We start from the raw sequence: 121,896 nt of genomic DNA, 5'->3' as shown, positions 1-121,896 counted from the left end.
CACACACACACACACACATATATATACACATACCACACACATATATGTATCTTTAAAGCCAATATATAAGAAATAAAGACTGAAAAAAAAAAAGAAATAAAGATTGTGTTTACAAAGCTTAAATTCTTTTTTTTTTAAGATTTTATTTATTTATTCATGAGAGACCCAGAGAGGCAGGCAGAGGGAGAAGCAGGCTCCATGCAGGGAGTCTGACACGGGACTTGATCCTGGGTCTCCAGGATCATGCCCTGGGCTGAAGGTGGTGCTAAACCGCTGGGCCACCGGGGCTGCCCACAAAGCTTAAATTCTTATTAAAGTTTCTAACTGAACAACAGCTTTATAGTTGGTAAATTATTCATGAAATGAAATTATTCATGAATGAATATATATATATATATATATATAATTTTAATTTTAAGATTCACTGGACCCAGATGGTAAATGGCAATGACTGTTTTTTCTGGTATATTTAAAGTTAAAGATGCATTTTTTAAATCTGAAGATCTTTGTAAAATTCATATATGCCTAACATTATTTATAATAGTACTAAAGTAAAAAAAAATCATATACATAGGCAGGCTAAAAGTACTTTCAAAGATTTAATTTTAAAAAATGGTTCCAAGAAATTTAAGACCTGTGAGATCACTTCCTCACGACTTCTAGGAAACTAGTCAAAAGGAATGAATAAAACTGTGAGAAAGTCCCTGGGTTGCAAAATGTTTGCATGCCTCTGCTTTTTAAAAAAGTATTAAGTAGCTGGCAAACTGCTTTCTCTCTGTAAAAAGTTGGGATCATTTCCAAAGCAACCCATCTTTATAGGACAAAATGCTTCCAATGTTCTTACTTACCTCATAACTTGCAGCTCTTGGTAAGCACAGAACCGTCAGAGGAATTTATTACTGAGTACTATTATCTTTAAATGGCCTTTCTAGGATTACCTTTACACTGCTATAAATCAATTTTTTCCAAGTTATCTTAAGAGCATGAATATTGATAAAAGTTTAGATATCAAACAGAAGGGGTTATAGATTTTGCCACTCTAGAATTGTGGAATTAGATTTTTTTTAAAAAAGTATGAACTATTTCAAGCATACAGAAGAGTATAGATAATAATAAGTATCAGATAACCACCCAGTTTTAACAGATATTAACACTTGCCATATATATTTCAGGTTTCTATTTTTAAAGGAACAGACCAAGTAATTCTAGCAAAACCCAATTGTCCACCCCACCCCCGTGCCTCCTCCCTCTCCTCCCCCCCTTCCCCCATCTCTTTTTATCAGAGGGAACCATAATCCTGAAGTTTGTACTCATCATTCATATGCATTTTTTTTTTACTATTCTGTTTTTAAAAGGTTACATTAATTGTGTCATGCTTGGTTCATCCTCCTTTTCACTGAACATTAGAGTTTTAACCACATTGATCCACATTGATTTTTGTAGCTATACTTTGCCTATTTTAACTACTATTTAACATTTCAAATGTATAAATAAATTGTGTCCTTCATTTGGGGGACCTCATGAGGGGACACCTAAATTGTGTCTTCTCTTTATTTCTTTGATGGCACCCTGAACTTTGTGAGGCAGCCTCTGAAGTAGCTTTTCATGCACATAGCTTCCAACCTTGGAAAACAAGCTACTCCAGAGATTTACTAGAATGTTATTTTTAAAAAGGGATGAAAGTTATTTATAAATAAAAATATTACAGATAGAACTAGACATATCTAGTGGTAGACAGGAAAGTATAACTAAGCATAAAATGTATATTCGTTTTTTAACAGTGACAATTCTGTTTTTTTCCTGTACCATCTCAGTTGATTTTAACATTTAGGGCTTAATAGCATGGGAAGTATGCTTTGAAATTCACTGTTGCTAAAGAACTTTAGCCTTCACGTGGCAGCCTATTAAATAGCTGCTATTCACTGCCTTTTTTTTTTCCCTTGCTCTTGGAATCCTGATCTCAATAGAAAGACAAGCATAGATGAACTCTCATGCCAATTAACAAATCTGGAGAAAAAAATATGACTGATACTTGAAAAGTCCTGGCCTCTGACCTTCATTTGCCTTTATAAGGTAAAGTTGGAAAAAGGGAATTGAAAGGGCATTCTGTTAACCTTAGTCTGTTGCCTGAGGTTGTCAGTCCACTGTACCAGGATGGCAAAAGCAACAACGAAAAATAAATTACAGAAAATTTATTTATTCATTTAACATTTATTGAATAAGAAGCACTATCTATACACAGGGGCTGGGTATATACAAATACATAAAACAGATGGAATCTCTGCCCTCAAGCCTTAATCAATGTAGGCTGTTATCCATAGCATTGACATTAGCCTTAGTTGCTCCTTTTCAAGAAAACTAGGGGTATCTAGAAATGCCCAAGAAGTGTAACTAACATAATCAAGAGATTCTTTTGTATACTGTGGGACCCAGGAAATTTAACAAAATCCCCTACCCTTGGACAAGCAGAGCAGGACTGACTATTTTGTGCTGTACCTGCCTTGTGCCGACCTGTTTAGGGCACTGCCCCACCCTAGTCAAGCCCAGGGCACACCCTAATCGGAAATCGGCTCGGTGATAGACCAGTTCAAATGGATACTTTAGGGTAAAATGTAACTCAATCGGCCACCTGCGAGTGTCGGGACCAGCATGACTGTGCACCTTTCTGCGTATCCCATTGGCCACTGGCCCCTATAAAGTTGCTAAGCGGGAACCCTGGGTGGTGCAGCGGTTTGGCGCCTGCCTTTGGCCCAGGGCGCGATCCTGGAGACCCGGGATCGAATCCCACGTCGGGCTCCCGGTGCATGGAGCCTGTTTCTCCCTCTGCCTGTGTCTCTGCCTCTCTCTCTCTCTCTCTCTGTGTGACTATCATAAAAAAAAAAAAAAATTATAAAGTTGCTAAGCCTCTTACCTCTTACTTAGTCTCGGGGTCCAAGTCCCTGCTCCGCTGTGTCGGGTACACTTGGACCCAGGCTCGAGCTTGTAAATAAACCCTCGTGTGTTTGCATCGGTGTCGGCTCCTTGGTGGTTTCTCGGATTCGCAATCTTGGGCACAACATATACAAATAACAGAAAACTTCTACTCAACTGGCTTTACCAATGAGAGAGTTTATTATTACACACAAAGAAAAAAATCAAGGTTGGTTAATTCACTAGGTCGGTAACTGTCACTGAAGACCTAGATTCTTCCCATCTTTCTGCTGTTACTTCAAAGCTTTCATGGTGTCAAGATGACTGTCACAATTCCAGATGTCACATCTTCTGCGGCAGGACAGAGAAGAAGCATTGTGGGACAATGTCACCATTTCTTCTCAGGTGTCTCTTTTCTTATGAGACAACCTCTTACATCTCATTGGCCAGAACTGTATCACGTGCCTTCCTAAACCGATCACTGGCAAAGGGAATTACATTTCCAGACCTGGCTTAGACTACTTTAGCTCAATTAAAAATATTGAGCATCCACATGCCAAATGTCCTCTACTTTTATTTTATTTTATTTTTTATCTTTTTAAAAAGATCTTATTTATTCATGAGAGACACACAGAGAGAGGCAGAGACAGGGGCAGAGAGAGAAGCAGGCTCCATGCAGGGATCCTGACTGGGACTCGATCCTCGGACTCCAGGATCATGCCCTGGGCCAAAGGCAGGCGCTAAACTGCTGAGCCACCCAGGCATCCCTGTCCCCTACTTTTAACTGAAGAAACAAATACAAACCAAAGGACAAGTATCATGTAAGGCTCAAGAATATGCGGACGGTGATATAGATGTGAAATTTAAATCTGTGTTAATAAATTGATCAATAATTTTTTTTTTAGTATTTCCCTTTACCTATACTAGCTATCTGCTACTGGGAGACAAGACCAACATTGGGAGATGCCTATTCCCTCAGTAAAGTTTTCCAGATAATTTCTTGCTCTCAGCAAAATAACTATATATCTAAAATTTCAAATGGGAAATATAACAGAAATTAGCCATCATTCAATATTTAAACTCTTACTCATTTCATCAATGAAACACCATTACTGAAAGAATACTATTCTCTTTCAAGAAATACAAGTACATCCCTGCTTTATATTTTGCCAATAGCCAAATTTTATGTTTTATGTCAATGATTAGATGGAATTCTTCTTGGATTAAATAATACTGCTGACAATAGGGAAATAATCCCTTGAATTTGTAGAGTACTTTATGCTTTTAAAGTGCTTTCTCATATGTTAATCTGAATTATATCTCATTCTTACTCTAGGAAGGGGTAAACAGCTGCAAAATTAGTTCCTCATTTTTTAAATATGACATTTTTTATTATGCCAAAAGTTAAAGATTTGCCCAAAGACTTCAGAGCTAAGTAGTTAAATAATAATCAGGATTAAAACCAAATTACTTCAGTCCTAATCCAATGCTTTTGGAGCAATTTAACAAATTTTCATGTAACTTAAAATTGTTTGATATTGTAAAAACCTATTTTAAATACTGTAAAAAAAAGTTGGAATCTATCTTGTGAAAAAATTAAAATATAACATCTTCTTTTAGGTCTTATTCTTCAACCTAGACCCAGTTGTTAGGTCCCTGAAGTCTCAGCACCTTAGATAGGTTCAAAATGTTCCTTTTTTCAAATGGTCCTATCACCTCTATTAGAAATTGCTACATATTTCATATAAACTCAGAATCCAGCAACCCTTGGCCCTAGACACTTGTGTGACTTTAAATTCTATTTATATCCTGATTCTGAAAGAGCTGAAATCAAATTGAAAAGAACAAGATTTTTTTTTAATTTTTTTATTTATTTATGATAGTCACAGAGAGAGAGAGAGAGAGAGAGAGGCAGAGACATAGGCAGAGGGAGAAGCAGGCTCCATGCACCGAGAGCCCGATGTGGGATTCGATCCCGGGTCTCCAGGATCGCGCCCTGGGCCAAAGGCAGGCGCTAAACCACTGTGCCACCCAGGGATCCCAAGAACAAGATTTTTTAAACAGAGAGAGAAAAAGTAAAGAAAAAAGAAAAAAAAAAAAAGAACAGGATTATCTAGAATGAGACCCTCAATGACAAATTTGAGAAAAATCTCACTAAAAGGGACCTTGTATAAGAAAAACAACTCTTCCTACTTTCCTGGATTTCAGGAGGATTAAAAAAATGAAGAAATGTTTTAAATCTATCACTCTTGCCTCAATCTTTGAAAAGTGATAGATAGGTGATAAAAAAACTAAACAAAGCAACAGGTTCAAACAAAGATATTTTCTCATTAAAACTAGAAGGATCAAATACTTCCTGAGGAGGATTGTGACAAGCCATTTCTATTGTGAATGCTGATCTAAATGGAGTTTATGGAGAGCACAAAATTTACATCTCCTTCCCAGATCACACTTCTATATCTAGTGCTCTACTCAAAGGCACTGCACAGATATCTTGATTTTTATCAAATCTAGCACTTCCAAAAGTAGATTCCTGATATTTTCCTCTGACCTGCTCCACTCACATCTTTCCTATCCCAGTGGATAGCAGCTCCCTTCTTTTCAGGCTCTGAGATTTAAAAACTGCCTTTCATTCTTTAATTCCTATTTTTCAAACAGTTTGTTAGAAAATTATGTGGTCTCTTAAAAATATATTCAAAATCCAACTATTTCTCTTTGCTTCACTACTATTGATATGAGAAACAAAGGCAGGGATCCCTGGGTGGCGCAGCGGTTTGGCGCCTGCCTTTGGCCCAGGGCGCGATCCTGGAGACCCAGGATCGAATCCCACGTCGGGCTCTCGGTGCATGGAGCCTGCTTCTCTCTCTGCCTGTGTCTCTGCCTCTCTCTCTCTCCCTCTGTTACTATCATAAATAAATAAATAAATTTAAAAAAAAAAAAAAGAGAGAAACAAAGGCAAAAGAAAAAACTAAATTTCCTTACTACTTACCGCCCATTGACAAGTCCTTGAAACAAGCAAAGTGACCTTCCTCTGGGAACTTAGCTGCCTTAATGTTGATACTTTGCTAAAGGCAAAAGGCAATCTTAGCTTAACATTAGCCAGACCCCCTCAAGATCCTGTAAGTCTTCTTTAACATATAAAAATTCCTTTGGAAACTTCCTTTATCCCTACTTCCCAAGATGTCTCTTAGCAATCATCCTCCAACCGTATGACCCACTGATATACAACTGAAGAGTCTCATGACTAAGGTTTTACTACACAGTAATAAATGACCTTTTCCCAACAACAGCTAGCCCCCTTGAGGTCCTGGAAACCTTGCTTCCAAAATTCCTTGGAGACTTATGCTATCCCAAACCAATGAGTCACCCGTCACAACCCCTGGTGCAGTTCTTTGTGCCCATGAATCCTGTCCCAGTCCTTATTAAAGGACTTATCTTTTGCACAAAAGATGTTTCAAGAATTCTTTCTTGACCAGTTGCTCCCAAACTCAACATTTCAACAACACCATCACCTCAGTTTGAGCCACCATCACACTATTCTAGATTACACCAAAACCCCCTCCTTCTGTCCTTGCCCCTCTGTTCTATATTTTCAACACAGCAGCCAGAGTGATTTTTTTAAAAATAAGACATCAGTTCACAACATGTCTTTGCAGAAAACTCTACAGTGGATTTTTACTTAGTTCATTCAAGAAAGACAGCAAAATATTTCCAAAGGCCTGCAAGGTCCCATTATCTTCCCACTCCCTTCTTTCTCATTTCCTCATTATTCCTCAGTCCCTTGCTGCTGTACATGTACCCACCATAGTCCCATCTATCAACATGGAGCATTCTTTCCCTACACTGCTGTCCCATATCTCCTTCTATCTTTGCTCAAATCTCACTCTTAATGTGGTGGTGGTGGTTGGATCCCAGGACCCTGCAATCATGACCTGTGCTGAAAGCAGATGCTCAACCAACTGAGCCACCCAGGCTCTAATTTTTATTTTCAGCGCATTTCTTTTCCACTGTGTTGAAGAATTGAAAGTTTTTCATGCAAACACTTGGGGAAAGTTAGGCACTTCTATCTCTCCACTCTTAATTATTCTTATACATCTAATGCATATACACATTTGTTAATATAATTGATTTCCATTTAAAGCTAACCATTTGCTATAAACTATAGAAGTCTGTCCTGCAGAAAATACACCAGACACATAACTGACAAGATAGAAAATTACCATGAGGGAAAATTACCTTAAAAAAAAAAATCAAACACTTTGGTGTTTCCCAGTTAGACCCTTTCTTTGAAAACAAAGTCAACTTTTTTCTGCAACAGCCAGAAGGCCATCTGTTGAAATCTCTACTTCACTAAAAGCTCTAGAATCTGTAACTGCCTTGTTCTTCGTTGATTCATTCGTTTACTTATTCATTCAACGCACTGTCCTTGTTCAGTCACTTTTTCGAAGAGCACTATGACAGGCATGGGGAGGGGAGGGTGGGAGAGATATCCTGGAGAGGGAAGAAGAGCCCAAGTCCAAAGGGCCTTGGAAATAAGTTTAAAGAGCCAGTAGGAGGAGCAGGGGGATGGCCCCATCAGACCTGCACATTTGAAAATTACTCTAGCTTCTGGCTACAGTGTGGAGAAGAGATTACTATGCTCAGGTACGTTACACTTGATTAAAAAGCTTTTATTATAAACAGGGTCTTGGGGGATCCCTGGGTGGCTCAGTGTTTTAGCGCCGCCTTCAGCCCAGGGCGTGATCCTGGAGACTTGGGATCAAGTCCCACATCGGGCTCCCTGCATGGGGCCTGCTTCTCCCTCTGCCTGTATCTCTGCCTCTCTGTCTCTAATGAATAAATAAATAAGATATTTTAAAACAAACAAACAAACAAACAAACACAGAGTCTTAACCTTAACCCCTGGGCCTCAAAGTACAAATTTCAGAAAAGGGGCCCACTAAAGAAACCACAGTAGATCTGTTTTAAATATCTTATTATGGTCTGTTTAAATGTAGTTTTTAAAGTTACTATATGTATAGCAAACATTGGCAATTTCATTCAACTCTGTGAATTTCTCCTAATGAATGGAGAAAAAGGAAGAGCTCGCATGAGTGAGTGAGTATGGTGATTACTTCCTCAAACCACACAAGGATGAAGGCATTCTTATGCATTATTTCATTTAACCTTTACAATAAGTTGAGAGGTTATTGTATTATTATCCCTATTTGCAGATAAGGGATTTGAGACTCAGGTCAGTCCTGCCCTCTGTAAAAGGCAGTTTTGATTAACCTGCCTCATGCTCTCTCAAGCCTATGTTCTTGCCTGTACAAAAAGTTGTACAAATATATTTACAGGGCAGCCCCGGTGGCGCAGCGGTTTAGCACTGCCTGCAGCCCAGGGCATGATCCTGGAGACCCTAGATCGAGTCCCACGTCGGGCTCTCTGCATGGAGCCTGCTTCTCCCTCTGCCTGTGTCTCTGCCTTTCTCTCTCTCTGCATCTCTATGAATAAATAAATAAATAAATATTAAAAAAAAATATATATATATAGTTAGGCAGTAGATGGGGAGGGGAAAGGTTGAGGTAACCTTGAACAAAGACAGAATAAAGAGAGAAAATGGTCAGCTAGAGCAAAGGCAAAAAATTAACTGGAAAAATAAAACTGAGGAATTAACCTTTTGATAAGAGCAAAAAAGGGCAATTTGCTTCCCAAATAGAGATAAAGCTATGAAGATTATCAACTTTGCATTTTTTTTGGAATACCACAAGTGTAACCACAAATATACTTCTTACTGAACTACAGAATCCAAGAGATGGCCTTCTTGCTGAGGTGCTAATATTAAAGATGAAATGCTACAGAAAAGAAATCCACTTATTAACTTACTTAATACAATCCCTCTCATTTAGCCTGGTATTTGCTTTTGGCCAAGAAAGCTTGATCAGCATGCAGATCCCTGAAAGCCAGCTACTTTTAGTAGAATATGGATGCCTGGCAAAGTAACACTCCTTGCTACAGGGAACGGGGTTCTCCTGTCCCCCAAAGAAACTTTTATCCAGGTTTACACCAAAAATTCTAGAATAGAAATTGTTTTTTTGAAGAGAGATCCAGTCATTCTGAGGCATTACTTCATGCCCTCTCAAAGTCACAGGGTAATCCAGGGCCAGTCAGGCAACCATATACTGAGTAGAGATCCTGGATTAATATGCATGGTTGTGTCATTACCCACTTACCTCATTAACTGCCCAATCACCTACCAAAACTACAGGTAATAGAACACAAATTTGGTACACTTTGACAGGGAAGGTGCAAGGGGAGAATGCTAGCCCAGGGTAATAAATCTCAAAGAGAAGGCTGGCTAGCCAGGAGGCAAGTGAATCTGTTGAGGTAAAGAGGATAGGATCTGTATATTCAACATACCATGGAGTGTTCCGTCCACAGTCACTACTCAGTGTTTCTTGAATAATTGTTGAAGTGTTATGAGAAGTAAGGGATTAGGGGACAGCCCTCACACTAATACATATTTAATAAGTTTTCGACTTGCTATATCTGAACAAGGAGAAAACTGTTTAGTTGAACAAATGCAGTGAAAGTTTTATATATATATGCCCTCTCCATGGGGCATGGTGTGAGCTATGTGTGAGCTTTTTTCCTTCTTAAAAAGAAACAACAGGTCCAAAATGAAATGGAGTCACTTGTGCTGAGCTCCACATCAGCAAACCAAGACTTAATACCTAACCTAATTGCAGTATCAGTCCTTCCCAGGAATGTAATCTTAACTGGTCCATCTGGAATTTCCTGGTCAGCCCTAGTGAGGTAATCTGCCTGAAAGACCCCTTTCATCTCCTAAAAGAAAATGACCTTGGGCAGCACCGGTGGCACAGCGGTTTAGTGCCACCTGCAGCCCAGGTGTGATCCTGGGGACCCGGGATCGAGTCCTGCGTCGGGCTCCCTGCATGGAGCCTGCTTCTCCCTCTGCCTGCGTCTCTGCCTCTCTCTCTCTCTCTGTGTCTCAATAAATAAATAAAATCTTAAAAAAAAAAAAAAAGAAAAAAAATGACCTTGCCTGAGACAATCCACTCTTTCCCCCCCTTCTGCCTATAAAAGCCTTCCATTTTGTACAGCTCCTCAGAGCTCCTTTCTCTTTGCCAGATGAGATGCTGCCCAATTCATGAATCACTGAATAAAGCCTATTAGATTTTTTAATTTATTCATTTGCATTTTTTAATACTCTTCTAAATATGGGTAGATGTTTTCGTATCTTTCTATTATTATTAGCAAAGAAGCAAAGAAAAAAGATGGAAGAGGAGGAAGGGGAGAGAGGCTAGACCAAATTTAGCAATTCTCTTAGCCCCTGTCTGGCCTCTTCTTTGGGCTTGTGGATAGAACCACTTAGCCAGGCAGATCAAGGGCAAATCCATATACCTTTGTCTCCAAGGTGGGCTTTATTGAGGAATATGTTTTTCTCTGAGAAACTTAAAGTCTAACTGGGATTAGCTACCTAGAAATGGAAGTGGAAAGTCTGAAAATTCTGATTCAATAAACCAACAGCCAGTACCCTGGATGAGAACAGAAGGGAAGAGAAACATTCCCACTGCCAGAGCATTTTACAGATAATTAAAGCAAAGACTGACTCACAACAGGATGATTTTAACATACCAAAAACAGGGCTTGACTAGAGCTCTTCCATGTCTCTTCCAGTGCAGTTATGCTATTAGCTTTCAGAATATCCTATGTGGGGAAAACACTTTTCCTGAACTATTCCGTTTTTCAATTACTAAAGAGCTTTGAGTTTAAAAGTTCACCAAAAAACCCACCATGTGGGGAATCCCTGGGTGGCTCAGGGGTTTAGCACCTTCCTTCGGCCCAGGGCGTGGTCCTGGAGTCCCGGGATCGAGTCCCACACCAGGCTCCCTGCATGGAGCCTGCTTCTCCCTCTGCCTGTGTCTCTGCCTCTCTCTCCCTCTCTGTGTGTATCTCATGAATAAATAAATAAATCTTAAAAAAAAAAAATCATGTTCCCATTTTGGACATACCCCTTGTCTAATGGGTAGTAACAAGATCACCCTTTCAGACACTATAGTTCATATTACTTAAACACCAGGCTGCCCTATCTCACACTTGGAATAGGCTACGCAATAAATCTATATGATCTTTTCTTTATTGTCTGTCTCAGGGATGGATGCAGGATTTTCTTCTTTGCTATAGGAACAGATTTCTCCTTTGCTGTGTAGGAAGTGATTCACCTCTAGGAGGCTAATTTCTTAGAGTTGAGTGCAGGATCTTAATAAATAAACCAAAAAGTGAAGTGCTATTTTGAACAGCCCTCACACCAGCAGGAAAAATCAGTGAATGAGGAACCATGGAAGACTGTTCACTACATACCCATTTACTCCAAAATATTATTTGGATCAGCATTGGATATTTTTTAATAAATTATAAGTGATTCTTCTTTCTGTATTAATTAAGAACGTACACTACTCCTCAAGTGTTTTAACTCCCCCAGTGCCGAGTTTAAATCCTCTGGATTTTTCCTGATGCATGAAGAGCTCTGAAAACATAACAATGGTAAGCAATAACCCAGGGTGATTAAGACATCAAGATGTGTGCTGATGCTAGTAAAAAAAAAAAATGCAGAAAGATGGCAAATGGAAATAAGAAAGATTGCCAAGACAAATTGTCAGAATACACTAAAGATTTAGGGCTCTGGATATGCTAGATTTATAGCACGTGTCACTTTAGAAGAAAGTGCAGGAAGGAGAAGGGTATGAAGCATATGAAAGATATAAAGCTCTTAGGACAGAGTAAATACTCAAAACAAGTTAGTATGAAACAAATGAAAAATGGTGACAAAAGACAGGGATGAAAAGAGAACAGTTTTCTGTGGTCATTTTAAGTACATGTGCAGCACAGAAAGGCATCTTTTGTCCACATCAGTAGCATCTGATGCGGTATCGTAGGCATGTGTATTAGCGTTCTCCAGAGAAACAGAGCCAATAGGAGAAATAGATAGACAGGTAGGGACGTATTAGGAGGGACTGGCTCACATGATTATGGAGATTGAAGTCCAATGATCTGACATCTGCAAGCTAGAGGCTTTAGTAAAGTCAGTGGTGTAGTTCCTCTCCAAACCTGAAAGACAGAACCAGGAGCACTGATGTCCAAGGGCAGAAGATGGATTTCCCAGCTCAACAGAACAGAGATTTGTCTTTCCTCTATCTTTTTGTTGTCTTTATCATCATGTATTGATGTTGTATCATCAATAGAATGGATGATATCACCAAGCAATGGTGAAGATGATCTTTACCGTCTACTGATTTAAATGCTAATCTCTTTCAGAAACACCCTCACAGATACCCCTAGGAATGTTTTCCTGGCTATCTGGGTATGCCTTAGCCCAGTAGAGTTGACACACAGAACTAACCATAACAGTATTACTATCAACTTACATAGCCTATTTCAGTTTAATCAGTCAAGTAGTCAAATCATTCTTCCTGTGCCAACATAATACTCTCTTTCTCTAAAACAATCCTATTTTTTTTTATGCATAGGCTTTTCTCAGTTGGGAGAACTTAGAGCCAATGGCTTCTTCCAAAGGCATTCTGGCCACTGGAATTTTCAGTCCAGATCCTGTAAATTGGAGGCTTCCCTGGCAGAGGAAGGGGCAGCCAACATGTAGTAAGTGATACTGAAATGTCTCATTACCAGAAAGAGAAAACCACGATCCAAAATCTGTCCCTCAGGGCTCCCTGGTAATGATCTCCTCATCAGTCTTAAGGCTAGAAAAGTAAGCTCAGTAAATTTTACTTGTATGGAAGAACAGCCTCAGAAACGCTAAAATTTTTCAGATTTTGCCTAACTTTATACCAATATGCAAGTTTTCTTCACTGACAGGTTTGTTGGAGAGGATGCGGAGAAAAGGGAACCCTCTTACACTGTTGGTGGGAATGTGAAATGGTGCAGCCACTCTGGGAAACTGTGTGGAGGTTCCTCAAAGAGTTAAAAATAGACCTGCCCTACGACCCAGCAATTGCACTCTTGGGGATTTACCCCAAAGATACAGATGCAATGAAACGCCGGGACACCTGCACCCCGATGTTTCTAGCAGCAATGGCCACGATAGCCAAACTGTGGAAGGAGCCTCGGTGTCCATCAAAAGATGAATGGATAAAGAAGATGTGGTTTATGTATACAATGGAATATTCCTCAGCCATTAGAAACGACAAATACCCACCATTTGCGTCAACGTGGATGGAACTGGAGGGTATTATGCCGAGTGAAATGAGTCAGTCGGAGAAGGACAAACATTATATGTTCTCATTCATTTGGGGAATATAAATAATAGTGAAAGGGAATAGAAGGGAAGGGAGAAGAAATGCATAGGAAATATCAGAAAGGGAGACAGAACACGAGAGACTCCTAACTCTGGGAAACGAACTAGGGGTGGTAGAAGGGGAGGAGGGCGGGGGGTGGGGGTGAGTGGGTGACGGGCACTGAGGGGGGCACTTGACGGGATGAGCACTGGGTGTTATTCTGTATATTGGCAAATTGAACACCAATAAAAAATAAATTTATTATTAAAAAAAATAACAGTGATAAATCCTTTAAGACTTTTTTGACCAATATTCAATAGAAAGCTTAAACAGTGTTTCCTTTGGCCTCTTTCAAGGTAAGCCCCTGCCCACAGGTTCAGTGTTGCTTTTTAAATCAATCTTTCTTTCTTTCTTTCTTTCTTTCTTTCTTTCTTTCTTTCTTTTTTTTTTTTTTTACAGAGAAAGAAAGGTGGAGGTACAGTGGGAGAGGGAGAAAGAATCTTTTTTTTTTTTTTAAGAGTTTATTTATTTATTCATGGCAGACACACACACACAGAGAGGCAGAGACACAGGCAGAGGGAGAAGCAGGCTCCATGCAGGGAGCCTGACATGGGACTTGATCCCGTGTCTCCAGGATCAAGCCCCAGGCTGAAGGTGGCACTAAACCGCTGCGCCACCAAAGCTGCCCCAGAGAAAGAATCTTAAGCAGGTTCCACACTTTAGTATGGAGCCGGACATGGGGCTCAATCTCATGACCCCGAGATCGTGACCTGAGCCGAAATCAAGAGTTGGATGCTTAACCAACTGAGCCACCCAGGTGCCCCAGTGCTGATTTCTTCATACTTTACTCCTTAGATAGCCAATGTTCTCCTTTATCTAAGTAATTGGATTTTTAGCTTGAGTTCTAAAGTGAAAAACAAATACAAGCTAATTTTATGGAACAATCTCTCTAGGAAGGAACAAACCATATTAGAACAATCCCCTTTGTAGACCTTCTATTAAACTATGCTGTGTCATAGACAAAATACTCATCATAACTGGAAATAGAAGGGTATTGTTTCAAACCTATTATGTACAAATCACCTAATTTTTCAAGGTTAATGAGTGTAATTTACCCATCTTTAGTTACTAAAGGGGTTATATATGATGAACAAAACTTAAGAGTTCATCCATTTTATTTTTGTGTTGATTTACCTACAGTTGTTTGGCTTTTATGTCCATGTAATTGATTTGTATAATTCGGTCCAAAGCAGATGGGCAACTGCTCATGACCACTTGCAAACCATTTAGATTAATTTTGTACTGATGTTTATTCAAGGCCAAATGGAGAGAACATAAAAGGTGTGATGTTCAACTTAGCATAACAATATCATGAAAAATCTATTTGGTCTCAGCAGTAAAATAGATTCTCTCTACCAATCAGTTTCCTAAGTGCAAGTGAATTACTTCTGTCTGTGTGCCTGGACTAGCTACCCAAATTAATTATGGCATAGTTTTCTAGTTCTACAATATACAGCAAAGTTTCCAAGAGCATAATAAAAGGTCATCTCCAATGCTACGTGATATTATATTTTACACTGACGATTTATACTTCTCCTCACACTTTTGAACTAGGGGATAAAAAATTATAATCATCTGTTAAAAATAAATAAAGAAATATACACTTGATAATCCAGAGAGCCACAGTCTACTCGAATAGTTCACAGATAGTGATTCTAATTTTTTTCAATGAATAGATTTTTACCTACCTTAGTAATGTTGAACCTCACACCTTTATAGTCTTGCTTTGAATTACAATTAGTACCACTGAAATATCAATGTCTATTTAGAACGTTTCACTGTTTTTTTCTAGGAATGGGCTATACAAACATATATAGATATTTTCTTCTGTGTTTAGACTTGTCATTTGGACAAATCTAAATAAATTTAAGAAACCAGAAAGCCTTGGAATCTTAAAGAATTAAAGTTGTTTAGGTCAGTCATAAAAACAATGAGTGTCACAATAAACTCTGTTTTTTTAAAAGATTATGTATCTTGAAAATTGAAAGTTCTACTTATAATGCATTACTGAATGTCAAGGATTCAGATACAATAATGTAAAGAGGTTTTTAAAAATTCTACCAGATGTAATGGGATCTTTTTTTTTGATGATTGCACAGACAAGTCAGAATTCTAAATGCTGTTCACCATTCTGAACATTAGCATTCTTTAAATAGTACAACTGATGCAAAAGGTAAGGGTGACTTGGAGCATCCCATGACATTTTCTAGGCTGTATTTTTAAACAAAACCCTGAAATGCAAGATTCTTTTTTTTTTTTTTTTTTTTTGGCTTCTTTCTTTCTGCTACACTACCCAGACAAAAACACTTCAGTTATTTTAACTTTCTTATATATTGATTGCAGATGAATGGAATTTATTAGATATATATTAATTCAATTTATTCATAAAATCTATATTTATGCCTTTCTTGTGAACACCTGTAACAAGCCTCTTTCTCTAACTGAAGGATTATTTAGCTTTATGGCAATATAAACAATGCCATGTTCTGTATATATTAATATTTAAAACCTCAATTTGAAAGGCTACAAGTTTTACAAGGAAAGATAAGATGTTCAACAACTTCCTCTAAGGTGTACTTTAAGTCTCGCATTTAAATATAAAAACTTTTTTATTTTATTCACTTGAGTATTTATAAATGCAAATCCTCTGAAATGTTTTTCTTCTTGTTATTTAATATAGCTTCATCTTTTGCTTAGAAAATTAAATTGCAATACTCAATTGCAGTTGATGTGAAGTCCCAATACCTACCTTATAAAATGCTAAAACCATAGCATAATGCTAACTCTACAATGAAATTATGTATTTTTGTAATTGTTTTCCCTTACATGAATAATTATTGGTTAAAGAATAGCTTCTTCCTAAGGAGAGTTTTGAATGGTATGGTCCATAATGCCACACGATAACCTCAGAGAGTGAATGAGCTTGTCACTAAGGCATATAATCCTCTAGGCAAAGAAGAGGAAAATGTGTTAGGACATAATTAAATACTTACTTCTGGGGAAAATATAGGAAAAGAAACTTTATCTTTTGTCAAACACACTTTTGTTAACCCAGACTTTGCCAGATTTGCAGCATGTCAAAACTGGTCCTTTCCTTAGCCATTTAAGTACCAAGAATGCACACTCATTGTTCATGACTAGTTTCCGCTTGCTTGTGACAAAACAGCTAGTTGGAGAGTCAGCCTTGGTCAGTGTCTATTTAGGGCAAAATGTCAAAAAAGAATGTCCTGCATTTGGGGCTCAACAATAATGAACATGGCTAAATCTGAAAATTAACAAAAGAAAGTGAGCAGCTTTTTAAATTCTGAAGAACATTAGATTCTGGTGTCCTTTTTGTTCTGATTGTTGTGGCTTAACATTCTGAAAAGACCACCTGTTGGGCAGCCATTTTGTGATTGTATTAAATGCAGCGATTGCATAAAAGAACACTTTCCAAAATAACCTGGCATTATTATTCACTTATTTTATAGTAAATCTGCATTCAAAACCTGCATTAAAATATGAGGCTTTCCTCCTAAGTGAAATTTAAGCTGTAAGTTTGATATAAATGCATACTCAACTGCAAATGCATGATTTTATGGTCAAATGCATTATACTTAAAAATGAGTTCAAGTAAACCTTTGATATGGCAATTAGAGAGTATGCTGAATGAAGTGAAACAGTCAAAAGTGGTGCACAGTAGACAGGGAATCCCGGAGGAAATGACACAAAACTGATAGCATATAATTATTAGACTGACACAGAGAGACATAATGTAGATGGAGAAAATTACTGTTGCCTATTAAGAGAATATGATATCCTCAGCAATCCTGAAAGCATATTTTACTGGAACAATACCTCCGAATTCATGAATAAAAGAAAAGCCATGTCCCAAACTCACAGGCTTTGCAATTCATTAATACAAAAATCTTTCCCAGAACGTGGTGGAAATAAAAATATTATTGTTTAAGTCCAACTGATGATGCTTTAAGTGACATCTAAGAAAATACAGGAAGACAGTACTAAAATGAAAAAAGGAAACTGTTCCTAAGACAAAAAGATAATTTGCCATAACTTTCTAATAAGTTTTTAAAAATACATATTTTGATGTTAAATATGACAGTTCAATCAAAAAGTCATATGAGATGCATGAAAAATATTTTGGATCCATTTGGCTTTGTGAGTACTTCAGAGCAGTGTGATGGAGATCAATTCTGAATTTCATGATTTCTAAGGTTACATAAGCCTGCAGAGTTAATGCATTTTCTGAATTTGGAAAACATAACTTTCAAAATGTTTTTTAAAATATTACATTAAATAGTTTCTAGGATTTCCTAAATATTTCACATTTCAATTTAATTTGACTATAGTCTTCCTCAAGATGAATTACTTCATTTATGTTAAATTTGCTCTACTTAATGACCTAAAGTAAGTTGGGTGGAATTAATGACCGTATTGTCACAATAATAACATTCCTTTGCCACTGAGATACATCCAGAAAGTTTTCCCCTAAGTTTTTCAAAGTTTCCATTCACTGGAAAATTGAAATTTAAAAAAAAATAAAGATTCACTTCTATGTTGTATTAAAAGCAAGTCTTGCCTTGGAAGAGAAAAAAATAAAAGTACTTTCCTTAAGCCTTACTTCCAAGTGGAAAAGACCACCAAAAAGGAAATTTCTAAGTTGTTTGTAAAAAATTTCATTGTTGATCCATACAGAATATATCACCACATACATCAATGCTTCAATAAGCTCCTCAATTCACAGAGACTCTTGTGTTATATAAACTGTGAATATTAAGTCAAATTGTAAGTTAAAAAAAAAAAACCTCCTCTTTGGGTAGGTTTAAAGGAAAACTTTTTTTCTCATAAATAATCACATTGAGATTTTACATCTTCTCTATTTTACTCTTGTATATTTTAATATTTTTCTGACTTTATATTATTTTAAAAGTTTACAACTTCCATATCTACAAGCAAATATAATCCCTGGTTTTAAAGAACATTATTTTTTTTCTTATGTTTCAGAGTGTTGTGTAGAGAAACACTAAAATATAAATTTGCGGAAGAATACAACATAAAGCAAAGATTCACAAATAGGAAAGGTACTGTAATAACTCTCCTTCATAAATACGGGATTTTAATGGTGAGAAGCTATAAATGAACCCAAATATCATGCCATCTATGTTTCTGGAAGAAGAGCTTAAGATATTAAAATTATCTGGCAATTTAAAATTTTAGTTCATCTCTCGTAAGTTTCACTTCCTAAAGATGTCTTCCTGACATAAATGACACTCAATGGGATACTCATTACCTTCCCATAAGAAAAACCATATGAAAAAATGACAGAGGACATCATGTCATGTTCAAATCATGCCATAACCCAGTATTATTAGAAGTCAGTATAATTGGAAGTCAGTGACTTAGCAAGGTTATACAATATTTTGTGGAGCTGTTCTATGCCCAGACTATAATATGCTCTATTCTCCTAAGGAAAACAGTATCTTACAAATACATATTAATATATATATTAAATTAATGTACGAATTCCTTGTTTGCTAAAATGACTGAGTCCATGAATCTAGTTAATTAGAATCAAGGATAGAAACTTCAGTATATGTAGAAAAACAGGTTAAGCTTGGGGGGGGAAAAAGAGAGAAGTGTATCTTTACTAGAGCCACACTATAGCTGGAACTGCAAGAGTTAATAAGAGGTAAGGAGGAGGTGAAGGGAAAGGAGAGATGAGGGAAATAAGAAAAACTGAGCAGTGAAAGAAAAGATTCAATGGAAGGTATTATTGGTCACAGCCAGGTGTCAGAAACAAAACTAGAAAAATGAGAACTGCTTCAACACTGGAAGGGAGATAAAAAAAAAAATGAATGTATACCACATAGTAAAAGAAAAAGAAAATAAGAAATAATAAAAAGGCTTTCAGGTGTTCCACAGAGTATATCTGTGAAAAAAATAAAGCAAGCAAGCAAGAAAAGAAAGTGAAATTGAAATTTTCTCCAAAGGTATCTCATCTAGAAGGCTTCTTTGTGCCTTCCCTTTCACATCAAGAAATTAATTTTGCATTCCCTTTGTCTGTCTAGAGGCACATTTCTAGTTTATTCCATGGATTTCTTTTTCTTTAAAAAATTCACTTTATTGGCTGAAAAAAAAAAAAAAGGAATAAAAATCAGATCCTTGCCTAGTTTCTTTTGACCCAAGTTTTGGAAAGATGGGAATGTCTTAGTCCTCAACTTCTGTATTGGCTCATTTTCTCTGCTGCACCATTTTCATTAAGACACTTTCCTTATGATGCTACTACTAACAGACACTCTCTTATGAATTTACCATTAATCAAGAAAGCTCCTTCTATATGTTTATGTAATCATTTCAATTTAGAGTTGTGGTCCTAATCTGAGGACACATTATATTTCTGGCCCTTTGGGGTCAATCAAGTCTGCTGTGGGAAGTTCCCAACCATCAGGAGGGGTGATTTATTCGAGCTACCTAAACCTCTTCTCTTCTTGAATATAAACTCAAATTCCAGATCTTGACTCTGGAAGAATCTAAATCCTTCCCTGAATCTTCTACTGGTTTTCCCCAGGCTTATCAAATTCGGTCCATATTTACAGCATGGGGTTAATTCTGACCTGAGCTAATCTGTAATCAGGAAGAAGATCTGGCCAGTCACTTCCCTAAACTATAGCACCTGGGAGCAGAACTAAGACCTGAGCAACTGAATCGGATCACCAAGTAATTTTGGTATTACCTGACCAAGAGACCTGGTCAGTCTCTCTCTTTCTCAAGGGCATCAGTTATTTCTCATTTGACAAGCATATTACAAGCATATGGGTCCATTCCCTTCCACTGACTAACAGTACACAGCATTTGTTGAGGCCCCATGGAATGAACAAACTACCATTCAGCTGATGATGCCAGACTCCATATATCCTGCCTCTTGCATATGCCCATCCCCCTCAAGTAACCTCAGGCAGCAGTCCTGATCCTGAGCTTCTCCCTGGTGCCCATGGCAACCCCATCTATTAATGCTGAAATGTTACCACAGGGTGGTTTTTTTTGTTTTGTTTTGTTTTGTTTTTTTTCTAGAACAGTTTTGAAATGAACTGTTGATGCTGCAGTTTTTGTACATTCTTCAACTTATGCAGAATTCACAGCCGGAACTTACCAGCCTGAATCCAATCAAGTTCTCTAAGACACACCATCTAAAAGCTGACTTATGCATTCTTACTGATTAAACCTGCCATTTAACAAAAACGTTTTTGTATTACAAAATTCATTTTCCTCCTTTCACTGTTTTTTCTTAATTGCTATAGTAGAAAACTACTTCTGGGAGCAAACTCTTTCAACCTCTTGCCTCAGATTTATGCGAACACACACACACAATGTAAGCACACACATACATGCAATACTTGGAAGGAATATATGCATTTTAAAGCTCACACATTCTACGTCTAGAAAGTTCTATGGAGTTTCTTTTCAATTTATCATTTCTTTGGTCTATCATATTAACCAACTGATATTGGTTAAAGACAGAACCTTAAACCGCCCCCCCTGCGCCAAATATTTTATACATCACTTATTTGCAAATTCTTTATTACTAGTATCTGAAAAAAAAATGGCACATCAGTTTCTGCGAAGAAATTTGCTAGTGCCCAAGTAACATTTGATATACTTGATAACATTTGCTGCTTTTCTTTCCTCCTGTAGCACCTTGCTTTAGGGTACTCTCACTTTCACTGGAATTATCTATTCTGTTTTTCCGTTCTTGCTTTTCTAACACAATTACTATTGTTTTAGTTTTTTTTTTTCCTTTAAGATTTTATTTATTTATTTATGAGAGACAGAGAGAGGCAGAGACATAGACAGAGACAAAAGCAGGTGTGCAAAGTCAGCAAGGCTGTGCTGCTCCTCGCTCTATCCAGGGACTCCAGGATCACGCCCTGGGCCGAAGGCAGGCGCCCAACCACAGAAGGCAAGCATTGGGCCGAAGGCAGGCATCTCCTTTATTCCTTTTAGCTTTTAAGAACCTTATTTTAAAATTATATTTGGGGCAGCCCCGGTGGCTCAGCAGTTTAGCGCCGCTGTCGGCCCCGGGGTGTGATCCTGGAGACCCAGGATAGAGTCCCATGTCAGGCTCCCTGCATGGAGCCTGCTTCTCCCTCTGCCTGTGTCTCTGCCTCTCTCTCTCTCTCTCTCCGCCTCTCCCTCTGTCTGTCATGAATAAATAAATAAAATCTTAAAAATAAAATAAAATTGTATTCATTAGGGACCCCTGGTTGGGTGGCTGCCTTTGGCTCAGGGCGTGATCCCAGGACCCCAGGATGGAGTCCCACAACCCTTGCCTGTGTCTCTGCTTATCTCTCTCTGTGTCTCTCATGAATAAATAAATAACATCTTAAAAAATAAAATAAAATTGTATTAATTTAATGTGCTTGTCTTTAAGAGTTTAAAAATCCTAAACTCTTTTATTTGTATGTCACCTGTTAAGGGAGTATCTTTTATAAACTGCAATAGAATGCCAAGTTAGTTAGAAAAGCCAGAGCTCTATCCTGGAATCACCCACCTCTGAAATTTAGCCACTCCTTGGATAAATAGCAGCAGCTGTGAGAAAGCACAGCCTTGCTGACTTTGCACACCTGGGTAAGGCAGGCAATAAATGGAAATTCTCTACCTGAATTTGCAGGGCAGGATGGGGGAAGGGATGTTTAAAAGCTGGAATGCAATGACCCTACATGGGAATTTGACCAAAAACTCAGGGTTAAATCTTGCTTTATAATAAAAGATGGATAAGACCATTCATTATCAGAGGGTCTGCCAAGCACCAGGCTAGAGCATGTCCTTCGGGTGGAGAAAAGGCTGCCTCCTACAGCATTATTGAGGGTACCAGCTGCAAGGTAATTACATTCTCTCTGTGCAGCCCCAAGCAGAACACACCAGGCATATAGGCAAGAGCTGGTGGGCTGCAGCAGTTGTAGGGAATCGGTTAGTCATTCCAAATGAAGAGGAGCTTTCTGGATGCTTCTAGGAAGGACTGGCATGGGCAGGAAGAAGTGAAACCTGACAGATTTGCTAAGCAAGAGCCAGGTAGTTTCAGTAAGAGATGGTCTTTTTCTGTGAAGTGTTCTATTAATTATCCATGTGGGCAGGAATTGTTTCTCTTGAGCAGTTACTGATACAGATATTCCAACAGTTAATGAAACTCCATCTGTATAGGAGCTTGCAAGTGAGAGTGCAGGCTGAATTCATTAATTTCAGATGGGAGGCTTCCCCCCCTTTTTTTTAAGCAAGGAGAAAACCCGCAGTTTGAACAAACAGTATTTATAAAGTTCTGAAAAGACACTGCTACTGGAAATGGGGACAAAAAAAATGCTTTTGAGAAAACTCTACTGTGTTCAAAATGAAAAACAATGGTAAAGGTTTCCATATGTAATTAAAATCTCATTCTGAAGTTGCCACTGCCACTGGCTTCCAAAGGACTCTATTAACAGGGAACTGCAAAGAATATGATTTCTTCTTTGAGATGCTTTAAAGAAATGCTTCTACATAGACAAGAGGTTGGACAGTAGTTTTTACCTCCAAATGATAAGCGATTGTGTTCATTCCAGAGTAGAAGAAAAAGCTAAGAAAAATAGGTTTATAATATGACAGTTACATTTTGTAGTGTGTATATTTATCATTAGACCTATGCTAAAATTCAGACTGAAAATGAGATCTAACTTTACTTACCTACGAAAATTATTTCTTTAAAAATAAATACAACCACCCCTGCTTTCACCTGAGAGAACAGAGATGCTCACACTACAAACACTTGACCAAGGTCTCCTTTCCCAGGTAGAGGCTTTCTTACAATTAAAGACTAAATGCACAGTCCTGGGGATCATCTAACCCTCTAAGAGTTGGGTTTCCCAGGTGCCTGGGACACTGTTAGAGTTTCATTTCAAAGTACTGAATGAGGCCTCCATCGGTGTGTGGAGATGGTAGCAAGATGGGACAACTTAGGTCACTCTGCACAACCAAGCCAGTCAGCCATGGGTGATTTGATTAAGCACTGTTTCAGGTGTCTGCCTCTTCTAGTTGCTGGAAATTGGATCTGAGGAATTCAGCATCTGAAACGACCCCCTGCATTACCCAGGCACTGACAGATTAGGGCTCACTGGCCCTGAAGAAAGTAGACCATGATGACACTTGGAAAAGGCAACTGCACAGCACACTCTTAGAGCTAATGTGCCAAAGCAGGGGCACCTGGGATGTAACAATAATTGTTATAAATTCCAGCAAGCTCTCTGTTAGTCTTTACCTGTGAGGACTAGGAAAACTAAACATTTTAATTTCTGGGCTTTCCCTTTGATCACAGAAGCAGACCCTGGGAATTCTTTGATTCCTTCTTTTCTTACAGACTTTTTTTTTTTGGGGGGGGGTGTCCTTAATGGAGATCTTGAACTGCAGAGCTGCCGTGTCAGAACTCAGATGGTTAACATTCACTTCTTGCTGTTTTATTGCATATTACTGTGCGCGCCTGAGCAGCGGGAGCAGATTCGGGCAATTACAATCAAGTCAGGGCACACGCCGCGGCGGAGCAACACGAGCATGATGAGGATACTGATGAGGCACTTATCGAAAACCCCACATCATCCACACTCATCAGCCACAACATGTCACCCCAAATGAGGCATCAGCTGCCTTCAAAAGGCTCATTGCACAGTGTTTACCGCTTCCCTCGGACCCACTTTTGATTTTACGGTCAGAGCTGGGTTCAAACAGCAGCTGTCTGGCAAAGACAGGTCTGTGGCTTCTAGCAGCTTCCTTCAGAATTCTGGGGCTTTGTCTGGGGAGCTTTGGGGAGCAGGGTCTGGCAAGGAGAGAGGATGCGGGAAGGCAGAGAAGTGTCCAGTTCCGTTTCTCTCAAAGAGGAATCTCTTTCCCAGAAGGGGCCCTTGATTAATTTCAAGCACTAGCACACAGTGGTGGCATAATGGGGGGTGGGGGTAGGGACGCAAAAGAAGGAGGCTTTCACAGATCTCCTTAAAATAGTAACAGGGTAGGTGGGACCTCTCAGGAAGGCAGTAGTCCTAGAAAGGTCAATCCCTTTGGAAAAGACAGATCCAACCAGGAGAGAGCCATTCAAGCGGTAATTTTTAATTCTCTGATCATCAACTCATTCTTGGATGGTTGGGGGTGGCATTTATTAGCAATTTAAAGGAAGACTTTATTTCAAAAACTCAGTTTTTCTGCTATAGAAGGAAGTAGATATATTCCTAGTAATACTCCTTCAAACTATGCTGCTTTGGGTTAGTGCATCTTGCAGCTGAACACCTGAGGGAATCTATTTGTTTGCTTTAAAAAAAAAACTATGAAAAATCACTGCCCTCTATTTTGCAATCTGCCATTCCTGGTGGGAAGAGGGTATCAGACTAATATTTCTTTGCACTTTTTTTTATGGTTGGATTAGTCAATGCCATTTATTTTAAAGCTAAATGCTCTTAATTTTGTAAAAACATCCTACAGTAAAACACTTTCCAGTTAGATATAGACTACTTGATCCAATACCAATAAAAGCCACACAGACTTTAAATTTTCCCCTCTTTTCAGCAACACCACCCCTCCAACCAAGCCCTAGTGAGTGCCATCTTAACCATACAAAGTAGTCAGAATGAATGGTGCCATTTGACATCAAGCCTCACATGAAGCAAGCATGGAATAAAAGTGGGATTCCTCTCCCCATACAAATTATCTTAGAGATAGTGACACATCCAGAACACTGTTCGGCAAGAGGCTAGGGGTAATTAGATAGGTTCAAACAGTGTGGGCATGGGACAGACCACCAAGCAGAGCCATAGACCCTGATAAAGGTCGAGGATCCTGGGAGTTAGGAACAATCCCAAAGTACCTATCAGTCTGAGGTGCTCTTTTCCATACCAGCTACCGAGGCTCATGAACTCTCTTCCTTTTCAGTTTAAGCACAACCATTTCTAGTTTATTTGCACTATTTTTTTTTTAAAGTAAACTCTATGCCCAATGTGGGGCTCAAACTTATCATCCTAAGATCAGGAGTTTCATGCCAACTAAAGAGTCATATTGACTGAGCCAACCAGGCACTCCTATTTGCACTATTTTTATATGTGATTCTAAAGTAATTGGCATGAGGTATTTTAAGATCTTCACAAAATGTGTGAAACCAAATTAAATACTTTGGTAGACTACTGGGTTTGAATAACTGATAATTATGAAAAATTAATTTACTTTTTCTGGTAAGTCATTTTACTCTTCAAAGTTAACTTAAACCAGAAGTTGCCCGAAATTTCAGGAAAGGGGCTCCTTTACCTCCCTTCTGTCTCAGAGGTTGTGTTGGTTTTCTTTCCTTCTAGGTCCCTTTCTCTTCTAAACCTTCTTAAACTCCTTTCATGTCCCTTAAATGATGATATTCCAGATTGGCTCTTTCTGCCCAAATTCTACTATAGTTTGAGCCCACAGGTTTGTATCACGTTTGGATTCAAGGGAAAACCCAACGACATGATCTAGGATGGTGGCCACAAAGCTCAGAGTGGCACTAGGCTTCGTCAGCTCCGGAGGAGCTAAGGCAAGCCTCTGCCTACATTGCCCTTTGTCATCTTAGATGCCTCAGTGTTCCAGTAAGAAAGAGGAGGCTTGAAGCCCCAAGAACCTGTGTTGATTGGATTATGGCAAGTGAATACAAAAAGCATATGAAATATAAATGCAGAAAAGAAAATGGGTGGGTACCATGGGATGGTGAAGAATTTTGGAAGGTTAGGTTAAAATTAACTCAATCTGAAATTCATCTTGGTCCTTCCAAGTTTTGCCTATGACTGATTTTCACTAAGTCATGTCTTATCAACCTTTCACTTAGAATGTCTTCTTGGAGCTCTTCAAGTAGGTGGCATCTATGGATGAAATATAGGGAGAAAATGGGTATTTAGAGTTCAGCAGCAGTTATAGAGAATTCATTAAGCAATCAGATGCATTTGCATGGATATTAGCAACCTTCTAACCATCAACAACGCCTGCCTTGGGTACTGGTTCTAGGAGTTGCCAACATACAATTCTTTAGCAGATTTTATTATCATTGGTTTTGTGTGTGTGTGTGTGTGTGTGTGTGTGTGTGTGTGTGTGTGGTGTTTAAAATTTCTACATATTGGATAACCTTCTATGTCTTGCTGCTGAGAGAAGGGGTGGGGGAAAGGCAAGAGAAGGACTACAAATTAAAATGCAGCATGATAAATTCTAGGTAATTATCTAAACCAAATGAAAAGGAATTATTTCTGTATTCAGAGGAACTCATTGGTCAGATGGCTACTGAGTCTCCTAGTTTTCAACCTGGTTTAGCAATCTACAGAAAATCCTGCAGGACCCTTGCTGGGAGCTTCCAAGAAGATCCAGGCAAGAGAGAGGCAGTTTGCATGTGTGTATTCACATGAGGCATGCACGTCTGAAGTGTGTGTGTGTGTGTGTGTGTGTGTGTGTGTGTGTGTGTGTTCTCTCTTTGTGGGGTCATCATCTAACGCTCTTTGTGATGCACATTCTAAATTAGGCAAAAGGGATGAATCTTTCAAATGCAGATCATGTTTGCATTAGAAGAGCAATGAGAACACTTGTCAGTTTCAGAACATTTATGTGCTAGAAGTACTGTTAGCAGAAGAGCAGTTTAGATAAATTCAAGACTTTTTTTGCTGATCACAAACATTAAGCTTCACACCTGAAGCCCTCAGCCCCCCGCTGTGCTCTAATCCTGGCACCATTCACCCTTAGAGACTCAGAGTGCTGTGCCTCAGCTCTCAAACCTTTGATTGCCCTTACTTTGAATGCCACCACCTGCAAAAATGCCTTTTTATTCCCTTTGAGCCTCTTGAGAAGGAAGTAAAAATGATAATTCATGACAAACATTAATTAATTGTTTACAAGATGATCTTTTCTTTTTCCAACTTCTGTTCAGCAGACATGTTGAACTGCAAGATTCCACTCGCAACGCCAGCATTCGTCAAGAGGCCTGCATTGTTGTTTCTCACTGAGGCATAAGACCGACTGCAGGCCATTGTTTCTAAAGCTCAAGTGGGCCTGTCTGGTTCATGTTGGAAGAATAGGGGTGATATGCGTGAGTTCCCCAGTATAAAAGAACTACCAGTTCTAGAAGGGAACAGGAGTTTAGCCACTAATGCAGAGTAAATAAACATTTTTCACCACCTCTTGCTCCGTGTGATTTTTTTTAAAGGTCAAGAGCTGCCATTACAATATTTTAAAAGCTTCAAATTATGCTTAAAGAATGTATCACGAAACTCACAGAAACCTTATCAGAATTGAGGAACCTACTGTGATTGGTCCTTGAGTTCATCACTGGGAGGGGGATTGTAAAAGGAATGCAGATGCCCATTGTTTCTGATACCCTGCAATGTGCTCAAAGTGGATGTTGTCCAACTTCTTCCAAATTTTCTTCAAACTATGGAGATTGTTGAGACACTTCAGTTTCAAAATTTCATACGGTCCACACTGCAGGTCACACTTTCTGGACAGACAAGATTCAAGTTCAGGGACCTTTCACAGAAGCATGTTCAAAATGCGGAGAATGGGTCATGTTCCTGTGAAACCTCCAAATGTGTGTAAAAGAAACAGAAGTAAAAGGCACAGGGAGATTTCTTGTTTTAAATTAAAGAATAAAAAGCTTACTTCAAGGAAGTGTAGAGTAACAGCAGAAAGACTTCCTCAGCAACTGAGGTTTTCAGATTTCAAATTAGGAGCCCTTAGATCACAGCTGCTAGGCTAAAAATCAATTCTATATTTTCTGAGTTAATACTAAGGATTGCACTTAACAGACATGGAGACTAATAAGGTATGCAGAAGGAGTAAAAGCAGCACACACACACACAAATTCAGGCCTTAGTTTTGGCCATGATCCAGCACAATGATGTTTCAACCAGATTTGAAAAAAAAAAAATCAATAACATCTGTGGTATAATGGTTAATTAAAGCAGCTCTTCAGCAGAGCTCAGGAGGAGAGGCTCGGTCTGAAATTCAGACAGCTGAAGCTTGATTATCAGGAAAGAATGCTTTTTTAGCTACGAGTGGTTAGGCCAAAAGCTGCAATGTGCTGAAATGGGGAGAAAAATTGCTTTTAACTTTCTTTTGGTAATCAATACATGCTTTTCACCTGTAGTAGGACACTGCTCCAATCCAAAGCCTGTTACTCCACTTCAGCATAAATTCTGGCTACTGTCTTTTGAAACTTAGGTTTGAAAAGGAGCCCCCATCCCCTGCAAAGCAAAGAAACAAACATGCAGGTGTGGATGCATGTTAAAGATCAGGCTCTGGACAGTCTGAAGGCTTTAAGTAATAAGCTATAAGCAGAGCTGACCTGACCTTGGGGTATACAGAAATCAAAGTCAAAGTACTAAAGCGGCACAATAAAACTACTAAAAATTCTCAAGGAAACTGGAGAGCAGCGTCAAATTTCCCCCGAGTACCCATGCTAGGGAAGTTTTCCTCACCTTTTTAAGGACAAAGTTCAAAGAATCAACACTAATGTCTCCTGGCTATAAACAGCAAGCTCAGCAGGTGACCTCTCTAAAGAAAAAACTGTTGGTAACAACCCATCTGACTATTGGCACCTTGCTTTAGCTTCCATCTTGACTAGAAGTATCTAGTCTAGAGGGCTACAAATTTCAAAATTCCCTCTAGTCAATTGTGCTCAGAAAAGGGGCAGGGTGAGGGTTCAAGAGCTTCGTGGCAGAGTGACACTGGAATGGAATCTTAAAGGATACAGATGAATTTCCATACAGATAAGGGAGAGAGAAAGGTATTCAGCATTTATGTATACTTGTGTAAATTATAAAAACTGTTCAGAAGAATATGTATAAAAGAAGTGATACAAACATTTTATAAAATCTTCAAAATCTATCTTTTTATATCAGCTCTCCTTATTTTAAAAATTATCAGAATCAGAGATTCCAATGCCAATTCCTTCCTTTATAGCTATCACAATCAACTAGCTGTTTCCTTCTTCCATTTGGCTATACTCTCATTGGTGTTTGGAAAATTTATTGGTGTTTTCTCTAAATTAAATGCATTCAACATCTTTGGCTCTTAAGCAGGGGTCCAGAATTTATTTATTTGCCAGAATTTAGTCACATACCTAGCAACATGAAAGGCTGAGAGATGCAGACTTTATTCTAGAGTCACTTGTTCAGCCAAAAAGTCATGTTAAAGTGATTATATTAGTCCCAAGCTGTAGTTGCTTATAGTAAGTTCAATGTTAGCAAATCAAAACTTCACTCAGTTTCTATGCTTGGCTCTCCCAAAGAGGAAGGCTTAGGTCAACCAATTAGTGCTAGCCTCTCAGTGTAAGTTAATATTATGAAAATAGTAATTCTATGTCTTTCTAAAGACTTTATAAATCATGAATTGACTAGAATTTTTAAAAAAGATTTCATTTATTTGAGAGAGAGAGAGAGAGAGACAGTGAGAGAGCACAAGCAGGGGAAAGAGGGAGAAGCAGGCTCCTGGCTGAGCAGAGAGCCTGACTTGGGGCTCCATCTCAGGATCCTAGGATCGTAACTGAGTCAAAGGCACACGCTTTGACTGAACCACCCAGGTGCCCTAGAATTTTTTCATTTGGCAAGGAAAAATGCTATGAATATATATGATTCAGGTATTTTTATAGGAAAAATACACACACAAATGAAGATCAAATGAACAGATATGAAAAATGCTTTGAAGATGGTGTTAAGTATCATGTGAACATAAAAAAACCCATAAAGGGTTGTATTATGTTTGTTATATTAACATTTTCATTAGTATTTCCAAAGAAAGTAAAGGGAGCACCTTCTATTCTTGTAGTTAGGGAGGAAACATACACACGTACGAAACCACTGGGGAAAATTTTAATGCAGATTGGCATGACAAAAAGATTTATATTGTGTAGAGAGACAGCTCATAAATGCTGAGGAAGCATTTTAGTTGAGAAATGAAGTAATATATATGATGGTGTATAACTCATTCATTTAGCAATGGTTATCTGCAGGAAATGACAGGAAAACAATAAGAAAGAATATTAAGCTAGAATGAATTGAATAATACACCAAATGAGATACTCACATGACATAAAACCTTGCTGTTTGAATATTCGAAGCCTGTAGGTCAATTAAACTCCAAATTCTGTTTCTAAGTGAGGCTCATTTAATTTTTATTTTCTAGAATTACACTTGGGAGAATACTAAAATGACTCCTAACCATTTAGCCAGTAACATCAGCACCTACGTATTACAGAGAATTTCAACCTTTTATCAGGGTTTTTTCTTTCTTTTTTTTTTTAAGATTTTATTTATTTATTCATAGAGAAACAGAGAGAGAGGGGCAGAGGCACAGGCAGAAGGAGAAGCAGGCCCCATGCAGGGAGCCCGACGTGGGACTTGATCCAGGGTCCCCAGGATCAAACCCCGGGCTGCAGGCGGGGGCTAACCCGCTGCGCCACCGGGGCTGCCCTCAGGGTTTTTTCTTTGTTTTGTTTGAGTAGCCATTGTGCACTAAATACACCATTAGAAGAACTAATATTAATGCCTAGAACTTTTCATCTTAAGCCTTTTATGCATTATCACCAAATTAATTCAAAAAGCATTAGCAAGGTAGGTACTACATAAAGTAATGCCCATTATACAGATAGAATACGGCAAAATTGCTTAACTGAAAGCAACATTGACATCAGAGAAAGGTGACGTTCCTGGATGTGTCGGGACAATGTGTCTTTTATTTCTAAAATGATCTTTTATCATTAGATTATATATTGGAACCAAACTCAATAGAAGTATGTGTCTGATCTGTAACTGTACTACGGTGCCATATCTAGCTCAATAGTTAATTATCCTTGAATGTAAAAATGTTCTGACTTATGAACACTTGTCTTCTTTATCTCTTCAGCTCCCAGTGTCATTATATGCAAAATTTGCAAATAGTTTCAAACTTATTTATTAACCATACATACTTATTTCACATACTTATAAGAAATAAAGGTGGTGAATGTTTGAAAACTGAAAACTCACTGTCAGTTGTCTTCTGCTTAGCATACTCCAAAGTCCCCTAAACACAAAAAAAGGAAAACTTACAATGACTAAACAACTAACTACTCACTCCTAGCATCTTGGAGAAACTTTTTACTAAGATTGAGAAAGCTATAATGACATAAATCATAATCAGCCTATGACATGTGTCAACAAATTGAACAGCCCCTTCTCACCTAGGGCCAACATTTCTGACTGGCTTATCCAACACTCTTCCCAAGCCCCTTCTCCCCTGTCCCAGAAAGACTTGCTTTGCAGACATGCCAATGCAGCCTCTTCCTCCTTCCTTGTGCCTTGAATGTAAAAAGGGAGAGTGGCCATCTTAATACCATGTGGGTTCATGCATGTAGATAAAAAGCCAATACTTTAGGATCACAGAGGAGAAAGAAGGTTGGTAATAAACTTCCAGGCCAATCCTGAAATTGCCTACCTCCAGACATAATGCGTAAACAAATGTTACCGTCTGTTAGATTTTCTGTTACTTGTAGCTGAAAACATTTCTGACTGAAATACCACACAGAAAATGGTGGGGAGGAACATGGCCTGACCACAGCTATATTCTCTCTCTGGCTCAGGACAGATATAACTGGGCAGCTTTCCACTACTGTGCAGATACTACGTTTTTAAATAAATCATTTTTATTTCTCTAATAACACAAAAGTAATGAGTATGTATTGTAGAAAATACATGAAGTCTAGATATACACAAAGGAAAAAGAAAATCACCCATAATCTTACTACTTAGAGGTGATAACTATTAATATTTCCTTTCTAAATTGTTAAAAGTCAGAAGCATACATTTCTAGTTTCCCTCTGTGAGACTACAGGTATATAAACTATGCATAAATATGTACACACATTATTTCACAAAATGAAATCATTACAATCCATGAAACTATTTTTTTCTTCCAATATAGGTTGAAGATATTTCCATGTTTATAAACATCTATTTGCATGGATATACATTTGACTGTGTAGAATTTCACTGTATGGTGATACCAAAATTTTATCATCTAAAAATTTTAGATATAAAAAATTTAGATATTAATTTTAGATATTAAAAAGATACATTTGATTACATACATAAAATATACATATTTTTCCCTTAGTACAAAACATAAATATATACTTCTATGTATAAAAACAATGTTTAAAATTTAAACAAATTTTACATAATGCTGTACTTGTAGGTTTGTATATTTTTGTACTGTATAATTAATATTTTATAGTTACTTAACATTTATTGCATTATTTTTTAAGGATTAGGTTCCTCACAGAAAAAAAAAAGGATTAGGTTCCAAAATTGGTATTTTAGGATGTGAGGGCGATCTGGCTGCGACATCTGTCACCCCATTGATCGCCAGCGTTGATTCGGCTGATCTGGCTGGCTAAGCGGGTGTCCCCTTCCTCCCTCACCGCTCCATGTGCATCCCTCCCGAAGCTGCGTGCTCGGTGGAAGAGGACGACCATCCCTGATAGAGGAGGACCGTTCTTCGGTCAAGGGTATACAAGTAGCTGCGCTCCCCTGCTAGAACCTCCAAACAAGCTCTCAAAATTGGTACTTTAAAAAAATTTTTATTTTAATTAAATTCAATTAATTAACATACAGTGTATTATTAGTTTCATAGGTAGAATTCAGTGATTCATCAGGTGCATATAATACCCAGTGCTCATTACATTATTTATTTATTATTATTTTTTAAAGACTTTATTCATGAGAGAGAGAGAGAGAGAGAGAGACAGAGAGAGGCAGAGACACAGGCAGAGGGAGAAGCAGGCTCCATGCAGGGAGCCTGATGTGGGACTCGATTCCGGGTCTCCAGGATCATGCCCTGGGCTGAAAGCAGCATTAAACCGCTGAACCACCCGGGCTGCCCTCATTACGTTATTTTAATGGCTTTATGATACTTCACTATCTAGGAATATTAGCATTTACTTGGTTATCTGTTAGTCACATAGACTATTTCCAACTTTTGTTACAAAAAGTCACCAACTTAAAACAAAATTATGTGCCTATGTCCAAGATACTTTTCTTAAGCTATATTTCTAAAATAGAACTACTGGGGCCAAAAAGAACATTCACATTTTTTAAAAAGATTTTATTTATTTATTCATGAGGGACACAGAGGAAGAGGGAGAGACACAGGCAGAGGGAGAAGCAGGCTCCCTGTGGGGAGCTTGATGTGGGACTTGATCCCAGGACCCTAGGATCACGACCTGAGCCAAAGGCAGATGCTAAACCACTGAGTCACTCAGGTGCCCAACATTTACATTTTTTTAAAATTTTAATTCCAGTATTGTTAACATATAATGCTATGGTAGTTTCAGGTGTACAATATAGTGATTCAACAAGTCTATACATTACCCAGTGCTCATCATGATACGTGTACACTTTGAGCATTCACATTTTTATTTTTATTTATTTATTTTTTTTTAAATTTTTATTTATTTATGATAGTCACAGAGAGAGAGAGAGGCAGAGACACAGGCAGAGGGAGAAGCAGGCTCCATGCACCGGGAGCCCGACGTGGGATTCGATCCCGGGTCTCCAGGATCGCGCCCTGGGCCAAAGGCAGGCGCCAAACCGCTGCTCCACCCAGGGATCCCAGCATTCACATTTTTAAAGCTTTTAATGTGCTTTTTGAAATGGTTTTCCAAAACCATTGTAATAACTTGCACTCTTGCTAACCCTATAAGAAACTGGAATGCATTTGGAGGAAGCCAAAATATTGTCCCCCCCTGACCCCATATTTCCTCAACTATTCAACATTTACAAAATGCCTTTTCAAGAGACCTCTAAGAAAGAAACAAAGTTGAAGGTGTTGGAAATTTGCATGAGCAGTGGTAGGCAGTTCTGACAAGGGCACTTCCTACCAATAAATAGTCTACACTAGGGTACAGCAGGGAAAGTGTGAGTAACAGAACTTGAGGCAGAGGATATAGGTCTGTTGGTTTCACAAGTTTGGACTGCCAGAAAACAGTGCTGCAGGGTGGTATAAGATCCCATCTAAGTGTAACACAGCCAAAAAAAGACCATTGCACTTTGAATGAAGAATGATATCCAAAACATTCTCCCCCTCACACTCTTTCAAATAAAGACAGAATTTTCTACAGAGAAGAAAAAAGAGCAGCCTCAGATTTCCACTCTTCAACGTAAATACCCAAATTATACAGAGAAGGGACAGTAGGTTATGGTCCAAGTAGATTATATTTAATGAGAACCAAATTGTCTTTCATATGTGAAGCTGAATGAATCTCAGATCAAAAGTATAATATGGTGCTGCGCTAGCAGTGATAGATCCCAAATTATATAAGCAGGAGATATACATTGTATGCCTAGAGTCCTCTTTGTCAATGAGAAATTCCAATATGAATTCCATCAATGATTTCTACTATCAAATAGATTTTTAAAAAACAATAAAATTATAAAATTGTAACTTAAAAAAAAGTCTAGGCATACCTGGGTGGCTCAGTCAGTTAAGCATCTGACTCTTGATTTCAGCTCAGGTCATGATCTCAGGATTGTGAAATCAAGCCCTGCATCAGGCTCCACACACCTGCTTAAGAGTCTCTCTCTCTTCCCCTCCTCCCTCTCTCTCCCTCAATAGAATAGAATAGAAGAATAGAATAGAATAGAATAGAATAGAATAGAATAGAATAGAATAGAATAGAAAAATGTCTATTGAGTAGCTCAGCTAGACATGATACCAGAAGTGGGAAACATCAATTTGGTTCACAGGTGCAAGGTGCCACTGGAGGAACTGGAGCTGGAGTCCTTAGGGGGCAGCTTGTAATTCTCCTTATAAATCAGAACTTCATGGGAGGGGTTTAGACTGAGTCCACAGGTACTGGATCCATGTTTCTGAGCTCTCCCCTGGCTGGTAGGGGTCCCATTCCATCAGATTTTATAGCTTCTAGCCAAGGCTGACATATCCAGTAAACATAGTAGGCACAGAGCCTCTGGCCCACAATACTTTTAAGGATCCATAAAAATATTACTTTCTAATTTCTTTGAAATCAGGAAAAAATAGATACAGTAATAAAGAACCCACACTGATTTATATTCATATTTATTTACACCAACACAGTCACAACATTTTAAATTTATATTATTTTGTTATGGAGGAAGGCACCCACAAAGGTGAAAGCATATAAGGCCCATAATAGTCCTAACATGGCCCTGCACCTAGAGCTGAAGAAACAAGTCCTAGATAGCTGGGCAAACGCTATAGCTCCTCAGGTGCAGCCTAGTTCTCAACCTCAGCAATCCTCTTCCATTTAACTGGAGCTCTGGGGCTGACAGCTGCAGTTTCTGTCCTAGTCTCTCTCTCTCTCTCTCTCTCTCTCTCTTTTTAAGATTTTACTTATTGATTCATGAAAGACACACACACACACACAGAGAGAGAGAGAGAGGCAGAGACACAGGCAGAGGGAGAAGCAGGCTCCATGCAGGGAGCCCGACGTGGGACTCGATCCTGGGTCTCCAGGATCACACCCTGGGCCGAAGGCGGCACTAAACCACTGAGCCACCTGGGCTGCCCTGTCCTATTCTCATTTCAGGGATTGCCCTCTTCAGCCACAGGGAAGGCTAAGCCTTGAGACAGAGAACTCTAATGCGAAGGAAGCTAAGAATACTGAAAATTCAGCCCTCCACTACCCTTTGAAGTATTTTAATGCTCCAACTAAATGCCAAATTCTTTCAAGAGGAGATTGTGCCACTATGTAATACTGGTACTGAGGGGGGAATTAGGTCTTGGGACTCATTATAGCTTCATATAGTATATACTTGATAAATACTAGTTGGCTGGATAAATGACTGGATATATTGATAGATGGACAAATGGATGGATGGATGGATGGATGGATGGGAATGCTAGGGATCAGAAACTACCTTTAGGTGCCTGAACTCTGAAAGACTTAAGACAGGGGTCAGAAGAATGTTTGAATCACATAAATATTTTAGGTTTTATGGGCCATTCTTTGCTACAATGACTTAACTCTGCTATCGTAGCATGAAAGCAACCATAGATAATATGTAAAGGATGTGGATATGTTCTAATGCAACTTTATGGACACTGAAATTTGAATTTTATCATTTTCATGTGTCATGAAACGTTATTATGCTTTTGGTGTTTTTCAACCATTTACATATGGAAGAAACATTTTTAGCAAATAGGCTATACAAAGATAGGGGATGGGCCAGAATTGGCCACAGGCTGTAGTTTGCAGTCCTTTGACCTAACCTACTAAATGGGGCTGATCATGAAAGACTTGCTCCAAATAAAAAGGCCACAGTTGCTGGTAAGGAAACAGTGAAGGTGTCCTGCCCACCACTCTAACTGAGCTTTGGCATATCATCCAAACCTCCACACTGCCTAGGTCACTGAATCAAGCTTGAAACTTCATTACTAAAATTAAAACTTGTTTTGTCCATCCTTCTGCAGAGATTGCTGCCCTTTTCACAAAATTTCTGGCCTTTATTATTCCAAGAATCTTGATCTGACCAGGCCAAACAGATGTGATGCTCTGCAATCAGATCAAACTCAACAGGTTTATTTATTATTTTTTAAAAAGATTTTATTTATTTATTCATGAGAGACACAGAGAGAGAGAGGCAGAGACATAGGCAGAGGGAGAAGCAGGCTCCACACAGGAAGCCCGACGTGGGACTCGATTCTGGGACTCCAGGATCTTGCCCTGAGCCAAAGGCAGATGCTCAACCTCTGAGCCACCCAGGGATCCCCCGATCTCAACATATTTAAAATAAAACCCACACCTTTTCTTCAATACGAGCTTCCCAATTTTGTAAGCCACCTAGGCCAAGCCCTTAGACAGCTTTGGATCTTCCTTTTTCATCCTTGAGATCTGGTTTTCCCTCCACGCAACAAATTCAACCACTCCTACCCCAGGACTAAGACAGGGTCTGGCAGAAAAAGAAAGGGAACTATCTATGCCAACTCTTCCATGAATTGGCCAGATGATCCTGAGTTCAGGATCACTTTAAAGATGCTTTAAGAATTCAGAGAAGAACTGTATCCTTGTGAACTAAGAATGTTCAAGAAACATGATATGCACTTGCACAGACTTTGAAGAAATGCTAGTGTCTAAATTGGTAGCTGCTGAATGGCATGTGTCTACAGAATAGTCAGCCTTCTAATCATCTGATTTATTGTTCCTACTTATCTTTAGTGCCTTTTGTCAATTCCTAGTCTCCCTATGTTAGATTTGACGTTATGTGTGTATTCTAAGCAGGAAGCACTTTAAAAATGAAGCCATGCCTTTTAGTACCAGTTATTCACTAGAGTTTAAGAATTTCTCCTTTTCATTGAAAAGGAACATACAGTTCTCTTGATACTGTATAGCCTAAAGGAAAATGGGCTGTCGGCAAAAAGAGGTAATTTAGCCAGAATTCCTGTGCTCTGTACTTGAGCTATAAACAGGGTCTTCATAAGGGCCTTGTGCACTTTTAAACTTTAATAACTCAGGTTGTGCGTGTTAGAGACACAATCTGTAAACGGTACTCAAAAGTAAATGTATTAAAGTTTAGGACAACTACATTACACAATTGCACACAATATGTACTCATTTCAGATCCTGTGACAAATGAAATATGGCCAGCAGAATTGAAGTTCATGACAGCTCTAAGAAGAAAATTGAATTTGCCTTTAAATTCCATTTACAGTATACTATCACGTCTACCTCGTATGCTTTTGAAGTTAAAAGTTTAATAATGGCACAGAGACTTTATAAAGATCCTGTACTTGAATTCAGTGATAAGTATAGTTTGAGAGAACATCACACCATCTCTTAGCAAAAATAATATACCTGCTTACTTTGGCTGCTTTTAAAACAGCTTCAGAAACAGAAAGTATAGTAAGTCTCCACAGTTAGTACAACTCAGTAAACAACAATAAAGCAGAATATCTGAAACCTGAGTCTAGTTCCAAGCTTTGCCAATAGCTTGGCTGTGTGATTCAGGAAAATCAATTCCCTCTCCTGTCCCTCAGGTTTTTTCATTCCATGTAAAAACAGAGTTACATCGGCCACCAATTCTTTGTCACATGGTGTATGTGTGTGTCTGTGTGTCCAAAGAAAGGAGTTACCGTCTACATTTTCCTAGTCAAAAGTCTATTCCAGTGTATCTCAATATGAAGACAAAACACTAGGAAGAAGCACAAAATAAATGGAGTGTTACTATTTTCTTCCTTGTTTCCCAAACTGGAGGTGGCAAATGTACCAAAAAAATCTGGGTGTGTGCATTTCAGAGGGAGAACAAGAATGAGGTTCTCTTAAAGTCCTTGCTGAATACATAGAGCAGAGAGCTGGGACAGAGTTACACAATTTGCAGATTGCTTTGGCTGGTCTCCGTGTGCTTTGCAAAGTGATTCATTTCCTTTATTTGGTCAAGATAGAGAAATATTGGGCACAAATTTGATGTGGTTTTTGATTGAAATAGTTTATCAGATAAGTAGGTAAGATTTCAAGATAGAGGTGGAGAGCATTTTAACTTTTAAGACCAGGGCAGCTGGAGAAAATCGTGTAATCCAAAGGTGTCCATATTCGAAGCTTCCCCTTCAGGAAATCTTTTCCCCTCTTTCCTGCTTTCCTGGAGGGGCACAAATACTGTTCCATCACAACTTTCTTCCTAAGGTATCTGATAAACATCTTCACACTAAGTTGCAAGTTGCTATTAACTCCTCCAGTAGTATTGTATTTTAACAGAAGCAAGTTCTGATTTAATGATTTCAGGCAACCCTGGAGTTGGAGAAATATTTAGGGGAAGTGAATGCAAAGAGGCAGGCATTCACTTCTTGCTGAAGGCCCTGAAATTCTAGAGTGGGCAGTCTTCTTCCCAGTCAACTCTGCCCTCAGCAGTTACCTAGGCTTTACCTAAAGCCAGCCATGGGTTGCATGTGGAGTTTTGGAGAGAGTCTGGAAATGCAGATTTTTGGGTGACCTGATGGACTTCAATATTTGGAAAAATGAAGATAACATTGTTCTTCTGGAGTTTTTCTCTTTGAAGTCCTTAGATAAGGCTGTGGCAACCCGGAAAGTGGCAGAAGCAGCTAACACACCAGTTGAAGTTAACTGACGCACAGGCATTGGGTTTGGCCCCTTAGTTCTAGGGTTGCAGTATGAGGGGCCCTTGGCTCAGTAAAGACAGGATTTACTACACTTAATAGAACTTAGTCAAACAAAGAAGCACTCTATTCTGGACTGTTTATATTTGCAACCTTGAAGGCATGAATTAGAAAAAATCATCTATGCTGGTCTTGCTTGAAAAAGATTTTGTTGAAGGTTCTCCAAGCTTTGGAGTTGAATCTCTTTTCATAGTAATGATTTTGGACTACTGAAATATGTTTGTTGCCTTCATCCCATTCCAGTTTTTCATTAGGAGCTTTCCAAAAATGTTACACTATTTATTGCATTGTTATTTGCTTTGTGGTAATGTATTTGCACACTCACTCCAAACTCTCTTCCTTGGCCTATCTTTGATGCAATTGCCCTGTCTTTATGAATAGGGCAAGCAGCCAGAATGTCTCGGACAAAGAAATGTCCCAGTTTAAATGGAGCATCAATCAAAAGTACACAAGGCAAAGCTCTTTCTTCAAGTTCTCTGCTATCATTTGGGAAAAAGAGAACACCCAATGTTTCATCTTGGATACATATGGTCTTGCCCACAAAGGATAAAGCTTTTAGAATGCTCAGGGCAGCATTTACAGCATTCAGACATTTTTCAAACTTGAATTCAAGGTGTGAATTAGCATTCTTTTGGTTTGTTTCTCATATCTGCTGGCAAGCCTAAAGGATTTTACAGGTTTTACTGGGAAGTCATTTGAGCAATGCTTGGAAAAATTTGTTCTCATTTATGTTCCACCAATAGCACTAGTATCATTCTTCTAGTCCTGGTTCTTCTATCTAATCTCTCTGAATTTCAATTTCCTTGTCTACAAAAAAAATAAAGACAGAAAAATAGAGACAATATCAACTTGCATCACTAGCTGACAGGAAAAGCCCTTATACACCAAAACCCGTAACTGTAAGATACTCTCACAGAGAGCAGGAGAGAAGGAAGTACACCTCTGTTCAGCTTTTCCTTTATTCCTGGGTTCCTCGTGGGGCATTTAGCTAATACTGACATTCCTTCCAGACAGGCTGCTAAAAGGATTAAAGAAAAAAAAAACACATTTTTATTATACGAAGTCAGAAAAACATACTTGGATAAACTTTGTGCATCTCTTTAAGAAAATGTTTACAAATACCAGGATTTCTTAGTCACACTGAAGCACATGTAGTTACCACCAAGGACCATTCCCACATGACAGAAGGAAAGAGAGTCAGTGCTCAGGTGTCCCTGAACAATCTTGCTGCCTTCGGCATTGGAAATCACATTTCCCCATAACGTGTCTCAGGGTCGTCATAGACTTAGATGAGGTAATGTTACAGTGAAGTGCTCTGCTCTCTCGAAAACACTCTGCAATAGGAAACACTGTTAGGACTCTACCACCCCTACAGCACAGCTAAGATGTTAAAGTGACTCTGACTTGGTGCCTAGGATGACTTTTCAGTTATATATTGACTCAGGCCGTATGTATGCTGGCACAGGAAGTCTTGACTAGCATTTTTGTTTGCATGAAGTAGTTCTGAGTTTGGAATAGGTTAGGAAAGCTTAAGAGGTCTTTTCATTTCTTTTTTTAAGATTTTATTTATTTATTCATGAGACACAGAGAGAGAGAGAGAGAGAGAGAGAGGCAGAGACAAAGGCAGAGGGAGAAGCAGGCTCCATGCAGGGAGCCCGATGTGGGACTCGATCCCAGGACTCCAGGATCAGGCCCTGGGCCAAAGGCAGGTGCTAAACTGCTGAGCCACCCAGAGATCCCCCGGTCTTTTCATTTCTATAGCACTTTGTTTCACATATGGGTCTCAGGATTTGAGGCTATCTTAAAATCCCCCAAACCTTGCTAAATTCTCTTTCAAGATCTGTTCCATCTGTATCCAGTTCTGATCATCGGAAAGTGTACCTCTGGGCTCTAAATTACAATCTGCTTCCTTGAAACTGCTTTTTAAGAGTGTTAGGTGAACAGTACTTTTCTTCTGATAATAGTCATTCACACTTATTATAGAAAGTTCTGAAAATGTGAAGAAAATATTTTAAAAATTAAACTTATCTATTGTCATAAAACCCCAAAATAACCACTTTTCTTTTAGTGCTTCCATACTCTCTAAACTATATCATATTACATATGCAACATTCTTTTCTGCTTTAAAAAAATTATGGTGAGATGTTTGAATTTGTCTGAAAACATAATTTTTTCCAACATGTTATGATAAAGACTTTCAACCTACAGAAAAGTTGGAAGAATTTTATGGTGAATGGCCATAAACCCACCACTGAGATTCGACCACTAACACTTTACTATGTTTGCGTTATCACACGTTTAGTCATCTATTCACCTCATTACCCATTTTATCTTTTTGATGCATTGTAGACATTGCAGACTTCACTATACTTCCTTCTAAATACTTCAGCATTTATATTTTTAACTACAGTCCAATCTTACTGCTTTTCTTTCAACATAAAGTTTACATACAGTGAAATACACAGATCTTAAGTATATATGCACAAAGTTTTGACAAATGCATACCTGTGTAACCTAAGCTCATATCAAGATATAGAACATTATCCTTATCCTAGAGAGTCCCCTTATGTCCAATTAATCCCTGCCTGCAACACCAAACCCTAGTTTTGCCAAGTCTTGAATTTCCTATCATTGTCTAGTCTGAAATTCATATGGTTGGGATAATACAGTATGTGCTCTTCTGTGTGAGGCCTCTGTCTTTCAGCATTTTTTTTTGAGATTTATCTATTTGCTATATTTATACACAAACAAGCAGCTATTTGTTCCTTTTTACTGCTAGTTACTATTTCATTATATGAATATACCAATTTATCCATTTTTCTACTGGATACCTAGGCTGAGCCCAGTTTTTGACCATTATGAATAAATCTGCTATAAATATTCTTAGACAAGTTATTTTGTGAATGCCAGTTTTTCTTTCATGTGAGTAAATATTTAAGAGTGGAATTTCTGGAGCTAGGGTGAGTGTATGTTTAGTTTTTAAGAAACTGTGAAACTTTACGTAAACTGGTTGTACCTATCATTTTACACTCCCAGTAGTAATGTATGAGAGTTCCAATTGGTATTTAAACCTGTCAACATTTTATGTTGTAGTCTTTTTGATACTGGTGAGTATAAAGTGAGTGAGAATAAAGTGGTATTTTATTATGCTTTTAATTTTCATTTGCATTCCTCTGATCACTAATGAGCATTTTCTCATGTGTTTGCTATTCACATTGTTCTTTTTCTAACATGTCTTCTAAAATCTTTTGCCTATTTTTAATTGGATAATTTGTCTTTTTATTATTGAGTTTAGGAGTTCATTATATATCCTGATTACCAGTCCTTTGTTTGATAATGTTTTGTGACTATTTTCTCCTGGCCTGTTCTTCATTTTCCTTTTTTTTTTTTTTTTAAAGATTTTATTTATTTATTAATGAGAGACAGAGAGAGACAGACAGACAGATAGAGGCACAGGGAGAGGGAGAAGCAGTCTCCATGCAGGGAGCCTGATGTGGGACTCGATCCTAGGTCTCCAGGATCACGCCCTGGGCTGAAGGCGGTGCTAAACCGCTGAGCCACCCGGGCTGCCCCTGTTCTTCATTTTCTTAATGGATTTTAAAACATAATTGTTTAATAATTGCAAGAAATTCAACTTTATGAATTTGTATAGTTCATTTCACCACTTCTCTACTGCTGGATACTTAAGAGTTTTTGTTTTATCTACAAATAACATTGTGATGAACATTCTTGTACATCCTTATATATGTTAAACACTCATCTGTTGTCACATGTTGAGACTCTTTTCCCATAGTTTGCCAACAGTACTTCAAATTTTTTAGAGTTTTAACTCTAAATACTTATGAGCAGAGGCTTTGCATTTAGACAGCCTAGATCCAATAAATTAGCTACAGATTTGAGCAAAATAACTTCTCTAAACCTCAATTCCCCAACTTTGTGGATTGCTGTGACAATAAAATGAGTTACAGAATTGTAGTGATTGATACAATGTCTAGCATATAGTAAGTATGTGCTTAAGAAATGTTAGATATCTTGATGATTTTTAGTATTGCTTTTATAGTTTTTAATGCTTTTTATTTTGCTAATTTAAAGATCACTGAAATATTCACTTATATTTTCTTCTAGTTTTTGACTTCTTTTTTTTTTAAAGATTTTTATTTATTTATTCATAGAGATGCAGAGAAAGAGAGAGAGAGAGAGAGAGAGAGAGAGAAGCAGGCTCCATGCAGAGAGCCTGACGTGGGACTCGATCCAGGGTCTCCAGGATCACGCCCTGGGCTGCAGGCGGTGCCAAACCGCTGCACCACCGAGGCTGCCCTAGTTTTTGACTTCTTAAAAAATTTTCACTCAATTCATATAATCTTCAGAAATCGTTGTTTTTGTCTCCTTCATTCCCACAGTCATAGCACATTTTATGAATTATGTAACTGATTTGATATTGAATAGAACTGTCTAAGCAAGGGTATATTGTTCAACATTGCTGTGTAACAAATTTACTCCTAAACTTAGCAACTTAAAACAATAAACATTTATTACCTTAGTTTTTGAGGGTCAGGAATCCAGGAGCAGGTTATTTGGGTAGTTCTGACCCAAGCGTTTCATGGGATGCTGTTGAGATGTCAGCCAGGATTACAAGTCATTTGAAACCTTGACTGAGTTGGGGAATCTGCTTTCAAGATAAGATTCAAAGAATCTGTGGACATATTTAAAACCATCAAAAATGGTGAATAGTGTTAGTAGTTAGCATTCTTTTTGTCCCTCATCTTTTATAAAATACCTCTAGAATTTCTTTTAAATACCTCTAGAGTTTTGGGACACCTGGGTGGCTAAGTGGTTGAGCATCTGTCTTTGGCTCAAGGCATGATCCCGGGGTCCTGGGATCGAGTCCCAAGTCCTGCATCGGACTCTTCTCCTCCCTCTGCCTATGTCTCTGCCTCTGTCTCTGTGTCTCTCATGAATAAATAAATAAAATCTTAAAAAAAATACCTCTAGAGTTTTTATTATGACTTAGTTTTGACAGAGACATTCTTCATCATATTAGGTACAAAATCTTTAATGCCTGTGTTTCTAATAATTTCTTATATTGAATAGCTTTATCAGGTTCCTCCTGACACAGAGTATTTTCTTCCTTTAACCTGTTCATGTAAGAAATAGCACTGATCAATTTCCTAATGTTAGACCATTCTCGTAATCTCAGAGTAAATAGTACCTGATTTGTTGATATTTTTAGACAGGATTTTTTTTCAGGAATTTTGTTTTGATATTTATGTGTGAATCCATCCTCTTATGGGTCCCTATTCTGCTTCATATACATGTCTTTTAAGCAACATGCAATTAGAATCTGATATCTGATACACAACACAAAATATGCTTTAGTTATTAACATTTTTGTGGCTTTAGACAGACTTTACATTAAAAATTATTTTTGCAATATTTTTCTTTCAAAAAATGTTTTTCATTGTTTTGTTCTGTTAGCTGTACTCCTACTCCTCTACACCTCCACTCCCTCCCTGCATGTACTCACCCTTCTCCTCAAAAAATACTTCATATATTGCATTTATTTCAAGGATCACATTTTCATTGATTATTTAAGCTTAATTCTTTAAATGGGTCATATGTTAACTGCTAGTCCTTCCATAGCACAATTTCTCCTATTTTTGATCTGTGTTTAATTTACATTTTGTTAGAGTTCATTTTCATGTTAACTGTTCAAAACGATGGGACGCCTGGGTGGCTCAGTGGTTGAGCATCTGCCTTTGGCCCAGGGCATGATCCTAGAGTCCTGGGATCAAGTCCCACATCGGGCTCCCTGCATGGAGCCTGCTTCTCCCTCTGCCGGTGTCTCTGCCTCTCTCTCTCTCTCTGTGTCTCTCATGAATAAATAAATAAAATCTTAAAAAAGAAATGGATGCTACACGTCTAGATAACTTTGCTCAACAACACAAGGAGGAGTCTCTGAGTCAGAGAGACCCAGGGTTATGGCAATTTGGGAGTCTTAAAATCCCAAGGCTATATCTTATCAATGGGTAACAACTGTCCAGTAAGGTTTTACAGGGAATGTAAAGCAGGCAGGTTCTCTAAATGGTTTAAAATTTCGCTTGTTTGGACTATTTCTAAAATGAATGGATATGTAAAACCTGAGTGTGGTGCCATTGGGCTTTTGAACTAACAAATCTCAGCCTACAGTGAAGAAATAAACAACCTAGGGACCAATGTACAGAGGCCATATTTGGCCCTTGTCTCTTTTGGTGACTATTTTTCACATCTCTAATCTCTAAATATCCAAGCATGGGAGGGCTCAGTCCTTGGACTTCCTCTCTATCTACACTCACTTTGTAAGTGGTATTGAGTATTACAACTTCCCAATTTATATCTCCAGCCTAGATCTCCCCTCAATTTGACACTGGTATATCCAGTTGTCTATCTGACATGTCCATCTAGATATCTAATAAGTAACTCATATTTAACATGTATGTTCAAAACCAAATCCTCACGTGCAGCCATATTTGTTTTCACACAGTCTTCCCCAATGCAGTGAATGTCAACTCTATTCTTCCAGTTTCTCAGACCAAAAATCTAAAGTTGTCCTTGGCTCCTCTTTCTTTTGTATCATATTTAATCTGTTAGCAATCATGTGGCTGTATCTTCAGGATTTATTCAGGATACTGTCACTTTTCACTACCTCCATTGCTATTTCCCTGGTCAAAACCACTAGTATTTTTTGTCTTGACTATTTCAATAGTCTTTTAACTGATCTCCCTGACCCTACCATTGCTTTTTCCCTCCAAAGTCTATTTTCACTAAAACTGCCAGAGTGATCCTTTAAAAATCATATCAATTTACTTCTCTGTCCCAAGCCCTTCAATAGTTTCATTCGTCTCAGTAAAAGCCCAAATTCTTTGAATGCTTTACAAGGTCTAAGTAGTCTAGTATCTCATTATACCACTAACCTCATTTCCCAAAACCTCCTTCTTCACACTCTGTTTCATCCAGACTTGCCTCCTGGCTAGTTCACACTCTGCTTCATCCAGACTTGCCTCCTGGCTAGTTCAACATTCTAGGCATGCTTGAACTTGATGGTTCCTCTACCTAGAACTCTTGTGCCAGATTCATCAAGGCTATTTTGGGTCTTAGCTTAATATAACCTTATCAGTGACATTTCCCTAGCCATCATTTTAGAAAGTGACCTCCCTATTCCTATTCCAGACACTCTTTATCTCCCTTCTCTATTTTTCTTTTGGTTTACGTGTTTATTCTTAATCTCCTCCAGTCTAAAATATAAGCTCCAAGAGAACAAGGATAGAACAGTGCTTGGCATATTGTAGGTACTTAAAAATATTTGTTTTTAAAACTGGCTTCAACGTATGTATGCAAGAAACTTGGATTTTAGAAAATAAGACATCCAATTCAACCCTAACCTGTGCCAGGCAGTGGTCTCTCTTCAGCTTGCCAGGCAACATAACTTGATCAACACGTGCAAGTTCTTGATTTCAGCTAAGAGGAGGTGTCCAGCCTCTGTATTGCCTGGTCTCTATGGCAAGGATGTATTTAGATAGCTTTAAGACAGTGCTCTTTGTTCATATACATCTATTCATATCATTCCTTTAAGCTCACTGGCACTCACTTCCTACCTTTTGAATAACACCTTAAGATAGTTTTCTTTTCTTTTTATTTTTTTAAATTTTATTTACTTATTCATGAGAGACACAGAGAGAGACAGAGAGGCAGAGACACAGGCAGAGAAAGAAGCAGACTCCATGCAGGGAGCCCGACGTGGACTCAATCCCAGGTCTTCAGGATCACGCCCTGGGCTGAAGGCAGCGCTAAATCGCTGAGCCACCTGGGCTGCCCAATAGTTTTCTTTTAAAGTAAACTAATAAACATTTATTTTAGAAAATTTTGAAAATCAAAGAAAATATGAGAAAAAAATCACGGTCTCCCTATGCCATCATTATTAGCATTTTATATTTCTTTATAGTGTTTATTATTACAATCATTATTAGCATTTTATATTTCTTTATAGTCTTGTTTACTCAAAAAATTTATATTGTTCACATAATCATAACTATACTGATTCTTATATTTTTCATTTGAATATATCACAAGTGAATAAAGTTTTCAAGTACTCTAAGGAGCTACAATGATTTTGGGAGACTTAAACACTGAATTGGTAAACATTCAGCTAACCATTCTTTTGAAGGAAATCTGGATTGAGCAAATTGCTTTCCCAGAGGCAGTCTCTCTAGGACAGCTGCTTAAACCAAAGAGGCTAATAATTATATTGAAACTGGATGGTCTTGTAAAAGGGTATCTGGTTTGCCATTAAAAATTATAATTGCATTAACCTCAGGCTTCTGGCAGATGAAGCACTAAGGCTGACCTTTCTGCATTCCTTACTCATGTCTACCTGTAACTGTGACTTTGTAGGAAGGGGGCCTATCTCTTGGAGGTGAGGTAAGAGGGGACCCTCCAGCTGTCATGAGTGAAATGATCACTTTAATTTAATTACAGGTTTTCTTCAATGGGCTGGATGTTGTTAAAGTGATTTTGTCTGTCATTTCTCCTGAAAGTTTGTGATCAGTTTGGTTAGTCCTTTGATATTAATAGTCTCTTTCTTGATTCCAATTAAGTTACCAGTACCTAAGCAAAATAGCCATTAAGAGCTATGGAAATGTAATTGCTCCACCAACTGGTCAGCTATAATATTTTATTACAGCAACAGAAATAAAAACAATACTGTTTACCTATAGGAGAACTTCTTCAAAAGTAAGTACATGTAAAAATAGGAATAAGTTTTTAAGAAAAGGTTATTCTTTGAAACCTGTAATTGTGAAGTCCATTGTTTTTCCTTCTTGTTGAATATTCTTTTCAAAACTTCTTTTTCTAAGTTATATTCCAAATTCCAATGTGTTTATTAAATTAATGTTCTTGTTCCTTATGTGAGCTAGTGAGTGAAATAGACTTAAGGTGGGACATTTCCCAAGAGTATTTAATATTAAAAGGGAACCCTGGGGATCCCTGGGTGGCTCAGCAGTTCAGCGCCTGCCTTTGGCCCAGGGCATGATCCTGGAGTCCTGGGATCGAGTCCCGCATTGGGGTCCCAGCATGGAGCCTGCTTCTCCCTCTGCCTGTATCTCTGCCTCTCTCTCTCTCTCTCTCTCTCTGTGTCTATCATGAATAAATAAATAAAATCTTTAAAAAAATTTTTAAAAAGGGAACCCTTAGTTAACCCCAAAGCATACCAAATTAGTTAATCTAAAAAACAAAGTAAAACATCACCTAACTATTTAGGTATGTGGAGTTTTTACAGATATTGCTCTGTTCGTGGCAATTTAAAAGAAAGAATATTTCTAACAATTGTTTTTTTTAATCTTTTTATTTATTCTTCCCACCCATTAAGTCACTAAGCCCTCTTTGTGAAAAGAAAATAGTCTATTATGTTTTTGCTTCTTAGAGCTTTTCCCAAGACAGACTACTTCTCTCAGCACCGTGACAATCCTCCATAAGAAAGAGGCTGCTGAGACATGGCCGAAGAGGCGGCGGAAACCTGGGAGTCTGGTTTCTCCTTTGCCATCAGCCTCCTGTGTCGATTCGGGAGCCTATGGAACTTTTCTGGCTGAGTCTCCTTATCCATTACTCGAGGCCTACTTCTAGCACTAAGGATTCTATGACTTCACCTTGTCCATGAGTTGCAATGACACATATGAATAAAAAGGCATAAGATTCTTCATGAAATGTGGATACTTTAGAGCTTTGTATTGAGTATTGATTATAAAAGAATTTCTGCCAAATACCATGTGATGAATGTGAGGAATGGTTAGATTTATGTGTGTTTATATGGTGGGATATATACAGACACATACACATTTATTTACAGACACCATCCTTCTTATCCAACTCACCTCACATGATGCTGACAATGGACTACAGTATCCCTTTTTTCACTCAAAGTTCTCTAAAGGAATGTCTTTAAATGCTCAAAGCCTACCAACTAAATGGACTCAACAAAGTCATCTGTCTCCATGCCTCTAGAAAACATGGTGGTTAAACCACCTCATAAAGATTTGTGTTATCAAGTGACAATTCATTCATTTATTCATTCATGATATATTTATCGAGCATTTAATGTCTGCCAGCTCCTGTGAAAGGAACCACATTTCTTAAAGAAAGAGGGAAAGAATGAGGAGGAGAATTCCTTAGGAAATGGTGACAGAATAGGGCAAATTATTTGGGAGTTCATCCACTAAAACTGTGGTACTTTAAAATGACTAACTCTAAATGCTGAACCTGCAAAGAAGAAAAAATCGAGCATGAGAATACCTTTTGCAAATTTTTGGTTACAAGAGGGTGTGGTGGTAAACAGGAGGTGGTGGTGTTTCAAGGTATCAAGGACAACATAATATCTGTCTAGAAAATAGACGGTGGTAAGACGTCACTTAAACATGAAGCACTAAGTAAACTGCTATGCCTTAGGAATTGGATGGGAAATGTCACTCAAAGGAGAAGAAAAAATCTGGATAAGCCAAAAATCAGAATAAATGTAAATGCCCAAGCACAAAACAATTATACTGAAAAATGTTATTTCCTGACAAAAGTGTGTCAGAGGCAGCAGGGGAGAATTCATGAAGGCTCAAGGCCCCTGATTTTCTTCTACACTTTTGTGACTTGCTGCCCACCAACGCGAACTCCACCCCTCTCGCCCACACCAGCCAATGCACCCTCTTGCATTCTCCAAGTGCTGGCTATCCATGACTCGTCCTATACCTCATCTTGTTCTCAAGCCTCCCGGAAAACACACTCCCACCAGCACTTCAGGGTTCAGGTTAGCATACAAGACTCAGGCTGCTTCCATCTTCTGTGTTTCTCTTTCACCACCTGAGGACCATCACCTGCCTGCTCTTCTGCAGCAGCCAAATCTGGGTGAATACCAGAACCTGAGGGTGAATGACAGCTTTCTCTTTCTTGCTAAATTTTGGGGGCATTTCTTTTTTTCTTTTTTTTAAGATTTTATTTATTTATTCATGAGACACACACACACACACACACACACACACACAGATGCAGAGACACAGGCAGAGGGAGAAGCAGGCTCCATGCAGGGAGCCCGACATAGGACTTGATCCTGGGACTCCAGGATCACGCCCCTGGGCTACAGGAGGCGCTAAACCGTTGGGCCACCGGGGATGCCCTTTGGGGGCATTTCTAAAGCTCCTGGGGTGTTCAGCCTGCCTCCCCCCAGTGCTTTTCCACAAAGCAAAATGTTAAGCAGCCTATTTCCAGAACTGCTTCTGTAGAATCAGGCCCTGAGGAAGGCATTGAACTGCCTGCAAACTGCCTCAGAAGCCCGTGCTTTTCAGGAGCCAGGTGAAGTGTAGGTATAGTTGCCACTGGTTCCATCTGAGCAGCACTGGTCAGTGGGAATGTGTGCTTATGCTTCCCAGGCTTCTAGGTGTGACTGTATTATTTTTTTTCCCTAAGCTTCACCTTGCAAAGCAGTCACTGCAGGAGGTTATGCATGTATTCTGATGACGCTAAGCACAGCTTTGAAATTCTTCTTTGGTAATTTAAGAATGAATTTATATCAAGAAAATCAGGGTCAATTTACAGCCGCACCCCTTTCCAAAACCAGTTCTACTCAATTCAGCTGGCCTCTGCATGAATTTCTTACCTCAGAAATCAAATCTATTTTCTCTGAAGATATTCAAAAGAAAGTGCCATAGGCTTTGAATACCACTCCAAGAAGGGGGCTCCAAAAGTTTGCCAAGAATTGTAACACCTACGTCTCCCAGGGATACCATTTTGATTTATTTGGGTGGATTAAGTCTGTAATATTTATTTTAAGAAAATCAAGCACACCACACAATATTTGGTTCCCTGGCAGAGGATCTCATTTCTCCAAGGAGGGTCACATATCTTGGAAAAACCTTTAAGTTTCTCATTGTCTCAGAATTCCTTACACTGATATTTGATCACTAAGTAAAATAACAGTTTATTTTTAATCAAGTTGGTTCATTTCCAATATGTTTAGGAACTTGACCTCTGAACTTCTACAACTCGGACTAAACATTCATCCTAGTGCTTACTCTACTAGGTACTATGGAAGATCTAAAAATTGATCCTCCAAGACCCAGTTTGACATCCCAAGACACTAAACTGACATCTGACCCCAAAGTTTTACATATTACTCCCTGTATAATTTCCACATGAACTAGCACTGAGATTGTTGAATTGAGGTGTCACTGAGAGACAATACACTGTAATATGTTTTATATCTAAAATTACTTGACATCTAAAATTATTTGACATCTGATTTCTAGGAAGGATTCCCTCTTTTCTTTTAAACAAAATACAAATATGACAAAACAAAGCAAAAATAGAGAACTCTATATTGTCACCTCCTTTGAATTTTTTCATATTATATGAGAAAAATCACAGAAATACCTTAAATAGATAAAATTAACATCTGATTAATATAGCAGTGATTACAGAAAAACATATGAAAGTATTGTGGGTGATTAAATGCTGCTTCCTCCCATCTCAAAACTAGTGTTCTCTATCAATGTGTGTACAATAGAATAAAGGCATCATTTCCATAAAGATTTTTTTATCCAGAGTCTTCACAGGGACAGGTGATATTTCTTCAATACAACATTTAAAATATTGTTTAAATAAAACATTAATGAGTTAGATAATAATGTTACTTTTGTTCATTAGCCAGAATAAATGGGATATTCCAAAATGACAGCAGTTGGCTGATGGATGATATTAAATTCCCTTAACAATAACTTTTTCCAACATTATTAAAATTTTCAAACATAAATCAAAGTTCTAAAACTTTTTACAATGAGTTTACCCACCATCTAGATATTACCCACTTACCCACCATCTATATATTACCATTAACATATTTCTATTTTTGCCTTATCACATATTACCCATTCCTCAGTCTGTCTTATCTTTTCTTATTTTACTTTTTTTAAGCTTTTCAAAGTAAACTATAGCACATGTCTTCCTAAATACTTCACACATATCATTAACTGGAGTTCAATATTTATGGATTTTTTCTTTTGAAGTAAAATTTATACATGATGAAATGCACAAATCTTAAATGTACATGCACTGAGTTTTGACAAATGCAGACACCTGTGTAACACAAACTTCTATCAAAATATAAAACATTACCCTTACTGCAGAAAGTTCCCTCATGTTCTTTCTAGTTAATTCCTGCCCCAATCCCCACAGATTAGCTTTTAACATGAAGGTTTTGAAAAATTTGATGAAATTTTAATATCTTCCTCTCCTCATAATAATAATGTACCTAAAATATTTACATCAAATATGATGGGGCATGCTTGGAATTTATTAACATAAGAGACTTAAGTTTTACTTTGTATTGTTAGTGGTGTACATCAAGAAGGAACAAGGTTAGCTTAGTGGTTAAAATAATTTTCTTTGCAAAATTACCAAGTAAAACATGTTGTCCCCACACCACATCATGCCTATGCATCTTATATGTAAAAACAATTGACCCTGGGTCTTTGTGGAATAGGTTGTTTGCCTTCCCCATTGCTTGGGGGCCACAAAGAGAAAATAAGGCTGTCAGTCACATCCTTTAGCCTATTCCTCCCAAGATCTATCTTGCCTCTGTCAGCATGAGACTTTTTGCCTTCTTCCATCAGTTTGGAAGGAAAGGACAGGACAACTCCAAGAGAACTGCCTTTCAGTTGGGTTTAATATGGGGTTCTAGGAAAGGGAAGTGTTAATGTTGAGAAAGCTCCTCTAGCTGAAATGGAATGACGGAAGAAGCCATAAGTGTGTGCTTTGGCATAGTTTTAGGCCAGAGAAACAAAGGCAAAGAAGGTGAAGCTGACGGGGGAGAAAAAAAGGAAAGGAAAGAAAAAGATGAACACTGAGAAAACATTTGGGAGAGATTCCCTAGTTCTTTCTTTATAAAGTTATCTTCCAGCAGCTAATGTTCAGCCCTGAGGGCTGCTGACTACTAGGCTCTAACTCCTAAGACATCTGCCAGTGATCTCTGTGTTTGTCCCCTTCATGCAGGACAAACCCACCAAAGCATAAGAACTCTGCACCCTTTTTGAGAGTGATAGGATGACCTGATGGTTCCAGCCACAGAGCAAGACAGGGTAACAAAGGAGTTGAAACTGTCTGGCAGTAATTGTTGGCACTTTACTACTGGGATGGTTTGTCTTTATGGCTGTCAAAAAAACTGTTTAGAATAAACAAAAATATAAAATATTGTTATGCCTCCATTTTCTTTATCTTAGCTTTGACATATATAATAGTTCTAATGTACATTAAATAAAATTAAAAAAATTTGTTGTTTATTTAAGATTTAGAGTAATGTCTAGCCCCAAGGGGGGCCTGAACCTACAACTCCAAGATCAAGAGTTGTATGTATGTTCCACTGACTGAGCCAGCCAGGTGCCCCTATATAACGGTTCCTGAGCTTTGAATTGTTTGCTTTTGTAACTGTTGGATATAGAAAATGTTACATACATAGACAATCATAGACAATGTCAATGCCTGTATATACAATGTTATAATGACTCAAGGAACTTACTTTTAATTTATAACTTGCTCAGGTTCATTAATGTGCCAATTCTTTTTTTTTTTTTTAAGTAAGCTCTACATCCAAAGTGGGACTTGAACTCATAACCCTGAGATCAAGAGTCACATGCTCTACCAACTGAGCCAGTGATGCACCTCAATGTGCTAATTCTAACAACTACTTTTTAAAAGATGAGAGAGACTCAGGAATACAGATACTACTCGAAGTCATTACACTCCCAAGTCAGATGTATTCAGAAAGCCACTCTCTTTGGATTTTTATTATTTAGCCTCTGCCTCTTGAAAATATAAGGTATCTGTCCCTGCCTTAGTCAAAGCTGTTGACAATAACTTTTTCTTTCATTTGACAAAAGGATCTGTATTAGGAAATGCTATGCAGATCAACTCAACTTCCTAAAAAGACTTCCCTTACCCCTCACCCTCTCCAACCCAGTCTCCCACCACAAAAACACTCTGACTTTCCAACAAGCCTCCTCTGATCTCTTTTCCTGCACTATATATCAGACTTCCCCAAAAAGAAATTGGAAGGAATTCACAACTACCCACCACATCCAAGTCCAAAGCTCTAGATTAGAGAGCTCCTGGGAAGTACAGGGTTTATGAAAACAATCAAGCCTCTCCTGAAAGCAATAGGATGAGCCCACTGTCTGGAATATATGAAGTACTTAATGAAAATATGAGGAATGAATGAATGAATGAATGAGGTCCAGTAGGCACTTAACAAAAGAAATGAAGACAATCTCTGCTCTCAAAGGGCCTACAGTCTGTTTGGAAAGATAGAAAACACTATCAAATGCCTGAAGAGTACTTATAGAAATAGCCTTTGAACACTCAAACTAATTTTACTAATTTTGTGCCAACTTGGTCCATTAAGACCAATGAGCAATACCTGAGTTAGATGAAGCCAGTCCTGAAAGAATGCCTAAGGAAGGGGATTTTGAATGGGATTTGAGGTTAATGAATCATGGTAACTGGTGAGCATGGGGACGGGAGGAGAGGCAGCAGGAATATAATGTGTAAAGGCTTAGAAAAGGGGATTTGCTCTCTGGAGCAGAAATTTCATTAAGAAATAAAAGTGAGGTTGGTGAGATAAAGGACAGAAAGAAAAAGGTATATGTCTTTTTTATTTTTTGTGTATGTTTTGATGAATTTTGAATATAATGCATCTATAAGCTTGCAAGTTGGGAAGAATCCTGTAAAAACACTGGTTAAAGAAAGATAAAGTTGTTACTCTGCTGGTTATCATTAGGGAGGCAAGTCTAGGACTGGAAAACCAGGCTAACTTTGGGATAAAGTTAGCACCAGGGGCGAGGTCCAGAGGAAGGAAATGGGAGATGGGAATGGAAAGGAGGATCCGCTTCTAGTAAGTGAATACTGAAGCAAGACCTGAAAATTACTCCTGACCTACAGTATCTATCACTTCAAAACTTCAAGCTTCTAGGTATAGATTTGCATAGAGAATGAACATAGTGAGGTTATGTTTTCCTCTCTGCTTGCTAGACCTTTCTTATACCTATCAAGAAAAGAACTTGCTTAGACTTGTATCTGATCTTGCCAATCTATTTTCATCTTCTCTAAGAAGTGAATGAGAGGGATGCCTGGGTGGCTCAGCAGTTGAACACCTCTCTTTGGCCCAGGGTGTGATCCTGGAGTCCCGGGATCGAGGCCCACATCGGGCTCCCTGCATGGAGCCTGCTTCTCTCTCTGCCTCTCTCTCTGTGTCTCTCATAAATAAATAAATAAAATCTTAAAAAAAAAAAAAAAGAGAAGTGAATGAGAGATTTTCTTCTGGAGTCAACCTATTCAAATTATTTTTGGATTCCTCTGTTTCTTAAAATTTTCGAGCTGTCAACTCTTTTCAGACTTCAAACTTAATGACAGACTTCAGACTGAAACTTAATGACATAACCATTTAAGACTATATGAGTAGTTACTTCAACCAAATCAATGTGATCAAGAATGTTTGAATTTATCTGAAGATTGATTTATCCTAACATTTCTGGACCTTTGGTTAGGAATTTAGAAGAATGTTTGATTCTGGCAGTGATACCTAGTGGTTTGGGGCCACCCAACAAGGATTTGAATCCTGGCTGTGCAACTTATTGGCCGTGTAACTTTATCTACTTCTGTAAGCCTCAGTTTCTTTATCAGTAAAATGGGGAATGATAATACCTCATAGAACAGCAGTTCTTAAGGTGTGACCCCAGATTAGCCTCATCATAACTATATCTAAGAACTTGTTAGAAATGTAAATTCTCAGGCCCCACACCAAATTTACTGAATCAGAAACTGCTGGCAGGGTCCAGTATCCTCTAGCTGATTCTGATGTTAGTCACAATTTGAGAACCACTCTTATAAGGTAGGCATTTCATACTAACAGGGATTGTAATAAGTAAACAAGATACCACACCTAAAGTATTTGGTGCAGACTTGGAACAGATTAACTGTTCTGTAATTGACAGAGATAATCATGGAGGCAGTAGTGGTAGCCACCTTCATGAAGCAGAAGAGGAAGATCCTACAAACCTGGGCCACAAATAGAACAGGGAAAGCAAAGGGAAAGAAAGCTCATTCCAGGTACCACACAGGTAACCAAACAAATGTCTGTTTTCTAAAATTGTTCAAACATGAATCTGGCCATAATTCCCATATTAACCTACATCTGTCAATGGCTTAGCACAGATCCCCTGAACATAAGCTTATCTGAAATTCCAGAAAACAAGATAAAAATTAATTAGTTATAATAAATTTTATTGGTGATTCCAGGTTACTACTCCTTCCCTGACTTCTGCTAACATTTATCGTCAATTTGGGATGTTTATTGTGGTTACAAGTTTGAAAAAACCTGATTTGCCTGTTTTCTTTTTTAAAGATATTATTTATCCATTCACTAGAGACACAGAGAGAAAGGCAGAGAAATAGGCAGAGGGAGAAGCAGGCTCCTTGCAGGGACACCGGGGTCACACCCTGAGCCAAAGGTAGACGTTCAACCACTGAGCCACCTAGGCGTCCCTGCCTGTTTTCATTATGGTGGATAAAAACTTAGTTTCCTTTCCTCTCTCCTCCTCTCTCCTTTTCTTTCTTTTTAAAAAAGATTTAAAGGGAAAACAGAGAGAGAGTGAGAGAGCAAGAGAGTGCAAGCTGGGGGAGACAGAGGGACAAGCAGAGTCCGTGTTGAGTGTAGAGCCTGACATGGAGCTTGATCTCATGACCCTGAGATCATGACCTGAGCCAAAATGAAGAGTGGGACACTCAACTGACTGAGCCACCCAGACGCCCCCCACTCCTGTATTCAATAAAACTTCCATTGATCCACTACAGACATCATTCTTGCAGCAGAGTGAGAAGCAACGTATTAAGCAAGCAGCCTACAAGTGAGACTTCTCAGATTTCTAAAGGAGGAATCAAGACAACAAAATATAGACAGATTCCATGACTCTTCTGTCCACTTATTCAACAGTTTTGAGCTTCTACAATGTTCTACTCCTAGTGCTACAATGAACAAAACTGCCCCTCAGGAAACTGGTAAGTGGGGGAGGCAGAGAGTACTCCAACAGTCATTCAACTAAGTTAAAATTACAATTGTGGTAAATGCTACAAAGAAGTACATGGTACTATGAGAACTTGTTAAGAATGGGATTAGACCCAATTCTGGGTTGGAGGAGGTTTTCCTAAAGAAGTGATTTGGAGCTGAGATCTATGATAGGCAGAATTCTCAGATGGCCCTGTGACCTGGGCTACCTGCTGTTGTGCCTCTTCCTCTTTAGTGTGAACAGGACCTGAGATTTGTCTCTAACCAACATAATATGGCAAAAGTAATGGAAGTCACTCTTGTGATTAGGCTGTAACACACATTAGAGAAGTGACAGTGGAAATGAAGAGAAAGTTGAACTTGAGAAAAATCCAGAAAGTAAAACCAATAGGACTCTGTGGTGGTTTAGAGATAAGGATATGGAAGAGGGAAGTATCAAAGCTAACTCTTTGGCTTCTGTCTTGGTCATTCTCTGGCATGGAGAACACTGAAAAATGGACAGACCTGAAGGAGGCATCGATGCTAAGGAGTTTTGTTTGGGCATGCTAAGTGCTAGGTTACCTTTGAGACATACAAGAGATATGAAGTAATTGTATGCAGCAGTCCAGAGCTGTGAGAAAAGCTCTGGGCAGAAGATCTGTATCTGAGGATCTTGGTAGCAACTGAAGCATTAGTGGGTATGGACTTTCTTTTCCAGGGAGAGATAAAGAGAGAAGAAAAGAGACCTCTACTCAAATCTTGTAGGATTCCTCCAATTAATGGATAGTAGGGGAGGTGGTGGTCTGGTAATATACCAAGAAGGAGCTGCCAAAGAAAAGAAGAAAATCAGCAGTGCAGGGACACTTGCTTGCATGTCTCTCCAAGTATCTCTCTCAGGTAGTACAAGTGTCTCTGATGCAAGGATTATTTCGTTCTCCCTCCTAGATTAACCTGGAAGCACCCATAATCCTTGCCTTTCACATTTATTGTAACTCACCAGTTCTAATAGTGTCCAGGGCACATACTAGGCACTGGCTAAATATTTCTTGAATTGAATCATTTCTTTGTTGTTCAAGAAAGGGTGGAATGAATAGATGTAGAAGCCCAGTTCCTTCAAGCACATAAACAAATGAGCAGAGTACAGGATATTGTTTCATTGCATAGATGGTAAATATACAGCTACGTGACTAAAATGGTTCAAAAGCCATTTCAGTAGTTTCTGTTGCTGAAATATGTTTAATCAAATGTTTAATCTCTTAGAGATTCAAAGAACTGATAACAAAACAGGACTTTTTGGCTGTACATTGCAATCAAAAGTTAATTATTGTTCACACCTTTGGTGTTCCTCAGGTTCTTCAAGAAGGCGAACTCCCAGTGGAAAATGTGTTAGGAACTATTTGTTTACTTACCCAAAGAATGCATAAAGAACTTATTGCATTCATAATCAGTCCTTTACCAAAAACTGCTAGCTAGTGTCCTGGATTTGGGGTCTTTTCCAGGGTGAGTTAAAATATGCTGATGTCTCATCAGGTGCCAACAGAATATGACATAACTCTAACCAACCAACTTAATCCAGACCTCTCAGAAAACGATGCTAAGTAATGCACATTCCCAAATCATTCTGCCACCCTAGGGACACTTAGGGTTATGGACCTCAAGGAATGTGTTTGTATTAGTTTTCCTGGGCTACTAAAACAAATTACCCCAAATGCCTATCTTAAAACTGCAGAAATTTATTTATTCAATGATGCTGGAGACCAGAAGTGTGAAATCAAGATATGAGCAGGACTGAGCTTCCTCTGAAGGAACTAGGAGAGAATCCTTCCTTACCTTTTCCAATTTCTAGTGGCTCTAAGGCATTCCTTGGCTTGTGGCAGCAAAACTCCAATCTCTGTCTTCATATGACATTCTCCTGTTTCCATGCCCTCTTCATTTCTGTCTTTTATTAGGACATTTATCATTGGGTGTAGAGCCAAACTGGTAATCCAGGATGATCTCATTTTGAGATCTCTACCTTAATTATATCTGCAAAGACCTTTATTTCAAGTAAGGTCACATTCTGAGCTTCTGCGTGCGCACAAACTTTGAGGGGTTACCATTCAACTGGCTACACCACTACAACTTCCTAAAAGCCAATTAAGTTAAGCAAGCTCAATTATTCCCATATTAAAAGAAAAAACAGACTTTACAGGGTGTATTTTAAAATTATCTAAAGTAACAAGGGGCTTCTAGGAGAAGGGTCCCTTCTAGGAGAGCACTTGGTGCCTCTCAAAGTGTCTTCTGACAAAAGATGTCTTCAGGAACTTGGAAGCCTACCATTAGCATCACCCCTGGAGGGTCCCTCAGAAACAGAGGCAAGTTAACTAAGCAAAAGGATGTGCCTGGGGAACATAATACATTAGCTAGCTAAAGCATTAGCAGAGATTAAATTTATTTAACTTATCTCTCCAAATTGCCTAAATTACTACCAAATAATAAACTATGTGTTCAGGAGAATCTGGCTTATGCTACCACTAATAAATTTTTTAAAGAGATATAAAATCTAGTCAAGACTAACTCAGTTTACAAATTCCTCATGCCCATGAGACCCACTCACTTCTTCCTAATCTGGGGTGTTGTATTCCCACCAATTAGTTCTTGCCAGAGAAAAAAGCTTATCATGGCCTGATAGGGTAAGCCTGTGCCTGTGATTCCCAAGAAGTCAAATAATTTACCAGCCTGACACTGAACCTTTACTAGAAGACACAGCTGTCACCCTGTGTAGACCCAAATAACAGCATGACGATTCGGCATGAATTTTTCAAAGAACCTGTGAGATTACAGCAGCAAAGGATTGGCTGGAACTATGCCTCAGTGAGTCATAACCTTTATAGCAGTATCACAGCCTAGTTTGGAAGCAACAGAGTTCAGAGTCTACAAAACACACCTTCATGTTCTATTGATCGTGAAGATGAGGTAAGAGCGTGTCAATCACTGCTGAAAACAACCAGTTATGAGAGTTAGTTGCAGCAGAGGAAAGGAGAAAGAATGAAACTTCCTCAATCCATTAAGAAATGACATTGCTTATAAATGAAATAAAATTAGACATCCTGGCTCCTGCCGATTGCTCCTATCAGTAAGCATTGGCACTGGGGAGAAGGGACTGAGACACTGCTCTGAGTTATGGTATACAATATGAGATTATAGGAGAGCAGAATGTGGGACCTTAAACTTGGGCCAAAGGCATAATCTTTCTGGCCCCTACTCAATGGGATTAGGTCATTCCAGCCCCTCAGTGGAAGGCTGAATGCAATATGGGCTTCAGAGGCAAGAGCTCCATAAAGGAGTGACATAATTTGAACTCCAAAGGCATATTAACCATGGTCTGCTCAGTATACCAGGGGAGAAGGCAAGGACAATTCTGCACTCCAACCATCACTTTTAATTTGTCGAGGATCCAGCTCCCATCATGTCACTCTTTGGTCTAGAAATACCAAACTCTTCCAACTCACACATCAAGTTTAGAAATCTTTTCTCAATAAAATCAATTTCTGTTAATGTTATTAATCTGCCAAATTCTAAAAGCACAAAGACAAAACATCATTTCCAAATCCCAGCACATGGAGAAAACCAGTGTTCCACACAACAATTGTTTAAAGATTTTATTTATTTATTCATGAGAGACACACACAGAGAGCGAGAGAGAGGGGCAGAGACACAGGCAGAGGGAGAAGCAGGCTCCATGCAGGGAGCCCAATGTGGGATCATGCCCTGAGCTGAAGGCAGATGCTTAACCACTGAGCCACCCAGGCATCCCACCACACAACATTTTGGTACGTTTCTCCATCTTTGTTCCCATAGATCCCTATTGTGAACAGTAAAATCATGGCAAGTGTCACCTTATAGGTCAGAGCAAAAACTCTGACAGGCCATAAGGCAAAGCCAGCCAGGGAAGGAAGGAAAGAGACTTTAATTCTAGTAAAAACAAACAGCTCCAGAGGCCCCTCAGTGTAAGATAAAACCATAATGAAGATGATGATAATCATATTTTACATTTATTAAGCATTTTATGTGCTCAGCATAATGCTAAGCTTTTTATATACAATCTCACTTAAGCCTAAGAATAAAGTTATGGGGTAGGTATTAGCATTCTTGTCTTATAGATAAAATCATTAAGACTAGAGAGGTTAAATAATTTTCCTAAGGTCATCCAGTTAAATGTGGCAAATTTTGCCTTGAGCCCCAAATCAATGCTCTTAACCTCAGAAAATCACAAATCAGAAGATAGGGGTTAGTGAAGAAAACCAGCAGTGTGGAGGAGGAACTGGCATGAGCTTCAGAATTATGAAATGGCTTCATATTCTAATTCTATACTTTCCGTAGTGAGGTCCCTTAATTTTTTTTGCTGGTTAGCTTTCCCAATTCTTTGCAGTGAGCCATATCTCATTTGTCACTTCATCCTCAACATATATGACTATGTCTACTGGTCCATAGCATAGGTTCTCCAAAACTGTATTGAATGAATGGCAGATTAACACATGAATCAGACAGAAGAATACCTATTTCTGTAAGGCTGCAGAGAGGGTTGTCAGTGAAATGTTGTTAGCGAAATGACTCAGCTGGTACCTGCACAGTGTAGACACCCGCTAGATGTTGCCTCAGAATCCTATAATGAAAACACCATGTGCAGGAAGGTAAACTGAACCAGTGGGCTACTTTTTCTCTTAGTCTGAAACCTCAGTGGATGCCTCACGTTAAGATATATTCCAGGACGTATAAGGCCACTGAAGGGAAATAAAAAGAGGGTGAACTAGACAGGAATGAACTCCATTTGGGATCCCCACACAAACTGTTGTACGACAATACATTTCCCAGGATATAAAGTCTCTTGCCTTGATGCACAAGCACAGCACCACTGGTTCCCTAAAGCATTTTCTGAGCTTAATGCAATGCCAGGCTCAGTGTCTGCATGCCTGTATTGTTCTTCTGAGGCAGAGCAAAAGTCCTTTTTGATTCCTGCTTCATCCATAGGAAAAAAAAAAAATACATACTAGAGAAGTCCTGAGTGGAAACGGCATTGTCACCAAGCATAATAGAAACATTTTAAAGATAAATTTCTTCCGATTGCTGTGGCCTTTTATCTGGCAACTCAGAGAAGGGTGTTAAAACTGATAAGCAGATTTTCTTTGCAGTACAGTAAAATATTGGGGACTGTGTAGAAAGAATGATCACGCTTATGTTGTCTAAAATAAGATCTGGCTTTTGTAAAGTGTGGTCTACTCAAGATATCACTGTTTATCTCCTACAAAGCCCATTTAGTTGTTTTCTCACCTTCTCACAATAATCTCACAAAAAACCCTCATTTTTCATTCGAATGTGACATGAAATCTGGCAGCAGCTCAACTGGTCTTTTTCTGGGAGGAGGCCCACCACAGCTGATGAGCCCTTTCCAACTACCCAGTCATCAGTTGCTCCACCTTTTAAGAAGCTCTTTGATTTTTTTTTTTTTAGGTTTTATTTATTCATGAGAGAGAGAGAGAGAGAGAGAGGGGCACAGACACCAGCAGAGGGAGAAGCAGGCTCCATGCAGGGAGCCCAACATGGGACTCAATCCCAGGTCTCCAGGATCACACCCCAGGCTGAAGGCAGCGCTAAACCTTCGAGCCACCTGGGTTGCCCAAGAAGCTCTTTGATATAAAAAGCAAAAACAAAAAACCACTTTGGTCAAATTCAAGTTCTCTTCTATATGTTGGTTTCCAAACAAGCTGTTATAACTCGCTTTCAGGGGATGTGGACTCTTCTTTATGACCAGAGAGTGAAGTTCTTTTTCTCTTTCCTCATCTCTACACCATCACAAAGAGCAGAAGAATGACTCTACTTTGCTCCTGGATCAGAATGCACATCAGAAAGATGCAAAGTCAGAAAGACTAATCCACGGGGGGGGGGGGGCCTGCTGAAAGCCAACTTCTTGTGAAAACTCACTGGCTGCCTCTCATACACCAGGACGAATTCCAGCTGGAGGAGTTCAGAGAACAGAAAAAGAAAAAAAAAAAAAAAAAAAGGTTGTCTCTCTTAAAGAACTAACATGATTTTTGTGATAAGCTGAGAAGTGCTCTGTAACTCACAGAGTTTCTCTCTATGCTTGGCTGCTAGAAAGCTTAGAGCCAGAAACTGTTCTCTTTTTTGGCCAGCATTTCATGATATCCAGTGAAAACTTATTTTAAAAATATTTAAAAATATTCAGCTATCACTTCATGTTTGTTTGCTTCCCTTTAGCTTCTATTAATGAGTTTCTGTTTTATTAGAATTCAATTTCTTGTATAACTTGCCTCAATCTCTTTTTGAGAAGTAGGTATACAAAGAGTAAAGAAAGATTTTTTTTTTAAGATTTTATTTATTTATTCATGAGAGACACAGAGAGGCAGACATAGGCAGAGAGAGAAGCAGGCTCCTCACAGGGACCCTGGTGTGGGACTCGATCCTTGAACTGGGATCACACCCTGAGCCGAAGGCATACGCTCAACCGCTGAGCTCAACCAGGCGTCCCAAGTAAAGGAACATTTTTAAAGTGGCTAGCATTATTCTAATTGTGTTCTTTTTACCTGAGCAATAGGAAAATTAACCCAGAAAAGACAATCTAAAATCATCTTTCCCAATGAGTGATTTCTAGATGGTAACTTTTGCCCTAACCAACATCAAAATGAAGAGCATAACTCATTCATGTAGAAAAAGTTCTCATCGTTAATAAACATTTACTTATATGCTCAAAGTAAACCCATAAAGCTGCCTCCTCTCCTTCCCTACTGGCCATTTAAAAAAAATAGCATAGAATAAAAAAGCAGCCCATTTTAGAGAGGTATACTGAGTCACAGAAGTCAAAATAATCAGATTAAGAAAATATACTAAGTTCTAGAACAGGTAACAACTGGAGATGTTGTAGTCTATGAAGTCTGTGGAGAGAGAACTAGCTCAAAGTATATTGACTGGAGCCTTAACAACCCCACTGCAACACAAACAATTTAAACTGGGCATTATGAAAAGTTAGGTCTCATTCCTCTTACCTCCAATTTCTCTGTGAAAATGACAGTATTTCAAACTGTTTGCTTTTTTTTTTTTCTGAGAGGAGGTTATCAGTTTCTGTTTATGACTTAATGAAATAATCCTAATTAGAACTGTTCTACTTAGGGGAGGGGAAGAAAAATTTATCTTTGATAAATCAAAACCAGATAATGTGATTCATTAAAAACATCACCAAATTGATTAAACATGGCACCTAGAAAAGTACAAAAATGGTGGGAAGAATTTAATTAGAAAAATCATGGCCAAGGTCAGTGTACAGAAAATTTATTTACAACCCACCACTATGTCTGCAATCAAGAAGTAATGCCAATATGAATGCTATTTAAAAGAAAGAGACATATCCATTATGTTGCTCTCTTCAGGAGTGGCAAGAATTAGATCAGAAGTAAACCAAGGCAGTTACAGAGGCAGGAGATGAATAGAACATGTAACGATACTCCCATACTCCTGTTATCCAACCCACTAAACTGTCATGCCCCTTTAAGCTTCTTTCTCCAGACATTAGAACGGACACTACTGAAATCATGCTTGATTTTGTTAAAAGAATCAATATACTCCCAGAAACATGTTAAGAGAAGTGAGTCATGTATGTTCTTGACAAGAAGGTAGATTTAAGACAGCACCAGCCACTAACTCAACAGCATTCTCCCTTTATTTGTGCCTATATATTTGAAAAAAGGGGTGTGGATGGGGGGAAACATACCCAAGTTTACTTTTTTAAAACTAAATAACGTTGCCTTGTGGCACTCATATTGTATCTATTACACATTTCACTTCAAAACCTCATCTCCCCTAAACCCTCTTCAATGCGCTTGAAGTAGCACAGCCAAAGGAAAGGAATTTTCTATTTAACTAGAGCACTGACATTCTGTTACACAATTCGATCTTGTCTATTTACCTGCTCTCAAAAACACAAGACACTAAACACAAAATGCTGAATGCGTGGAGTCTGCAGTGCCATAGGTGTCTGAATGCATCTGCAGCTTCCCTCTCACTCATCAGGGTAATTGTTGCCATGTTATTCCATTTTTTGATTAGTCTAGTCCCTCAAGCTCAATGCTTTTTTCTGGCCCAACGTTCTTCTGCTGGTTGTCATGGTGATTGAATTGTTAGAGAGGAGAAAGGCTCTGTTGTCTGTCATTGTTCTGTTGTGGTTTAGGTAACGCAGGAGGCAACACAAGTGAAGTGGATGGACCTTTTTTGCTCTGCATCATTTCGTAGTATTGAAAAATCTCACATAAAAAAGGAGCAAATAGGCCCAACCAAAGAAATAACCAAGCTCTTTCTAAAGGAAAGTGCACATTATTATAAAGAGGCAAATGGCACTAATGATGAACTGAGTAATCTATGAAAAATGCTGCTGAATATTACATTTATTACTAGAACAATTGCTGCAACTTAAACATCACATACAATACCTACCATTTTGCAATTTAGAGTAAATATAGTTTTTAACTATACAATTGTAGCATCAACTCTTTGATTCTCGAGGCTCTGCTACTTTAACCTATGTTCTGTTTAACCCAAAGATAGCAAGTTGGAAGTTAGGAATTAAGCAGAATTAAGAGTTGGGTAAATTTTCTTTTGGTGGAACGATAGTGTTAGGGTCAATTTCTACTTTGAGAATGTAGAAATTATTTTTTAAAGATTAGAGCTGACTACAAAGGAGAACTTTTTATTCAAAAGGTAACAAATGTTTTTGAAGCCAATCAAAATAAATATAATCATTCTTCAGTTTTTGAATTTTCTAGATTTTTTAACTGGAAAATGGAGAGACATAGCATAGATATATGATAAATGGAGGGATGTATCATAGGCAGGGACCAAATTAATAATAGTTCCTATGAAAAACTGCTCTTAATCTTTCATCATTGCATTGGTAGACATATACCTGCCTTAATCAGCAATTACTTTCATTAGTATTGGTATGATTTTTGTCATTACAAACTTTTTCAATTGTTTGTTTGATTTGGGGATGATTTAACTCAACTTTTATTTAACTGTTTCATTATTTTAATGATTCAAATATTTAAGCAGGTAACATTTATTTATTTTATTATTTTTAAAGCTTTTATTTATTTATTCATGATAGACACAGAGAGAGAGGCAGAGACATAGGCAGAGGGAGAAGCAGGCTCCATGCAGGGAGCCCTATGTGGGACTCGATCCCAGGGCTCCAGGATCACACCCTGGGCGGAAGGTGGCGATAAACTGCTGAGCCACCCAGGCATCCCAAGTAGGTAACATTTAGTAAGATATGATTAAAACATTTAAAAACATGAAATGGTTTACTCTGACAAGTTTCCCTCCTACCCCCTGAAATCTATCTAGCTCTCTTATCCTCCACATACAATCACTGTTGTTAGATTCTTTTGTAGTCTTCCAGAATTTCCTTATGCAAATATTAGGATGCAAAATCCTAAGAGAGATTCTTATTCTACTTCTTCCATCATGGTGGTATGCTATTTGATGGTTTTTTTTTTTGTTGTTGTTGTTGTTGTTTTTATTCATAGACACACAGAGAGAGAGGCAGAGACACAGGCAGAGGGAGAAGCAGGCTCCATGCAGGGAGCCCGACTTGGGACTTGATCCTGGGTCTCCAGGATCATACCCCAGGCTTCAGGCGGCGCCAAACCGCTGCACCACCGGGGCTGCCCGCTATTTGATGTTCTACATGTTTCACTTAATAGTACCTTAAGGACCAGTGGTCGGGTCCTTCCATATCAGATCACAGAGATCTTCCCTCTTCTCCTTTTTTCTTCCTTTTACCACAGCATATAGCTGTACTATAATTTATTTAAGCAACCTCTATTAAAGAACATTTAGCCTGTTCTGAATATTTTACTTTTATAACAAATCATCTTAAACATTTGTTAATTTTATGTGCGTAAATATATGTAAAAGAATCCCAGAAGTGACATTTCTAGGTTAAAAATATATATGGGGACGCCTGGGTGGCTCAGTGGTTGAGCGTCTGCCTTCAGCTCAGGGCGTAAGCCTGGGATCCAGGATCAAGTCCCACGTCAGGCTCCCTGCATGGAGCCTGCTTCTCCCTCTGCCTGTGTCTCTGCCTCTCTTGCTGCGTCAATCATGAATAAATAAATAGAATCTTAAAAAAAAAAAAGAATATATATGCATTTGTAAATGTGATGAAAATTGTCAAATGGTCCTCTAAAGTTCCAATCTACACTCCCTTAATAGTGTACAAAAATACCTGTTTCTGCATGCTTTGCCAACATAAGATAATATTAAACTCTTGAAATTCTACCAACCCAATAGGTAAAAAATAGTAACATTCTACAGTTTTAATTTAAATTTCTGTTATGAGTGAGGTCATATATCTTTTCATATATTTTAAAGCCTGCTATATTTCTTTTCCTGTTAATCCTCTCTTTAAATACTTTGCCCATATTTCTTTTAGGGTGCTGATATTTTTCTTATTGATTTCTGGGAGCTCTTTATGTTTTTGGAAATGTACCCTGTTATGTTGAGTTGGTAAATATTTTTTTCCCAACTTCTCATCTGTCTTTTGACTTTGCATATAAAGGTTTCTTCCCATAGAGAAATTTTGATGTTTATGTAGCCATACAAATCTTTTGTGGTCCTGTCTTTTTTCTCTATCCTCACTTCAAAACTATAAAGAAACCCCTCCATGCATTTCTGTAGTACTTGTATGGTTTCTTACTTTTTTTTTTTTAAAGATTTTATTCATTTATGAGAGAGAGAGAGAGAGAGAGAAAGTGAGCGAGAGTGCACAAACAGGGGGAGCAGCAGAGGAAGAGGGAGAAGCAGACTCCCCACTAAGCAGGGAGCCTGACACAGGGCTTGATCCCAGGACCCTGGAGATCATGACCTGAGCCGAAGGCAGTCACTTAACCGACTGAGCCACCCAGGTGCCTTTTTTAAAAACGAAAAAAAAATTTTTTTAAAAATTTTTTTCCTTTTTAAACTTTATCCTTGCAGAGGGTATAAGACACAGATCCAACTTTAGACTTTTCCTGATGGCTTATCCAGTCATCCTATCTCCAGTTCTGGAATAATGCATCTTTTCTCCCCGCTGACTTGATAATACTCCCTTTACCAGATGCTAACGTCTATGTTTTTGGTCTATTTCTGGACTTCCTGTTCAGTTACCTTGACCTGTGTGTCTGTTCATACATGGAGTACTAGTACATCTAACATAACAAATACAAACACAATCAAGAGTATACTACAAGAACTGTACTTAGTCTTAAATGCTCTTAATGATATCTATATTTTCACACTACAAGTATTTTGCTGTATTTAGCCACTGTTCACTCCAACTCACCATCCAAACATATATTCCTTCCTTAATTGCCCCAGGAAGTATATACATTATTATGTTGAAGCAGACATGGATTGTCACTCAAGTTCTGGGAAAATACAGCTGAGACATCATCAATTTTTCAATTAAAACTACAAATTCAAGAATATGTATGGCAGAGAGCTGTTTTCTCTTTCTGAATATGCCTTTAAAGGGTACAGAGTGTGGGGTGTTCATACATCTCAGCGTGGTTTCATTCAGCATCTCATAGTGGTTTACAGCCACAGAAATCTGGGAAACACGCTGCTCTCCCTTTCTGAGGGTACTCCACGATGACTTTAAAGCCTAGCCATTAAAGGCATTTGAAAGGGCACTTACTATTTAGTACCCCGTAAACATATATTTTGATTTTCTTTCATACTGTTTAATGGCATAATATTCAGCAAGGATCTGTGGAAACCAGCTAGCAATCACAACAGACACACTCCAAGGAGGAGTACCAGCACTTCCTAGATTGTGTTTCTCTCCCTTCCCACAGCAGAAGGGCCGCAGCCGATTTCATCACTGTGCCAAATATTCATAAGCTTGTTGTCTGTTATTGGTTTAATGTAGTACATTCACACAGATTGAAGTTGATTTTCAGTAAAGGTCTATAAATAACACTCTTCGGCTGTGATCTTGAGGCTTTTGAGATCAGTTTTCCCGCTTCCACCCCTCCTCCTTACCAAGCATTTCAACACTGGGGAGAAGATTAATGTCCTCACAACAAAAGATGACTTTTGGAGCAGAACCTACCCAATAATCAGAAGTGGCAAGTAAAAGAGGGAAGGTGGTGACCTCTCTCAGTGACACGAACAAGAAGAAACTGGAGGAGCCTTTCCTTTTGCTTAGAAAGTGCCCAAACCACTCATTGCAGGAAGCGTTTGGCTACCAATCACTTCTCTGAGACCCATTACAAAAGGTGAGCAAATCTGAAAGCTCTCCCCCCTCCCTCCCCAATTAGTTCAGATTGCAGTCGACCTTCAAAGAATCCATTGCAGGGGTGTTTTTCTGGTGATGATGCTTTGAAAATAATTTTCTTTTTGAAGGGCTTTCTTTCTATTCTCTCCCCATGGCAACTTTTGACAATTTGTTAAAACGCACACGCACACAAACCTCTTAGGCTATCTACAAGCTCTCTAGGTGAGTGGGAACAAATGGCAGCCTTACAAAGAAGTGCACCCAGCACAACTGTACAATTCTGATCATTTGGGGATCTGTCTCACACAGACTCCCCTTGCGGCCCCCAATGCAGCGTTAGGAATTTTTTTCAAGTACACAATGTGATAAGTTAGGTTGAGACCAAGTTGTTTGTTTGCTTGTTTAAGTACAAAGTAGTTTTGTGAACTGCTCTTCCAGATTGACAAGACAGATTGCTTGCTGCACTGATATCTATATACAGCAATGGAAAAAAAGAAGCTAGAGCACTTATATCTTCAGGGCATACTGACACTAGAAACTACGGAGAGGGAATCTGTGGAAAAGGTAGTCTCAAGGGACTTTTAAGGGAACCATGGATTATTCAGAACTGTTGGGGTATACTGGCATTAGTCCTAGCACCCAAGTCATAGTAAGATTCATTACACCAACAGAAACCTCCCCCAAATAGATGCACCTCTAACTGACTCCACATGGTGAAAGAAATCATGCACACCTCACAGTTTTTGGTAAGTATTTGCCTCATTTCAAGCATCATGACTTTCCACTGATGTCTCTTTTCTAGGGGCCCTTATTTAAAAATGCTCTTTAAATTAGGTATAAATAGGGAAGAAAGCAAAAGCTACATCACACTTCAGCATGGTATAATTTCTAGGAGCAGAAAGAAATGGCTGTTTCTATTTTATCTTTTCTGCCTCAACACAGAGTATCATGCCGAGAATTACACTAGGGCTAGGATTTAATGGCCATGCCAGGAATTGGAAGCAGCACCTGTGGACCAGAATTTAAATCCCATGGACTATTTTTCTTGATGCTTTTATAGAGCATGAATGAGGATGTAATTTAAAAATAAGCCCTGCATCCTATTTAAAAAGATAAGAAGGAGCTGGATGTGTGTAAATGTTTGGATTAAATATGACCAAAGACTGCACTGTATTTAAATGGCTTGGCACTTTAAACATGATGGAATCAGGCTTCATAATGGTGCAAGCATCTACCTAATGGAACTAAATTTGCAATATAGGTGCATAGTGGAAAAGAAGGACAGACAAGTGGCACTGAGAATCTAAGTGAGACGGCATCAAAGAATGAGACATATTGAGTTTAATGATTGACCTTATCGGAGGCTTTCTGCTCTGACAATGAAGATGTGAATTATCCTATTATTATAAGCAGATGGATCATCTTATTAATGCACCCTAGCCTTTCACATTTTTATTTAACTTTAAATTAAATTGAACAATTTCAGTAACATCCCTTCAAGGAAACAGAAGCTGATTCTAGACATATTTTCTGTGGAGCTTTAATATATTTTTTTCTTTCCAGAGACACAGTTTCAGCTCTGCCACACTATAATGCTTTGGCTTTCATTTGGATATAACTGAGGTGTCCTGGAAGTTTCTCTGTAAATTCCTTCAAATCCAGAGGAGCTGAAAGAGATTCTAGGAGCCTGTACTTCTTTTAATGACTCCACATGGAACAGCATCTTTGGAATTCTGATTTTGACATTGTCAGCCACTTGATAGCCCCTGCTACAAGGAGGAGCACATGAGCCATAATCAAATGTTTTCTGAATTCATCCTCAGTACAATTCTCCCCCTTAAACCAAAATTAGGCAGTAAAGTAATATTTGTTTAGAAACACTTATTAGGTACCTGCTTAATACTATAAACGCTATCCTGGCAAAACCTTTACACACAAAAGAAATATTTTACTGGAAGGTCAACATCTGCAACTGCTGAAAGGAAAGGAGCTGTTTCAAACTCACCGACAAAGGCTTCTGTCTTAGCCCCCATTCCACTTTTTTTTCCCCCTTTGGTTTTGTTTCCTTTCAGCATATTTTAAGAACTAATCAGCTTTATAAAAGGTACCACTGTTAATCTACTGTTTGTCTTGGTCTTCACTGCAGCTCCTTAAAAGATAGAGTGCAAACAAAGCAAGAATTAAGGTCATTCCATTTAAATCCTTCAGAGAGGAAGACAAGGGCTAAGTTATTGCTGAGGACTACAGAGAGGAGGGCTGGAGGAATCCAGGATGAAAAACCTCCTCATTGTTTATTATTTGCCAGCCTCAGAGCAGTCCCCATTCCCATATTTGTGAAGGGATTACCCTCCCACCTTCAGAGATTAATGGGAAGCCCAGACAAGCCCCTGGCCCACAGTCTACCCAGCTCCAAAGCACATTCTCCAGGAAGGTAGACCTTGGAGTGCACTCACTGGGGAGACCCAGAGTGAGACACCCTGCAGCCTCAGGAAGAAGGGTGCTAGAGGTACACAAGCAAACATAACCATCAAGGGGATTCCATGCTTGTACAGAGGCAAAACCACATCTTTGCAGGTAGTAGCTATATGTATGTGAAAATCTTAGCATGTATCAGATTTAAAAAGTGGAGGGGAGCAAAAATAATAAAAATCCACATGAAAGCATCGCAGTGGCATGTAATAGTGGGCTGGTATTTCTGCAATCCTGATTGCAACCCTAATACCAATATTTTATTTGAAACAGAAGTCAGTTGAAGTGTACTTTTATTTGTTCCTGCTATAGTTGTTCATTAAATATCACTAAAATTTTAGTGATAAAATTTTTTTAAAGTTTTAAAAATTAAAAAATTTAATTTAATTTAAAAATTAAAAAAATTTTAATGTAGTAATGGGTTGATCTGTTTAAGTGAATGATTCACTATAAGGTTTTGTCTTTAAAGAATTAAGGTCAGGTGGCAGAAAGCACTGTCTGTAACCAACAGAGATGCAGATTCTTAATTTCCAGTATTTAGTAAGGCTTGACACATAGTAAATGCACAATAAGAATTTGTTACATGAGGAAAAGCTGGAGTATTTTTGACTGCTTTAATAATAACAGCAATAAAATTAATACTAATTATTGTTTACTGAATACTTACAATATAAATATGTGCTAAGTACTTCACTTTTGATTACCTTACTTAATCTAACAACAACATCATGTGGTTATTATTCCCATTTTACAGATGAGAAAAATCAAAGCTCAGTGGAGTTAAGTCACTTGCCCAAGGCCACATAAGTAATCAGTAGCAAAGCCAGCATACAGGGCCATACTGTCTTACTCAGGACTCTCTGTTCTTAATGCTATACTGCTGCCCTTTTGGTATTTCTTACCTTGAGTTTAGAAAACACTTAGTGACTGCTGCTGATTCAATGACATTCTATTAGATGAACAAACTACCTTTAGAGAGAATATGGGTTCCATCTTGAACCAAGGTACGAGATGAAAAAAGACTGCTTTCATAGTGACTTCAAATTTTGTCCTCATCTCCCAGAAGAATTTAACTACTCACAAAATGCAGTGACAATTTTGGTGCTTTGTTAAAAGTCATATGAACAAATTTCCTGAAAGGGGTAATGCTCCTTAAGAGGTATCTTACATCCCCCAGTTACCACCACACACACACACACACACACACACACACACACACACACACACACAGAGTGTGTCAAGTTTTCCCAGACAGGATATCTGTTTGCAAAACCCTTGGCATATGGTGGATCTGCCTGGCTGCCTACAATGTTTGATTATGACTGGCCTAGCTAATTCATTTCATTGTATATTCACCCCTCTTTGGAAACTGAACAGGATTAAATTGCATTTTTGAAGCTTTAGCAAATCACCATGTGATTTAAATTAGGATAAAGACAAACACTGAGATAATTTTTCCTTCAGAAAATTATGACAGCATATCTGGCCCAGCAGGAATGTTTGTCCAGAGACTCTTACAGTCTCTCTTGGCCATTTGGATGCCCAGTTCTACATATATTAACCATTCAGTAATGTAGAATCTATAACCAAAGACTAAGCAGAATGAAAAGCTGTAACACAAAATTAATGTTTCCTCTTGAAAAATCCTAAAACCTCATTTTTAATAACAGTCCAATTTATTCTCCCTCCAAATTTTATTAGCTTACAAACTAAGCCAAAGAGGACTGAGTTATAACCATGTATTTAATAACTTCTCCCCTTCTGAGGAAAGTGCTAAAAATACGTTTTTTTTTTTTTTTAAGATTTTATTTATTTATTCATGACACAGACAGAGAGAGGCAGAGACATAGGCAGAGGGAGAAGCAAGCTCCCTGCAAGGAGCCTGATGTGGGACTGGATCCCAGGACCCCAGGATCACAACCTGAGCCAAAGGTGCTCAACCCCTGAGGCAGCAAGGTGCCGCGAGATATGGATTTTTAAGTCACTAATAATAAAGTAATAGTTCCTGAAAGTAAAAGCTAAGGGATACTTGCTATTGTCTTTATTTTATTAATTGTATTTATTTATGTAACATTATTTATTGTCTATTTTATTGAGCTATCCAATAATTAATTTCTAGCATGATTATTTACTCAGTCCCATCTGCACCACTGGTTGTAATACTACTGGCCCTTCCAAATAAAATGAGTCAATAAAATAAAAAGCAAGAATTAAGACAGCGTTCTCATTTGTGGAATCATCTCCAGCAGTTCTGTAACAGAAAGGCTTTAAATTATAGGGGTCACTTAATTTTCCTAATTTAAGGACATGGTGTTTTGCTTAGAATCTTTAGATGTTTGTTTCATGTGACACAATTTTTGTAGCATTTTATTATGATGAGCATCAAGCTTTTGAGGATGAGAAACCAGAGCCCACCATTAAAACAAGCAAGTTTCAATTCCTTTTCATTTTCCAATATAAGTCTACAGATTCTGCCATGAGTTTATGGTGATGCTGACTTGGTCCTATATTCCATAGGCAGCCCAAGACGGGCTTCATTGTGCAGTGAAATTCATCAGGCTAGTCATTAGATGAGCTTCCAAGGTTTTCCTGCTGGACAGGAAGTCACCCCTAAAGGTGAGCTGAATATAAAATATGTTGCTATGGTAATGTAACAAATTAATGGACATTTCATTTTAAAGAAAACAAGAAAAGATTCTTCTACCCTTTTTCCCTGTCCAAAATAAAGGAAAAGAATAAGAAATACAGCAAATTGAACTTCCGTTTTATAATTCCTAGGCATTAGTATTAAATATCACATTTAGGAAATTTTGTATTGTCCCAAAACAACTAATTAAAAAAGAAAATTTATTTTCAAAGAAATTGTCTCCAAGGTAAGAAAAGCACACAGAGTGCCGAAAAACACCAATTTTGGGGGAAAACTGTTTGAGAGATACTAAATTAGTACTTCAGGATATCGATATTCATTTCTTTAAAATAAGGCCTACAAATGAATAGTATTTTTACTACTGAAAGATTTTAAAGGGCGCCTGGGTGGCTTAGTCAGTTAAGTATCTGCCTTTGGCTCAGGTCATGATTCCAGGGTCCTGAGATCCAATCCTGTGTCAGGCTCTCTGCTCAGTGGGGAGTCAGCTTCTTCCTCTCACTCTCCTTCTGTACTCTCCCTCCCTCTCTCAAATGAATAAAATCTTAATAAAAAAAAAAAGATTTCCAGAGGACAGAATGACAATTCATCAATCCACAGCTGTATTTTGTTTGCCTTATGAAGGACAACTAATTGGCCATATGTAAATAATTTTTCAAGTATCCCTCTAAGGGAAGTGTGGATCAAGAAGGCAGACCAAACACATGCATGTGCATGTACTCCTACCCACACCCCCCTGAAAACACAGATATTTTAAAAGAATAGATTCATGAGTATACTAAAAAATAAAGGAAATTTTCATCAGCAGAGAAAAAATTCTAAAGAACCTAGAAGACAGAAAAACAAAGGGGACGGCACTGACTGAGAACAAACCAGAGAGAAACACAGCCCACAGAGCAGAGAAGTACAGATTCAAAGAAGTCTTACTCTTAAGAGTAGGTCCTAAAGGGGTCTTGAAGGTTCACTAAAGAGCTGCTGTGGGAACAACAAAGGCTAGTAGGTGTCCCCTTTCCCCTTGTTTATACAGAGCTACTGGCAGGAGCTGCTTTTAACCCCTGGCTAAACCCTCAGAACACTTTCTCAAGAAATATCTTGCCTATGGGCTCCCCATGTGGATGTAAGGCTCTGAAACAAGAGGAAGGTAGAATGTAAGTAACTCTTGACCTTTACAACAGAGAAGGAGGTGTGATAAGGAAGCACCTCTGCCCAGAAAGAAAATGCACTACCTGCCTCAGCATCAGAATTAAGCCTTCCTTTTTTTGGCATTGGGGAGGGGGTGAATGGACTAGTCTATAACCTGTGGCTCCATGCATGCCCAGGTACCACAAAAGAAGGTTGCCAGTTTCAGTCAGCCCTCCTGGTCAAAACAGAGGCTTATTTGTATGACAAATCAATAAACATCGCTTCAGAGGACACCTGTATTGGCTGTCTGCATTAATGAACCTAGTCTTTCATCACTAATTATGTTAAATGAACAAATGAAGTTTACCAGATATTGAAGGAAAACAGCATTTAACAACAACAGGGATAATGATGAAAAGCTTCCTTGAAGATTAAGGATAATTAAAGGAATAAAAGAAAATGGAAAAAAATAAATTCTAGTATCTTCAAAAAGACATAAGAGGCTATTGCCTCCATTAGACAAAAATAGAATGCTACTAGTGCAATAAGACCACAAAAGAAAACTGTTTAAAAAAAGAGAGAGAGAAAGAAATGAAGTGCATCTACCTGAAAGGAAGAGACAGGCTATTATTACTTGTAGACATACAATCTTCTACTTAGATAATACAATGGAGTCAACTGAAACACTACTAAATTAATAAGAGTAAAGTAAGCCAGCTGATACAAGATCAATAGACACAAATCGATATTTTACTATAAGCCAAGTGGGGAGACACCGTGCTGTGGCTAACCTAATTTTCATTCTCCTTCTTTTCCCTTGCTGCCTCCTTTGCCACTTGGAGGTAGTGACAGTGACACAGTTCTGGTTAGTGAGGAGTGGGCCCAGTCTCCTGAGGAACTGCATTCCTGATATAGGAATCACAACTTTCTCATCTCCTTCTCCTTGTTCAAATGCTGCCATAGGGCCAGGTCTGCACTGAGCATCTTTTGAAGATAAGGCCACAAGAGACAAAAGAAGAGACACATCCCCACTTTAACCAAGTTCCTAAACCAACACGGGCAGCTGCTTACCTTTGGAGTTTTTGTGATGTGAGTAAAATAAGCTCCTGTTTCTTTAAGCCACTTTTGGGTTTTCTGTCATTTGCTGCCACACTCCTAATACATATGTAATAACCAGCGGAATGGAAAAAGTGTTTCATGCACAAAGAAAGTAAAAACTGTAACACTGGGCAGCCCCCGTGGCGCAGCGGTTTAGCGCCGCCTGCAGCCTGGGGTGTGATCCTGGAGACACTGGATCAAGTCCCACGTCAGGCTCCCTGCATGGAGCCTGCTTTTCTCTCTGCCTGTGTCTCTGCCTCTCTCTCTCTCTCTATGGATAAATAAATAAAATCTTAAAAAAAAAAAACTGTAACACTAGAACAAAATACAACAAGAAATATGCAAGACCAGAAGAAGAAAATGAAAACCAAAAAAGGCTTCAGGAAAATGGTTGGACCAGTTTCTGAATGGGAAGACTTCCTATGAGAAAGATTTTAATTTAAAAGCTAATGTAGTATCAATAAAAATGCTAATAGTATCTTTAATGGAGCTTGACCAGCTGATACTAAAATTTACCTGAAAAGGAAAATGAGCAAAAATAAAGTTTTAGAAAAAAAGGAAAAATGACTATTTATTCTATCAGCTATTAAACATACTATGGAATTCCAATATTTAAAACAGTGTAATCTTAGTGCAGAAATATGCAAATGTACTAATGGAACAAATAGAAAATCTGAAAACAGACTCTTGAAAATATGGAATTTGGGATCCCTGGGTGGCGCAGCGGTTTGGCGCCTGCCTTTGGCCCAGGGCGCGATCCTGGAGATCCAGGATCGAATCCCACGTCGGGCTCCCGGTGCATGGAGCCTGCTTCTCCCTCTGCCTGTGTCTCTGCCTCTCTCTCTCTCTCTCTCTGTGTGACTATCATAAATAAATAAATAAAAATTTAAAAAAATATAGAATTTTGTATATAATAAAGGTGGCATCTCAAACCATCAGGAAAGAATGAATATATAATATGGTGCTGGGAAAGTAAAGTATCCATTTTATATGGATAAAATTTGTTCATTATGTCACACATATAAATTCTAGATACAATAAAGACTCATATATAATAAAATTTAAAGTACTGGAATAAAATAAATGAGATTTTTTTATTTTATAAAGGTAAAGCTTGACAAATATGATTCCCCTTATGGCACCACAAAGTTAAAACACAAACTATAGCTTGAAAGAAGTGCTTTCAAATACTTTCAATATGTACAGCAGAAAAAAATATCAGTATCGGTAATTACAAAGAGTTCATACACATCAACAGGCTGACAAACTTAATAGGAAAATGGACAAAGATTTTAAACAAGAGTGAATAAATATAGAAAGCTAAAAAAATACAAAATACAAAAAATACATTTAATCTCATTAATAAACATAAAATTGCAAATTAAACAGAGTTTTTGCCATCAGACTAGCAGAAATTAGAAAGCATATTAATATACAGTTTTCAGTGGGTAGAAAATTGTATACTCTCATACACAACTGTAGAAGTGAATGGATATAACCATTTTGGGGGAAGGCAATCAAATATTTCTTCCCATGTTGAAAATGCACATGCATTTTGACCCAGCAACACCATGATTCTCTTTTAGCTCTATCTTACTATCACAGTCAATGTTCCTGGAGGAATATTCTGTATGCACTTTGAATAGTATAGCTTTCACCTTTACCCACCTCCAATTCCATTGGAGCACTTTTTTTTTTTTAAGATTTTATTTATTCATGAGAGACACACAGAGAGAGGCAGAGACATAGGCAGAGGGAGAAGCAGCCTCCCTGAGGGGAGCCTGATGCGGGAATCAATCCCAGGATCCTGGGATCACAACCTGAGCCAAAAGCAGACACTCAACCACTGAGCCACCAAGCTGCCCCAAAGAGAAATAGGCTCCCCACTGAGCCTGACGGCAGGGGGGGGGGGGGGGCTCTCAATCCCAGGACCCTGGGATTATGACCTGAGCCAAAGGCAGATGCCGAGCCCATGCTGGGTGTGGAGCCCAACTGAGACGCGCAGGTGCCCCCTATTGGAACACTTCTGGTGGAAGTCATAAATAACTACATAATTGTCATACACAATGACATTTTTAAGTACTTGTCCTATTCATCCTTGAAATATTTGATGCTGTGGACCATTCTTTCCTTGATATTATTTCTTCCTTAACTTCTAATACTCTTTACTCTTGTTTTTTCCTTCTAACTCTCAATCTCTTCTCCTCACTCCTCTTTCTTTGATCCTTCAAAGTTACTGTTCCCCAAGGACTGTTGCCTGGCTTTCTCTTTCTTACTCTACCTCCTTGGTTGAGCTCAACCTCTGGGTTTAATTTATCTTTACAGGTTTGAGATTCTAAAATAACCAATATCTTTAGTCCAAACCCCCTGCTGAACTCTAGATCCTTATTTACACTTCCCTTCCAACATTTCCACCAGGCTATTCCACAGGTATTCCAACAATCTCAATAAGATGTTTCTTTTTATATGTTCTTAGTTTTGGTTGAAGCTCTACTGTCCACCCATTTACAATAGCTAGAATCCTGGGAGTCATCTGAGACACTTTACCATCCCTCACTCTCACATTCAGTCTGTCAAACAAGTCTTACAGCATCTTAGTTATACCTCTCATATCCACCTATTTCTCTCTATCCTCATAGCTACTGCATTAGTTTGTACCCATATCATCTATTCACATTCTTAACATGGAATTCATGGGCTCACATGAATCCATGGATGGACTTCGAGAGATCTGTGAGCCACCTATATTATATGTGAGCCACTTAAGTTTTTTTTTAAAGATTTTATTTATTTATTCATGAAAGACACACACAGAGAGAAGCAGAGACATAGGCAGAGGGAGAGGCAGGCTCCATGCAGGAAGCTCAATGTGGGACTCGATCCCAGATCACATCCTGAGCCAACGGCAGACGCTCAACCACTGAGCCACCCAGGCGTCCTGTCACTTAAGTTTTATATGTAAGTCTGTATATTATATGTTTCTAAGAAGGGATCTGAGGTCCCCAACAGGGTAAGAACAATTAGTTTGGTCTAATCATTGTTATAATCTACTAATTATTCCTCCTGCTTCTAGTCTCATCTTTCTGACCTATTCTCCATCCTACAGTCATAAAGTCTTTCCAAAATATAAATCCAACCATGGCCCTCCTATTCAAAACTGACACAGTATCTTACCATTTTAAGAACCCAAATTCATTTGTAAGGCTGTCTGTGATCTGGCTTCTGTTAACTTCTGGAACTTTGTGTATCTCAAGGTTCTTTCTTCCTTACATCCCATCTCCAACCCAATTTATTAAATTAAAATTTTAATACTTAAATTGTCCCTAATAACCTGGTTGTCCCATACCCCTTTACCTTTGCTCATATTGCTCTCTTTGCCTGGATGCCTATCTTCACAAAGCCCTTCCTATGTTCCCTTTGCATCTAATTCCATCAGACCTTCCATCCCAGGTAGAACTGTCCACTTCTTCCTTTATAACCAGAGTATATTATTACATAGTGTATTATACAAAGTTCTACTAAAATCCCTATATTCCTTCATGCCACCTACTTGAGGTTACAGGTCAACTGAACTTTATACGCTCTGAAGGCAGGGACAAGGTCTTGTTTTTGTTCTCTATAGCAAACAACACGGTGTGCCCTGTAAGGCCTACTCTATAAATGTTAATGACTTGAAAGGTGATACCAGATTGGTTGTGTTATTACCATCAATTCCCTTTCATACATTATAAAGAGAAGAAGTAGAAAAGGGATGAAGAGGAAAAAGCATCTTAGATAATAGAATGTGACTGAAAAACTTTGCTAGGTATAAACAGTATCTTATGACTATCATAACTTCATTGCAAAGACCAAGAATTCTTAAATATGAAACAAGGAAGGTAGTGGAGAAGTTTTCAACCTTTTTTTTTCAAGTAGGGTCCATGCTGGGGGTAGAGCCCAATGCAGAGCTTGAACTCACAACCCTCAGATCAAGACCTGAGCTGAGATCAAGAGCCACACAGTTAATCGACTGAGCTCCCCAGGCACCCCAAGACATTTTTAACTTTTACTAGGAGCTCAACATAGCTTTCTATTTCCTTCACTGAAATATTAATTTTTTATTAGATTCATTTCTCATAACTCTTCAGTAACATTAAAAGATGCACAGTTCAAGGTCTATAGTAGAAAGTAGAATTAAGACATCAGTGTTTTGAGTTTACAAATCAACTAGTAAAGTTTAGAGAATAGAAAATACGACCACAACAGGCAGCTTTTCATTTAAGGTATAAAAATAAAACAGCTCATTCTGATTCTAGGATTTTGACATGCTGCATGCAAGATTACAAATATATCAAAATTCCTTTGCATATAAATCTTGAAAAATAATGCAGACTCCTGAAGAATATGTATCATACTGCATTTATGGGTGGTCAAATGATAAAGGCAGGAAGGGAAATGGAAAGAGATGAAAGAAAATATGCTACCTCAGGGTGGAGAGGAAGAATTTCTAAAAAAAATTCCAAGTTCTTGAAAAGGAAGTTTCCTACTTGCTTCAGTGAAATAATGATCTAATATAAAGAAGGCATTATCATTGCATCATGCAAATATTGACTGACTTGGCTAATCAGGGCTATATATCCACAGCCTTTTTTCCCTTGGAGTCTGCAGCGACAGCTTTGTGTACTCTGCAGTCTCTTGTGCCTGAGCCAACAACTGATAGAGTATTAGATCAAAGCCTTGATACACAGATGCCAGGCAATTTGGTATTAAACAAGCGATAAGAATACAAAAGAAGTCTCAATGTACTTTCACCACAATTTGAACAGCAAATAGTTAATTAGGTTGATAATAGATGTTAACATTTCATATGATGTCATAGTTCTAGAAGGTATAAACTTTTCCCATCTCAGATGAAAAAACTCAATTATTTTTTTAAAAGAATCAAAGATGAATGCTATTTCATTATTTATGATTTTTCTCATCTGAAGCATTTAGTTCAACACAGTTTTAATTTTCCTCAAGGTTTTTTTCTATAAAGGGACACTTACACGCATAATTTAAGTGAGGTATTTAAAAGGTGACATGATGAGCCAGTAAAGTTTGCATTCAATGCAAATAATCAAGGTTTGAATTCATTAAGAATTATGGAGATGCTGCTATTCCCAGGGTTTTTTTGAGATTTCTTTTGTGTGTGATTTATAAAATATCTTACCCACTTGTTCCAAAAAAAAAAAAAAAAAAAAAACACAAAAATGATGTCATGAAATAAGAAACACTTCTATCCTCCTGATATTTTTTCTAAATGAAAATAATCAACTATCTAGTTATTCTAAACAACTAAATTAAACATCAGAAAATTGAATGCCTTAAAAAATTTTCTATGCAAGCATAGAATTATATTAAGAGGTCAAAAGTAAGAAATACTCTCAAGTATATTTTTCAGCTAAAAAATATATAAAGGTTATTAGAGAGATCATATATCTTCCCAAATCTCCAGTATCAAGCATGGGTAAATAAATGCTTTCTGATACTAAATGAATTACCAAACTCTTGGAGTAAAGTTTACAAACTGTATCAATTGTATATGCCAAAAAAAAACCCAAAACACAAAAACAACCCAAAACTTCCATAGCCAGATCATGTTAGGGGAAATGAAAATAAACATCACAGAGATCAAAGAGTTGATAGGACTTTATCAAGTAAGTGAAGTGTCACTAACTTCAGGTGGAACAACCACATAGTAAATCTTTGGAATACTACTTCCCTTTTCCAGATTTTATGATAAAATCAATGTATATGAACAGTGCCATCTACTGCTTACTAGTAACACTACACTGCCCCAAAGTGGCCCACTGACTCCAAGATGGTTATTTTTATTTTCATGAGGGGCATCATCATGAGAACTAGTCCACAGTGCTATTCTGAGGGCCGTATAAAATATGATAAATGTATACAGTCATTGACTAATTGCTTTATTTTTTTTAAAACCAGTTTTGCTTTCAAATCGTGATTCACAGGAACGACAATGTAGGGGAAAAGTACTAGAGTACAAGTCGGATAGGGGCTAGGTTCTTGGTCTTTTTCTGATTCCACCATTGTTTGATCTCATTTTCTGGTTAGCCATTATAATCCTTCCCAGCAGTATGTTAATGCGGTAGTCTTTAGAATTTATTTCTTTCAGGAAAAAAAATACATCATGTGGCCTGCAGAAAGAAGGCAATCTAAATCTTCTTCAAAATTCTTTCCAAATGCTTTTCAAACCTAACTGAGATTTCTTTAGTTGAGAGAAGGAATAGTTACTTTAAGACTCCCTAACATGCAAATAAAATTACTTAGATCAAAACTAAAATATACAGGCAATCAGTTCATTTAATATAGAGAATTCCAGTATCTGGGTAATTTAGTAAATATTTTTATTTGTTTATAGTCTTGTAGATAAAGCCCAAATCCAGTGAGAATGGAGAAACTTCCTCCTATGAAATTCATATCTTAAAAATGTTCTAACTTTATGGTATCCTGTACCTCTTGCTGTTATGCACTGAGAGGAACACAGTATTACTGAATGTAATATTCCTGCCAAAACTACAGAATCTGAATCGAATAATGAGGAAACATCAGGCAAACCCAAATTAAAAAAAACTGGCCTATAATCTTTTAAAATGTCAAAGTTATACAGAACATAGAAGACTGTTCCAGATTCTAGAAGGCTAAAGAGTAATGACAACTACATGCAGTATTTGATCCTGGATCGTGTCCTGGAACAGGGGAAAAAAACATAGAAAATATTATTGGGACAACTGACAAAATTTAAGTATGGACTATTTATTAGATAATAGTATTGAATCAAAGATAATTTTCTGAATTTGATAAATGAATCATGGTTATGTAAGAAAACATCATTACACTTAGGAAAGACATTTTGAACTATATGGAGGTAAAGGAGCAATGTCTATAACTAACTCTCAAATGTTTCAAAACAATAATTATATATATATATATATATATATATATATATATATAAATGATAAAGCAAATGGTAAAGCACATGAGGCAAAATGTTAATAATTGGTGAATCTAAGTGAAGGGTAATCAGGAGTCGTTTTGTACCGTTCTTAAAACTTTTCTGTAAGTTTAAAATTATTTCAAAATAAAAAAAGTAAAACAAAATAATGGTAGATACCTTGCCTTCCATTTTAAGACATAAATTTTAAAGCTGGAAGAGACTGAAAAAAACAAAACAAAACAAAACAAAACAAAACATGCAGCTCAAGCGTTTTATTTTATCCAAGAGGAAATTGTAGCCTAAAGCACTAAAGAAAGGCTTCCTAGGGTTGCAGAAGCAACGAAAAAACTCCTATCTCCTGAGTCCCCACCAAGTATCCTTGCAAACCACACTGACTTATAAAAAAATAATACATCACAGATGCCAACATAACATTTCACTGGCTAAGTCATTCCTTCCAAAACCTCCCAAGTTCCCCATAGTACAAGCAATTCATCTGCAAATAGTCTGTGCCAGCAGCTTGCTGGGCATGAGGATAGATAATGGAAGGACCTGGGAACTCAGGGACAGTGGAGGAGGGGCTGTCCCAGTGCACACATAACCTCAGCTGTGGCTTTTGATCTTATTTTAAACCTGAAATTACATGTAAAGGGATCAACTCTTGGGTTAAAAAGGCATTTTCTATAGATAGTACATTTTGTTGGTTTTTATGTCTTTTGTTACATGATAAAAGATGATAGAATCAAAAGTACAAATGCTGGGATTCTTAGAATCCAAAATTAACATGCTTTTCCATACTATAGGTTTTCTTACACTGTACAATCAAAGCTCATTAGAAGGTAGGATGGATAAGCCTATTTTCTACATTAAAGAAACTGTCATCAGTTACAGAGACAGTAAAGAGAGGGGAGAAAGAGGAAAAAGCACATCAAGAAATAAGGGAGGAAGAAGCATTCCTTTAAGTAATCCACATACTTGAATTTTTTTAATTTACTGATCAGTGAATTGTAAAGAAATTAATAAAATATCTCTTTATGTGTAAATCAGCCTTTCTTTTTGTCTGCATCATAATATATGTATTTATGTTAGATATCACAGTCTCTAGTAAAGTATCAATAATTACTTTTATATTAGTTTATCCACTTAAAAGGCAATAAATTGAGCATTAAAGGAAAATACTGTTTTCATAATGCTCAAATGTCTGACTAGTCAAAATTCTGTCAATCAACCAAAGTTTCATCTGTATTTGCTTCAGCAGTACTGATGTTTGGAGCCACCTAATACCAAAAAATTCTAATAAAACCTCCCTCCCCAAGTAATTTTCTTCCTCCCGAATTGGCTAAATTTTAATCAATATATAAATCAAAGAATGTAAAGTGTGGGACTAGATAAGATCCTCCATTTCAGCCTGCTGGCAGTGAACCTACAACTAAGAAGTAGGTAATGTGTTGTGGACATGTCTGTTGGTGCCTTGCAGGGCCCCCACACCCCAACTTTGTTTCCCATTCATTGAAGACATTCTGTCTTAACTGTATTTAAACCTCTGTAATAACAGAAATAACAGTGCTGGACAGAGTTCCCAGAAGCATCAAGTTCTCACCCTGGAGTACCTACTGAAAGTAGAGTAGTAATGGGAGAGGCACGATAACATGTGGTCAAGAGAATGGACTATGGGTCAAGCCAACAAGTGTTGAGTTCTGGCAGTGCTATCTACTATTCTCTTTACACCTCAGTTTCCCCATTTAGAAAATGGGTTAATAAGGTAACGTAGACCATAAGTCTGGGACACAAAATCTGCTAAATGACTGTTAGTTATAACTATGCAGTTTACTAACAATTTAGCACTTTCTTTTGCACATATTTTAGAAGACCTTTTTCATGAACACCAATGTTTTTTTTTTTTTAACACCAATGCTTTTTATAAAAAAAAAAAAAGATTTTATTTTTAAGTAATCTCTACCCCCAACAGAGGGCTCAAGTTCACAACCCCAAGATCAAGAGCTGCATGCTTTACTAAGTGAGCCAGCCAGGTGTGCCACCTATCCCCCTCACCCTCTCCCATGCCCCCGCAAATGCTTCTTAAAGTAAGATCTGATGGACCTTCCACATCTGGACCTGAATTTATTAAAATGCAGATTCCAGCCTTAATGGAATTCTACAAGGCTGGAGGGAAGGAATAGGGCCCTAGATACTGCATTTAACATTTCACCTAGGAGTTTGAGAACCCAGATGTTATTCACTTACAGACATCCATTTACTTTGCTCATTTCTAATTTAAATTCACTGTCTCTCAAACCATAATGCATTATGATAAGAAGACAAAATGTAAATAAATCATCCTTGCCAAGGAATAAAAATATTTCTAAAAATACTGCTCTGGCTAGCAAACATCTAGATGGTTGACTGATTAAAAGAACGTCAGTTAAATCTGTTCCCTAGGTTTCTGAGAAGCTCTACATTTGCCTATATTAATAGCTGGTGTTTATTGTCATAAATGGCATGACTCCTCAATTAAGTTATGTTCTGTCCACAAAGTAGCAGAGCTAGTATAAGAAATGCAGGGTTGCCAGTTCCCACCAGAAAGTAACACAGTAACATATGCTACAAAAGTCCAGAAGTCTAGTCTCTGGCTCCTCTAGGGCACTTCTCAACTATCTTGCATTTTAGGGTTCATGCATTCATGCATGCATTCATTCACTCAAAAAGTGTTTAAGCACCCCCTATATGTGAGGCACTAGTATTATGGATGGTGGATGCTCTAAATTTGTTGATCCAGCTCTTTTGCCACCACATTTGTAAACTGAACTTCAGTTTTATATGAGAATTTGGGGGGGGGGGGCAGTGGTGAGTAGAAAAGTAGAATATTTAAAAAGAAAGCATTTGCAGAACTAAAATAAACTGACATTAAGATGTGTTGTATCTTCAACAGCATGCAAAAGAATGAAACTGGACCACTTCCTTATATCATACACAAAAAATAATTCAAAATGGACTAAAGAACTAAATGTGAGATAGGAAACCATCAAAATCCTAGAGAACACAAGCAGCAACCTCTGACCTTGGCCACAGCAACTTCTTACTAGACACGTCACCAGAGGCAAGGGAAACAAAAGCAAAAATGAACCACTGGGACTTCAACAAGTTTAAAACCTTCTGCACAGTGAAGGAAACAATAAGCAAAACTAAAAGGCAATCTACAGAATGGGAGAAGATATTTGCAAATGACAAAGTTGATCCAAGGGTTAGTTAGTATCCAAAATCAATAAACAACTTACCAAACTCAACATCCAAAAAACAAACTATCCAGTTAAGAAATGGGCAGAAGACATGAATATACATTTTTCCAAAGACAACATTCAGATGGCTAATAGACACATGAAAAAATGCTCAAAATCACTCATTATCAGGGGAATACAAATCAAAATCACCTCACACTGGTCAGAATGGCTAAAATTAACAAGCCAGGAAATGACAGATGTCGATGACCATGTGAAGAAAGGGGAACTCTCTTACACTATTGGTGAGGATGCAAACTGGTGGAGCAACTCTGGAAAACAGTATGGAGGTTACTCAACAAGTTAAAATTAGAACTACCCTATGTTCCAGCAATTACACTACTAGGTGTTTACCCAAAGGATACAAAAATACAGATTCAAAGGAGTACATGCACCCCAATGTTTATAGCCGCTTTGTCAACAATAGCCAAACTCCAGAAAGAGCCCAAGTGTCCATCAACTGATGAATGGATAAAGAAGATGTGGTATATACATACAATGGAACATTACTCAGCCATCAAAAAGAATGAAACCTTGCCCTTTGCAACAATGTAGATGGAGCTAGAGTCTATTATGCTAAGTCAGTCAGAGAAAGACAAATACCATATGATTTCACTCATGTGTAGAATTTAGGAAACAAAATAAATGAACATATGGGAAGGGGGAAAAAAGATGGAAACAAACAATAAGAGACTCTTAGAACAAATGGAAACAAACAATAAGAGACTCTTAGAACAAATGGAGACTCTTAGAACAAACAATAAGAGACTCTTAGAACAAATGGAGGAGGTAGATGGGGGGATGTGCTAGATGGGTGATGGGTATTAAGGAGGGCATTTGTTATGATGAACACTGGGCATTATACATAAGTGATGAATCACTAATCTATTCCTGAAACCAATGATACACTGTATGGTAATTAACTACAATTTAAATAAAAATTTAGAAGGAAAAAAAAAGATCTGTTGTAATAATATGTACTCTGGTAGATTCTCATCCTTTCTCTCTAATCATAAAACAAACAAAACAGATACCCAGTGCTGTATGGAGGAGTACACACTTATGACTTCAGAGGCCATGGTGGAATTCTGCTAATAGCATGCTTGGGCAGGAAAGAAGAAGAGAGAACTCCAAAGGAAATATGCCATTATGTCTACCCCTCCCAACTTTTGACCATATTCTGCTTGATTTCCCTCATTCAGAACAAGAACTCATGAGGTCATCCTTATTAGTAAAATCAATCATCTATCCAACCCCAAATTCTGACCCTGACAGTGGCTCCAAGGGATATTTGGAGGGACACCTGATGTTGACCTCAAATGTGAGGAATAGACCTCAATCTAAATATTTTTAAGGGAAGTTTAAGTTGTTTTTAGAGGACAGTTTGCTCAGTCTACAAGAAATAAACATATCAAGCTTTTACTGTTTGGTTGGATTTTCCCTAGGTAAATTCATTTATCTGAGCTTAGAGTGCATTGTGTTTGTTCCTTCAAAAACATGAAATTGTGCTAGTTTTATTGAAAGGACAATTTAGATTCCATTTACCACAAACATTAAGTACTTTTCCTATTTATTTTTTTCAGCTGTATTTTTAGCTGTTACTGCAAATCCCCAGTATCACCAGATAGACTGACCACGCATCACAATAAAAAAACAGAAACCACAGTTCAAATAACATAAGGTCCAATGAATTTCAGAAAACACACTGGAGAGGCCCCATTTCCCTTCTATCTCAATTTCTGAAATCTTTTGACAAATTTATTTTAGAATAGCAAAATCCAGAAGGGTATGTTGGAATTAAAATTACTAACTCTTGTTGGAAATAAAATTATGTAAGACAAGCCAGTTTCAGGATTTAGTTACCAAATAATGTCAGGTGGTATTTATAATTCAGACCACCCTTGTTCTCTGAATAAGTTTTTTTTAGCCCTTCCAAATTCATAGTCAATTTTTATCTAACATCAATTTCACGCTTTCTTCTATAAAACTTGGCAGTCAGTTCTTACTCTCAGCACCACATGGTGTATCACAAAATCATTCCTCGACATACAAAAGCTTCTGCTATGTTTGTTTTCCCTGGTTTCTTTATTTTTTTAGGGGCTATATTCCACCTCCATATCATCTCAGTTTGCTCATTTCTTTATTAAGGACTCCAAGGTACTTAGCAGCATTTTCATTTGTACATAATAAGCGTACTATCTGGTTTCATGAAAAAAGTAAAGGAAAAAAGTAGAATTTTTATTACATAAAGCCAATAAAATTATGGAATTGTGTAGCCACATTTGAAAAGTTTTTCTCTTCATATTAACAAAATGAGATTTTCTAAGAATTGTATTTGAAAAATAAAAAAATTGGGGATCCCTGGGTGGCGCAGCGGTTTGGCGCCTGCCTTTGGCCCAGGGCGCGATCCTGGAGACCCGGGATCGAATCCCACGTCAGGCTCCCGGTGCATGGAGCCTGCTTCTCCCTCTGCCTATGTCTCTGCCTCTCTCTCTCTCTCTCTCTCTCTCTCTCTGTGTGACTATCATAAAAAAAAAAAAGAGAGAGAAAAAAATTGACAATTTAATTAACATATTAAAGATGACAGGGACCCATTTCACCAACAAACCTAGTGGAGTCTTCTCCTACATAACTGAGAAGACATGAACTGGAGACTGCTTATTAGCTGATCATTGCCACTATAGAGCATATGGTTCTTCTCCAGTATTCACCAGTCAAATCATACCCATTTGCTTACAGCTCAATTCAATCCTTCTTTTCCACGAAACCTTGCTTGATTATCCCAAGCATCCATTCTTTGCACTCAATTATACTAGCACCTACTTATGAAGGGTTCATATACTTAGGCCAGCCTAAAAAAGACCAACATCAAAGAATGTCTGAGGAATCATGCTAAAAAGAAAGATGGCTATATACAGGTCCTCACTGTCAGCAAAACTGCTTCAAAACTGCCATCACTTTTAGTCTTAGGAATTAGGTCTCCATTGCGGAAAACAGAAAACTTTGGTAATGTAATGGTAATGGACATGTTTACAATTTCTGAACCCAAAATAATCATAGTCTGGCTATGGGTCTACATAGCTTACTTGATGTATTTTCCTCTCCTCTATCCTGTCAAACATAGCTCTTTTGCTGGTTGATCTGGAAATCTTACTTCCTCTCTTATGATATCCTTCATCAGTATTTCATCTCCAAGGAAGAAGGCAAAGAAGAGACTACTAGCACCTGTTCTTTCTCTCCTCATCCACAGAGAGTTCAGGATTATTTTGTCATGTCCTCATAGAGCACTGACTGATAGAAAGAACCTGGTCTTTCATAACTTCATGTATTTCTCTGTTAAGGACAAAGTACAACAGAGGTATGCCTCGGAGACTATGAAAGAAATGGGAGGAAAATGTGAAAAGACTTCAAATGGAAACTGACATTTCTTAATCTGGAATATGGAATATCAAAAGGTAATTCAATAATACATTTTAAATATTAAGATTAGGCCCAAAAGAAATAAGTTGAAACAGCAGAATAAGAAATGAAAGTGAAAGAAGTAATTTTCATAGATGGAAGAGAAATAAATTACCCAAGAGGGCAGACTATTCTTCATTGCTGTGTTCAATGAGAGGAGGAGGGGGGTGTCCATCTGCTAGAAATAGCTTAAACAGAGCAGAATATTGTGCAAGACAAAATTTTAAGATTAAAATCTATGATTCTCTAATGACAGATTAATCAGAACTTTTAGTATCTAGTTTAACACCTCATAATTACAACATGAATTCTAAAGCTAAAATTAGGAATAAAAGCATAATTATTTTCTTCCCAAATGGAGTTAGTCTGTATCCCAAGACTACAGCTTTGATGTAACTGGGAGTGTCAACTGATTCTGTCTTTAATAAGTTGAACCCTATTACTTTTTATTACCTATTACCTCTATTTTTTTATTCTTTATATAAGATAGAAAGCAAAAGAGAATGATTTGAATATATTGATGTGAAATTCTTTTGGACATCAACCAAATACCTATTTTCAAGTAACAATGAAATAAATATATTGTGGCACGGTCTTAGTAATAAGCACATTTTGTGAAATACAACACGTAAATCAGTATAGAAAATAAATGATGTTTGCTATAAGACTAGTGAACAAAAAGCTCCAAGTGATGGCTTTTGAATAATATTAGCTAACAATCTGATCAACTTTTTTAAAGATTTTATTTATTTATTCATGAGAGACAGAGAGAGAGAGAGAGAGAGAGGCAGAGACACAGGCAGAGGGAGAAGCAGGCTCCACGCAAGGAGCCCGATGCGGGACTCGATCCTGGGACTCCAGGATCACGTCCTGGGCTGAAGGCAGCGCTAAACTGCTGAGCCACCCAGGGACCCCCAAATTTGATCAACATTTTTAAAAATTTACATTATTATGAGTTAGCAAATAGTTTGTCTAAAAAATCCCTGCCATTTGTTATTTTTATTTCCTTCTGGTCACACAAGTAATAATGTTTACTTTTTAAACATGGAGATTGGGGTGCCTGAGTGGCTCAGTGGTTGAGCGTCTCCCTTTGGCTCAGGGTGTGATCCCGGGGTCCTGGGATCGAGTTCCGCATTGGGCTCCCTGCATGGAGCCTGCTTCTCCCTCTGCCTATGTCTCTGCCTCTCTCTCTCTCTGTGTGTGTCTCTCGTGAATAAATAAAATCTTTTTAAAAAATTAAAAATAAACATGGAGATTAAAATAAAGTATAGCAAATAAAATAAAAATCATTCATATTCCTACTACCCAAAGGTAATTACAGTTAACATTTTGGACTCCGTATCTTCCCAATCTTTGAGATCATGTTTTTTGTTTGTTTTATTAGGTTTTTTTTCTTTTAAAATTTCTCTCCTCTCTTTTTTCCCCCATGAGATAAACATCTATATCATTACATCTTCCTTCCTTTAGAACATTATTTATGTCTGCAAGATAACCCATCAAGGGGACACACTACAAGTTATTTAACCTTTCATTATTACAGGAGATTTTAGCCAATCCTAATGAAGAGTCAGGAGACAGAAACTCTCTACTTATCTTAGGCAGAAGTGCATTTAATACAGAGAATTAGAACTATAGGCTGAGTCCTGGGAATGATCCCTAGAACACCATGACAGAACTGAGGCATCTGGAGACCCCTCTTGGGTTGCTGACTTCAGGAACATACTGCCATAGCTCTGGTCTAAGAAGCTGTGATCTAAGGACCACTGCCACAGCCTATCTTGATATTTCCCAAATGAGTGATGGACACTGGAATGCTTCTTCAGGAAAACTGAGTGTGTCTACCATGTTTGCCAACAGAAAAGAAAAAAAATAAATATTTAAGTTAACAGGAAGATGTCACCTGCTTCATTTACACTCTATGCATCATATGGGTGCAACTACTTAGGGGAACCTAATTTGCATATCAATCCTGTTGGTAAGGGATATTGGGTTGTATAGGTTTTAGCTTTCCAGTCTCTGCAGAGCAGAGGGGTTGACAAGAACAAGATTGGAAAGATGTTAAGCCTTAATCCATGTCTACGACAACTATTGTCAATAAGGCTATAGGAAAACTCTTTAACATGAATCTTTATCACATTGCTGTTTACTTCCTGAGGGCCAACTCCTAGAAGGAAAGACTGGGTGTAATCTGAGTTATCAGAGGCAGAGACACAGGCAAAGGGAAAGCCAAAGAATAGAAACTGTTTAGACTCTTGATGTATAATTATTGCCAAACTGCTTTCCAGAAAAGCTGCATCACTATATACATATAAAGCAAGACATGAAAGTGCCCATCTCACCATACACTTGCCAGTATTGACTACTGAATCTTTTTTTAAAAAATCTTCAAGATCACCATCAATGGTGGAAATCTGATTCTAATAGTCTGATTATCCTTATATTAATAAAATAAATAAAGAATTTCTCTAGGATATCCAAGGGACTTCTTAGATTATATATAATCCTAAAGATCCATTACAAATGAACTCCCCAACAACATAGCCAACCATATTATTTGCCTTCAGAAAAGGCATTTCACAGAGAGCTGGTGCAGGACCTCTGACAGAAAAGAACTCTGGTACAGGATGCAGGTAGAGACTGCAATAATAGTCATCACTGAGGTAAAAGGCAAGGGATGGGACAGGATATTTGAGGCTGTTTTTCTTACTAGAAACCAAGAGCAGTGTTGAGGTGTCAACTGGGGCTTCTTTATCCACCCATGTGTAATTTTCATCAACATTTCAAGTCACACCTATTAGACAAACAATCTAAGTCAAAACAGTCTCTTGGTAGGCAAATACAACTTCACAGCAAGTCCTTCTGGTTGTCTCAGCTCTATTCAGACTAAAGCCCTTCAGTCCTTCCTATATACAAATCCGGTAATGCATTCCTGGCATCTATATTACCACTTCTACCCCTCTCACAGGAAGAGGAGAGTGTAAAAAATGCTTTGAAGAACCTTTATCTCCACCCTTTGAGTAGGTTCTAATAGCTCCAACGATACACAACACATAGAACTAGCACCACTGTCCTAAAAAATGACCATAATCATCATTGCTCTGTATAGTAGGTTCATTTGTTCCATGAAAGCCCCTCAGGCGTGGTCGCTTCGTCTCACACCCTGTCTTCTTCTTTCTCAATCTTACTGTATGTTTCTAAACACATCCTCCTCTTGTTAATCACTAGCTAACCTCCTCAGATGTCCTCTGGACCAAGGAGTGACCACTCCTTCCCAAAGAAAGGTCTACCACTGCTTCTGATCTGAGGGCTAGCAGGCTGTTTTGGTAGAACAGTTGTTCTCAAAATGTAGCACTGGACAAGCAGCAGCAGTATCTGGGAACTTTTTTAGAAGTAAATTTTCAGGCTCTGCAAAACCCTACTGGATCAAAACTAGTTGAGGCCCAGCCATCTGTGTTTAATAAGCCATCTAAGTGGTTCTTATGCACATTAAATTTGAGAACTACTGGGCTAAAGGATATAGGTATAGATGGCAGTATGACAGGTGCACATAGTATGGTATCCTAAGGGAAATAATTTGGCTTGGATTATATGATCAGGGGAGTGGATCCAGGGCAAAGTCATTTTATAAGAGAAGAACAACATGCAGCAATTTATGTGACTCCGAGTACTTTGGTTAACACATCCTTCTCACAAAAGAGAAAAAAGATTTGACGTTCAGTGACAATGCCTGTAGCAGTGCAAAACAGGAAACAGAATTCAGGATAAAATGTTAATGTGGAGTTCCATTTTTAAAATTTGTAAAAGAAAGGACCTGGGTGGCTCAGCGGTTTCAGCACCTTCCTTCGGCCCAGGGCAAGATCCTGGGGTCCCGGGATCGAGTCCAACATCAGGCTCCCTGCATGGAGGCTGCCTCTCCCTCTGCCTGTGTCTCTGCCTCTCTGTGTGTCTCTCACGAATAGATAAGTAAAATCTTTTAAAAAAATAAAATTTGTAAAAGAAGATGGTAGTGGGATTTTTCAAGGGAAGATAGCAGTGGTCTTTAACATTTTAACTACTGTCTGACATGGTACAACCCTAAACTGGAAGTCACAGGGCCTGGGCTCCAGTCTTAGCTCTTCTGTTCAGTTATTTTATCATCTTGAGCAAATCAGGACCTCAGTTTCTTCACTTGTAAAATAAGTGTTGACTAAGGTCACATTTAGCTATAGAATTACTTTATCTTCCTATGGGACTCTTTTTTTTTTTTAAAGATTTTATTCATCCACTCATGAAAGACACAGAGAGAGAGAGACAGAGACAGAGGCAGAGACACAGGCAAAGGGAAAACAGACTCCATGCAGGGAGCCTGACATGGGACTTGATCCCAGGGGTCCAGGATCATGCCCCGGGTTGAAGGCAGCACTAAACCACTGAGCTACCTAGGCTGCCTCTCCTATGGGGTCTTTGAGACAGATCTAAAACTTAGCCTGACAGTTGTCTTTACCCTGGAGATTTTGTGGTTCTAGGTAGAGGATGGAGTTCTTCAAGTGGACATCAGGGAGGGCATGGATTGTCAAGAGTTCCTTATGTGTGATGTCATGACTATAAGGAAGGATGCTGAAAGAAGGCAGAACACAGTGGTATCAGGAAAGGAAAGACTGGGTGTAATCTGAGTTATCAGGGAAGTCCAGGCAGGGCCCAGAGAAAAGAGAAAAAAAGAAATTACAGGCATAAGGAATTCCAGTCTAGGCTTCACAGCTAGAGCTTCAACTCACTAGTAAGCCTGGTTGAAGATTGCCATGGGCAAAGTCTGAAGGCACCAACAGAAGATGGAGGGAGCAGGAGAGAAGCAACATAATTAAAAGAAAAAACAGAAATAGTCAAGTATTGGCTTTCTACTAAGGAACTCTGAATAATTCATAAGTTCTGTGAGCCTGTGTTTCCTCCTCTCAAAAAATAGAAAGTCAAGTTAAAAAGAAGTAACACAAGTGAAGTTTTTAGCATGTTCTTGGCACAAAGTATCTCTTTTCTCTGCTTCCCATCCAACCCCACAAAAAAATGACTTCTCCAAGGCTACATGGAAGAACCAGAACCCAATGCCAGCTTCACGACTCATAAAACTCCTTTCCAACAGCACCAGTCTACACCCATCTCACATTCCACCCTATTATCTACTTGGCTCAAAACATCAACTTTATTTGATCTCTGTTTTGGTTTAGAAACAAAATGTACACACATAAATTCAACCTTATGGGTACCATACAAAGCTGTAATGCATACACTGATTTCTCCCAGCACCAACCTGATTTCCTAAGGAAAAAAAAAATCATATGTCTATCCCATTCTCACCATTGCCCATTGTAGGAGAAAGTAAATTTTATTAGTGTTTATTATTTGTGTCAAGGTTTGAGATGACTTTTTCAAAGGCTAAATTTTCTCAGAGAAGTTTGCCTGGATTAGCAATTCTAAAAAGTTGTTATACATTATTTTAATCTCTTGCCTGACAGAATAATTTCTGCACAGATAAAAGCATAAGTGAAAGGCAGCTATTGTGTATGCACAGTAGCATATTTTTAAACCCTATCCTATTAAGAAAGACAGAATAACAACAAAATGTGCCCTAAGAATCAAGGTCCATACTTTACATTCCTGGGAGTTATGCCATTAAATCAATGCATGCTGGGTGGAAACTTTTCCCCTAATGTGTGTACAATTTTATAGGTTCTTCAACTACAGAAGAAAATGCACAGGTACTGTGAGCCTTCTTAAGTCTATAATTCTTTAATAGCTTTTGCTTTTAGAGTTTCCCTCCCCACCTGTTCAGCAAATGGTTCGTTTTATATTGAAAGTCAAAGATAATTGAGCACGGAAGTGTTGACTTGGTATTCTTCCTTAATAGGCAACAAGTTGAAATTAAGGTAGGTGAGAGGAGGAGGAGGTGCTGGGCTGTACCTTAAAAACTGTTTAATTTGGGGGGAGATTGACTGTATCTGGTGATCTCTGAACCAAAATCAATGCTGATATATGACATCAGAAACCAGACTATGACAAAGGTGGTATAATTATAATCTCTTTAGTCTCTATCTTACAGTAGACAGAGGGAACTGGGAAAGGTTCAACAGTGAGCAACAGAGACGATTACAGAATACTGAAAAAGGAAGGGCCCCAAAAGGCTTTATAAAGAAGATAAAGACCCAATATTCATATTTCTACTTAAGAAGAGGAAATAGCATGGCCCAGAGCTAACTTATTTCCTAAACTTAGTTGGAAAAACTGGCTAAATTGAAAGACTAGGTATGGGACGCCTGAGTGGCTCAGTGGTTGAGCATCTGCCTTTGGTTCAGAGTGTGATCCTGGGGTCCTGGGATCAAGTCTCACATCAGGCTCCCTGCATGGAGCCTGCCTATATCTCAGCCTCCTTCTCCCTCTCTCTCTCTCTCTCTCTCTGTCTCTCATGAATAAATAAAATCTTAAAAAAATAAATTAAAGACTAGGTAGGTATAAATTTGATATATAAGGAAGAGTAGTCAAGGCAGCAAAAATTATAGAGGTGAGGAAAGAAAAACAAGAGCTAGAGTATCCTAGTGGATGAAAAGGAGATATCAAGGTTTTCAAGTGGGAGAGAACACATTCATCTTAACCTCCACACGTTTCCCTACTTGCCAAACAGAATTTACAGAATGATTGCAAACATTTCTACAGATGCCAGCAAATACCACAAAGCTGGAAAGTGACCTCCTGTCCAAACCAAACACCTAAAGGGGGTTCTCTTCTCAGAGATATAGAAATAATTCTTCTCCACGGAATGTCTAGTTACAACCAGTCCAGAGCTGCAGATGTCTGAGCGCTGAAGAGGCTCCAAAGAGCAAGCGGAGTGCCTTACAAAGGCAGCTGTGATGACTTTCAGCCTCAGCAGTCAGGTTACCCACGAGGCCAGACAAATCCTTAAAGAGACACACATGTTCACTGCAGGAGGAAAGGAAGAAATCACTCAAGCAGAAATGGGGATTTTGAGCTTTGTGCTTAATTAAGACACTTACCTGTAATGCTCTGAGAACCGAAATGAGGTTGCTTTTGCTTTACTCTCCCTTAAACAGTAGTTTTTACGCTTTAGTCACAGTTTACTTAAAAAGAAATATGAACTAGGTAATTCAAAAGGAATTCTGTCAACATCCTTCAAATGCAGACCAGCGCTACTGTTCACCTATACGAGCCGAATCTAAGAATCTCATCTGCTTGCTCAACATGGTACATATTTTACAACCCAAAATGTGTTCCGGGAATGAGTGAATTTACCAAGCAGCAGTTGGGAACTGGAACACACAAAAGGAAGTTACAAATTCTGGGGTCATCTTGTCTTTGGTTCTTTCTTTTATATCTCTTTTTATTACAGGTTCTAGCGCTTAATTTCTTTGCTAGAAAAAAAATGGTGTAATTCCCTTCCCTGCCTAACTTCAAGAGATGCTGTGAGATTTAATGAGCCATCATTCATGAAAGCCTTTAAGCTCTTGATAAAAAAGTACTGGATAAATTCAAGATTACTGTTCTTATTATTTTCAACATGCACACCCTTCCTTTGGCCTCGGCCAAAGGAAACATGTATAACATATTATTATTGTCCCTTTAGGTTAATAGCAGCTTTGTCCTTTTTTCTCCCTCACAGTTAGCACCCAATGCATCATAATAAAATACTCGTGCATTTCCAACACTTTTCCTAGGCTATTTAATGCCTCATTCAATATAGCACACACAACAATATTAGTATAACAAAGAACTAGCAAATACATTTATCTACTAATGAACATAAAACCTATCCATTTTCTCCATCTCTGATCCATAAGGTAATCTTTGAGAATACTATGATGATATATATATACCTGAAAGTATGAGTTTATTTTTCTTTTTGAGCTTAGTTTTTAAAAGCATCTTTTTAAAATTTGGTTCAGATAATCTAGATTCTCTCATTCTACATAAGACACATAATGTGTTCATTACTGAGCTCTCAATTCTTTAAGATGAAAACTTCAGTAATAAGAATAAATGTTTTGTTAAGGATAAACACTTTCACTGGAAGGAATTAAACCAATTCTAGTTGCCAGGGAGAAGTGAACACACAATGATATCAGATATCAAATATCAGCTTTGCAAATACCAGAGGGCCAGTTTCTCTGAGCTGGTCTATGAACCACGCTCACCAGAATCTCCAGAGAATTTGTTAAGAGGATACCTGGGCCCCACGCCAGACCTACTAAATTCAAAACCATGTGGGGCTTCAGTTGCCAGATTTAACTGAACAAAACAAACACAAAACAAAAATACACATAAAACATGCTCTAGGTGGGGCCCAGGAGTCTATAGTTTAATAAGCACTCCAGATGTATCTTAAGCACATTTAAGCTTGGAAACCACTGGCCTAGGCAATGTGGATTAAAAATCACAATGAAATAACATTAAAAACCCTCCAGGGGCTGCCTGGGTGGCTCAGTGGTTGAGCATCTGCCTTTGGCTTAGGGCATGACCCTGAGGTCTTGGGATAGAGTCCCACACTGGATTCCATGAGGGGAACCTGCTTCTCCCTCTGCCTATGTCTCTGCCTCTGTCTGTGTGTCTCTCATGAATAAATAAAATCTTAAAAAAAAAAAAACCAAAAACCCAAACCTCCGTAATGGCTAAAATCAAAAAGACTCACAGCACTAAAAGTTGCTTGGGGATGTAGAGCAACTGGAATTCTCATACACTGGTTGTGAGAGTATAGAATGGTATAAGCACTTTGTAAAAAGGTCTGACAGTTGCTCATAAAACTAAAAACATCCCTACTCAACCACTTAGCAATTCCATTCTTAAGTAATCACTCAATAGAAATGAATACATTATGTTTACACAAAGACTTGGTCAGGAATGTTTGCAGCAACTTTGTTCACAATAGCCAACACTGAAAACAGCCCAGGTATTTGTCAATAGCAGAATGGACCAACAAAATGTCACATATTTATCAATGGCAATAAGACTTAGCAATAAAAGTGAACCAAGTATTGATATATGCTACAATAGGGATGAATCTCAAAAATATGCTAAGACAAAGAAACCTTATACAAGTGTATATACTGTATGATTTCATTTATTTGATGTTCTAGAACAAGTAGAACTGTTCTATGATAGAAAAAAACTTAAAAGGTGGTTTTTTCTGGTGGAGAGGAGGTGGGGGTTAACTGGAAAGGGGTATAAGAGAACTTTCTGAAGTGATGGTAATGTTCTGTATCTTGCTAAGCATTTGAATTAAAAAGATGTATGCAGTTGTCAAAATTAACTGAACAGTACACTTAAGAGCCCTGCATTTCATTTTTGGTAAATGTTACCTCAAAAGCAAAACTGAAAACCAAAATCCAATTCTAGTTTATGATGTATATGCTGAAGTATATAAGGAGAAGTATACTGATGTCTGAAACTTACTTTGAAATGCATCAAAAAATTTAAGATGAATAGAAGGTGGGGTACACATACACGCACAAACACTATAAAAAATCAGACTAAAATGTTAATAATACGGCCTAGGTGGTGGAAATATGAGTTTACTATAAAATTATTTTACCTTCTCTGTTTAGAATTTTTCAAAATTAAATACTGGAGAAAAAAATTCACTGACCTAGAAGAACAACAGTTTTCTGACTGAGGACACCAATTTTAAAGAGACGTCTTCTATTTCCATCTTTAGGCACCTCTCCCCTCAGCACCTCAGGAAAGCCCACTGGGAAGAACCTGTCCTTGCTGTCACAGTCCTTCCTTCACCCCCTCTCAACACAATTTGATTATCTTTTTCCTTATTGACTTGAATTTTGCACTTGTCTTTGTTTTCTGAGGAATTTTTTTTTTAAACTTGTCTAAGTTCTGACCTAGAAAGTTGTTCTTCAAACACTTGAACCTTCACCTTTAGCATGGTGACCAACTTGCACTTAACACACATGAATGGTGCTCTCTTCAAGAGAGAGAGCAAATAGCCAACAGTGTAGCTTTTGGCTCCCATGGCTCTTAGCTCTGGGTTTTCAAGTAGCATCAGCGTCTTGGAGGTAGTTCCATAACTCTCTCAGTTAATCACTCAAGGAAGGGCTTTGGTGAACAATCCTTTGTACTGGCCATACTCTGATGAACACAGGAGATGAGTTTGCTTTTTAAGTTCTATTTGTAATTTATCTTACCTGGTTTCTCTCTTTCAGATCAGGCATAATTAGCTTGCAATTGACAGTAAAGTGCTGGCAATTATCAGTCTGCTATCTGCCACTCTTTAAGAGCAACACTGTGGTGATCCATTAAGCAAAAAGGGTTCCTGAATTCTTAAAAGAATCATTTCTTCCTGAATCAAGACCCAGTTAGATTTTGTTTACTTGAGATTCTGGTCTATCATTTTGGACTAAAAGATCATTTTAGTGGATGGGAGCCAAAAAAAGTATAACTGTACAACAAGGACTGCTGAAGGTCAAGTTAATGCTTTTATATCTTTGGAGGACACATTCTTGGTTTAAGAGAGATCAGCACACAGAGAAGCGCAGTCTTATTTGAAAGCTTTCTCATTTTCTGATTACATTTGCAACATTGACACTTTAGTTTTCTACTTAATTACAAAAGTATTATATGCTTAAAGCAGAACATATGGAAAACACTGAAAAGCACAAAGTAAAAATTACAAAATTTATCTATCATTTCACCACTCAAGATTAGCACTATTGTCCTTTTGATAAATGTCATGTTTTGTTTTGTTTCAATTACTGCCCTCCAGTAATTACTGACTTCTACACGTCAGAATTATTAACAATTTGTTTTAATTATTTCCTACTCCAGGAAGCATTCAAGGCAATCTAAGTCACTAAACTATGTGCACAATTTTTAAATTGAGTATTATTTTTTATTGATTATAAATGTAATTAAGAAATTCTGAGAAACATTCAAATTTTTGAAAAATATACTTAGCAGGAAAAGTACATCTCCCACTGCCCCATACTCTATATAGCAATAACATTAGCAAATGGGCATCTTTTCAACTACCTCTGCTAATGAAACCATACATATATAATTTACACAAAAAATAAGATTATGCTTGGGGCAACTGGGTGGTTCAGTTGGTTAAGTGTCTGACTCTTGATTTTGGTTTAGGTCATGATCTCAGGGTCATGAGATTGAGCACCAAGTCAGGCTCCACACTGGGCATTGAGTCTGCTTATGATTTTCTCTCTGCCTCTCCCTCTGCCCCCTTTACCCTGTCCAACTCTCAAAAAAATGATATTATCTTCTACACGTCATTCTATAATTAACTTATTAGTGGACATTTAGATAATTTTTAATTCCTATTACAAATAATGCTGTAACAGCTATTTTTCAACAGAATTAAATTGTATATGTCAGTCTGAGTAGGGTTTTATACTATGATAATCAACCTCAACATCTCAGCTTCTTAAGACAAAATAACTTATTCCCTGTGTGCATCACAGCTTAATATAGGTTGGTGAACAATAGTGGTAATGGGCTCTGGTCCACATAGTCATTCAGGAACTCAGCCTCTTTCATCTTACAACTCCACTCTTCTTTTGGACCTTCCCTCCTCTGCATGCTGCCTATGGTTGAAGTAATCAAGCAAGAATAGAGAATATGCTCCACCTCAGCCTGGAGGTGACCTATATCACTTCATTCATATTCCACTGGAATAAGCAGCCACATGGCTCTATCTATATGGAACTTCAGGTACATGCTAGCAAAGAAGGAGTATAAATAGTGAATAATACTACCAGCTCTCATAACATGTTTACTGGACTTTCCCCACAGGAAAAATTCATAAATTGAGTCAAAGGTCATGAACACTTTAATTTTGATAATATCAAACTATGCTCTATGAAAATTGAACCAATTTATATTCTGCCAATAATGTGTTAAGAGTACCTCTTGGGCAGCCCGGGTGGCTCAGCGGTTTAGCACCGCCTTCAGCCCAGGGTGTGATCCTGGAGACCTGAGATCGAGTTCCACGTCAGGCTCCCTGCATGGAGCCTGCTTATCCTTCTACCTATGTCTGTGCCCCCCTCTCTCTCTCTGTTTTTCATGAATAAATAAATAAAATATAAAAAAAAAAAAGAGTACATCTTACCCCACATTTTGTCAACACATTTTCATTGTTTTAAGTATCTGTGAATTTGAAAGATAAAAAGTACTATCCTTGGAGTTTCATTTTCCTTTTATTTATTTATAAGTGAGAGTATATATATCTTTTCATACATTTTAGTAATTTACATGAGTCTACTGGCATTTTCTTTTGAGATGTTCATATTATTTGTTGATTTATAGTAGATATTTATGAATTACATTAACTTCTATCATATATTTTACAAATATTCTCACAGCAGTTATTATGTTAAATTATAAGATCATTTATCATACTGAATTTTAACAGCGTAGATGTGTTTTACACATGAGTTTTTCCATTCATGTTTTCCAACTTTAGTGTCATACTTAGACCTTCCCAAACAACAAATTATAAAAATACTCACTAATGTTTTCTTATAGTACTTTTATAGCTTTATTTTCTACACTTGAACCAATGTTATAAACTTGGAAAGCAAGTAAGGACAATGGAAAAAAAAATCACTGTCAGGGGCATCTGGGTGGCTCAGTCAGTTATGCAACTGCCTTCAACTCAGTTCATGATCCTGAGTCCTGGGATCGAGCCCTACATTGGGCTCCCTACTCATGGGGAAGCCTCCTTCTCTCCCTCTGCTGCTCCCCTTGCTTGTGCTCTCTTTCTCTCTGTCAAATAAATAAACTCTTTTTTAAAAAAGGAAAAGAAAAGAAAAGAAAAGAGAAAAGAAAAAAAATCACTGCCCATCCACTACCTAAAGATAAATACTATAAACATTTAAGGTATGTCTCTTCACCTGGCTTTACAATGATGCAAGATCACCCAGCTGAAAAGACAATAACCATATACCATTTTATACTGTGATATATTCCAGAAAAGGCAACTAGGTTAAGCATATGCTATAAACAGACCTTTTAAAATGTTTTAAGAGTCTTGCTTGGCTTTTATAAAACATTAAAAAAATTTATCACATTTAAGAGATATATTAGAAAAATAATTCAGCTGATGATGTGTATGAAAGTGAAGTTGTAAACAGAAAGTTTTGTTACCAGGGAGGTAAAAGGTGACAAAATAAATTCAAAACAAGAACCATGCATCTGACTTTACTGTTTTTGAATAGCTATCCTCACTAGGAAGAAAGTCTTCCTATTCTGATTCCAAAAATTTTTTGCAAACCTTTTGTTATGTATTCTCTTTCATATCATTTGTAAATGAGGCAATGAATGCAAAATATAAATTACTAAGACAACGCTGGCATGCATGGGGAGGTTATAACTAAAAGTAATCATACATTCTTTTTTTAAAAAAAGATTTTATTTATTTATTTCACAGAGAGAGAGAGAGCACAAGCAGGTGGAGCAGGAGTGGGAGCAGGAGGGGGAGAAGCAGATTCCCAGTTAAGCAGTGAGCCTGATGTCAAAGTTGATGTCAGCTCAACCTCAGGACGCTGGGATCATGGTCTAAGCATAAGGCAGATGCTTAACCGACTGAGCCACTCAAGCACCCAAGGTCATACATTCTTTACATATGTGTAATAATTATACGCCTTGTATAAGCTTCCTTGAAAATCTTTATACTTTTATATCTCCAGCCAATTATCTAATGGAATATTGCCATAAAATAAACTTTCCTTTCCCAACATTCCCAGAAATCCCTGAAATACACAAGTACTCCAGACAAAGTTATTTTAATTGAAGTAATAAAGAGAATTATCATCTTCTAGAATAACGATGAGGATGCAGATGACATGCAGGCAAACCCCAGTCCACAAAACCTACTCCCCTGCACCCCTAGGGCCATGTGAGTCCTAAGGTGACAAGGGAGTGAAACTGCCTCTGAGAGCATTTTTCAGCTCCCTAGGCCTCAACCACATTATTGCAATATGAAAAGTTACCAGGAATTCCTGCTCGCGCTCCCCAGCCTCAAATGAACTTTCATCTCTTCTTTGTGGACACTGGTTCCACAGTGATTTAACTTTAGATTGCTTTGTTTTTCAGGTTGTGAGAACCTGTACACAGTTTGGACAACTATTGCTGCCAGTCTACTATCCTCTTCTACACATGGCTGAGGTCATTGGAAGAAAGAGAGTAATCACAAACTCTTCCCCTTTTTCTACATAGGACTTTTCCTGCCACAGCCAGAAACATGTTCCTTGACAACCGGGCCCTCCACCCTTATTTATCACTTTATTAAGTCTTCTGTCAAGTCACTCTATTTAAAATATTATATAAACTTGTTTTTAGAAAAATGATGGCAATAACTTTTAAAAAGTGGGGTTTTCGTTCTTTTTTTAAAAGCTGACAGCCATTTTTGTTGGTTGCTCTAAGAAAGCAGCAGAATTCTTGAAGAAAAAACTGCTCTTTTGTTTAGGAGGGCATCCAATGGGTTTTTTTAAGTGAGTGAAGATGGACCCCAGGAGAGTCTGGACAGGAGAGGGTGAGCCTAAGAGAAAGCCAAATTTCTCTGCATCATAAAGTTACAGGAATTTTGGAGTGGGTTCCTCTCACCATTGCAAGGCTGAGGAGGATCAGACCACAAAAGAGGGACTGAAAACAAAAAGCCTTCTTAGAGTCCAAAGAGCAGAGCGCAGGCCCCAGAAATGCATAGTGAAAGGGCTGCTAAGAAGGAGTCCTTGAGGTACAGATTTCAGATAACTTTAGCAGTAGTGTTGCCCAGTATTCGTGTTAAGTGGTTCTCTGTTTTGTACCGTAATTCCTCTGCATTGTGCATATAACACAAAAAATGTTAATAAAACACTGCTACTCCCAAGAGCATTATCATGAAGGGGAGAGTAGTGAGTCTGTATCTTGAAGCAAAGCAGACTTGAAAGACTTAGAGCATGGATGCCTGGGTGGCTCAGCAGTTGAGCATCTGCACTGGGCTAAGAGTGTGATTCCGGGGTCCCGGGATCATCTTGCGTTGGGCTATCCTTCGAGGAGCCTCCTTCTCCCTCTGCCTATGTCTCTGCCTCTGTGTGTTTCTCATGAATAAATAAAATCTTAAAAAAAAAAAAGACCTAGGGCAGCCTGTAGAAGCCATGGACAGATGGAGAGAAGAAATCACAAAAAATCAGAAGCAAGAATTTGAAGCAAGAAAAACTAGGTAGACTAAATTTCAACTGCAGAATCAGCAGAGGAATTATAAAACACATTGGACTTCGAACAACATATAGTATGATTATTAAAAGATTTAGGATTGAGGAGTAAGGACTTTGAATATATGAATAATGTTTATATGGAATTTTATGTTTTCCCACACCTTATAAAACAATAGGTTTGAGCAGCTACTGGCAGTGACCTACACCATGGGCACAAAAAAACTGAGGAAGGGCTGTGTCCCTGTAATTCATCCAATTAAACTAAAGTAGTAAAGGCAGGAAGCCTCACATATGATCACATATAATAATGATGAGGAAAAGCTCAACAGAAAGTATTCATACAATATTCTGAATTTATGCAACTTAACTGCTGAGCCACCCAGGCATCCCTCAGCATCAATCTAAAACAGCCTTGCAAGTAGTACTAGTCTTAGTTCCAGAAATTACTCTGCAAAATCTATAAAATACATTTACCTTCAAGCATGAAGGAATAATTTTTTTCAGCATAAATGTCAGAGGCCAGGGAGCTTATACAAACTCCCTCTTCAAGTATCTCAGTACCTAAGACATCTTACATTTTTGAGAACTGAAGTATAAAATACCAAGGGGCAGAGTGAATTAGTGATAGCCCAGGAAAAAAACACGGGGGGGTACATTTTTTCTCTAAAGCAAAATAGGATTCGTAACTTAAAGAGGAATGGAAAAAAAAGTGATCTGAGACCTAAGGTATTTTTCATCCTACTACTACTACTCCATGTGTGGGAGAAGACTTTCTAGAAAAGTCAACTAGAGGCACCAGGTAAAAGGCTGAATAGAACAAGTGTCAAGCCTAAGACTTTGAACTGAGAGGGAACACTCAATCATGTTGATAAGCACTCTTCCTATAATCTGTTTCTTTAAACAATGACACTTCCGCTTGTATTGTGACCTCCTGGTTATCAGCCCATGGTTATTGCATCTTTGATGTTTCAACCAAAGGTATAATTATACCATATCAGTATACCATTTTGGTCCACTGAAACCTTAATACTGTCCTCTAGAAAAAAATGAGAAGCTAATCACTCATGACATTATGTATATGTATTTATATCATTTTCTTAACTGAAAAGCCTCCTTCCACCTCTTTGAGTCTATCAAACTACTATTCGCTGAGCAGATTTTCCTTCTGTCGTTGTTGTTTTTCTTTTCTTTCTAGACAAATTCAATATAATTATGGGAGTAAAGCTCTTTTGGAAATTAGGAGACCTCTCCAAAGTTATCATTCCAGTTGTCAAACTGGAAACCTGTTTAATTTTGTCACAGAACTGTAATGATGTTTAATTTCAGAAAGTATCTTTCAGAATATACAGTCAAGGCAGGTTATAAATATAAATTTAGAACTAGATTTCCTGAGTTTTCAATGTGGTTTCTCTAGTGATCCCAAAGACATGTTAAAAATAGCTGTAGGCCAAAGATCTTAAAGGAGAAGTCATAACTCTAAAGATTAGGTTCTTCTTCCCATTTTCTTTCCGATCTATACAGCAAACATATAATAAATCATAAAAGAACATATTTGTGCCAGGCACTTTGCTGGGGTTGGCTATGTAATTTTGAGTTTGAAATAATTTAACAGGAATTTTTACTTGAGTTTTTATAACTGGAGTGTGAATTATTTAATGACAAATAAACAGAAAATGCCATGGTGTCTGTGTTTCTGCCCAGAGTAGAATATGATTTCAGGTAGGACTGAACAAAAGAAATCACTCTCAAATTTCTACTTCCAACCATGATAGGGGGTGACTGATGCTGGATGAAACTGAACAATTCCCAAACTAGATAAAATATATGAGTCAGCTGATTTCAGACACTGCCTAACAAGCAATGTATATTGTGATTCTTGAGAGAGGGGATATGCATGTGGTAAGCAGCACAACTGCCCCAGCTCTCTGCCTGGAGACAATATCCTGCCCATGGTGTAGATATCTGAGTGGAACGTGGTGGTCCTGTTGAGCTGAGGAGGCAGTTATCAGAGTTCACAGTAGCTAAAGCAGTTAAAACCTATGGAGGAGTGAGCAATACAGAGAAAGGATCTCAGAAGCCTATTAGGGATCTCTGAAAATCTATGGCTGAGAGCTGGATTGTACATGTGCAGGGTAAGGCAACCTGAGCCTTTAGTATCTGCTGCTACAGAGTTGCAAGTAAAACCAAGATACTAGAGGTTAAGTACTGCCTGGGGAAGAATAGTAGCAGGGGATACAAGAGTCCTTGCCCTGCCAGAGGAAAGAGATTATTGACACCTCATTAAAACCGCTGACATTCAGCTAATACACTGAAAAGTCTACATTTTAGGAATAAGGGATATGCCCCAGAGAGACCTACTCTACACCCACTCTAATAAACTCTAAAACCAAACCTCAAAAAGATTTGTGGAGAAGACCCAGTTTGAAGAGTGAGTACTGCCAAGTTAGAGAAATTTGGGAAACGCCTGGGGCTTCCCACAGATCAACACTAATAATGCAAAACACCAAGGTCATAGAAGTTAAAGTGATCAGCCAGTAAATGAACTGCCTGCTTAAACTCAAATCAGCTTTCTTCAGAGGAAGATTACAGAATCTAGAACCACTGGAATCTGTTATCCACAAAGTCCATCATGTAATAAAAAAAAAATCACTAGACATACAAATAATTAAAGGAGAATGGGGTTAAAAGACTCAAAGGAAAAGTCTATTTTAATTGAGAAACCAAACCAGAAATCTCAACAGGAAATGGAGATTATAAATACAATCAATCAAGCAAAAATTCTAGAACTAAAAAATATAGTAACTGAAATAAAAAATTGATAGGCTCAACAGCAAGTCAAGATTAGTAGAACAAAGAGTGAACTCAGATACAAGCCAACAGAAATATAAAGAAAAAAGATGAGCAGCCCAGGTAGCTCAGTGGTTTAACGCTGCCTTCAGCCCTGCGCACGATCCTGGAGACACAGGATCAAGTCCCATGTCGGGCTCCCTGAGCCTGCTTCTCTCTCTGCCTATGTCTTTGCCTCTTTCTTCCTTTTCTTTCTTTTCTTTTCTTTCTTTCTTTCTTTCTTTCTTTCTTTCTTTCTTTCTTTCTTTCTTTCTTTCCTTCTTTCTTTCTTTTCTTTTCTTTTCTTTCTTTTCTTTCCTTTCTTTCTTTCTTTCTTTCTCTGTGTCTCTCATGAATAAATAGATGATATCTTTAAAAAAAAAAAGACTGTAGAAAAATAAACATTAAACAATAATGAGATACCACTACATACCTATTATTAGAATGGCCAAATTCTAGAACACTCTCAACACCAAATGCTGACAAGGATGTAGAGCAACAGGAATTCTTATTCACTGATGGAAGGAATGCAAAATGGTATAATAATTTTGGAAGACACTTTGGCAGTTTCTTACAAATGAAACATATTCTTGAGATGCCTGGGTGACTCAGTCAGTTAAGCGTCCGACTCCTGATTTCAGCTCAGGTCATGATCACAGGGTCATGATCATGAGACAACCTTGCCCTGGGGTCTGCACTGGGCATGGAACCTGGTTAAGATTCTCTCCCTCTGGGACACCTGTGTGGCTCAGCGGTTAAACATCTGCCTTTGACTCAGCCATGATCCTGGAGTCCTGGGATTGAGTCCCACATTGGGCTCTCTGCATGGAGCCTGCTTCTCCCTCTGCCTATGTCTCTGCCACTCTCTCTGTGTCTCTCATGAATAAATAAATAAAATCTTAAAAAAAAAAAGACTCTCTATCCCTCTGCCCCTCACCTGCTTGCATATGGGCACATGTGCATGCTTACTCACTCTCTCTGGAAAGAAGGAATGAACGAACGAATGAATGAAAGAAAAAGAAAGAAAGATTAATTCTTATCATATGATCCAGCATTTGTACTCCTTGGTAATTATCCAAAGGAGTTGAAAACATGTTTCAACAAAGCTGCACATGGATGTTTACATCACCTTTATTCATAATTACCATAACTTGGAAGGAACCAAGATGTCTTTCAGTAGGTGGATGAATATAAATATACTGTGATATATCCAGACAATAGAAAATAATCCAATGCTAAAAGGATATGAGCTATCAAGCCATGAAAAGACATGAAGAAAACTTAAATGTATATTACTAAGTGAAAGAAACTAATCTGAAAAGGCTACATTTAAGTATGATTCCAACTAAAATGACATTCTGGATAAGGCATAACTATACAGACAGTAAGAAGATCAGTGCTTACCATGGAGGGCCTGGGATAGAAACAGGGATGAAGAAGCAGAGCACAGCAAATCTGGGGGACATGAAATGGCTCTATATGATACTATAACCATGGATATGTGTCAGTATAAATTTTTTCAAATCTACAAAAGCTATAACACAAGAGTGAATCATATGTAAACTATGGACCTTGGGGATAATGATGTGTCAATATGGGTTCATCAATTGTAACAAATGTACTACTCCAGTGGGGAGATGTTGATAATGTGAGAGCAGAGAGTATATGAGAAGTCTTTGCACTTACTGGTCAATTTTGCTGTGAACCTAAAACTGCTCTAAAAAATAAAGTCTATTTAGAAAATTGACATAATGGGACACCTGGGTGGCTCAGGAGTTGAGCATTTGCCTTCAGCTCAGGTTGTGATCCTGGAGTCCCGGGATCGAGTCCCACATCAGGCTCCCTGCATGGAATCTGCTTCTCCATCTGCCTATGTCTCTGCCTTTCTCCCTCTGTTTCTCATGAATAAATAAAATCTTTAAAAGAAAAGAAAATTAACATAAATTTTTAAAGGCTGGGGGGAAAAAAGAAAGAAAGAAAGAAAGAAAAGAAAAGAAAAGAAAAGAAAAGAAAAGAAAAGAAAAGAAAAGAAAAGAAAAGAAAAGAAGAAAGAAAGAAAGAAAGAAAGAAAGAAAGAAAGAAAGAAAGAAAGAGAGAAAGAAAGAAAGAAAGGCTGGGGGGTTGCGCTGGGAGGCTCAGTCCGTTGGATGTCTGCCTTCAGCTAGGGTCATGATCTTCAGGGTCCTGGGATGAAGCCTTGTGTCAGGCTCCCTGCTCTGTGGGAAGTCTGCTTCTCCCTCTTTCTCTGCCCCTCCCCCCTGCTCATGTTCTCTCTCTCTCAAATAAATAAAATCTTTTAAAAAAATGAATAAATAGCCTCAGGGACCTGTGAGAGTATCAGTCAGCCCAGCAAGAAAGTAACTGAGTACCAGAAGAAGAGAGTAATATAGGGACAAAAATAATTGAAAAAATAATGCCCCCAAACTCCCAGGAGTCAGAAAAACACTGACTTATTAATACAAGAATTTTAATGAATCCACATAGGAAAAATAGAAGGAAAACCAGACCAAAGCTCATCATAGTCAAACTGCTGAAAACCAAAAATGAAGATAAAATCTTGAAAGCACACAGAGAGAAAAGAAGGCACTTTTTATACAGGAGAACAAGAAAAACAATTATGACTGACTTCTCATCACAATGGAGGCCAAAGGCAATGAAATAACTTCTTTAAAGTGCTGTAAGAAAAAAAAATCCCATCAACCCAGAATTTTATATCCAACAAAAATAGCTTTAAGCAAGAATTAATTTAAGCAAGAATTAAATAAAAACATTTGCTGAAGAATGGAAGCTGAGAAGATTTGTTTCCAGCCTCTCTGCACTATCTGAAGGATATCTTTTAGGTCAAAGAGAAACTTGGATCTATAAGAGAAAGGAAGAACAACAGAAATAGTAAATGAAATGATGGGTAGCTGAAATATGAGGAACTGGCCAAAGTTCCTCAGGATCATGGTAAAGACAGAGCTCCTGACACAACTGAAGTTCCCACAGGCTTAATTTCAAGTTACCTCTACCTAAAATTAACTGTCTTAATATCTAGCCCCTGTAATCAGGATGATACTGAACAGTAGCTGGGAAGTTTTTAAAATTAAGGAATTCTTTTCTAATCTTGTCTGGGAATTTACCACTTAATTTAACATTGAATACGGAGTTCAGAGTCTAGTTTCATAGTACTCATCTACTTCCTTTGGCTGATAGAACAGGATTATAATTCCACAAATACTTAATAAAAGAGTGACTGTCTAATGTGTGTGGAGTTTCACACTTTTCATTTCAGTACATTTTAAAAAATTCTTCTATAACCCTGAAATAGGAGTTAACTCATAAAAAGAAACATAGGAACTAGTACAGAAACAAATTTTCCTCTCATGTATAGTTATCCCTTTTAAATATCTAAATTTGCTTTAAAGAGAAAGCACACAATTCATCAAAGTTTATCTGCAGAATCTAATAAAAGGGCCCACACCACAAGAGTTTAATGCTTCTATTCCATTTTTTTAAAGCACCCACTATTTTCTGTTTCCTTTACTCATCCTGGTAACTCCAGAATATTTCTTCTGTTCTGGCAAAAAGATACATGGAATCCTAAGAACTACTTTCATACTCATTTAATACTCTAGCAGTCATACTCAAGGCAAATCTTAAGCTTTTTTTACATTAATGAGAGTCAATTATTTTATGATGAACATAGAAGTATTTTGCTGCTCAGACATAACAAGGAGGCTCTTTGGGATGGGAGAGCATAAGAACTGACTGGACTCCTAAGTTATTACGTTATTGTGCTATTGGGGATAGGGAGGAGACTGCATTAGACCAATCAGATACTGAGGTATATAAAACTAAGCATCAGAAAAGAACGGACTACAGATGTCATAAATAAAGAAATCAAAATACATACTTTATGAGACACTATAAATGCAGTTCTTAAAATGTAGTACTTAAAAACATAGTTAGAAGGCTATGGGGGAGATCATCTGAAAACAAGGAACATTAAGCAAATGTTCAGAATTGGTGGGGGGAGTGAGAAACCTCTTCAGATATTACCATAATTTTCTATAAATTTCTAGTGGCTCTGGTAGTTACAGAGTTATTTACATATTTTTATGCCTGGAAATTAAATGATACCATTTTTTTTATTTTCCTGTTAATTTAAGAAAAGAATTAATCAAAGATCATTAGAAATTTTTGAGCTAGACTGTGATACAAATTTTTAAAATTCTAATTACTAAAGATCAAAATCAAAATCCTCTATATTTTTAGTTGTCAGAGTAGATGAGCACAATAAATAGCTTATACATTTTCATGGGTTAGTACATTAACTAAAAATACTGAAAAAAAATCTAACCAACTATAGTTTTAAATATATTTACATGTCCAATCCAACCCTGGAAACCCACTAAAACACAAATTCAGATTGCAATCCAGTTACAATGCAAGCCAGGCACAAAAGCCTTCTAATGATCTTTGATTAGTTCTTTATTAAATTCATCAAGGGAGCAAAGAAAATTTAATAATCTTCACCAGTTGTCATCTTTCTGATTAGAGTTTTGATTAGAACTTTCAGCTTTTATTTTTCTCCTTGCTAGCCTCTGCCAGAGCTTTACTATTGCTTCTAGTTGGAAAAGAAGAACAAGGCAGATGGAACATGTTAAACACCTCACATTTGTTAATATTCCCTAGGTATGCATGTCAGGAGTTTACTGACGGAGAAAGTACTCTTGTAGCATTCTCTGTATATCCTCTCCCCACCACCTACCCACTTTGAATAGTGAACTTTCTGCTTTCACCAGCTTTTTGTCTGGGAATGCATTTTGCTTGCTGCTGACAGTTATTTCCCCCAGGAATTGAAACTGATTTTTTTCATCCTGTTAAGTTTACAAATAAAAATCATATTGTGAGTTGGTTAGTGATACTATACACATTTCATGAGTGAAAGCAGTGGCATTATAGGAGCAACCTTCCATAGGTATTTGAGAAATGTCCATTAGAATGTTCAGAATAAAGGACTCTGAAAGGTCACTCGGGCTGGCATAAAAGGAGTAAGATGAACAATAATGATGTTTACATTTTTCTTCCTCATACAGCATGTGGGAGAATAATGACATTCAGATTTCTATATAGCACATTTCTTCCTAGTATTCACAAATATCGCCTCAATTATTTTTCTATCATTGCTGAAAAGTAGGAAATGTGTAGCTATTATCATCTCTGTTTCCTATTATAGTCTATCATGCTATTTTAGTACCTGCTACCTGAAGAGAAGGGCAGCTAGGCAGTGTGTTTATAATCACACTCTATCACCATTAGACCTCACCATTGGAAAGAGATAACAGGAAGAGAGTAAAAAAGAAATAATGAAAATGCAAACATAGGAAATCCTTAACCTACAACAAGGTTGTATTCCAAAAGTTCATTTATTAAGCTATTTTGTGTGGAACTCAAAAATCTGTATTTCCATAGAAACAATATTATACCCAGTGGTTAGGTTCCTAAGCTAGCCTGTCACAGCCCATTTATTTATGTAGTTGAAAATACAATTATTACAAAGATTATAGTAGCAGAAAATTGTTCAGTTGGAAATATACGGTATTTTAACTACACAGAAGGTTAAATAAACTTTTAGAGAATAACATAATTAATCCAAATGTCTCTTCGTACCCAACTCAGTGCTTTGGACATTGGCAACAGTCAAGGATGCTGTGATAACCTAAAGATCTAGTAAACTCACAACCACAAACACAACCACAGGACCTGCAGAAAAAACAGCCTGACAACCCATCAAACAGGTGATCTTGCCCTTTATTTCCCAAAGCCACAACAAATAGTGGGCAACCCAGGAAAAGGTACCTGGTGTCAAAATTTCAATCTACGATCCCAAGGGAAGTTCTCCTCCTCACTTCAAATATGGTACAGGTTTCTGATTCCAATGGATTTCTTTCTAGTTGATCAAACTTGGAGTTATTATCAAAATAAACTAGTTGCATACAACATGCCAGGCACCACAGTATGACTAGAACACTAAAATATTAATTTTGAGACCTAATAACTTATCATTTAAATCCAAAAGAATGTTTGAAAATATAATACATAATATTTTAGGATTAGGGTGTATTTAAAAGGTGTTAAAATTAATGTCCAGTTTCATCAACTCCAATGAGCAAATGAAAATCTAACTAAAAAGAACTGGTTGAATCAATTATTACACTAATTAGTGTTTTTGTTCAGAATACTAAACTGAGGCTATTTTTTCCTTGTTGCTACTGAGAAATTGGTTTGAACACATACTGTTAGTCATTCAATATGTATTACATATCTCTGTTTGCAAACAACAAAGATACACATTTCCAAAATGAAATAAGCATAAATAATACCCTCTCCAGCATCATAAAGCTCTAACATTTGAAGACATAAAGCTGAACATCTCAAAAGACATGTCCTATTCCCCAGCATACACAGTATCATTTCCAAACACAGTTCAACATTCTAGACCTTATGGTTCTAGATTTCTGGTGTATCTCTATGACAGCAGTTAATATATTACACCATAAGTGTCTGTTATAAATGTAATTCATTCACTTGTCTAGGAGCTCTTAAAGGGCAAGGACTAATGCTTTACTTATGGTTGTATATTCCGTGCCTTGCACAATGCTTGGACCATAGTAGGAGGTCACTACTTGGAGAAGAAGTGGGAAAACTTCCCAATGCTTTATGTTGCCTTTATGGGCTTAGAGCTCTGCCAGATATAATGGTCCTGCCCAATTTTTCTTTCCTATCTGGCTATTCTGTTTTATTTATTTTGTATGGAACCTACAAGGGCATAGAGGTGCTATTTATTGCTCCCCTAACCCCAACCAGATCTATAGGTGGAAAGATGATAGGACAAATAAATTAACCTGTCTTCCATTCTTACCTCACTTTAAATTGTCATTGAATATATAATCACCAACTAGAAAAAGAGAGCAAACGCTTCTAAACTTCAAAAAGCTATTCTGGTCAAAGCAGATGCCAGAAATAGAAAAAAGAGTTTAAGAGATTCTTCTGATTGTACCTGAATCCATTTGCTCCTTTTTCTCACAAAGGAATTTGTGTACACACACACACACACACACACACACACACACACACACACAGTACTCATTAGAGATCTAAGACACCATTAATAATGGTAATACATATTCATAAATGTTTTTTAAAATGTAACATTGATGCAATCGACATAAATAGATCTTTGAGTGCTATTTTAATCTTATATTACAATTATATATTTAGGACACATTACCCATAGATTTAAAAATTAAATAAAAAAATTTTAAGGTACTATGTTTGCCTCACAGCTGATTTTAAAATGGTGCATTCCAGATTCTACATGTAAAATTGGAAGATCTCTGACTGAATGACAGATTCAGTCCCCTCTACTACTGATCCAGTTATATAATTTGGGGCAGACTTCTTATTTCTCTGTGCCTCATGTTTCTTAATGTATAAAATTAGGGGTCAACTAGATAGTCTCATAGATCCCTGTTTTAGCTCTCAAGTTTTATCATTCTAATATAATTATGATACTTGGATTTTTTTTTTACTACAGTCCTAAGCTATTCTTAAAACTTTCTTTCTTCTTTCTTTCTTTCTTTCTTTCTTTCTTTCTTTCTTTCTTTCTTTCTTTCTTTTTCTTTCTTTCTTTCTTTCTTTCTTTCTTTCTTTCTTTCTTTCTTCTTTTTTTTTCGAAATCTCTGAGTTTCTAACATTATTTCACTCCAGTGAACAGTACTCTAGTTATCTATAGAGTTTTGGGAAGATCTAATTCCAACATATAAGTAGGATAATAACAAAGAATTTCTGCAGCCATGTAAAAAGTAGAAATTAATTAAATATTAGAATCAGTAGCTTAATTAAACTACTAATAGTAGGTTACAATGGAAGGACTGTAAGAACATGATGGTTTATTAAAGAGCGGCCATCCTTTTGTACAGATAAGGATAATAGAAATGGAACCAACAGGCATTTAATTCTTCCAGAACACAGACAATGTACATGAAACTGGCCTGACAAAAATGTGGTCTATTCAGCTTAAGTCATACAGAGAAAAATACCATGATAGAAAATAAGCCATTCAGCAGTAACAGTTCTGAGCATCATGTACAACAATATTATTGGCATGAGCTTTACCTTCAAGCTACCAGCCTTACTGGAACTTCAAAATTATACAATTCACATGCATGGGAACATGCCAGCCATCAGCAGGGGAGGGAGGTGGTGTCATTTTGTAAGAAAGCTTGAAATTTTTTTAAGGTACATTTTGAAATGGCTTGCCAGAAGCTTGGCATGTAAATAACCAAGGTTAGCATATTCTTTGTTGTAGCTCTACAGAATGTTAAGCACTGTATTTTAAAAATCTTAACATTTTAGAGTGTTTAAAATGAGTACTCTTCCCATTTAATTGGAGCCTTTTTTCCCCTCTGATGGGCAGACTATGAGTTTTCTAAGTGCTTTCCCTAAGTCTTAGAATCAAAGAGGTTTGATTGGTTCTTTCCTTCACCAGCTTATTCTATTGTGTAGGATGATGACTTGGCTTTTCAGGTAACCCTGAGAGAAAGGGATTTGTTTACACTCCCCTGAGCTTTGGGAGGAGACTCAGGCCCCTGGGGAAGAAGGCAGGTCTGGCTAACATTGAGAAGCTAGGATTTGGCAATGCAGTTGCAGAATGAGACCACATTCCACCCAGGACTGAACACAAAACTGGCAGAGTTAACCAACTCCAAGCACTCGATGCAGAAGTCAAAGTTGGTTTAGTCTTCTTTGTGAATGAAACTGTATTCTCTTCCCTGTGATTCTGGATGTCCAGCTAGAATAAACCATCTATAACCACATAATTGATCATGGCATGTATAGAGAAGTTATACATCAACATCTTTTCACCAGAGTGCAAAGAAGGCAAGAGAACTAATACAACTGATGGGGGAACACAGGGCTAGCTGAGGACAAGGCACGAGCCTGGGGCAGCACATTGACAAGTCCTTGAAACAGGCAAAGGGATGTTGCTCTAGAGACTCAACTGCCTCTATGTTCATACTTTGCTAAGGGCAAAAGGCAATCTTAGCCCGACCCCCAGGAGCCTGTAAGTTTACTTTAACATATAACAATTCCTTTAGAAATTTCCCTTTATCTCTAAACCTCCAGGATACGTGTTGGCAATCATCCTCCAAACACATGGCCCACCAATATACATCTGAAGGGTCTCATGACTCAGGTTTTACTAGAGGGTGATAAGTGACCTTTTCCCAATAATAGCTAGCCCTCTCAAGGTCCTGGAAACCTTGCTTCCAAAATTCCTTAGAGAGTTTGCTATCCTCAACCCCAACCCCCTCCAACTCCTAGGTATATAATCAGCCACCCCTCACAGGCCCAGGGCAGCAGCTCTTCTGCCTATGGGTCCTGTTCCTGTGCTTTAATAAAACCATCATTTTGCACCAAAGACAGCTCAAGAATTCTTTCTTGGTCGTCAGCTCTGGACCTCGCCTATATTCCAGAACTTCATCACAACAAAAGGAAATAAACCAGCCAGCTTTTTGCATTCTTAGTAATTTATTAGAAAATGATTAAGCTTTCAATATAAAATATATTGGTAAAATCATAATAGGATTAACCATCCTGCAAAGAGAAGAAAACTATTTAAATGCCTTTGCATTCAGCATTGCTAGATTTCAAATGGTTTCACTGAGGCACCTGTTCTAACATGTAAGAGTTTAACCTCTCAGCCACAAAGTTAATCAACCATGAAACTCATATCCCACAGAAAGAGAGAATACGATATATGCCTTATCAATCACTTTAAAATTTATAGCCAGAAGATATGAATTGCCTGTCCCAAGCCAATTTGTCAGTCACTATAAAGTTCAGATGGTGTTTTCCCCAATGACAACTCTATCAGGAGAACTGTAATTTTAACTTTCTTGTGAGGCAACAATGTTTACACTTCTATATTAATTCTTCAACTCTTCAGGTGAAGGGCAGAAATTTAGAATGAAAACCACAATATTCACTATTAATCAAGATAAATATTATAGTTTCTTTTTCTGCCTAATACATGAATATGACTATTATACCAACAATAAAAGTACATTCCCTAGTGACCACAGAGACTGCAATGATGAAGCAATTATCTCCTAGATGCATTAAATGCAAAAAGCTGGAAGCAGAACAATACATACACTATCAGTCTTTTGACACAGCAACTACAGAAATATATATTTTTCCTTCTATCTGTAAGGATACACACCAAGGTTGGCAGACAGTATTTTTGCTTTGTCAGGGGTATGTGATTTTTTTTAAAGATTTTATTTATTTATTCATGAGAGACACAGAGAGAGAGGCAGACACATAGGCAGAGGGAGAAGCAGGCTCCTCACAGGGAACCTGATGTGGAACTTGATCCCCAGACCCCCAGATCACAACCTGAGCCAAAGGCAGACACTCAACCACTAAGCCACCCAGGTGTCCCAGGAGTATGTGATTTTTTAACAAATTAAATGGGTTAATATATTACTTGTGTAAAAACAAAAATGATTTATAACATTTAAAACTTCAGACATAGGTAATTCACAAATATTCTGCTCTGCTTTGGAAGAATTATGTTTAATCATTACATCCTTTGTGGCATATTTTATTGTAAAAGCATCAGGAACTTAGTCTAGGGGCTCAGTTGGTTAGGCGACTGACTTCAGCTAGAGTGGTGATCCCAGGATCCTGGGATTGAACCACACCTAGGGCTCCCTGCTCAGCAGGAAGTCTGCTTCCCCCTCTCCTTCTACCCCTCTTCTCTATTCCTGCATACACAGTCTCTTGCAAATAAATAAATAAATAAAATCTTTTTTAAAAAACTTAGTCTAACATCAAAGGAAATCTGTGAACATGCTGCTGTGCTATGGTACCTAGAATATTCTAGTATACCACCTAGTATTACATCATGCATACCATAGACACTGGTATGTCTGTGAACAACAGATGGAGGAACAGATGGATGGACAAAGCAATAATAGTAACACTTTCTGGATTTACTATTCATCTTGGTTGACTGATAAGACAAACATATAAACACTTTGTGATGGTAGTTCTTTTGAGCAATTTTGGTAGTAGGTTTAGAATTACTAGTTTTTACAGTACCTCTAACTGCATTTGAGAGAATTTCTCATCCTATTCACTGATAGCTTTTCAATGTTTGATATGCTCCAGGAGTCACAAAACCACTAAGCAAATTTTCAAGAGCTTTCAAAAGCAGTAAGCCTTGTAAAAATTATATTTGCCTCACCAAATGTAAAACTTCCTCCCATGGGTTCTTCTACTGCCCCAAATCACTAGTTTCATTATCTTCCTGTAGCAGATGTTTAAAGATTCCATCAATTTTACAAAAACCAAAAAGGAAAAATAAATAGATCAAGTCACATTTGTCTAATTATTTCATCACAGTTAAGGGACAGGTAATCAGTAAAATATGTACATTTCAAGTCTTCTTTAAATAATTGTGGTAATTGTCTTTCCTTCTGACTCATTCTTAAATTTAAATGCTTTTTGAGATTAGAAGCTAGGTATTTATTTATTTATTTATTTATTTATTTATTTATAAATTTTACTCTGATAGGTACACTTAACATAAGACCTATCCTCTCAAACAGATTTTTAAGTGTATAAAAAAGTATTGTAAAGTATAAGCACAGAACTCTAAAATTTACTCATCTTGCATGACTAAAACTTAATACCTGTTGATTCAAAGTTCCCCATCTTCCCCTCGCCCCAGTTCCTGGAAACCACCATTCAATTTCCTGCTTCTATGAATTTGCCTATTTTAGATGCCTTTACATAAACAGAATCATGCTTACATGATTCAATCAAATCAAAGAATATTTGTCTGCTGTGACTGGCTTATTTCACTTAGCATAATGTCCTCAAGGTTCATCCAAGTTGTCATATATTGCAGGGTTTGTTTCTTTTTTTCTTTTTTTTTTTTTTCTCTTTCTTTCTTTCTTTCTTTCTTTCTTTCTTTTTCTCTTTTGTTAACTCTCAATCTGTTGCCATTATGTTGGGGGTAAATAAATGAGGGTAAAAGTCAAAATGTAAATAATCACACACACACACACACAAACTCTCTCTCACACACACAATGCCATTGAGTTACTAGAGAAGTAGTAGAGACAGAAAGATCAGAGGACTTCAGACAAACATGCAGCCAGGTTCTAACATTCAGTCAGACAGCTGTGGATGGTGTGGTGGGGGCATGTACACAAAAAAGATACCACCTTATGATTACCTTCTCTAAGTATCACATATTCTTGCTTTTTCATTGCTTTCTCCAAAGTCTTTTCATCATAGTCTTAACAAGTCTTATGAACTGTTCCATCTACTTCTCACTCTCTCCACTTTCACCTATGCTGCTTTTAACTTGGGATCCCAGAAAATATTCCCTTTCTAGCTATGTGATCTTGCAGTAGTCAAATGAACCACTGTGTCTCCTTACTTATAAAATAAGAGTATCAGTCTGGACAGACCAAGGTCACTTCCAAGAATAACATTTGATATTTTCATGCCTTTTATAGAACTATTTCAGGTGTAAACATCAAGGCTTATCACCATTTTTTAAAAAGAGTTTATTTGAGATAGACCACACACACACACACACACACACACACACACACACAATTTAGATGTGTGTGATGGGGAGGGGCAGAGAGAGAGAGATAGAGAGACAGAGAGAGAAGCAGATTCCCTAAGCAGGGAGCCCAATATGGAGCTTGATCCCAAGACCCTGGGATCAGGAAGGAGCCCAAGGCAGACCCTTAAGTCACTCAGACGCCCCAAGGCTTAGCACCATTTAATGCCCTATCGCTTATCTTGTTGCTGATCTCTCTTATTAATAACTACTGGCAGACCTCAGACTGTCCTCATAAACCCTGTCTCAACAATTCAGATGTTCTGTAGTGTCTAATGATGAT

General features: G+C 37.8%; 1 long non-coding RNA gene across 2 annotated transcripts; it reads right to left on the bottom strand.

Moving 5' to 3' along the window:
• Positions 1-3,088: 3,088 nt before the first annotated feature.
• LOC112656957 (uncharacterized) lies at positions 3,089-116,473 on the bottom strand. Of its 2 annotated transcripts, none has more exons than XR_003134755.3 (5): positions 115,285-116,473; positions 43,983-44,139; positions 31,289-31,325; positions 11,937-12,021; positions 3,089-3,261 (listed from the first exon to the last, which is right to left on the bottom strand). It is a non-coding gene; the product is annotated as an uncharacterized LOC112656957 (long non-coding RNA). The 2 variants fall into 2 exon arrangements; XR_004817983.2 differs by lacking the exon at positions 115,285-116,473 and adding an exon at positions 65,504-65,677.
• Positions 116,474-121,896: the final 5,423 nt, after the last annotated feature.

Source organism: Canis lupus, chromosome 8 (genome assembly GCF_003254725.2).
Source record: "Canis lupus dingo isolate Sandy chromosome 8, ASM325472v2, whole genome shotgun sequence".
Classification (NCBI taxonomy): domain Eukaryota; kingdom Metazoa; phylum Chordata; class Mammalia; order Carnivora; family Canidae; genus Canis; species Canis lupus.
This window is presented reverse-complemented; position numbering and strand designations above follow the sequence as displayed.